The sequence below is a fragment of the Dendropsophus ebraccatus genome, chromosome 14, assembly GCF_027789765.1.
Source record: "Dendropsophus ebraccatus isolate aDenEbr1 chromosome 14, aDenEbr1.pat, whole genome shotgun sequence".
Lineage (NCBI taxonomy): Eukaryota > Metazoa > Chordata > Amphibia > Anura > Hylidae > Dendropsophus > Dendropsophus ebraccatus.
Window position 1 is genome coordinate 5,882,802 of NC_091467.1, and position 124,530 is coordinate 6,007,331.

The 124,530-nt window shown below is 48.2% G+C and overlaps 1 protein-coding gene across 1 annotated transcript; it reads right to left on the reverse strand.

Moving 5' to 3' along the window:
* Positions 1-9,594: 9,594 nt before the first annotated feature.
* On the reverse strand, positions 9,595-85,545 carry PREX1 (phosphatidylinositol-3,4,5-trisphosphate dependent Rac exchange factor 1). Its single transcript, XM_069952704.1, has 40 exons — positions 84,548-85,545; positions 49,997-50,068; positions 46,282-46,404; positions 41,797-41,901; positions 41,292-41,393; positions 39,646-39,807; positions 38,906-39,039; positions 38,207-38,322; positions 37,609-37,758; positions 36,265-36,409; positions 35,828-35,928; positions 34,953-35,056; positions 34,474-34,523; positions 34,187-34,262; positions 32,836-32,908; positions 30,905-31,041; positions 29,203-29,295; positions 28,930-29,078; positions 28,595-28,680; positions 27,951-28,087; positions 27,331-27,481; positions 20,732-20,904; positions 20,460-20,621; positions 18,560-18,773; positions 18,230-18,476; positions 17,736-17,936; positions 17,350-17,438; positions 17,035-17,117; positions 15,722-15,812; positions 14,783-14,911; positions 14,648-14,689; positions 14,350-14,567; positions 12,721-12,820; positions 12,201-12,344; positions 12,021-12,123; positions 11,113-11,170; positions 10,842-11,029; positions 10,546-10,648; positions 10,404-10,471; positions 9,595-10,089 (listed from the first exon to the last, which is right to left on the reverse strand). The coding sequence occupies exons 1-40, from the start codon at positions 84,692-84,694 to the stop codon at positions 10,047-10,049; spliced, it is 4,869 nt and encodes a 1,622-aa protein (XP_069808805.1). The 5' UTR covers positions 84,695-85,545; the 3' UTR covers positions 9,595-10,046.
* Between the last annotated feature and the right edge of the window lie 38,985 nt (positions 85,546-124,530).

The following is a 124,530-nucleotide window of genomic DNA, read 5'->3' on the forward strand; positions in this document are numbered from 1 at the left end:
GATGATCTTCACTCCTGGGGGTGGCCAATAAACAATCAGAGATCGGATCTCAACCCAGACACCCAAAATATATTTAGGAATCCTCCGGATTCCAAGGTAATAATGTCCTCTGTCCCCTCAGATTAAGTATCCCTGATGGAGAAGACCAGACTCTTCCCAATGTAGGAGGCCTGGTTACACTTGAGGACCATGTCCATTTGGAATCCATGACCACTTATTACCAGTAACACCTTAGAATCAGTCTCATTCTAGATTCTTACTGTAATAAACCAATAGACTTGTCATTCTGAATCAGGCTCAGGTATCCTTTTCTCCACAGGTCTGGTGGTCTCTATATGCTGGCCTACATGGCTTACTTGAAGATGGAGGTTTCTCTTAGTCTCTCTTCCTAAGATACGGTTAGTCACAGACGTTGGCCAGTTGCTGCTGTCTTCAAGGACAGCAGCAAGGTTCTCAGGCCTTAAAGAACTGCAGGCAGTCAGGGTGCCTTACAGCAGGCGAATAATATCTGGAATCTAATGATTCACATCCTATTGGACAACAGAACCACTGTGGCACATCTGAGACACCAGGATAGTGCAGAGCAGAATCCACTTCAATTCATTCAGACTGGATCTTTATCTAGGGGAGCGACATATTTATCCCTAACAGCCACATATCTTAGGGCCCTATTCCACTGGACGATTATCGTTCAGATTATCGTTAAATCGTTCGAATCTAAACGATAATCGTTCGGTTGAAATGCAGTTAACGATTAACGACCGAACGAGAAATCGTTGATCGCTTTATAAGACCTGGACCTATTTTTATCGTTGCTCGTTCGCAAATCGTTCGCGTTGAATAAGACATCGTTCGGTCGTTCGCAATAGATACGAATGCAATAGCGAATAAATAGCGAAGAAAAAACGATCGCAATTACGATCATAAGTAACGATTATCGTTCAATGGAAATGAGTGAACGTTTTCAGGTCTTTCGCAATAGTGGTCGTTTGCGATCGTTAATCGTTAATGATATGCAAACGATAATCGTCCAGTGGAATAGGGCCCTTACAATTCACATGGTTTATCTTAGCGGTCAATCCATTCTCACAAGTGAAGGGTGTCTCAAGGAGGAAGGTCCAGACTTTTTCCTTAATTGGGTCTGCCTCTGATTTGTTCACAGATTGTCAGAACAAGGAGGTATAGAAGTTCTTTCCAAGAGACGATCCAGTGGCAGTGGATGTACTTGAACAGCCTTGATTTTCAGTCTTAGGGCCCTATTCCACCGGACGATTATCGTTCAGATTATCGTTAAATCGTTCGAATCTAAACGATAATCGTTCGGTTGAAATGCAGTAACGATTAACGACCGAACGAGAAATCGTTGATCGCTTTATAAGACCTGGACCTATTTTTATCGTTGCTCGTTCGCAAAACGTTCGCAAATCGTTCGCATTGAATAAGACATCGTTCGGTCGTTCGCAATAGATACGAACGCAATAGCGAATAAATACGGAAGAAGAAACGATCGCAATTACGATCATAAGTAACGATTATCGTTCCATGGAAATGAGTGAACGTTTTCAGGTCTTTCGCAATAGCGGTCGTTTGAGATCGTTAATCGTTAACGATTATGCTAACGATAATCGTCCGGTGGAATAGGGCCCTTATACACATGTCTTTATCTTTGGCTCATTCCTGGGACACTACAGAAAATTCTGACAGTGGAAATGGCTGTCATTATCTGGTGCCATTTCGGCCAGAAGGTGTAGTCAGGTTTTGTACGGAGACGGGTCCTGGAGCCCTTTGGGTTCTTCCACTTTTGGATTTGAGCCTTCGCCTTCTACTTCTTCAGGGACCAGTTCTGTCCGGATCTGTCAAGACTTAAGATGTCAACCTGAATCCTTAAGGAGCTATTCCACCAACAGATCTGACGACAGATTATCTGCCAAAGATTTGAAGCCAAACCCAGGAGTGGATTTGAAAAGAGGAGAAATCCAGTCTTTCCTTTATGACATGTTCTCTGTTTATAGTCTGTTCCTGGGTTTGGCTTCAAATCTTTGGCAGATAATCTGTCGTCAGATCTGTTGGCGGAATAGGGCCTTTAGTCTATGTGAAGGAGCAGAGGCCTCTCTGAGGCTGTGATTCCTACAGTCTAGAAGAATAAGAAGCCGTTCTCTTCTAGGATATATCTGAAGGTCTCAAGTCGGCCACTCTTAGGCTGGGTTCACACTATGTATATTTGAGGCTGTATTTGGTCCTCATGTCAGGTCCTCATAGCAACCAAAACAGGAGTGGATTGAAAACACAGAAAGGCTCTGTCCACACAATGTTGAAATTGAGTGGATGGCCGCCATATAACAGTAAATAACGGCCATTATTTCAATATAACAGCCGTTTTAAAATAACAGCAAATATTTGCCATCAAATGACGGCCATCCACTCAATTACAACAATATGTGAACAGATCCTTTCTGTGTTTTCAATCCACTCCTTGTTTTGGTTGCTATACAGCCTCAAATATACATAGGGCCACATGTATCATCCGGCGGACGGATGATTTTTGGCGGAAAGTGCCGATTTGCGTATTATTTTATACGCAAATGGCCGATTTGCGAATAAAATAATCGCAAATCGGCACTTTCCGCCGAGTACGCCAGGGGGCGGAAAGGGGGCAGGAAGTAGGCGGGAAGTGGGCGGAACGGAGGGCGCGGACTCAGAGTCCGCGCGATTTATCATCCGTTCCGCCCAAATGTACGCCGAAAACCTACTCCAGTCCTCAGCTGGCGTAGGTTTTCGGCGGTGCGCACCGGCGCGCACAGGCAGTCCGCCTCTACATAAATCCCCGTACCGCCGGAGCTGCGGGGGCATTTTTAAGTCCGGCGTAAAAAACGCCGGACTTAATAAATGCCTCCCATAGTGTGAACATAGCCCTAAGGCGCATGTTGCAACCTTATCTGCTATTTATCATTATAAATCAAAACAAAGATCCACAGGGATCGTAGAAAGTGCAGGACAATCATAGGAAAATATAATTAAATTCTTTATTCAAATGATTACATTTAAAATACACAACAATAGATAATGAATGAGAAAATGAAAATAAAAGACAGGGAAAATGAAACTGAACCAAATACATAGATTAGTGAGGGGACATAAAAGTATATTTTATGGAATCCTATATTGCACATGCATGACAATTGATGAAGATTATAATAACCGGCAATGCAGGCAACCTCCACTGAAAAATACATATTGTACATATGGGGGTAGATAGCAACAAAAATGGGTTTGTAAACGGACAAAGTCCTATTTAAAACTACAGTTGCTCAATAAGGAAAATACACTGGTGAAGTCACCAAAGAATAAAGTAGTGTAAAATCTAGGAGGAAGCATGCATTGCAACAGGTCCCACTCACCCACTCACCCTACGCACGTTTCGCGTGGCTCGCTTTGTCAAGGAATATCCCTTGACAAAGCGAGCCACGTGAAACGTGCGTAGGGTGAGTGGGTGAGTGGGTGAGTGGGACCTGTTGCAATGCATGCTTCCTCCTAGATTTTACACTACTTTATTCTTTGGTGACTTCACCAGTGTATTTTCCTTATTGAGCAACTGTAGTTTTAAATAGGACTTTGTCCGTTTACAAACCCATTTTTGTTGCTATCTACCCCCATATGTACAATATGTATTTTTCAGTGGAGGTTGCCTGCATTGCCGGTTATTATAATCTTCATCAATTGTCATGCATGTGCAATATAGGATTCCATAAAATATACTTTTATGTCCCCTCACTAATCTATGTATTTGGTTCAGTTTCATTTTCCCTGTCTTTTATTTTCATTTTCTCATTCATTATCTATTGTTGTGTATTTTAAATGTAATCATTTGAATAAAGAATTTAATTATATTTTCCTATGATTGTCCTGCACTTTCTATGATCCCTGTGGATCTTTGTTTTGATTTATATTCTTTTGTGTGTTCTGGACTATACTATTTGGGCATTTATGTTTAGGTGCTATTTATCATTATATCATATAATCTGCTATTTATCATTATATCATCTGCTATTTGTCATTATATTTATCATGAATCATAGATGTGTTTAGAACACATGAGGAACACTTTTAAACAGGAATCCTCCTTTAAATCGACATTCCCTTTGGGATTTTAACATTGAACTTGAAGACCTTCTTTCCAAACCTATTTGGAGTACAGTCTCAAGTTCCTGTTCTACAAGACAGCTTTCCTGTGCCCATAATCTTAGATAAGATGAATCAGAGACCTGCACACTGACTATCCGTGACTCTTACTGTCTTTTCCAGAGGGACAGAATAGTGTCATACCGATCCGGTTTTGTTTCCACTGTGGTATCATCTTTCGTTGTCTTATGACCATTCTGTAGCAACTCCAGAGTAGTGATGCACGATGCACCGAAATATCGATACTACTATCGATATTTCGGGCAGAAAAACAGTTCGGTACCAGGATTTTCTGGTATCGATACTTTATGTTAAACTGCCTAATAACGCAGCTTAACATAAGGTATAGCGCAGAGAACACGGCTGGCGGCTATCTGAGCGCCGGCCATGTTCTCCGTGTGCCGTCCCCTGCCCCCACCTGTCACTTCCTCGGCCCGCTCGTACTCCGCTCCCGGTGGCGCCAAATTTAAATAGCCGGCACATAGCGATCGCTTGTTTCGGCTATTTTACAGGGTAGATGCCGCCGTCACACCTGACGGCGGCATTTAACCCCTCCTGAGCCGCTCCATATGCAGCAGGAGTCTTCTGCATATGGAGCGGCCGCCACTGCTAATGACTGCTGGCCGCGACCTCGCGGGCGGCAGTCATTTAACTATTCCCCCCCCCACACTCAGGACCCGCTGCTGCAGCCGGGTCCCCCGTACACGCCAGTTCCCGCTGTTGCGGTCCCTCACAGTGTCACACCCTCCAGTGTCCACAATACTGCGCCCCCCCCCCTTTCCTTTGGGCCGTCCGGTACAGTGGCTAGGCAACTCCCAGCATACCTTCTTGTGGGGAGTTGTTTAACACAAGGAGGTATGCTGGGAGTTGTTGTGTCAGGAGGCTGCTAATGCACTACAACTTCCAGAAACACACCTTCTTGTGCACTACAACTCCCAGCATACCTCCTTGGGCACAAAGAGGTATGCTGGGGGTTGTAGTGCACAAGGAGGTATGCTTCTGGGAGTTGTAGTGCATTAGCAGCCTCCTGACACAACAACTCCCAGCATACCTTCTTGTGGGGAGTTGCAGTGCACAAGCAGGTATGCTGGGAGTTGTTGTGCACAAGGAGGTATGCTGCTGGGAGTTGTTGTGTCAGGAGGCTGCTAATGCACTACAACTCCCAGAAGCATACCTCCTTGTGCACTACAACCCCCAGCATATCTTTGTGCACAATGAGGTATGCTGGGGGTTGTAGTGCACAAGAAGTTGTGTTGCTGGAAGTTGTGTCAGGAGGTTGCTGCTGTACAACTGCCACTCCCAGCATACCTCCTTGTGCATTACAACCCTCAACATACCTCCTTATGCACTACAACTCCCAGCATACCTTCTTGTGCACTACAACTCCCAGCACACCTTCTTGTGCACTACAACTCCCAGCATACCTTCTTGTGCACTACAACTCCCAGCACACCTTCTTGTGGGGAGTTGTACACAAGGAGGTATGCTGGAGATTTGTAGTGCACAAGGAGGTATGCTGAGGGTTGTAGTGCACAAGGAGGTATGCTGAGATTTGTAGTGCACAAGGAGGTATGCTGAAAGTTGCAGTTGTGCAGCAGCAGCCTCCCGACACAACATCCCAGCATACCTCTTTGTGTACTACAACTCCCAGCATACCTCCTTGTGTACTACAACTCCCAGCATACCTTCTTATGCACCACAACTCCCAGCATACCCGCTTGTGCACTACAAATCGCCACAAGAAGGTATGCTGGGAGTTGTAGTGCACAGAAAGGTATGCGGCGTGGTAGAGGGGAATTAAAAAGTGTTAAAAAAAAGTTTAAATTTAAAAAAAAAAATCATTATAAAGGTTCTAATAATCCCTGTTCCCTTTTTTCAAAAAAAATATTATATTTGTATTTTTACATATTTTTTCAAACTTTATTTAGTATTGAATATCGAAATAAGAAAGCTGGTATTGGTATTGAACTCAAAATTCTGGTATTGTGACATCCCTACTCCAAAGATGATTAAAGAGTCACTGTCATATTTTATTTTATTTTTATTTTTTTTTTGCAAAAATCAATAGTCTAGGCGATCTTACAAACCTTTTTAATTGGATTTATTAGGCAAATCTGCCATTATCTGCATTCAAAAAGCCTTTCCCCAGCCCCCCCCCCCCCTCCTCTTTTCCATTCACTGCTAAATATTAGGAAATTATGGAAGGGAGTTAGTCGGCAGCAGAGAGCAGAGAACAAAGGATTACACAACACGGAGGTGGGTGACAGGGTATTCAGAGGTCAGTGCTGACTGTCAGAGGAGATAGCCGGGTGATTAACTGTAGATTAACTCTTTATTGTCCTGTTTTGGTGCCTCATCTCTCTCCACCCCTCCTCTCTCCATAAGCAAGCCATGAAGACAGGGGGGAGAGCTTTAAACAGTATTTTTTTATGATAAAAATGCATTTTTCGGCTAATAAACCCCAATTACAAAGTTTCTTAAAATCGCCTGTACTATTGATTTCTGGGGGAAAAAAAGAATTAAACGACAGTGACACTTTAAGGATGAAAATTAAATTCCTGGACCGTAGGGAACCGGTAACATAGTTCTTGAAATCCTGTAACACCTGGCGGAAAAGATCAGGTTGATCAATTCCAGAGGAAGAATATATTGAAGAGGTTTCCAGCAGTTTCTAGCTTGTGGAATCAGGAATGCTGTATGGAAGCATAGGTATAGGAATTACCTTTACCTTTATTGATCAAGGCCCATTCATTCAGGGCTGTATTCAAGGCTTGCACATCTTTAGATCAGATTGCAGAACTATCACCTGATCTACTACTATTGCCATGCATCACAGTTGGCAGTTTCAGCCCAGTGAAGACCTGGTTTGGAAAGGTCTTCATGCTGTGGCCCCACCCTAAGGGAAATTGTTGGTATTTCTCCTGTGCTGCCGTCGTGAAGGTGAGGGGAGAAAATAGTATTAGTCTTACCGGTAAGACTTTTTCTCCAAAACCTTCACGGCGGCACCACCACCCCTCCCTATATTGTACTGCTGAATATAATACTCACATGGTGCTCAGAAATCGTTATAATGCACTGGTGCTAGTAGGAAGGGAACCTCTTGTGTTTGTGCTTTTCCTGTCCACTCCTGTGGTGCCGTCGTGAAGGTTTCGGAGAAAATGTCTTACTGGTAAGACTAATGCTATTTTCCTTAATACAAATAAGAAATCATCATTGTGGTACAGCGTCACGGTCTCTATCAACAGTATATTATCTGTCTCTGGTTGCTCTATTGGTGTTTTGTAGAGCGGAGGCGCCTCCTACTGAACAATGTAGGAAGTGCTGGATGCCATGAACATGACATACAGTAAGGACTACTCCAACTCTGCTCAGTTCAGTTATGGGTTTCCTTACTGGTGGGGATGATAATGATAGGAGGAGGAGGATTAAGAGGGAAGGGGGATGGTGAAGATGATAATGAAGAGGGTGATATGATGGAAGATAATAACAATGGTTGTAGATAGTAGGGGATAATGGCAATAATTGGAGATAGCGGCAATAACTGGAGATAGTGGTAGGAGTTATAGATAGAGGGGGTGGTTAAGAGATAATGGCAATGGTTGGAGATAGTGGTGTTGGTTATAGTTAGTGCGAGTGTTTGGGAGAGAGTGGCAGTGGTTATAATGGCGGTGGTTGGGAGATAATGGCAATAGTTGGGAAAGTTCCTGCGACATATCACCATGGACCGGTAAGTTTGGATGTTTGCCCTTTTTGGCGTGTTTGTGTTGGTTTTTTGTTTGGGCATTTTTACTTGTGATGATCTTCTGGCTTCTGCATTATTCGTGTCAGTAACTGAGCAGGTGACATCAGAATGACAGGCAACAATGGCCTGTTTCCCCTGTGTAGGGATGGCTGCTCTATGGTCCCTACGCTCTGGATTGGTTCTGCTATATATGTTGCAGTGAAATGATAGAATCAGGGATTTGATCAAATCCCGGGAAATTATGAAATGGCCGAGCCCTTCTATCATTTCCCTGAAGTCAGTGATTTGATCAAATCCCCGACCCCTTTCAGGAAAATGATGGAATGGAATTCTATCATTTCCCCTGCAACATACCTCCTGCTCCCCTGTCCACCTCATCACGTGTGCTGTGATGCTGCTGCTGGCTGGCTGGGGGGGAGCCTCCCCGGCACAGCCCAGCACTTCCCATCTGCCGCAGGTCCCCTGTGCTGTGTGCTGATGCCTCCTGCTACCCGCTCTACTCCCCTGTCCGCCTCCGGTCCCGTGTGGTGCTGCCTCCTGCTCCCCTGTCCGCCTCATCCAGTCTGGTTGTCGCGTTACTTAATACAGAGCCGGGCGACTCCTGACTTGTTCATTCCATCATTTCCCTGAGATTTCCCAGGGATTTGATCAAATCAGTGACTTTCTTCAGGGAAATGATGGAACATTTCATCATTTCCTGGGATTTGATCAAATCCCTGAATTCTATACTTTCGCTGCCACATATACACATGATGGGACTCCCTCAGTATCCCCTCTTGGACTCTCTTATATGTAAAGGTGCAGTGTATCACTTCCAGCTCACACTTGTAGAAGCCATCACTGAGGGGATTAGAACCTTGGTCATTGTGGGATGGACGGAGCAGACGGAGGAGTGTGGTTAATCTGGTGACCTGGCACTGTAGGCTGAGCTCCTGAGTGTGCGGTGCTGCCGCCCCCAGCAATCAGTGACCACAGACTCTTTATATGGAAATGGTTTATTCCAGATACAGTGAGAATGACAGGCGAGAGGCATCTGGTCACAGCGGTACGCTGACACAACAGATCCCACAACGTCCGAAAGTTATAGTGGATTCAAGTAGGAGGAATGTGTAATATGGATGGGGGAGGGGCACAGACATGAACCCCGCCAACACCGCGGCCCAGGAGATGGAAGAGTCCGGAGAGCGCCCCCCACTGGTCTCATAAGGTCACTTCTAAGGAAGTTATTGCTTCTTCCAGATGAAGGATGGATTGTGTTCTGCCGTAAGGGATGGAGGAGGCTCAGCTCACACTGTGTTCCCAGCGCAGGGGGCAGACTGTGTCACAAGCTTATCAAAGCACGTCATTACCTCTGTGTGAACACACACCAGACCACGGTGACAGGAATCCCCAGCCTCAGATGAGATGTGCTGCATCTTGTAGGACCAGTGTGTAAACAGCATCCACTATGGAATGCAGGAAGACCCCTGAAAGGGCCTGATATGTGTGGAGGTGGAGGACCCCCGAGAGTCTCAATGTACATAACATACCACTAATGTTACTGGAGCCGCCCTATTGATGAGACGCTGGAGGGACTGGAGGAGATCCGGCCCAAGTAATTACGGCCTTAGGGTGAAGGATTCTGGGTAAGGCTCCAGTTTGGCGGCAGGATCAGTCTCTCACTTTTCTTCCTTAGTTGGACGTTTCCTTTCGAAGCTTCTTTAATTATAAAAGTAAAAACTCCACATATAAAACATCGCAACATAAAAATCTGAAATAAAAGCTAAAAGATAAAACTGCTCCTGGGAAAAAAAGGGGGGGGGGGAAGTAGGGCAGGTTCCGGAACCGTCTACAAGTCATAATAAATAGTTTTGTGCCATCAATGGTCGGAAAGTGCAGTTTGGTTCCTAATACTGGCAGCTGTGGCGTCACCTGTAAGGCAGACAGAGGAGCCGCGCTTCAGGTGCTGGTAGTCCAGTGCCGCCACATGATAACACTGATATACCCCAGCACAAGGCCAGTGCGGAGAGCAGCCATTATGTGTCAGGAAGCCCTGTACCCTCCAGGGGAATCACAACTGGCACCAGGCCCTCTGTCCCTTCATGTCACCGATGCTGAGAGAAACACCTGGGCTCCAGGTAGAAAGTTACAAGTCTCCATCTAGTGGCGGAACACACAACCTGTAGATCCTGCAGGAGACAAGAAATAATCATGTGATCACAGGCAGGAAGGCCAAAGAGAAACAGAGGCAGCGTTTGGCAGGGGTGGTAGCTGGCAGTGAGGGGGTCACTCAGCAGGGGTGGCAGGGAAGGTGAACAGGTCTGGTACCTGGCAGGGTGGGGGAGGGGTCACTGAGCAAGGGTGGTGCCTAGCAGGGTGGGGGTCACTAAGCAGGGGTGTACCTAGCAGGGTGGGGGTCACTGAGCAGGGGTGGTACCTGGCAGAATAGGAAAGGGGGTCACTAAGCAGGGGTGGTTATCTGTCAGGATGGGGGCACACTCACCGGGGTGCAGTCTGCAGTGTTTGATCCCTGACTTTTAAGTTTTTTGCTGTGATTTCCACACGAGGACCCTGAAAGAAAACTAGATTGAAGGAAGGGCAGAGAGCGTGGCATCCGCCCATAAAACCTGGTGCCCGGGCCTCACCTGCTTCCTCATGATGTCCATAGCCTGCATGATGCACTTGGGGAGCAACCCGTGACTCCGGGCCAAGATGGCCGCCTGTTCTGAGGTCACACTCAGCGTACTCCTACACACAAGGGGGAGTACAGGTATGGAGGATAAGGCATATAACAGGTCTATACAGGTATGAAGGAAGTGTAAGTGTGTGTGTGATAGTACAGGTATGGAGGAAGTGTGTGTGTGTGTGTGTGTGTGTGTGTGTGTGTGTGTGTGTGGTAGTACAGGTAAGGAGGATGGGGGAGATTGTACACATTACTCACCTCTGCATCCCTGTGCCACACATGACGATCTGACAGGCCCCCAGGCGGTAGCAGAGCTCTGAGGAGATGGGGAGCAGCGCGGCCCCTGACAAGCTGTTCTTACACAATTCCAAAGGCGGTTGTTTTGGGGTGATAAAAGATTTCATGAGCCGACATAGCTCATCCAGAGCATTTATGGGGCGAATGAGCTGAGGACAAAACCAGCCAGACCTAAGTCAGTTATCAATGCCAGACAACTCCCCCCCCCCCTCACATGACCCACAGTACTTACCTGGTCAATCTTGATGGCCGTGGTGTTGGAGTCTGTCGACTTCTCTAAGTAAAACGCCCTGAAAGTAAGATACAGATGTGACATGGCGGTCCAAGAAGCAACGTAACAATACTGTGGAGACTGAGGGGTATTAGGAGAACACTGCACCGATATAGGGGAGGGGGATGACACGGCAGTGGTAATGAGGGGTATAATATGGCAGTAATATGGGGGAGGGGGGAAGATACTGCAGTGATATGGGAGAGGGTGGAAGATACTGCAGTGATATGGAGGAAGGGGGATGATACTGCAGTGATATGGGGGAGGGGCGAAGATACTGCAGTGATATGGGGGAGGGGCGAAGATACTGCAGTGATATGGGGGAGGGGCATGATACTGCAGTAATATGGGGGAGGGGGATGATACTGCAGTGATATGGGGGAGGGGGATGATACTGCAGTGATATGGGGGAGGGGGATGATACTGCAGTGATATGGGGGAGGGGGATGATACTGCAGTGATATAGGGGAGGGGATGATACTGCAGTGATATGGGGGAGGGGATGATACTGCAGTGATATGGTGGAGAGGGGAAGATACTGCAGTGATATGGTGGAGAGGGATGATACTGCAGTAATATGGAGGAAGGGGATGATACTGCAGTGATATGGGGGAGGGGGATGATACTGTACTGATATGGGGGAGGGGGATGATACTGGGGCTTTTATATTTAATTACTCATGGTATTATGGGGTGTACAAGATTAGGAAAACATGGCTGCCACCAGTAGCAATGCCTCCTCTTGTCCATTGGTCAGGGATGGTATCACAGCTTGGAGCCACGACAGGATGGGAATAGCTTCTGGTTGCAGCCATGTTTCTTGTGATTAAGATCAGAGTTCAGTGATTGGCCACCCTGCCCCTGCCCTACCTGATCTTCCGGTAGTAGTTCTGCACTGTCTCCAGGGAGTTCTGGTTAATATGCTGCTGAATCTCCTCTGGGGGGGCACTTCCACCCTCCGCACCGTCCAGAGCTGCAACCACAAAGCATGAGCGTATTAAGAGGGGCAGCATACCGGAACCCCACCCCCAACCTCACAGCGCTCCTCACCTTGTGTGAACAGGACCGACTGGAGCTTCAGGCAGCCACCGTGCTCAAACTTAGTTGGCAGTTTGGAGAAGTGGAAGCTGTCCAGGTAGAAGACCACCCTGAGGGCCTGGCGGGACCCTTCTATGTGGTGGAAGACTGCTGTGTCTGCGGGAGACATCAACACTGGGGTCAGAGGTCACTAACATATTCACACCAGTCCAAGGTCACATGATCTCTTCACATGTACAACATTTCTGATGTGGGGCATCCTGGGGGATGTCAGAGGTCAGTGGGATGCCAGCGAGGTGTCAGTGGGATGCCAGCGAGGTGTCAGTGGGATGCCAGCGATGTGTCAGTGGTCAGTGGGATGCCAGCGAGGCGTCATTGGGATGCCAGCGTGATGTCAGCTGTTAGTGCGATGTTGCAGGTCAGCGGGATGTCAGTGGTCAGTGGAATGCAAGTGGTCAGTCTGATGTCAGGTCAACGAGATGCCAGCGGTCAGTGTGATATAGGTGGAATGGCAGCAGTCAGTCTCTCTTACTGGCTACAAGCGTTTCATCCATCTGCTTGAAGTAAAACACCACTTTGTCCAGATCCTGCAGTGTGGCCTTGATGTCCTCCAGCATCACCCGCTCTTCCTTCTGTAACATGGAGACAGGGGGCAGTGATGGTCACATATATATCATTGTTGTCATTGAGTGTTAGATGTTCTACACGTGGCCACTGGAGGTCACTATAAGATCAAGAATACAGCAAAGAAAGAGAAGCAGGTGCGAACCTGGGGGAGGACCCCATCATCCCGGTGACCAGTATAATTGCGGAGGTCCAGTCTCCTAAGGGCCTTTTACATGAGCCAATTATGTGTAAAAAAAATTGTTAAATGACTCAAATTTTCAGTTTTTCCTCCTCGCGTTTAAAAACCCGTAGCACTTCCTTTTTTTTCACCTACAGACCCAACGAACCCCTATTTTTGCGCCACTAACTGTACTTTGCAATGACAGACTTACTTTTTCTATAAAATATGCTGTGAAACCAGAAAAAAAATATTTGTGCAGTGAAATTGAAAATAAAAGACAATTTTTTTGTGTTTACTCCATTTGTCCTATGGTAAAACTGACATGTTATCCATGTTCCTCAAGTCGGTACGATTACAACGATAACTTTTATTTTATTCGATGGCTTGTAAAAAATTAAACCTTTTTAAAAATCTAAATGCTCCTTAAAATGTCTCTATTCCCTGCTTATAACGCTTTTATCCTTGAGGTGTGAGGTGGCATTTTTTGCACCATGATCTGTTCTTTCTATCGTTACCTTAATTGCGCATATGTGACTTTTTAATCGCTTTTTATTCAAATTTTTCTGGATTTGATGTGACCAAAAAATAGCAATTTTGCAATTTGGTGGATTTTTGCGCTTACACCATTTACCGTGCGAGATCAGGAATGGGATCATTTAATAGTTCAGGCGATTACGCACGCGGCGATACCAAACATATTTATTTATTTTATATTTATAAATGGGGGTGATTTAAATTTTTATTAGGGGAGGGGATTCTTTATTAATCAAAAAAACTTTATTTTTTTACACAGTAATATAAAGCCCCCTGGGAGACGTCTATATAAACAGCATTGATCTCCCATTGAGATCATTACTGTGTATATAATAAAAAAAAAGATCCATTAGATCAGTGCTCTGTTGGTCTGGTCTGCTGCAGACCAGATCAATAGAATACCGAGCCGGGATCAACGTCTTTCCGATGCTGAGGCCCGGCTGGGTAAGTTAAACGGATCGCACCTCCGCAATACACGGAACGATTATCACTTAAATTTGAACGCTATAACGATTTTCTGCAAGTCCCGTGTAATAGGTCCGCCTACTCCAGACCCCCCAAGCTCAAATCATGGCAGCTGTATGCATTGTGGTGTGAGATGAGCGAGGGGCCTGGGGTAAGAGACTGTGTGCAGCCGCCATATCGTGCAGGTTGTTATGGGACATGTATGTGGTAGGTATTTGGAATTCCATCATATTACACAAGTGTTCCTGGATTACAGTATGCGGTCATGTGCAGCACTGAGAGGGTGGAGCTTAACCTCATCTCCAAGGCTTAGTCGGTGTACCGACTGCCCTCTATGTCCACTACGTACAGCGGTAGGTGGATGGCGATATTTACCACGCTGGGTGACAGCAGAGACTGGTAGCTGAGGAGGACACCGGTCACAGCGATTTGCTCCAGCCACTTCCTGCTGGCGTCCCGGCTGCTCTCCTCGTATTCACCATTGTTGTTGTATCGGTAGTTGAGGGCCGCCATGAGCTGCTCTGTGAACGTACAGATGGCGGCAACCAGGGTCTGACAGAAGATGACATCCCTCCTGACCTGCAGCGCCGTATCTAACAGGAGAGAGGACGGTTAGAGCTGGCGACATGGCATCCTTTGCCCGTCTTACTCCCCCTCCCAGGACGGCTCTTACCTGTGCACTTCAGCAGAGCCAATAGCAGCTGGTTCTTCCCATCTGAAGAGAGAGGGGTAAAAAGTAAGTGCCCCCTGCAGTGTCGCGTCTACGGCGGCCATCGCTCCCACCACCCAGTCTCCAGGATTCACCAACCTTCCACGTATTTCTGGATGCTCTCTACCAGAATTTTGATGGAGTTGGGCAGATTCCATGGATCTTCACGGACACTGATCTGGATCATGCTGCGGCACCTGATGCTCCACTCCTCCTTCTTTTGGAACTCTGATGGAAAAAGAGCATTTACATGGGGGCAAAGAGATCTGGAACATCTCCACATGACGAGAGAACACAGCAAGAGAGCAGGCCCCACGCAGAGAGGCCGCCGGAAGAGCAGGCCCCACGCAGGGAGGCCGCCGGAAGAGCAGGCCCCACGCAGGGAGGCCGCCGGAAGAGCAGGCCCCACGCAGGGAGGCCGCCGGAAGAGCAGGCCCCACGCAGGGAGGCCGCCGGAAGAGCAGGCCCCACGCAGGGAGGCCGCCGGAAGAGCAGGCCCCACGCAGGGAGGCCGCCGGAAAGAGCAGGCCCCACGCAGGGAGGCCGCCGGAAGAGCAGGCCCCACGCAGGGAGGCCGCCGGAAGAGCAGGCCCCACGCAGGGAGGCCGCCGGAAGAGCAGGCCCCACGCAGGGAGGCCGCCGGAAGAGCAGGCCCCACGCAGGGAGGCCGCCGGAAGAGCAGGCCCCACGCAGGGAGGCCGCCGGAAGAGCAGGCCCCACGCAGGGAGGCCGCCGGAAGAGCAGGCCCCACGCAGGGAGGCCAGGGAGAGAGTATGCCCTGCACCAGTAAGAGAGCATGCCCTGTAAGGTGACAGCACTGCGCGGAGAGAACAGAGTCCACTCAGTACAGCAACCACACAGAGAGAGCCTTCAGCACAGCAACCATCCTGACAACCCACCAAGCTTCCATTTCACTCAGCAAACATGCAGAGAGCCGCCCCATTAAGCCACTAGGCCAATATAGCCCAACCAACGCAGGATGAATGGTCGCTGTCCACCAGGGGACAGACTTCATGTGACGCCGCTGCTGTCACTCACCTTGTAAGCTGTGCTCCATAGGAAAGTGCTTGGTCTCCTCAAAGGCCTTAGACATGATTTTTCCTTTCAGAAGAGTTATGATGGAGTCTACCTGCAAAAAAGAAAAACATAAGGAAAGAGGTGAGAACATATGTGACTTGTGCCATTCATGTGATCAATGTTACTTCAGACTGTGACAACAGGGGGCACTCCAGGGGAGAAAAAAACAATGGGAGCAAAAGTGAGTGGAGGGAAATCAGTCAGTGCTGGGATCGAGTCTCAGAGTTCAGGAGAAGTAGGGATTAGTCCGCTATAGCGTTATTAGCCAGGTGTAGCAGTATGATGCAGGTGTAGAGAAAATAGGTGTGGCGGTATTATTTAGGTGTAGAGGTAATAGGTGTAGCGGTATTAAGTGTAGCAGTGTTAGCCTGTAAATACTAAGAGAATGCGACACATGGCTTCTCTTCCAATACAGAGACCCAAAGGAAGTCAACGTTTTGGGTAGGCGTCGGTAGAGGGGCCAGGCAATGGTGCATAGGCTCTACTCTCCACGGGCAAAAAAAAATCATTAGAAAGTTAAGAATTCTGAAGATTCCAGCTTGACTTGACAAAGTTAGGATATCTGAGGACAGGGATAAGAGAGGAGGATCACCTTCTCCGAGCGCAGCCCTTGTGTAGGCCCAATGGTGGAAGTGACCCCAGGCTCGCTCCCTGCTTGTGTCTTTGTAGGATTGTTCCACACAATCCATATATATTTTTTTTAAATACTTAGTTTTTTTCGGTATAACATCCGGCAACAAAGAAGACAGTATATGCCACAGTATCCAAAAAAATATAGAAAATATTGACAAGGTTGATTTACGCAGTCAACGAAGAGACATGATTGTAGAGAAAATTGCAAAAATAATCTTGGCAAATTCTAGTTTAAATGAATAAAGTTAATCCCGGGACTGAGACTTCAATCTAAAAAGACGGTCATAAGAGAATGGTATTAAAAAGTGCTAAATCAGCGAGACAAATAATGTGATCCAAGCAGGATCCTGTACAAAAAGTCATATAACAGATAAAGAATATGGGTATGTGAGTAAGGGTGTAACAATCCTTTTCCATTCTCAAAAATACAGAAGACTATGCTAAACAATTCTTCAGGAACTGAAAATCTTGTATCTCTTTCATTTCTGAGAGGCATTCATTAAAAGGGAACTATCAGCAGGTTAGATTTGTCTGCCCCTATAGCGCCCGGGACACTGTGGGGGCCGGGCAGCGCTGATAACAGTTCTGTGGGTTTCCCACTTAGTTGTGCCGGCTGTGGGTTTCCTCCCCCCCTCACTCACCTGGTTGAACAGATGTTCTAGGCAGCCGTGCAGCTTGTCCTGTTTATCGGACGGGATCCGCATATCACATGGCAGCTCGTCCCCTGTGAACACAAAAAAATGACATAAATGACATATAGGAGGTGATACGGGGGGTAAGAGAGGGATAGAGTGTGTATATAGGGAAGGAGAGCCAGGATGTATATAGAGGAGCAGGATACAGGGTGTATATACAGGAGGCAATACAGGGTGTATATAGGGGAGGGCATACATGGTGTATATACAGAAGGGGATACAGGGGTAGAGAGGTAGAGAAGAAAGACTTTTTTCTGTCACCTGATCCCATCTCGTCGCTGCCCAGGTAGGAGCTGTTGCTGCGGACGCTGGTGTAGGACAGGACGGAATCCCGGTTGCTATTACATTCGCTGTCGGGACAGGAGTAAAGAAATTTACCTACAGATGACATGGACGCCCCCCCACCAGGAAAGAACATGACCACTAAACCACACAAACAGACAGGCTGTGATCCCCTGTATACATGGCCTTGGGGTGGAGGGCCCACTCAGACATCTAATAGGGACCCCACCCAGCACAAGCCAATGGGGTCCACATTCCGCCTCCAGGGCCCGCACACCACACAGCCGAGGGAGCCTGCACCCCGCCTTGAAGGCCCGCTCAGACATCCCACAGGGCTTGCACATGAAAACGGGGCCCACACTGACCTGTAGGAGTCCCTGTAGCTGACCGTGTCGTGCCCAGAGTCCTCCTGATCCTCCTCAGACACCTTGAAGCAAACCTTCTTGCTGCCCCCGGGTTCCCCTCTGTCGCCATCTCCGTCGTCTGTCACCATGGAGGAGGGAGGGGTGCTGCCGGCCTCACAGGTGGGCTCCAGCTCCAGGGGCTCAGTGATTGTGGACAGCAGCCTGAAAAGGAGAGAAGCGGGGGCATCACATAAGCCTATTTTACTACCAGCAGATAGCACTGCAAATACTCACTACTGCAGTCCTATGCAAGTCATAATTATAGACTGGTGCAGTCCTATGTAAGAAAATATGGGGGCTGTGGGAGCCCTGCATGTGAGTAGTGGAGGGGTTGTGTGTGAGTGTGTGATCCTGTGGGGTCCCCTGCATGTGAGTAGTGGGGAAGGGGGCTGTGGGGGCCCTGTATTTGTGTAGTGTGGGGGGCGGTCAGACACATGACTCCTGCGGAGCCTCACTTGTTAATCTGGGTGACATATTGTTTCATCTCTTTCACGGCCACGTCCAGCTTGTTGAAGAGCTGTAGGTATCCGTCCTGAATCTCCATGTCCTCCTGCTTAAGAAGATGGCTGAGCCCCCGCTCCTCAGGCAGCCCCCCGCCATTCATCCCCTCGTCCTCCAGCTCCCCAGCAGGGCACCGACAGGCCGGGGCGGCCATACTTGACATACAGTGCTGCGAGTACACCATAGGGTTCAGACTGCCAACTGCAGAGACAACACAGGGGAGATCTGACAACTGTTCTCTGTTATTAGCCTCCCCATCCAATGGGATCACATGACAGTCTCACCTTGATCTGGATCCAGACCAAAGAAAGAATTTTTCCGACCAAACCGGATGCTGAAGGAGCGCCCCACGGAGGTGGTGGTCTTGGGGTAGGACACATCCATGATGTTGATGTGACAGTTGGTCGGGCAGAAGTCCATGCTCTGCAGCTGCTGCAGACCATCACTTGTTGCTTGTTTAAAGGACGGACTCACCTTCATCCTGAGCTCATCCGCAAACTTGGAGAGAAAGAAAGAGGACAGAAATGGAAGCTGCAGGGCAGGGAAAGGAGTGGGAGGCTGAAGGGCGGTGGAAGCTGCAGGGCAGAGGAAGGAGAGGGAGGCTGAAGGGCGGTGGAAGCTGCAGGGCAGAGGAAGGAGAGGGAGGCTTAAGGGCGGGGGAAGCTGCAGGGCAGGGGAAGGAGAGGGAGGCTGAAGGGCGGGGGAAGCTGCAGGGCAGGGGAAGGAGAGGGAGGCTGAAGGGCGGGGGAAGCTGCAAGGCAGGGGAAGGAGAGGGAGGCTGAAGGACGGGGGAAGCTGCAGGGCAGGGGAAGGAGAGGGAGGCTGAAGGGCGGGGGAAGCTGCAGGGCAGGGGAAGGAGAGGGAGGCTGAAGGGCGGGGGAAGCTGCAGGGCAGGGGAAGGAGAGGGAAGCTGAAGGGCGGGGGAAGCTGCAAGGGAGTGGAAGTGGAGGGGGAAGCTGCAGGGCAGGGGAAGGAGAGGGAGGCTTAAGGGCGGGGGAAGCTGCAGGGCAGGGGAAGGAGAGGGAGGCTGAAGGGCGGGGGAAGCTGCAAGGCAGGGGAAGGAGAGGGAGGCTGAAGGGCGGGGGAAGCTGCAGGGGAGTGGAGGGGAAGGGGAGGGGGAAGCTGCAGGGCAGGGGAAGGAGAGGGAGGCTGAAGGGCGGGGGAAGCTGCAGGGCAGGGGAAGGAGAGGGAGGCTGAAGGGCGGGGGAAGCTGCAGGGCAGGGGAAGGAGAGGGAGGCTGAAGGGCGGGGGAAGCTGCAGGGCAGGGGAAGGAGAGGGAGGCTGAAGGGCGGGGGAAGCTGCAGGGCAGGGGAAGGAGAGGGAGGCTGAAGGGCGGGGGAAGCTGCAGGGGAAGGAGAGGGAGGCTGAAGGGCGGGGGAAGGCGAGGGAGGCTGCAGGGCAGGGGAAGGAGAGGGAGGCTTTAGGGTGGGGGAAGCTGCAGGGGAGTGGAGAGGAAGGGGAAGCTGCAGGGGAGTGGAGGGGAAGGGGAGGGGGAAGCTGCAGGGCAGGGGAAGGAGAGGGAGGCTGCAGGGCAGGGCAGGGGAAGGAGAGGGAGGCTTTAGGGCGGGGGAAGCTGCAGGGGAGTGGAGAGGAAGGGGAGGGGGAAGCTGCAGGGGAGTGGAGGGGAAGGGGAGGGGGAAGCTGCAGGGCAGGGGAAGGAGAGGGAGGCTGAAGGACGGGGGAAGCTGCAAGGGAGTGGAGGGGGAAGCAGCAGGGCAGTGAGGGAGAGGGAAGGTGCAGGGCAGTGAGGGAGAGGGAAGGTGCAGGGCAGAGGAAGGAAAGGGAGGCTGAAGGGCGGGGGGAGCGGCATGGAAGGGAGGGCAGTGGGGGGAAGGGAGGGCAGTGGGGGGAAGGGAGGGCAGTGGGGGGGAGGGAGGGCAGTGGGGGGGAGGGAGGGAAAGCTGCAGGGCACAGAGCAGGAAAGGGAGGGGAAGGCTGTAGGGGAGGGGAAAGAGAGGGAGGCTGAAGGGCAGAGGGGGCTGTAGGGGTGGAGAGCTGCATTGCAGGGCAGGGAAGGGGGGTAAGCTGCATGGAAGAGAGGGATGTGCAGGGTAGTGTGTGTGTGGGGGGGGGAACTGCAGGGCACAGAGCAGGGGAGGGAGGGGAAGGCTGTAGGGGAGGCAGCAGAGTACAGGGTGGGGAAGGGAGGAGAGGAAGCTGCTGAGCTGTGGGACGCCCCATTACCTCCTGGTAGTTGTGAATCCTGCGGTTGATGTTCTCCAGTTTGGTGTCACAGATTTGTCGGAATTCGTACTGCGGCATGGTCATCACCGATCTGCTCATGGCGATGAGTCTTGTACAATTCTTAACTAACTCAACATCATCTGCGACAAACGCCTGCAGGATCTGAAGGGGAGACAAGAGACACAGACAGTAATGTGACAACACCCCCCACCCAGTCATGTGACCATCCCCCTCATCTAGCAGCAGTCTCCTCTACAGGATCCACCCCTCACCTTAGCGGTGATCCCAAAGCAGCCACGCGGCTCCACCATCTTCTCCAGGACGTAGCACTTGATGCCGGCGGTGCTGACATACTCGTACATCACGCCATGCTCCAGATGGACGTTTTCCACTGTCAAGCTGATGAGCGGCGCCTCCTCCATGGCAGGAGAGGGGGGGGCTACATCTGCAGACAGACAAGACCCCACAAAGATTAGGGCAACTCGTGCACTCACTTGACCACCTGGCATCTTGGATGTCACCTTCACGTGCCACGCTGCACCCCCAAACTACGACAGCAGTGGGGAGACGCTCCATTGAATGTTGTCCTTACTACACTCACCAGGGTGAACATGAAACACATGAGGCCCCCATGGACGGCGAGCTACGTCACCCTATACCCCTGACACAAGTAAAGCGAAGGTTCAAGGGCGTTAATAATAAATGAGCGGCTGCGGTAACCCCTTAACTGCCAGATTCAGCCGCCCTGGTGATGACAAGAGGTCATGAGAATGAAAAGATTACTGGTGCTGCCTGCTCCCCACCCCCATCCTAGCTGATATAAGGGGCTTATAAGGGACTATATCCAGGGATATATAGGGAGTAATAGTATTATAAGTGATAACCAGCATGGTTTTACTAAGGATAGAAGTTGTTGAACAAACCTAATATGTTTTTATGAAGAGGTGTGTAGAAGCCTGGATAGTGGGGAGGTTGTGGATATAGTGTACCTGGATAGTGGGGAGGCTGTGGATATAGTGTACCTGGATAGTGGGGAGGCTGTGGATATATTGTATCTGGATAGGGGGAGGCTGTGGATATAGTGTACCTGGATAGTGGGGAGGCTGTGGATATAGTGTACCTGGATAGTGGAGAGGCTGTGGATATAGTGTACCTGGATAGTGGGGAGGCTGTGGATATAGTGTACCTGGATAGTGGGGAGGCTGTGGATATAGTGTACCTGGATAGGGGAGGCTGTGGATATAGTGTACCTGGATAGGGGAGGCTGTGGATATAGTATATCTGGATAGTGGAGAGGCTGTGGATATAGTGTACCTGGATAGTGGGGAGGCTGTGGATATAGTGTACCTGGATAGTGGGGAGGCTGTGGATATAGTGTACCTGGATAGGGGAGGCTGTGGATATAGTGTACCTGGATAGGGGAGGCTGTGGATATAGTATATCTGGATAGTGGAGAGGCTGTGGATATAGTGTACCTGGATAGTGGGGAGGCTGTGGATATAGTGTACCTGGATAGTGGAGAGGCTGTGGATATAGTGTACCTGGATAGTGGGGAGGCTGTGGATATAGTGTACCTGGATAGTGGAGAGGCTGTGGATATAGTGTACCTGGATAGTGGGGAGGCTGTGGATATAGTGTACCTGGATAGGGGGCGGCTGTGGATATAGTGTACCTGGATAGTGGGGAGGCTGTGGATATAGTGTACCTGGATAGGGGGCGGCTGTGGATATAGTGTACCTGGATAGGGGGCGGCTGTGGATATAGTGTACCTGGATAGTGGGGAGGCTGTGGATATAGTGTACCTGGATAGGAGTAGGCTGTGGATATAGTGTACCTGGGTTTTGCAACAGTGTTTGACACAGTCCCTAATGGGTGTCTGATGGGTAAAATAAGTTTAGTCTGTAACTGGATTGAAAACTGGCTTAAAGGGGTATTCCAGGAAAAATCAATAAATTAGCTATGAAAAGGGTTAACCAAGGTTAACCCTTTCCTAATATACTTACCAGTCCTTTATTGGCCCCCCAAGGAGATCTCCGGTCTGGTCACGTGAGCTGCGACTCGCGGATCCTCTTCTTCCGGTTCGGTGACGTCACCATACCCGCCCGGCGTCTGGCTTTTCTTCTTTTTAGCAGCAGAGCACTGAACCCTGACTGGCTGGCTAGCGTGTAGCCAATCAGGGTTTAGTGCTCTGCATCCCACCACGCTCCAGGTCCCCTGAGCCTGCTGTACCAGGGGTTGTGGGGGCTCAGTGCCGGTCACCAGTGACATGGGCTGGGCCGGCGGCAGCACTGTGTGAGGGGCGGCAGCACTATGTGAGGGGTCCCTGCATCAAACATCAACCCCCCCCCCCCCCCCGTATGTCAGCGATGCCGACCATGTCCCGGGAGGGGATGCAGCGGGCGGCATTACTTCATTCATAGCTCCGCTCCGCTCTGGGTGTCTGGTAGTTATGAATGAAGTAATGCCGCCCGCCGCATCCCTTCCCCTCCCGGGACTCAGGGTCAGTATCGCTGACACCCGGGAGGGAAGTCCTGCAGAGTGGTGCTGATCCCTCCCCCGGCCCCCCCTCCTCCCTGCCTGTCTGATCTCAAAGATGGCACCCTCACCCCCACCCCCCGGAGTGTGCTGCCGCGCTGCCCTGGTCTCAGCACCTTTTTCAAGCAGTCGGCCGTACTTAGCTGACAGGCGCTGTGTGTGCAGGAGAGATGTGCTCCGTACACAGCGCCTGTCAATCACCCTGATAAAACTCAGCTGACAGGCGCTGTGTACGGAGCAAATCTCTCCTGCACACACAGCGCCTGTCAGAGGAGTACGGCCGGCTGCTTGAAAAAGGTGCTGAGACCGGAGCAGCGCGGCAGCACACTCCGGGGGGTGGGGGTGAGATCTTTGAGATCAGACAGGCAGGGAGGAGGGGGGGCCGGGGGAGGGATCAGCACCACTCTGCAGGACTTCCATCCCGGGTGTCAGCGATGCTGACCCTGAGTCCCGGGAGGGGAAGGGATGCGGCGGGCGGCATTACTTCATTTATAGCTCCGCTCCGGGTGTCTGGTAGTTATGAATGGAGTAATGCCGCCCGCTGCTTCCCCTCCCGGGACACGGTCGACATCGCTGACATACGGGGGGGGGGGGTGATGTTGGATGCAGGGACCCCCTCAAATAGTGCTGCCGCCCCCTCACACAGTGCTGCCGCCGGCCCAGCCCATGTCACTGGTGACCGGCACTGAGCCCCTACATCCCCTGGTACAGCAGGCTCAGGGGACCTGGAGCGTGGTGGGATGCAGAGCACTAAACCCTGATTGGCTACACGCTAGCCAGCCAGTCAGGGTTCAGTGCTCTGCTGCTAAGAAGGAGGAAAGCCAGACGCCGGGCGGGTATGGTGACGTCACCGAACCGGAAGAAGAGGATCCGCGAGTCGCAGCTCACGTGACCAGACCGGAGATCTCCTTGGGGGGCCAATAAAGGACTGGTAAGTATATTAGGAAAGGGTTAACCTTGGTTAACCCTTTCCATAGCTAATTTATTGATTTTTCCCGGAATACCCCTTTAATAATAGTACCCAGAGAGTGGTGGTGAATGATTTCTGCTCCGATTGGTCCCCGGTAATAAGTGGTGTACCCCAAGGGTCAGTACTGGGCCCCCTTCTGTGTAACTTGTTTAATAAGGATATTAAGGATGGAATTAACAGCAATGTTTCTATCATTGCAGATGACACCAAGCTTTGTAGTACAGTACAGTCTATGGAAGATGTGCAGAGGTTACAGGCTTTGTAGTACAGTACAGTCTATGGAAGATGTGCAGAAGTTACAGGCTTTGTAGTACAGTACAGTCTATGGAAGATGTGCAGATGTTACAGGCTTTGTAGTACAGTACAGTCTATGGAAGATGTGCAGAGGTTACAGGCTTTGTAGTACAGTACAGTCTATGGAAGATGTGCAGAGGTTACAGGCTTTGTAGTACAGTACAGTCTATGGAAGATGTGCAGATGTTACAGGCTTTGTAGTACAGTACAGTCTATGGAAGATGTGCAGAGGTTACAGGCTTTGTAGTACAGTACAGTCTACGGAAGATGTGCAGATGACATCAAGCTTTGTAGCACAGTACAGTCAATGGAAGATGTGCAGAGGTTACAGGCTTTGTAGTATACAGTACAGTCTATGGAAGATGTGCAGAGGTTACAGGCTTTGTAGTACAGTACAGTCTATGGAAGATGTGCAGAGGTTACAGGCTTTGTAGTACAGTACAGTCTATGGAAGATGTGCAGAGGTTACAGGCTTTGTAGTACAGTACAGTCTACGGAAGATGTGCAGATGACATCAAGCTTTGTAGCACAGTACAGTCAATGGAAGATGTGCAGAGGTTACAGGCTTTGTAGTATACAGTACAGTCTATGGAAGATGTGCAGAGGTTACAGGCTTTGTAGTACAGTACAGTCTATGGAAGATGTGCAGAGGTTACAGGCTTTGTAGTACAGTACAATCTATGGAAGATGTGCAGAGGTTACACGATGACTTAGACATATTGAGCTTTTGGGTGGCCACTTGGCAAATGAGGTTCAATGAGGATAAACATGGTCCTTCTTCTTGCTATGATAAGTTATCTAACATTTATGCCTCTCTAAAAGAAGTAGTGCTATTTAATGTCTCTCATGACCTGTTTACCACTGGAATACCCAGATACCCTCACATTCTCTACGCTTACAGCTCCTAATGGGTCTGAAGATCATATGTGCTGTCATACCTAGTGAGGACTGGACATCTACATCATGCCCAAAGTGTGGTTTACATGATGCTGATTTGTATCATTGCATGTGGTCATGTTCATACATTCAGACAATTTGGGCCGAGCTCCTTTCGTGGATCAAGACCATTTGAGAACATAAAATATCATTAGAACCTTTGCAATGTTTGTTCCATTATATTCCTCTTTTCTCTGAAGATCCTTCTAAAGGGGTCTTGACTGTACCCGGCCCTCACTTTTCTATACTTTCTCTGAAAAAATGTATTCTGAGACAGTGGCTTGAGAAGGACCCACCAACACTATCCAAGTTATAGAACAGATTAAACTTCTTATGATGTATGATATTCCCTGTGCATTATCAGGCTCGGAAGATGCAGTAACTACATTTTTCTCAAGATGGAGACCTTTTCTTTCTTCTACTTTGTCTACTAATGAACGGCATTCGTTGATGCTAAAATTTCGACATACACGCTGGTATTACACTCAGGAACCGGCAGGTTCTCTCGAAAACCTGATATTACCACAGATTAAATGCTTACGGCCTGGCTGGCAGACCCCCTTCCAAACTGGCCAAACTGTTTATGAGAGGATCCACTTTATTTATTCCTTCCTTTCATTTTATTCTTGAAATGTTGAATATTTTACGTGTTTTACTATTGTAATACTCCTTTACAAATGTAAAGTTTTGTCACCATTTTATTCAATATCATTAATGTCTTCATCAATCCTTCTGGATGCTCTGCATTGTAACTGCACTTTTTGTTCACACTTTATTGTATATTATTCTGAAAAAGTACAATAAAATATTGTGGGAAAAAAAAATAGATAAACGTAAAGTTATGCATCTAGGTACTAATAACCCGCAGCATGCTATGTCCTAGGAGGATATCCAAGAAGATGAAGGAGACCGCACTTCCAAAAGGAATATCCACTTTATTTACACCAATGCAACGTTTCGGCTCTATGTGTGTAGCCTTTCTCAGGCAGTGATCACTACTTGAGAAAGGCTACACACAGAGCCAAAACGTTGCATTGGTGTGAAGAAAGTGGATATACCTTTTGGAAGTGCGGTCTCCATCTTCTTGGATATGTCATACGAACCCGGGTCCGGTTTGGTGAGACTTGCACCCACAAACTTTTTTTCTTGTGCTGCTGAAAACTTGTTTTTTTGCAATGTCCTAGGGGGAGTAATAACCTGCAGCATGATATGTCCTAGGGGGAGTAATAACCTGCAGCATGATATGTCTTAGGGGGAGTAATAACCTGCAGCATCATATGTCCTAGGGGGAGTAATAACCTGCAGCATCATACGTTCTAGGGGGAGTAATAACCTGCAGCATCATATGTCCTAGGGGGAGTAATAACCTGCAGCATCATATGTCCTAGGGGGAGTAATAACCTGCAGCATCATATGTCCTAGGGGGAGTAATAACCTGCAGCATCATATGTCCTAGTGGGAGTAATAACCTGCAGCAGCATATGTCCTAGGGGGAGTAATAACCTGCAGGATCATATGTCCTAGGGGGGAGTAATAACCTGCAGGATCATATGTCCTAGGGGGAGTAATAACCTGCAGCATCATATGTCCTAGGGGGAGTAATAACCTGCAGCATCATATGTCCTAGGGGGAGTAATAACCTGCAGCATCATATGTCCTAGGGGGAGTAATAACCTGCAGCATCATATGTCCTAGGGGGAGTAATAACCTGCAGCATCATATGTCCTAGGGGGAGTAATAACCTGCAGCATCATATGTCCTAGGGGGAGTAATAACCTGCAGCATCATATGTCCTAGGGGGAGTAATAACCTGCAGCATCATATGTCCTAGGGGGAGTAATAACCTGCAGCATCATATATCAATCTCAAATATTCAATCTCCGGAGGAGACAAGCCTTCTCTACCATGAGAACAGTGATCTATGGGATAGTCACCCCAGGATTTGGTCACAGCAGAAACAGTGGGGGCTTCAAAACAGGAGACACAAGTTCTTAGACCAAAATACCATTTATGCACATGTATAGAATCTATCATCACCCATCCCCTCCATCCATCCCCCTCCTTGGTTGAACTTAATGAATATGTGTCTTTTTCATTCGTACTAACTATGTAGCTATGTAATATTTTGGCTGTTACCTGCTTGTCTGCTGGGGAGACTCGTGTCCAGCAGAGGGGCAGAGCGGAGATCATCACATGGGCCGCCGTTCAGATACTCCTCAGATTTACACCGCTGCGCTCTGTCATCCTCCGCATCCTCATGGGTTCTGTAGATCCACTGGAACAGTCCCTGAAAACATATGACTTGTATATAAGAGAGGTGGTCCACTACTTGTGTATACCACACTTGTATACATCTGTCCTCTGACCTGCTACCTCTCCTGTCCGAGCCCAGCCCTATTTGCCGCCTCCCCCGACTGAGCACGTCCCGCCACTGCCTCCTCCAGCCGAGCCAAACGCAGAGCCTCCCCTGTACGAGCCCAGCCCTACCTGCCACCTCTTCCCCCACCGAGTCCGAATGGTCGCCTCCCCACCTTCCCCATCTAAGCCACCTCCTCCCCCGGGCAAGCTTGATTCTCCAACCTCCACACCCCCTGTCACCGCCACCGTCTGAGCCCAATCTGTGACCTTCCCCCTCCGAGCCACGCCTGTTCACCCCTCCGCTGCTGTCCCACAGTCTCCCTCCTTTCCAGTACATAATACATTTGTAAATTTTTATAACTGAGGGTGCTGAGAGTTGTCTGCTGCTTCCACCTCACCAAGGGGTTTCGTGGGTTCATCCGGTATGAAGTGAAATGCTCCAGGACCTCCATGTGACTGTCACGTGTGACGCTTGTTCCATTTACTTTAAGGATACACTGTCCTGGATGGAGACCAACAGCAGCCGCCGGCGACCCTAGAAATAGGACATGAGGTGTGGTACGTAAGAGAGCAATCACCAAACCCCACCCCCCTGATGGGCCGATCATTGAACCCCACTAACCATTAATCAGCTGATCATTGTACCCCACTGACCTCAAACAGGCATATCCATATCATCAACAGCACCAATCCCCTAATGGGCCAATCACCGAGCGCCATCGATCCCCTAATGGGCCAATCATCAAACACCACGCAGCACACACATGTATAGTATACACAGGCAGCTCACACAAACATAACATAACACATATATACATGCGCACACACACATTATATACGTATATATATGCACACAGTAAACACATATATACTATACATACACATATAAAACTATACATACGCAGTACACACATATTTAGTAGACACACGCAGCACACTCAATACACATATATACTATACACAGATGGATGGGAGGGTGTACGGTGGGATCAGATGTTATATATACATACATACAGCCCCCATCATCGTCCGCAGGTCTCACCTCTCCCCACTGCATGGACGTAAGGCGGTGCTGAACCTCTGATCTGAAAGCACAGGGACTGAGGAGAGTCCGGGATCTTCACAATCCTACAGGACAAGTACCAAGATAATTACACGTGTACAGAGGGTCCCCCACCCACGCCCCCAGACATAACACAAAGGTCATCCCACTACCAGCCCCATCATAGACCACAGCATCTAGCACAGTCCTCCTCTATTGCCCTGTGCAGACCTTCACAGACAGGTGGTGGACACATTGCTGCGGTCTATGATCGGTGGTAAGCGGACCACCACTGCGGACCTCATCCACCACCCTGGATATAATAAGAGTCTTACTCCTTGGATTTGGTGGCCACGAGGATACGGATAGGCCTGCGAGCACAGAACGACTGGTTCAGAAGAATCTCCACCTCAGAGAAAGGTCTTAGGAACACCTGGTCCTCATTGATGGTGTAGATCTTTCGGCCCACCTGCAGACCGGCCATCTAGAAGGGACAAGAGAGAATCCTCCAGGTTACTGAACAATAACAAGCCACCAGCATCCAGGGACCAAGAACTGACCAACATTATCCAGGTTACTGTGTAACAAACTCAAGGGATCCCCCTCACCTCGGCGTGCGACCCCTTCCGGACAGACTTGACCACAATCATTTTATTCCTCTCTTCAAGGTCAAAGCCGTAATCTTCTTCCTGAGGTAAAATCTACAAAAGAAAAGAAAGTCTCACATCACTTTCCCGGACACAGCCACACGACAGCCCACAACTACAACTCCCAGCAGTAATCACCTCCCCGGACACAGCCACATGACAGCCCACAACTACAACTCCCAGCAGTAATCACCTCCCTGGACACAGCCACACGACAGCCCACAACTACAACTCCCAGCAGTAATCACCTCCCCGGACACAGCCACATGACAGCCCACAACTACAACTCCCAGCAGTAATCACCTCCCTGGACACAGCCACACGACAGCCCACAACTACAACTCCCAGCAGTAATCACCTCCCCGGACACAGCCACATGACAGCCCACAACTACAACTCGCGGCAGTAATCACCTCCCTGGACACAGCCACACGACAACCCACAACTACAACTCCCAGCAGTCGCTGGACACAGCCACACGACAGCCCACAACTACAACTCCCAGCAGTAATCACCTTCCCGGACACAGCCACATGACAGCCCACAACTACAACTCCCAGCAGTCGCTGGACACAGCCACACGACAGCCCACAACTACAACTCCCAACAGTAATCACTTTCCCGGACACAGCCACACGACAGCCCACAACTACAACTCCCAGCAGTAATCACCTTCCCGGACACAGCCACATGACAGCCCACAACTACAACTCCCAGCAGTCGCTGGACACAGCCACACGACAGCCCACAACTACAACTCCCAACAGTAATCACTTTCCCGGACACAGCCACACGACAGCCAACAACTACAGCTCCCAGCAGTGATCACCTCCCCGGACACAGCCACATGACAGCCCACAACTACAACTCCCGGCAGTTATCACCTTCCCGGACACTGCCACACGACAGCCCACAACTACAACTCCCAGCAGTCACAGGACATAGCCACATGACAGCCCAAAACTACAACTCCCAGCAGTGATCACCTCCCCGGACACTGCCACATGACAGCCCACAACTACAACTTCCAGCAGTGATCACCTCCCCGGACACTGCCACATGACAGCCCACAACTACAACTCCCAGCAGTGATCACCTCCCCGGACACTGCCACATGACAGCCCACAACTATAACTCCCAGCAGTCACTGGACACAGCCACATGACAGCCCACAACTACAACTCCCAGCAGTGATCACCTCCCCAGACACAGCCACACGACAGCCCACAACTATAAAGGGCCAGTTCACACTGAGTAAACACGGCGCAATTACGTGGCGAAGCTCTCTGCCGCAGAATCCCGCCGCATTCAATGCCCTGCTTTGAGTGAATGGGAGAGCGCTCGCTTGTCCGCTTCCTCTCCTCTCAAAGAATGAACATGTTAGTTCTTTGAACGGAGATGAGAGGGAGCGGACGAGTGCGCCCTCCCATTCACTTACAGCAGCACACTGAGCACGGCGGGATTCCGCGGCGGAAATCTCCGCCGCAGAATTCCGACGATCTTGCTCAGTGTGAACTGGCCCTTAACTCCTAGAATTAATCACCTCCCCGGACACAGCCACATCCCTGACCCCAGGAGGCGACTCTCCCCTTCATACTGTAGTGCCTGCCCCCTCAATGTGTAGTGCCCAGTCTCCTCAATGTGTAGTACCCAGTCTCCTCACCAGCAGAGTCTTGGCCACAATGTTCTCCATCAGTTTGAAGTCGTTCTTCTTGTTCTTGGAGTTGGTCCCTTCAATCTCCTCATCAGCATGGAAGCGGAAGAACTGAGACTCGTCCTTGAACTCGCTCTTTTCCAACACTTAATACAGAGATGGAAGAGAGGAGGGGCATGAATAGTGAGGAGAGGAAGGAGGATGAATAGTGAGGAGAGGAGGGGCATGAATAGCGAGGAGAGGAGGGGCATGAATAGCGAGGAGAGGAGGGGCATGAATAGTGAGGAGAAGGAGCATGAATAGTGAGGAGAGGAGGGGCATGAATAGCGAGGAGAGGAGGGGCATGAATAGTGAGGAGAGGAGGGGCATGAATAGTGAGGAGAGGAGGGGCATGAATAGTGAGGCGAGGAGGGGGATGAATAGTGAGGAGAGGAGGGGCATGAATAGTGAGGAGAGGAGGGGCATGAATAGTGAGGAGAGAAGGGGCATGAATAGTGAGGAGACAAGGGGGATGAAAAGTGAGGAGACAAGGGGGATGAAAAGTGAGGAGAGAAGGGGATGAATAGTGAGGAGAGGAGGGGCATGAATAGTGAGGGGAGGAGGGGCATGAATAGTGAGGAGAGAAGGGGCATGAATAGTGAGGCGAGGAGGGGGATGAATAGTGAGGAGAGAAGGGGGATGAAAAGTGAGGAGACAAGGGGGATGAAAAGTGAGGAGAGAAGGGGATGAATAGTGAGTTGAGGAGGGGCGTGAATAGTGAGGGGAGGAGGGGCATGAATAGAGAGGAGAGAAGGGGCATGAATAGTGAGGAGAGGAGGGGCATGAGTAGTGAGGAGAGGAGGGGCATGAGTAGTGAGGAGGGGCATGAGTAGTGAGGAGAGCAGGGGCATGAATAGTGAGGAGAGGAGGGGCATGAATAGTGAGGAGAGGAGGGGGGATGAATAGTGAGGAGAGGAGGGGCATAAATACTAAGGAGAGGAGGGGCATAAATACTAAGGAGAGGAGGGGGATAAATAGTGAGGAGAGGAGGGGGATGAATAGTGAGGAGAGAAGGGGCATGAATAGTGAGGAGAGTAAGGGGGGATGAATAGTGTAATAAGGGTAGCCCTGGGGGCAAGAACCAGCACAATGTGGAAGGAGGTCCTGGGGTATGGAGTGAAGAGGTGGTGCACCACTTCAATACTGCTAAGTATATAGAATTTGTGCACAGGGAACTAAGCTGCTTGGGGGCAGGGCTAGCTTCTGTGCAGGATATACAGCCTATGCTCAGGAGGCCAAGCTGCTAGGGGGTGAGGATGGCTCTTGTGCAGGATATACACCTATGCTCAGTAGGCCAAGCTGCTCGGGGGCAGGGCTGGCTTCTGTGCAGGATATACAGCCTATGCTCAGGAGGCCAAGCTGCTAGGGGGTGAGGATGGCTCTTGTGCAGGATATACACCTATGTTCAGTAGGCCAAGCTGCTCGGGGGCAGGGCTAGCTTGTGTGCAGGATACACAGCCTATGCTCAGGAGGCCAAGCTGCTAGGGGGTGAGGATGGTTCTTTTGTGCAGGATATACAGACTATGCACAGGAGGCCAAGCTGGTCGGGGTGAGGATGGCTCTTGTGCAGGATATACACCTATGCTCAGTAGGCCAAGCTGGTCAGGGTGAGGATGGCTCTTGTGCAGGATATACACCTATGCTCAGGAGGCCAAGCTGCTAGGGGGTGAGGATGGTTCTTTTGTGCAGGATATACAGACTATGCACAGGAGGCCAAGCTGGTCGGGGTGAGGATGGCTCATGTGCAGGATATACAGCCTATGCTTAGGAGGCAGAGCTCCGCTGGGCTCTGTGTGAGAACATATCCTGTCAATACAGATCAGACACGACCACTCAATCCTGATCCACATCACCCTCGGCAGTGGCAACACATTTTATCAGTCCGCCTAAGCAGTTCTTACCGTGATGCATAAATCCATTGTTGCAGAGTCCAACGCCTAGAGCGACAGCTTCTTCTCTTGTCTGACAATCTCCCTGGAATCACAGATAGTCGGATGTTACAGAGGATTCCGGGATACAGAGGAGAAATGTCACCTGCATCTGCCAACGCCATGCCTCACGGGCACAGCCCTCAATCTACACCCACAAAGACTCAGGAGAAGCATCAAAGACATAGAAGATACACATCTATATACCAGCTCACATCTCTCCCCACCCCACCGGTAGGAAACATGGCAACCGCTAGACACGATTATTCATACACAATCACGACCATTGTGCCGAGCACCTCGAATGCTACAGCCAAACGCAAAAAATATCGGCACGGACGTCAACGCTTTCCTATCTAGGAGCCCAATATAGGCCCAGAGATGATTCCTGTCAGGCCTGCTGATGAGATAGGGTCGCCGAGGAGTCAACCATCCGCTCCTATGTCTCTCATTATGTAACATCAGGAGAACTGGCAAAAGCTGACAATCCAAATCAGGTTCATTGTTTATAAAATGTCAGAAAAAAGCTGAAATAAGATCCAGCGCCAAAAAAGATGCAGCAAAGAGCAACCAAAGGGGCAACATGACCAACGAAGAAGGGGAAGAGCCGATGAGGGATATGACCAACGGAGATGAGAAAGAGCTGATGGGAGAAACGATTGACAGAGAAAAGGAAAAGCAGACAGGGGACAAGACCAACTGAGAAGATGAAGAGCTAATGGGTCCACACGGCCTAAGAGCCGACTGAGCAAACGATCAACAGAGAGGATGAAGAGCAGACTGGAGACATGATCAACGGAAAGAAGGAAGGGCTGGCGGAAGAGGCATGATCAAGGGGGAGGAGAGGAAGAGCTGAAGAGGTGGACATAGCCAACAGAGAAAAATCGACAGGTCCCTACATGACCAACATAGAAGAGGAAGAGCAGAACGGGCCATACGACCAACAGAGAAGAGGAACAGACCAAGGCAACGCGACCAATGGAGAAGAGGAAGAGAAAATGGGGCCACATGACCAACGGAGAAGAGGAAGAGCCGACAAAGGGACACAACTATAAGAGGATAGGAAGAACCGACAGGTCCACGCAACCAACGGAGAAGAGGAAGAGCTGACAAGGACACAATCAACGGAAAAGAGTCGATGGGTCTACATGAGCAAAAAAGAAGAGGAAGAGCCAACGGTGGACACGAGCAATGGAGAAGAGCCAATAGGTCTACAACCCACAGATCAGTCACCAAGACCTGTCTACAAAACACAGATAAGTCTCCTGGGTCTACAATATCCAACTTCCCACAGTCTTGGCTCTACTATGTTGGTGGGAGTCACCTGTGCTATCAGCCAATCCACCAGCTTGCTGGCTGGGATGACAGACTTGTAGGTCTTCAGGTGATGATCGCGGTCCCTGAAGGACAGAGCAGAAAAGTATTATCTGTGAACACAGTACAGACAGAAGCAAACAGCAGTGACACCATCCCATACTCAGCATTTTTTGTGGGTAGTAAATATATATACCCCTTAACGTCACATACATCCCCCACCACCACTACAGACAAGCCCAATACAAGCACCATGACGAGATGACAACAACAAACCAGCGGAGATGTCACACTTACTTTATTACTGGAATAATGAGGCTGTGAAGACGGCAGTAAAGTCTGACACCCTGCAAAAAAGACCAGAGAGTGACCATCACCCAGTACTTAAATATACAGGTCACATATAGCTCCAATCTTTATTCACAGGACAGACATTGTATATATACATTCATCACTCCAGAGCTGCACTCACTATTCTGCTGGTGGGGTCACTGTGTACATACATTACTGATCCTGAGTTACATCCTGTATTGTACTTCAGAGCTGCACTCACTATTCTGCTGGTGAGGTCATTGTGTTCATTACATTACTGATCCTGTACTGATCCTGAGTTACATCCTGTATTATACTCCAGAGCTGCACTCACTATTCTGCAAGTTGATGTGCAAGACATATGATGTCATCAACATGACATCCCTGGGGATCTGTTTTCAGATCACCTGACTTGCAGTGACCTATGACATAAATCCCTACATAAAAGGAAAGGTGGATGGTACCTTGGACATGATGTCCTCCAGTTCACTCCTAGCCTTGTAGGTGCCGTCATCATAGCGGAAGCGATAGAGAACCTGCTCGTTCTTGAACTGGTGCTTGTCTGACACTGAGAGCAGGAGGGAGAGAAACCGTCAGAATCCTTAGTGTGTGCGGGGCACACATCTCAGGGTTATGGGGTCTGGGGGGACACATCACAGGGCTATGGGGTGTAAGGGATATACCATGGGGCTAAGGGGTCCTGAGGGGACACATGACAGGGCTAAGGGGTCCTGAGGGGGACACATGACAGGGCTAAGGGGTCCTGAGGGGGACACATGACAGGGCTAAGGGGTCCTGAGGGGGACACATGACAGGGCTATGCATAATTGGTTTCACGGTTGGGGGGTGGTCATCACAGGTCGCCATCGGTCACAGTCGCCCCTCTGCTGTATTATCCCTCCTCGATCACTATACACAGCACCCAGCAGATCTGACTCACATACAGTTAATTATAGTCACAAGGAGCAGCACAAATTCTAAAAATGGAGCACGAGGGTAGAGGCGGAGGTCACATGGAGATAACCCCCATGATGCGCACAGGGCAGGAGTGGTCAACATCCCCCAGAAAGCACTCTGTGGATCAGGGTAGGGGCCACAGCTGAAGTCTATCACAGTCAGCGACTAATCAGCAGGGAATAGGTGTACACTACGGTTCTTGTGGGAGCGTCTATTAGATCCAGCTATGTGACCCGCACACTGATTGGTTAGCGCTATTAGTGCTGCGTTGCTGTGTTGTCTGCTCAGGAAAAAGTGTCTGTGGCCTTACAACTCATGGTACGAGTCACAAGTGATGTGCCCCCCCCCCCATACCACCCCTCCCCTCAGATGGCCATCTTACCATGGTGGATGATACCATTCTCTAGTAAGGCCTGGCCCAGGTTGACACCTTCTTCAGGTTTACTGATCTCTCCATTCTCCATCAGCCAAGAGACAAACTCACTGCAAGAGAGAGAGAGATGGGAGTGAGGGCGGGAGACACCATCACAGGACTGGGCCCCTGCTCCGAGATAGACAGACACAAGAGTGAGAGCCGGGGCCACAATCACAGAATAGGGACCCTACTGCAAGAGAGAGAGAGATAGGAGTGAGGGTCGGAGACACCATCACAGGACTGGGCTCCTGCTCCGAGAGAGATAGACAGACAGACACAAGAGTGAGAGCCGGGGCCACAATCACAGAATAGGGACCCTACTGCAAGAGAGAGAGAGGGCCAGAGACACCATTACAAAACAGTCCATCTTGGCACCACCCTGCAGCAGCTGTGGTGGCACTCACTTTCCATGGAAGCACTTGGGGATTGTGCTGAACTTCCTGCGGCGGTCTCGGATAAGATTCGACCTCTTGCTGACCATGTGGTAGAGCTTCTCCCCCTTCTCAGCAATCATCACGTACGCGTCTCTTTCCATCCCGAGCTTTAGACCTGCAGAAAGGACAACAACATTACTGCGACATCCAAAGTGCAGGTCCCTGGGCCACGCATGGTGCTTTACAGGCACTGATAATCCTAGGACACCTTTATATGACCAGCTCCCTCCTCTCCCCACGCCCTGCATCCATTCCCTGCCTGCACTCCATTGGCTCCCCATGCACCCTCCAAGCACTCCGCCCTCTCCCCACACACCCTCAACCCATTCTGTGCATGCACGCTATCCTTTCCCCGTGCACCCTCCAAGCTCTCCACTCTTCCCGCACACTCAATCCTCTCTCCATCCACCCTCTAAGTGCTTCCTCTTCTTCCTATGCACCCTCTAGACGCTTCATCCTCTCCCCATCCACCCTCTAGGCGCTTCATCCTCTCCCCATCCACCCTCTAGGCGCTTCATCCTCTTCCCATCCACCCTCTAGGCACTTCATCCTCTCCCCATCCACCCTCTTAGTGCTTCCTCTTCTTCCCATCCACCCTCTAGGCGCTTCTTCCTCCCTCATCCACCCTCTAGGCGCTTCATCCTCTCCTCATCCACCTTCTAAGAGCTCCACCCTATCCTCCATGCGCTCCATCCTCTCCTTGTCCATTCCCTAAGCACTCCACAAGCTTCATCCTCTCCCCGCACACAGACAGTCCCTATGCACACTTACGTATAATAAGAACTTCTGCAGCTTATTACACAGAACTTGGGCTAACAACCTGCAGAGCAGAGTTGGGAGAGTTGTTCTCTGCCCGTTTGTGTCGATTTGTATCATATTAATTATGTATCTACTATAATCAATAAACATTAGGGGGGATATGGTTAATGCAATGGACCTGGAGTGTCTGCACAGAATGCTGACTCTGCAGGAACATCTTATCCGGAACTTTCCACCAGGAGAGACTGTAGGACGGCGCTGCCAGTAACACCAAACTGCAGCCTACAGTAACTATGAGTAACGCCACCATCGCTTCATCCAATCCAAGCATGAGCAGGTCCGGGAAAAGGAGGGGGTGCCTGGACCATAAAGCCAGACTGAGCTCTGAGTGTGATCCAATCTGACACGAACTGCTACGGCGCTCCCGCCGCCTCCCCGCTTCCCCCTGCTCTGCCCCTGAATTTGCCCCCCTCCCACACCTTCATGTCTGTGTCTTTAGGTCACATAGTATAAGACGCTCGGCCAATTATCTACTAGTATTGAGGATGCACTCACTCTCCCGCTGCTCTCGCTCTCTCAGCACAGCGTCCATCCACTTCTGCTTGTCCTCGGGGGTCTTTGCCATACAGACGAACCACTTGTTCTTGGCGGTGTTATGGATCTTCCAGCCGTTGGTGACAGTATAACCGTTACTGTGATAGTCAGCTGCCCAGAGGACAAGACCATCAGGAACAGAGCAAAACACCCCAAATGACCAACCCCCCCTCTTATCCATCAACCAACCCCCTCTGCCCCCCATTCACCAACCAACCCCCATACCCCCACAGCCCTCTACCCCAACAGTCATACACCCTTCCCTCCAACCTGGGGGATACAGATCATCAGGTCCCGGACCTGGCAGGATAATGACCCTGATCTTTGAGAGCATCAAGAGATGGCACCAGCCTACCACAACCTACAGTCAGGGAGACTAAACCTCATCAGAACCACTACTACCCCCATCATCCCCCACATCCTCATACCACTGTTACGACAGCATAACAGGCTGTACATCAACCCTCTAAAAACTATCATTCATGGGTCTTAATAATCTGGCAGAAACTAGAAGACCCCCACCCGCCCATCTTAGGGGTGGAGCTTCTAATGCCCCCACCTGTCCCGTCCTCCACGTTTTCAACCTCCATGACCTCGGTGTTGATTCTTCCCCGGAAAATGTACAAGGAGCCGTTGATGGATTTTGTTCTCTTGGTGGATTTCTTCCCGACCACCCTGAAAGGAGAAGATGACGTCAGAGGGAAAGTACCACAAACCACAGGGTCAGAGGTCAGCATCATACACTGAGCGGAGGGACTGCAGACCAGAACCATATACACTGAGGTCACACATGCCTCACTGTATACAGGGGTGGTGGCAGTCCTGTGTAATGACATAGCTGCCTCATCCTTCACACAGCTAAGGCTCCATCACAATGGCATCTGCAATGCATTAAAGGGGTACTCTGGAGAAAAACTTCAAACCAACTGTTGTAGGAAGTAGTGTATTCTCTCTAGTCTGACACAGTGCTCTCTGCTGCCACCTCTGTCCATGTCAGGAACTGTCCAGAGCAGGAGAGGTTTTCTATGGGGATTTGCTACTGCTCTGGACACTTCCTGACATGGACAGAGGTGGCAGCAGAGAGCACTGTGTCAGACTGGAAAGAATACACCACTTCCTGCAGGACATACAGCAGATGATAAGTACTGGAAGACTGGAGTTTTGTTTTTTTTTATATAGAGAAGTAAATCGAAAATCTATATAAAACTTTCTGGCAATGGTTGTTTTGATATTTTTCCTCCCATTAACCCTTCCTCACCTGGACTTTCTCTTACAATACACCAGCAGGTTGTCAAACAGGAAGAAGACGCGCTCCTGGATGTTACCAGCCGAGATCTTCAGCAGCGCCCCCTGCAGGAGAAGCTGAGTACAGATGTCCGTCAGATTGGAGCCCTGCACCAGGAGAGAACAGCACACCCATTAGTATGGAGACACCGCGCAGCACAACCTCTCTTATCCAGTAAGTATGACCTCTGCACAGTACCACTTCTCCTCTCTGCACACTGTATGCAAAGATGCTACACAGTACAACCTTTCTTATCCTGTATGTAAAGAGACCCTGCACAGTACCACTTCTCTAAACCTGTATGTATAGAGCCAGCACAGTACCACTTCTCTAAACCTGTATGTATGACCTCTTCACAGTACCACTTCTCTCTGCACACTGTATGCAAAGATGCTACACAGTACAACCTTTCTTATCCTGTATGTAAAGAGACCCTGCACAGTACCACTTCTCTTACCCTGCACAGTACCACTTCTCTTATCCAGTATGTATGACATCTGCACAGTACCACTTCTCTTACCCTGCACAGTACCACTTCTCTTATCTAGTATGTATGACATCTGCACAGTACCACTTCTCTTACCCTGTATGTATACAGAACCTGCACAGTACCCCTTCTCTCTGCACACTAAATGTAAAGATGCTCCATAGTATGACTTCTGCTCTGTAGACTATAGGCAGTGCACAGTACCCCCTCCCCACGGTGTACAGACCTCCCAGCCCTCTATGTGGGACTGTAACTGCTCCAGGGCCTCCAGTTTCTCCATCTGTCTCTTGGTCTCATTGATGTTGGTGCACACAGCCTTCATGGCCTGCAGAGCGCAGTGCACCCCCTGGTGGTCGGGGTGTTTACTGGGCGTCCTCTTCAACAGTTCCTGTAAAAACACATTATAAGTGACAGGGGGCGCTGCAGAGCTCTTGTAATAACATAATCTAAATGACAGGGGGCGCTGCAGAGCTCCTGTAATAACATAATCAAAGTGACGGGGCGCTGCAGAGCTCCTGTAATAATATTATAAGTGATATGGGATATGGGAAACAGATCACTGATCTAACGGAGACCAGCCAGAGAGAAGACTGTCGGCTACCGGCTAAGGCTGGGTTCACACTGCGTTTTTGTAATCCGTTTTTTTCAAAAAACCGGATGAAAAAAATGGATGCATTTGTGTGTATCCGTTTTGATCCGTTTTTCCATTGACTTCCATTGTAAAAAAAACGGTTTTTTTTGACGGACACAAAAACGTAGCTGACACTACTTTTGCGTCCGTTAAAAAAAACGGATCCTTTTTTTACAATGGAAGTCATTGGGAAAACGGATCAAAACGGATGCACACAATTGCATCCGTTTTTTCATCCGATTTTCATCCTTTTTTTCAAAAAACGGATGAAAAAAAACGGATTGCAAAAACGCAGTGTGAACGCAGCCTAAAGTGCTCAATACAGTGAAATTCTAGGTGCATTGCTTCCTGAATATATGAATATGAAAAAAATCCTGTGGAGCCTCATTTAAGAGTCTTGAAACACAGGACTAGCCAGATATCCCTCCTGGAAGGACCCAGCTTAGGGGCGACTCCTGTAGGGAAACCACCATATTAAGTGGCCCTATAAGTCAATGTAATGACAAGGGACAAACCAAGGCTAGGTATCCATCCACAGACAGCTGTTTCGGGGTGGAGCAGGATTTTGTCACTTTATAAGTGTCAGGGGGCGCCAAAGTTCTCCTGTAATAACACATTATAAGTGACAGCGGGCACCGCAGAGCTCGTGCTGTGAAGACTCCTTCCCCTGGAGGCCCCATGTGACACGGCGGATTAGAGATGCACTATGAATGCAACTCTGGGTGTGATTGGAGACTTCCTGGATTTCCGGCTCCTCCGGACACCTGTAACACCTAGCGTGGCCGGCCAGCTTCCTGCGTGTCACACACTGAGTATACTACAGCGAGGATAAACACAGCTGGGCCGCACCAAAAACAGGAATCAGCAACAACGCAGCAGAATTTCTTCATAATGGAATCCTGAGCTGACCTAATTTCCTGTGGTTTATTTACAGGGTTACACAATGCTACAGGGGCCACACTCCTCTGGGGGAGGGGCAACACCTGACTGATGGGAGCTCTAGGGAGTACACCGAAAGGGCCCCGAGGGCAGGGGCCACAGCATGGCTCTCGCTGCCTGTCTGCTACCTGAAGGGATCCTCAGGGGCGGGCACATCAGTGTGAGCACCACAACCATGTCCAACAACTGAGGGGCTTCAGTAATGGAAGTGGGGGTCCACTATGGACTAAAAGGGAATGCATCATGTGACCCCTCCCTCTATACTGCTACCATGCCAGCTCACAGGGGACTCGGGGTCTTACCTTGAGGAGCAGCGGGTACTTGCAAATCCTCTGGATGGGGGTCAGCAGGTAGCCCTCAAGGGGGATGTCTGTTGTCTTGCGGCCACCCAGCAACATGCAGCTCTGAGGGAGAAATAATCAGATGTAATGACTGTATGGACACCTCCAGACCCTCAACCCAGAGAAGAGAGAAGCCCCCTGCCAGGAGGAGAGAAGAGGCCCAGATCCTCAACCCAAACAAGACAGACACCCCCCACTCCCTAGTCCAAAAAAGAGAAAAAAAAAAGCTCAGAGGAGAGAAGCCCCCTGGCCTTCAACCTAGAGGAACCCCCAGCCCAGAGGAGAGAAGCCCCCTGGCCTCCAACCTAGAGGAACCCCCAGCCCAGAGGGGAGAAGTCCCCAGCCATAGAGATTCCAGAGATGAGAAGCCCCCAGAATCTAAAGAACAGGAGCTCCCACGTGGCCCTCAGCTGGGGGGAAATGGTGCGGGGGCTGCAAGAGTCCTGGACAGACCCCGGAAACTCACCAGCAGGAAGGCTCGCACAGTCGGGACTTTGTTTAGCTCCATCAGAAGCCTCAGGGCTTTCTCGTGGTTGCTGCAGTATTCCTCATATACACAGAAACGATCCTTCTGCAAGGACAAAAAAAAAAACATATCAGCAACAAGACAAATACACAATTTCCAGGAGAAGAGATGAGGAAGCGGCCCCCCACCACACCCAACTCTACTACAGTCCACAACCAACCCCCTTCCCAACAGGCACTATCCTCTGGAGGAGTCAAAGAAAGATGGGTGAACATAGGAGACCAGGGGGACAACCATAGGAAAGACCAAAGGGGGGGGGGGGACGACACCAGGTGGATAACCATAGGAAAGACCAGAGGGAGTGAACAGGGGGGTTACCATAGGAAAGACCGGAGGGATGACCAGGTGGATGACCATAGGAGAGATCGAAGGGGCGAAGACCATAGGAGAGACCAGAGCAGTGACAGGGGGGATAGCCAAAGGGGTTGACCAGAGGGGCGACCACAGGAGAGACCAAATGGGGTGACTATAGAGGAAACCAAAGGAGTGACCAGGGGATTACCATAGGAGAGACCAAAGGGGTGCCCAGGGGATCGCCATAGGAAAGACCAAAGGGGTGCCCAGGGGATCGCCATAGGAAAGACCAAAGGGGTGCCCAGGGGATGACCATAGGAGAAACCAAAGGGGTTACCAGGGGGATGACCAAAGGTGAGACTGTTGGGGGGGCAACAATAGGAGAGACCGAAGGGGTGACCAGGGGATGACCATAGGAAAGACCAAAGGGGGATGACTATAGGGAAGTAAAGAAAAGACCAAAGGGGGGAAACCAAGGGGTTGACCATAGGAGAGACAGAAAGGGTGACAAGGGGGACGACCATAGAAAAGACCAAAGGGGGGTGACCAGGGGGCATGACCATAGGAGAGACCAGAGGGGGGGGGGCGGAGGAGATCAGGTGGGTGACCCTAAGAAAGGCCAAAATGGTGATCAGGGGGACGACCACAGGAGAGAACTGAGGGAGCAACCAGGGGGGTGACCATAAGAGAGGCCGTAAGGGGAGACTAGGGGGATAACCATAAGACATTTGATGGTGTACCGGGGGGGGGGGGGGAGATTGTGACCAAAGGAGAGACCGGAGGGGGGACCAGGGGGGATGACCAGAGGAGAGTAAGGAGAGGTAGCCAAAGGGGTGCTTGAGGGGCAACCATAGGAGAGAGTAAAGCGCAGAGTGGACGGACAACCAGAGGAGAGAGTTGGAGGGGTGACCAGGGGGGTAATAGAGGGATAACCAGAGATGTGACAGCTCAGAATGATTGACTTAGGTGGCTGCTTGCTATATCTGGGGTGCTTTGCTTGGGGGAAGGGGGGGGCATGCCACCTTCTCCACTATAAACACAACAACAGGATGTGAGTAGAATCTGAGTCATCAGATGGGGGAGGGAACAATGACTGTGAGATCGATGAGGACATGGGATCCAGTAACCTCAGCCAATCAATAATCCAAAGTTAGATTCCAGTGAGACGGCAGCAACATGGCGTGATCCGATGGCGAAGGGGACAGAGTGCGTCACACTGCAGGTATTACAAGCCCCCATCTTGGTGTCGGTTCTTCACTACACTCTGGTGGGATGGTGCTCTGTGTATACGGTACAATCACTGCACTGTATGGCCGTCAGCTCTGTTGGTGGGATGGTGCTCTGTGTATATGGTACAGTCACTGCAGATGGAGCTCTGTGTACACGGTACAATCACTACACTGTATGGCCGTTGGCCCTGTTGGTGGGATGGTGCTCTGTGTATACAATACAGTCACTACACTGTATGGCCGTCAGCCCTGTTGGTGGGATGGTGCTCTGTGTATACGGTACAATCACTGCACTGGATGGCCGTCAGCCCCGTTGGTGGGATGGTGCTCTGTGTATATGGTACAGTCACTGCGGATGGTGCTCTGTGTACACGGTACAATCACTACACTGTATGGCCGTTGGCCCTGTTGGTCGGATGGTGCTCTGTGTATACGGTACAATCACTGCACTGTATGGCCATCAGCCCTGTTGGTGGGATGGTGCTCTGTGTATATGGTACAGTCACTGCAGATGGAGCTCTGTGTACACGGTACAATCACTACACTGTATGGCCGTTGGCCCTGTTGGTGGGATGGTGCTCTGTGTATACGGTACAGTCACTGCACTGTATGGACGTTGGCCCTTTTGATGGGATGGTGCTCTGTGTATACGGTACAATCACTGCACTGTATGGCCGTCAGCCCTGTTGGTGGGATGGTGCTCTGTGTATACGGTACAATCACTGCACTGTATGGCCGTCAGCCCTGTTGGTGGGATGGTACTCTGTGTATACGGTACAATCACTACACTGTATGGCCGTTGGCCCTGTTGGTGGGATGGTGCTCTGTGTACACGGTACAATCACTACACTGTATGGCCGTTGGCCCTGTTGGTGGGATGGTACTCTGTGTATACGGTACAATCACTACACTGTATGGCCGTCAGCCCTGTTGGTGGGATGGTACTCTGTGTATACGGTACAATCACTACACTGTATGGCTGTCAGCCCTGTTGGTGGGATGGTGCTCTGTGTACACGGTACAATCACTACACTGTATGGCCGTTGGCCCTGTTGGTGGGATGGTGCTCTGTGTATACGGTACAATCACTACACTGTATGGCCGTCAGCCCTGTTGGTGGGATGGTGCTTTGTGTATACCGTACAGTCACTGCACCGTACGGCTGTCAGTCCGGCTGGTTGGATGGTGCTGTATATACACTGCACTGTATCACTGTCAGACCCTCAGACATTGCATTTCGCTTGCTGCTTCTTCATCCTCACTTTATGTGTTTGCTGTCACTGAATGACAACACTTCAACTTCTCACCACTGAATGTTTGCAGCCAGTCAGTGAGCAGCAGTCCTGAGGGTTTGTTACAGTGTACCAGTGCAGGTATATGGATGAGTCTGTAGTCCTGTGCTAGGATGTGGAAAGATGATGACGGACACACTCTGCACCACTACAACTCCTATCATCCAGTGGTGATGAGTGACAACGTGTGGACAGACACATCCTCCTCCTCACTCTCAGGCTTCCTCTCCGTGTCCGGGGTCAGGGGCCCCCATGTATCAGCGCTGCCGTCATTGTTTCCACAGGAAAGAGTTGAGAGAAGGAAAATGGGCAGGAAAGAGATGGGAGCGTGCTACAGGCAACACACGTATATCTGTTGTGTGTGACATACATGTATCTATATACTGTGTATATAGTATATACTGTAAGGTCATCAGGCACTTCTTCATTATACTTCAGTCTATAAACAGGAATGTGCAGAAACAGCCGCACAGTCGTGTGTGAACAGAGATGAAATGCCCAAAACAAGATGGCCCCACAACCGAACATAGAAGCCTGACCACCACACAATAGCCTCACCATCTCTAAAGAAGATGTCTCCACCACCGAACATAGAAGCCTGACCACCACACAATAGCCTCACCATCTCTAAAGAAGATGTCTCCACCACCGCACATAGAAGCCTGACCACCACACAATAGCCTCACCATCTCTAAAGAAGATGTCTCCACCACCGCACATGGAAGCCTGACCACCACACAATAGCCTCACCATCTCTAAACAAGATTACTCCACCACCGCACATAGAAGCCTGACCACCACACAATAGCCTCACCATCTCTAAACAAGATTACTCCACCACCGCACATGGAAGCCTGACCACCACACAATAGCCTCACCATCTCTAAAGAAGATTACTCCACCACCGCACATGGAAGCCTGACCACCACACAATAGCCTCACCATCTCTAAACAAGATTACTCCACCACCGAACATAGAAGCCTGACCACCACACAATAGCCTCACCATCTCTAAAGAAGATGTCTCCACCACCGCACATAGAAGCCTGACCACCACACAATAGCCTCACCAACACTAAACAAAATGGCCCCACAACTAAACATAGAAGCAACACCACCACCACACACACACACACACACACACACGTTCACAACCAAAGAAAGAAGCCTCACCGGTATGGTGGCAGTGAGGGCAGGCCTAGTGGTACGCCAGCAGTGACGTTGGAGGCCCAGCGGTATGGTGGCAGTGAAGGTAGGCCTAGTGGTATGGCAGTAGTGTCGTCGGGGGCCCAGCGGTAGGGCGGCAGTGAGGGCAGGCCTAGTGGTACGGCAGCAGTGACGTCGGAGGCCCAGCGGTATGGTGGCAGTGAGGGTAGGGCTAGTAGTATGGCGGTAGTGTTGTTGGGGGCCAGCGGTAGGGCGGCAGTGAGGGCAGGCTTAGTGGTATGGAAGCAGTGAGGGCAGGCCTAGTGGTATGGAAGCAGTGAGGGCAGGCCTAGCGGTATGGTGGCAGTGAGGGCAGGGACATTGTAAGTCATGGTTGTCAGTGCTGGGTTGATAAGTCATGGACCACAGTCACATGACAATGGCAGTAGACACCAGATACTCACAAAGTGCAGGAAGATGTTTCCCAGCTCGTGCTGCGGCTGAGGCTCCGGCTGAAGGCGATTCTCCAGCGCTGCCAGGAAGTCACGGTGAACCAGCAGGACATCCTCCAAATTGGAGAATAAAATCTGAAGGCGAAAGAAAAAAAACATCAGGAGGAGTGTAGGAGCCTCTATTTACATATTATATAAGGGACAGCAGCCATCTATACCAATCATATAGGGGGCAGTCTATAGTGGCCACCACATACATATCATATAGGGGGCAGTCTATAGCAGCCACCATATACATGTCATATAGGAGACAGTCTACAGCAGCTGCTATATATGTCATATAAAGGGACAGCAGTCGCCATATACATATGACATGGGGGGCAGTCTATAGAAGCCACCATATACATATCATTATAGTCACATCCATCTATTGTAATCAAAGCATGAACTTCTAATACTAAACATCATCTTGTTATCGGATGCCGCAGAGTGGCCGCAAGAACTTGCACTCTACAACTACAGGTGTGGACCATCGCTCACAGGTACTGTATACAACCCGTCTACATGCCCTCTGGCAGGGTCACATGGGGACGGATCACGCTGCAGACTCCTGACACTACCGCCTCTCATGTGGCTCCAGCTGCAGATCCCATAAAGGCTTCAGGAAGATGGAGACGGCCGAGAGGACACAAAGCTCCCCCCATTCACAGCGCAGCACACAGGCTCCTCTGTTCCTGCAGAGCAAATGAAATGTGCTGCAGAGAGGAGACAAGGAGACTTGTCCCAGCCAGAGATAGCGAGCATGGTGCAGCGTGTCTGTACACATCACATCACAAAACAGTCGTGTAAGATCACTAGTTGTGATCGGACATCATTACTACAGCCGTCACCATAACAGAGCAGCTGTCCCCATGTACTGTCACAACAGTGGAGAAGCCATCACTATAGCGGAGAGCAGCTGTAAGTATATACTGTCACTACAGTGGAGCAGCCGTCACTATATACTGTCACCACAGCGGAGCAGCCGTCCCCATATACTGTCACTACAGCGGAGCAGCCGTCACTATAGCGGAGAGCAGCTGTAAGTATATACTGTCACTACAGTGGAGCAGCCGTCCCCATATACTGTCACTACAGCGGAGCAGCCGTCACTATAGCGGAGCAGCCGTCACTGTGTTCTGTCACTATAGCGCTACAGCCGTCACTATATACTGTCACCACAGCGGAGCAGCCGTCCCCATATACTGTCACTACAGCGGAGCAGCCGTCACTGTGTTCTGTCACTATAGCGCTACAGCCGTCACTATATACTGTCACTACAGTGGAGCAGCAGTCACTATATACTGTCACCACAACGGAACAGCAGTCACTATGTACTGTCACTATAGCGGAGCAGCCGTCACTATATACTGTCACTATAGCGGAGCAGCCGTCACTATATACTGTCACCACAGCGGAGCAGCAGTCACTATATACGGTCACTATAGTGCTACAGGCGTCACTATATACTGTCACCACAGCGGAGCAGCAGTCACTATGTACTGTCACTATAGCGGAGCAGCTGTCACTATATACTGTCACTATAGCGGAGCAGCCGTCACTATATACTGTCACTATAGTGGAGCAGCAGTCACTATATACTGTCACCACAGCGGAGCAGCAGTCACTATATACGGTCACTATATACTGTCACCACAGCGGAGCAGCAGTCACTATGTACTGTCACTATAGCAGAGCAGCCGTCACTATATACTGTCACTATAGCGGAGCAGCAGTCACTATATACTGTCACTACAGTGGAGCAGCCGTCACTATATACTGTCACCACAGCGGAGCAGCAGTCACTATGTACTGTCACTATAGCGGAGCAGCCGTCACTATAGCGGAGCAGCAGTCACTATATACTGTCACCACAGCGGAGCAGCAGTCACTATGTACTGTCACCACAGCGGAGCAGCAGTCACTATAGCGGAGCAGCAGTCACTATATACGGTCACTATAGCGGAGCAGCAGTCACTATATACTGTCACCACAGCGGAGCAGCAGTCACTATGTACGGTCACCACAGCGGAGCAGCAGTCACTATGTACGGTCACCACAGCGGAGCAGCAGTCACTATGTACTGTCACCACAGCGGAGCAGCAGTCACTATAGCGGAGCAGCCGTCACTATATACGGTCACTATAGCGGAGCAGCCGTCACTATATAGTGTCACCACAGCGGAGCAGCAGTCACTATGTACGGTCACTATAGCGGAGCAGCAGTCACTATATACTGTCACTATAGCGGAGCAGCAGTCACTATGTACGGTCACCACAGTGGAGCAGCAGGCACTATGTACGGTCACTATAGCCGAGCAGCAGTCACTATGTACGGTCACCACAGCGGAGCAGCAGGCACTATGTTCGGTCACTATAGCGGAGCAGCAGTCACTATATACTGTCACTATAGCGGAGCAGCAGTCACTATATACTGTCACTATAGCGGAGCAGCAGTCACTATGTACGGTCACCACAGCGGAGCAGCAGGCACTATGTACGGTCACTATAGCGGAGCAGCAGTCACTATGTACGGTCACCACAGCGGAGCAGCAGGCACTATGTACGGTCACTATAGCGGAGCAGCAGTCACTATGTACTATCACCACAGCGGAGCAGCAGTAACTATATATGTCTGCATATTCTGTAACCCAAGGTACAACTTGAACGAGTCCATTGTGTAAGTATATGAGCTGCCTCCACAGACACGTTTGCTCTTTATCTTCGATTGTTTTCTGTGTATATACAATGCTCCGGGAAATGGCACAAAAATTCACACATATTCACAATGAAAGGTATACCATGAATGGAAGGCTTTCTCCACCGGTCTGTAAGGATGACATTTCTTAACCTGTATGTACCAGTGGACGGTAGAAGTTAAGAATCGCCGCCATGGATGTTAGGGGATAGATTGTGGCTGGATCAGCCGTCACTATAGCGTTAGCGCCCCCTCTGGTATACAGGGTCACACAACCAGCAACACGGTGGGGACGCTGCCCTCAACCATACTAGGACCATCCAGTAGTATGGAGGATAACAGAGGATAACCAAGAACAGCGCTGTCCCCCTGATGCCAGGCCGCCTTTCCACCGGCCATGCAGTTCTCATATACAGGTCGCCTGGCTGGAGTACCCCCGTCCCTCCTTCTCACACACAGCAGAGAATTCCATCTACTCTGCAGCTGGTGGTTTCCTTCCTCAGACATTTCCCGGGCGGTGGGGGGGCACTGGCTCTGTGCGGCTCCTCGGGGATTTCCTGCGTCTGTGCGGCCACTCTGCATTCCTAGAGGTGGCTCCTGGGTCCCCACACCCTCCTCAGGTTCCTGAGATGCCTCCACCTTAAAGAGTGATGTACAGACATCCAGCCCCCACTGGACTATACATGCATATCACAGCATCACACGATTGTCAATGTAAGTGCAACGCAATATGCAGAAAGATTCGACTGCAACCTGACAGTAGCAGAAAACTCAACTTTGATGAATTTTTGATCCCTGCTCGCTGCCCTGGGCCCCCACTATAACCATCTTGTGGTCACTTCCGCCCTGACACAGTCATCTTATGGGGATTCCTGTGATCGCGTCTCCTCATTGGCCTATGGCAGATTTTGTCCCTCCCCCGAGCGATCACATGCTCTAACCTGAGCTGATAAAAGGCCCACACGTAAATGGTGCTACCTCAGTATCTCACCTTGACATTTTCCTCAGAGATACAGCTCTCGGTCTTCTCAATGATGTTCTGTCGGATACGCTGCAGAAATGCCTGAAAAGATGAACAAATATTATTAAATGCAAACACATCAATGATCAATGAGCCCCCAGACCATACAGCAGATCAGGAGAGACCCTGCAGATGTGCTGAGCCCCCCAGACCATACAGCAGATCAGGAGAGACCCTGCAGATGTGCTGAGCCCCCCAGACCATACAGCAGATCCATCGGGAGAGACCCTGCAGATGTGCTGAGCCCCCCAGACCATACAGCAGATCCATCAGGAGAGACCCTGCAGATGTGCTGAGCTCCCCAGACCATACAGCAGATCAGGAGAGACCCTGCAGATGTGCTGAGCCCCCCAGACCATACAGCAGATCAGGAGAGACCCTGCAGATGTGCTGAGCCCCCCAGACCATACAGCAGATCCATCGGGAGAGACCCTGCAGATGTGCTGAGCCCCCAGACCATACAGCAGATCCATCGGGAGAGACCCTGCAGATGTGCTGAGCCCCCAGACCATACAGCAGATCAGGAGAGACCCTGCAGATGTGCTGAGCCCCCCAGACCATACAGCAGCTCCATCAGGAGAGACCCTGCAGATGTGCTGAGCCCCCCAGACCATACAGCAGATCAGGAGAGACTCTGCAGATGTGCTGAGCCCCCAGACCATACAGCAGATCCATCAGGAGAGACCCTGCAGATGTGCTGAGCCCCCCAGACCATACAGCTGCTCCATCAGGAGAGACCCTGCAGATGTGCTGAGCCCCCCAGACCATACAGCAGATCAGGAGAGACCCTGCAGATGTGCTGAGCCCCCCAGACCATACAGCAGATCAGGAGAGACCCTGCAGATGTGCTGAGCCCCCCAGACCATACAGCAGATCAGGAGAGACTCTGCAGATGTGCTGAGCCCCCAGACCATACAGCAGATCCATCAGGAGAGACCCTGCAGATGTGCTGAGCCCCCCAGACCATACAGCAGCTCCATCGGGAGAGACCCTGCAGATGTGCTGAGCCCCCCAGACCATACAGCAGATCCATCAGGAGAGACCCTGCAGATGTGGTGAGCCCCCAGACCATACAGCAGATCCATCAGGAGAGACCCTGCAGATGTGCTGAGCCCCCAGACCATACAGCAGATCAGGAGAGACCCTGCAGATGTGCTGCAGACGACCATACAGCAGATCCATCAGGAGAGACCCTGCAGATGTGCTGAGCTCCCCAGACCATACAGCAGATCAGGAGAGACTCTGCAGATGTGCTGAGCCCCCAGACCATACAGCAGATCCATCAGGAGAGACCCTGCAGATGTGCTGAGCCCCAGTGTTGTGAATACTGTGCAGTGTTGTCCTGACAGATATATCTTGTGCGCCATCCTGACGATGTGGCACCATCTATACTGAGCGTACCCCTGGCAGATATATACTGGACTGACCGCCAGTCTCTACATCTGAGGCTCGGCCACTACTCTAACATTAGACATAGAGATCTGGGAACATTGGCTGTGTGAGACATTTAGTCGTTGCAGCAACAAAGCCGATAACAAGAGGCAAGCGCATTTCATGAAATAACCAGCGTCCTGTACCACGAGGCCCAGCACGCCAGCCGCCACTCATACAGATATGACGCACACATAACAATTACATCTCCCACCTGAGGAGGAAATCTCTGAACATTTCTATGTCTGTTCCTACAATCCCCCACACATCTCGCCCACTACACCGTGCCGGCATTAATCACCGCACAATACGCGACGTTCACACATATCCCTCTCTACCTGCATTGTTACATGGAGAAACGGCCTTTCCTCAACACACCCCGCAAGCTGCCCCCCGTGAATGAGAAAAGCCACAGACATCTGTGAGGCATGGGATCGATAGGACCCCTCTGTTATCGGGTGTAGAAAGTCTCTGCGCCCAGTCCCTGTGATGTAGATCCATGGAGGATCTGATCAGGCAGTTCTAATGTCCTTTTCTCCGTTCACTTATGAACAAAAAGATCTATCAGCAGCAGCAGCTTGTTGATGGTTTCCACATAAAGAAGTTACAGAGGTGCCAAATTGCTTCTGGTTTGTAAACTGCCATAGACATTTGTAAGAAGAGCAGATCCATCAACAAAGACTGTATATGCCTGCAGACAACGTGCAGCGTGTCACATGACTGTGCGACAGTCTAATCCCCACGTTCTACAGACACCACACGGACACAGCTAGGGCCATGTATGACCCGGGAGGAAGGGGAATAAGTTTTTACTGCTAGTACAGCAAGAAGCAAACCAGCATGGGCCGCCATGAATGAGCGCAGGACACAGCAGATGTGCAGCCCTACAGCTGCGGGAAGATTTATGTGGGGAACAGCTGCTCTGATTCTGACAATGGCCGCATTAACAACTGGGCCACAGAAGACACTGGACAAGACATGAAGAACACTGGACTGATCAGGTAATGTCATCCATACACTTAGATATAAAGCAGGATTCTGCTGACAGGATGGAAACGAGAAGGAAGATTCCTGCACTTTAGTATCTGCGAGAGTCCTGTACAGTGTGAAGGAAATCCCCTCATATACTGTTAGATACAACAAATTGGGGGGGGGGGGGGGGGGGGGTGACCAGCGCAGGCTGGTACAAGTATAGAGAGGAGAGCAGATACAAGACAGCCTGCATAAGAGAACTATATAGGCTGCGTGCAAGTAGAGGGAGAAGATACAAGGCAGTCTAAAGGGGAGAATAATATAGACTCTGTAAAAGTATATATAGAGAGGAGAGCAGATACAAGTCTGCAGGGGAGAACCCTATAGGCTGTGTACAAGTATATAGAGAGAGGAGAGCAGATACAAGTCTGCAGGGGAGAACCCTATAGGCTGTGTACAAGTATATAGAGAGAGGAGAGCAGATACAAGTCTGCAGGGGAGAACCCTATAGGCTGTGGTGTACAAGTAGAGACAGAGGAGAGCAGATACAAGGCAGTCTGCAGGAGAGTGTCATATAGGCTGCGCACAAGCATAGAGACGAGACCAGATACAAGGCAGTCTGCAGGGGAGAACAATAAAGGCTGTGTACAAGTATAGAGAGAGGAGAGGAGATGCAAGGCAGTCTGCAGGAGAGAGTGATATACGCTGTGCACAAGTAGAAGGAGAGGAGATCAGATACAAGGCAGTCTGCAGGAGAGAGTGATATACGCTGTGCACAAGTAGAGGGAGAGGAGATCAGATACAAGGCAGTCTGCAGGATAGAGTCATACGCTGTGCACAAGTAGAGGGAGAGGAGAGCAGATATAAGGCAGTCTACAGGAGAGAAAAATATATGCTGTGTACAAGTATAGAGAGGAGAGCAGATACAAGGCAGTCTGCAGGAGAGAGTCATATAGGCTGTGCACAAGTAGAGGGAGAGGAGAGCAGATATAAGGCAGTCTACAGGAGAGAGTCATATACGCTGTGCACAAGTAGAAGGAGAGGAGATCAGATACAAGGCAGTCTGCAGGATAGAGTCATATACGCTGTGCACAAGTAGAGGGAGAGGAGAGCAGATATAAGGCAGTCTACAGGAGAGAGTCATATACGCTGTGCACAAGTATAGAGAGAAGAGAGCAAATACAAGGCAGTCTGCAGGAGAGAGTCATATAGGCTGTGTACAAGTAGAGAGATAGGAGAGCAGATGCAAGGCAGTCAGCAGGGAAGAGTCATATAGGCTGTGCATAAGTATAAAGAGAAAGGGAGAGAGAGGCATTTCCAGTCTACAGGGTAGCACTGGGGTGAATGCCATCTGGATCTGGTGATTTGTCTATTGTAATATTTTTATGATGGCGCTGAACCTCTCCCTGGGTTACACACTTGACATTTATTGCACAATTTACTTTGTCCCTCTGCACTATACCTTGCACTTCATTTTCTTTACCATTACTAATATGTAGAAGGTGAGACAGGCCAGAATGACTACGGGAAAGTAGGGAAATGGGCCGGAGATTGGGAGGAGAAAGCAGGGGTGTGGGGCCCAGGCTTACCAGAATGGAGGGGAGATGTATTAGCATATAAACTACAGATCTTATAGAGGAAAAGTGGGGTACACTGCACGTCAGATCACCTGCGCGAGCAGGACTATGTCAGAATGGATTTACTTGGTTCCATTCACTGACTGTTGCCGAAGCAATGGAACCTCCAGGCTTGCCTTCAGAGAAGAGATGATCGAACAGAGCCGAAGTTCAGGTTCGTACGAATCCGAACCATCAGCATTTGACTCCCGCTGCCTTCCCGTTCTGTGGGGGAAGGTGGAGACAGCCCGAGTATCCTGCAGGCAGCTAATGCCGGATGCAATGACCAGGAGTGCGCTCTGGATCTGTCACACTTCTGTGTCCTAGAGAATTTCTCTGTAGATGGCGCCTTCTGAAGGAAATAGGTGGATCAACAAAGGTGGCGCCTGATCTGAAGTAGAGATGATCGAACAGGGACGAAGTTTAGGTTCGTACGAACCCGAACCATCGGCATTTGACTCCCGCTGCCTTCCCGTTCCGTGGGGAAGGTGGAGACAGCCAGACACCGCCTGGAGAACAGGGCTACAGCCTATTACCTAGGCTGTACTCGGGCTGTCTCCACCTTCCCCACGGAACGGGAAGGCAGCGGGAGTCAAATGCCGATGGTTCGGGTTCGTACGAACCTAAACTTCGTCCCTGTTCGATCATCTCTACTTCAGATCAGGCGCCACCTTTGTTGATCCACCTATTTCCTTCAGAAGGCGCCATCTACAGAGAAATTCTCTAGGACACAGAAGTGTGACAGATCCAGAGCGCACTCCTGGTCATTGCATCCGGCATTAGCTGCCTGCAGGATTTCGCTCAGTAACCCGAGCGGCGTGTCTATTTTTACCGTGACATCATCTGAGCCAGAGCCTGGATGTCAATGATCACATTACCCCCAGAAAGTCCTAGCGTGACACGACGGATCTGCTGCAAGGGACACTGTGGTCAGTAGCCACAACACAGATTCATCCGGGCCTCTCCAGTCATGAGATAAGTCACCACCCGGAGGATCGTCTCTCATACAATCAGATGGAACCATCATGAAGCGTCCCCATAAATGTACACAGTGCAGCGATCACCCCTTATACAACTTTCCCAGTGTCCTCCATATCTCTCCAGCTGCAGGGAAAGGTGGGTGACCACATGGCGGTCAATGAAATTTCTGCAGGGGTTGTCACAATGCAGAACACAGTGATATACCCCTGAACAGTGATATATTGCACACAGTGTTATATCTTCCCCCACAGTAATATATACCCCCCCCCCCCCCGCCCGACAGTACAGTTATATCCCTGTGCACACAGTGATATATACCCCCCCTGCACACAGTGATATATAATTCCCCACTACACAATGATATATACTCCCCACTACAGTGATATATAACCCCTACAGTTCAGATACATACCCCTACTACACAGTGATATACAGTATACCCCCACTACACAGTGATATATATCCCTTCCCCCCAGACATGGCCCTGTGTCAGTGATGCCACAGTGGGGGCTTTGCAGGCAGCTTTACCCCTGTGATGTTTGGGAGCTGATAATTATTCATTCATTTACAACTCATGAGGTGTGAATTCCTGGAGATGACTGATGACACGTGACTGGCAGATGCCGCTGTACGACTGCACCATAATTAACAGCTGCTGAGTCCCCATCATGCAGCACTCCACGCACAAGCAGGCCAACACATATAAACAAATCCAAACCTCAGCCCCCCCCTTCGGTGACTCTCCCCCCCAGTCACAGCGGCCACAAGAGGTAAGAAGGAAGGGCCACAGTCCATCCCCTACACAGAACAAGACGGACACTCACGTCAGGACAACCATGATGCACGAGGGATGGTACTGATGATATACAGAACAGTAAGAATATTGCAAGCGGCGACTAGCAGGGGTGGCGAGCACCGGAAAATTGTCATTTAGTGCAATTACAGCAAACGCTCATCACCATCAGCAGAAATCATGAAGAGGCACCTAAACTTTATATATAAATTCTTTATTCCTGCAACTCAGACACCTTCAGCGCTGCCCTTAGGGCCGTACTACATGGCCCAATAATCTATGTAAACGAGAACTGATCTGCTAGATCGGTGCTCGCGTGCCAAGCCTATTACCTAGATGAACCATTGTGCAGCAAGGGCTGTGTGTGTGTGTGCGCGTGTGTGTATGTGTATATATATATATATATATATATATATATATATATATATATATATATATATATATATATATATACACAGTGGTACCTTGGTTTAAGAGTAACTTGGTTTAAGAGCGTTTTGGTTTAAGAGCTCACAGTTTTTCAAAATTGTGACTTGGTTTAAGAGCGTTGCTTTGGTTTAAGAGCTCACTGTGCTGGGTGGGAGGGCGAGTGGAGGAGGGGCATGGTCTGCATAGCGGGGTCTACAGCCCTGTACTCTGACCCAGGACGTCTCCCTCCTCTTCCAAATCATAGCAAACCCACTTCAGGCTGGGGCTTACATCAGGGGACAGGACTGTGGAGGTAATCTCTCCATAGCTGTAACCCCTCTCTCCCCGGACAGAGAGTGCTGCATGTATGTGCCCACATCTGTCCTGCTCATTCCTTCCTGCTCCCTGCAGTCTCTGTCCGCCCTTGTGTTTCCCATCCTCTCCATTACTGTACAGTAACTTATAATATCACAGATTCTGCTGTTTCTGAATGTTTGTTTCATCTGTTTTACATGTTATTCAGAATAATAAATCATTATTTTTGGGGTGTGGAACCAATTGTCTGCATTTCTATGATTTCTTATGGGAAAATTTGCTTTGGTTTAAGAGTGGATTTGGATTACAAGCACGGTCCCGGAACGAATTATGCTCGTAATCCTAGGCATCACTGTGTGTATATATATATATATATATATATATATATATATATATATATATATATATATTTACTTAATTTCTAATCAGCCAATCACATGGCGGCAACTCAGTGCATTTAGGCATGTAGACATGGTCAAGACAATCTCCTGCAGTTCAAACCGAGCATCAGTATGGGGAAGAAAGGTGATTTGAGGCCTTTGAACGTGGCATGGTTGTTGGTGCCAGAAGGGCTGGTCTGAGTATTTCAGAAACTGCTCATCTACTGGGATTTTCACGCACAACCATCTCTAGGGTTTACAGAGAATGGTCCGAAAAAGAAAAAACATCCAGTGAGCGGCAGTTCTGTGGGCGGAAATGCCTTGTTGATGCCAGAGGTCAGAGGAGAATGGGCAGACTGGTTCCAGCTGATAGAAAGGCAACAGTGACTCAAATAGCCAACCGTTACACCCAAGGTAGGCAGAAGAGCATCTCTGAACGCACAGTACGGCCAACTTTGAGGCAGATGGGCTACAGCAGCAGAAGACCACCCGTTACTAGCATGGTGGACCAGTGGCCGGTGAGTGTGTATATATATATATATATATATATATATATATATATATATATATATATATATATATATATATATATACACACACACATATATATATATATATATATATATATATATATATAGTTATCGATGTCCATGCAACCCTTGCCGTATACATACCCAGGTAAAAGCTACCCCACCTTCGGGCTTAGCACTGCAAAATTCTCTTTGTCTCTGGAAAATCTGTGTTCTTAAGACCCTCCCACCGGGAACTAACCTATATAGAGGTGACCGGGTCTAACCTCCTATTGGTGGGGAACATACAGAAGGAATAAGTGTAATTCCAGTGTGTGACACCTGAGTTACCTTTAGACAACACGTAGTGGCACACCTGTACTGGGAAACTACACAGACGTCTCTAAAGCGACAAGCTGCTCAGCCAATCACTGGGACAGAGCCGCAGCCGGTGTCTGGCCGAGCAGCCTGTCACTGCAGAGACTGCTTCTTAAGCTTCAGCAGTGGTAGGAGTGAGCCTGGAGAAGCTGGAAGGACACCGAGGTAAAGTATAGGATGGTCGGCAGCCATTACAAGGGGCAATATCTACATGAATCAGCCTGATTGGATAGGTATTGCCCCGTGTAATAGCGTCCTTACTGTTCTGTTGTTACATCAGGTCTTATCCTCCAGAGCTGCACTCACAATCTTGCCCATTTCTTATTGTTGTTGCATTTAACAGTAAAGTGATGGAAGTGTCCTGGGTCTGCATTGCTAGGTGGTGCGAGTTCCCTGTAAGTGGAGGTAGATAAGGTCCTCCACCCTCATGCATAGTCTTCCCTGCACAATTTTTTCAGCTCTTCTTAGAACTTGAGCCGAGGAATCAGATAACCAGGGAGAGTATTCCAGTCTAGGGATTTGCCACTGAAACAAACAAACAATCTCACCTCAGCCAATTGTTATCTATAGTCCTCGGCTTGGCCAGAACACTTCTTCAGTCCTAAGCACTTGGCGGCTGTGACATGATGGGGCCCCACATAGAAGGACACAGCAGCTTACTGTCTTCCCATATGGTGACAGTGCTAAGTGGAGATGTAAATGATTGTTGCCACGCAGGAACAGCAATAATGGGTGCCAGGGGAAGTGGAACATACTTGGGGCATCTTCTAACACCAACAGAGTAGCCTCCAAGTGACCTGAACCCATAAATGGAGAATACAGCATCCAGTGAGGATAGAGTGCATCCAGCTTCTCAGAGGGCAGTGCTCTTCTATTGTTTCAGGGTGCAACAGATCTGTGCGCTCCTAAGGTTGGTTCCTGGGACATGCCGGGTCAGGGAGTGTGGCAGAAGCGAGAATTTGTGTGACATGTCCTGACAGGTTCCAACGCTGCTCACATAACAAGGATGCAGAACAAGGTTTATAGGAAGGGCTCCCCAACTTCTGCCAGAACGCCTTCATCAGATACATTGAACCCTAAAGGAAGGAAGGGCACCCCAGCTTCTGCCAGAACGCCTCCTTCACATACTCTGCACCCCAAGGAAGAAAGCACACCCCTACATCAGCCAGAACATTAGTTATCATCTGGGTGCTCTGAGATTGCAGAGGACCACATATTTCATTCAATGCTCCGCATCCACAGTCACTCATCATAGTCTGTGGGACCTAGCAGAGGAACGTGCTCACTGCCTCCTTCTCTATATTGGAGGAAACAATGTAATGGGAGAACAATAGGAGATCATTAACCACATTAACATCCTATCCCTGATCTAAGGGTACTATTACACAGACCGATGGTGGCTCGATCAATACTATAACCGACCGCCGATCTGACAGGCCGTGGCCAGTGATTGGCTAAGCAGCCTGTCTACTGAGACAGACTGATCTGAAGCTGCAGCGCAGGGGACCGGGGAGGAAGCATGCAGAGCGCAGTGAGAGACCAGGAACGTGGATAGGTAATGTAAACGGTTTGTTGAATCATCAGCCGCTGGCTGCACATTGCTATTACACATAACGCCCAGTGATAGTTGTCTCTATTACACAGAGCGATAATTGGCCAAATTGGGCCGATTTGTCCGATTATTTTTTCGTGTAATAGGGCCCTAAGGAGTGAAGTTTGGAACTAGGCACATGATCAGTCACTGCGCACAATGAAATCCAGGGGAGCGTAGCCCCAACAATTACGGGGGTCCTGAAAAGATCAGGACCAAGCTTTTTTAGATGGGCTCTGTTCATCCAGAGCTACCTGGTTCCTGAAAACATCTGTAATTTTACATAAACGCGCAGGACAGAGATGGTGCGGCTGGTCGGCCTGGTATCAGATGATCTTACACAGACAATATCTTCAATACTCTAGAGACTATGGAAGGCAAACATCAACTGTTCACCTGCCAGTCGCAGGGGGTATGATACACATGTCCGGAAAGGCTATGGATCCCTCGTCTCTTTCCATCTCCACCGCGTTCTCTTTCGGGTTTCCTAGACGACTCCCGATGCTCATAAAGCAGCCAATGTTCACAGCACAAAACCAGCAGCAGTTCCCAGGGAAGACGAGACGTTTCCTGAACCCAGTCCAAAGGCTCATTGTGCTCAGCTCTGACCTACTTGAGACAAGAAAAGAAGGAACTTTCTGGAAGGCTTCAATTCTCTGCTCTTACATAAGACCTTATGTGGCCAGGGTACCAAGTCCGTCTGAGCGGCAAGTGATCAGCATCAACACTGGACACAAGAAAGCTGCAATGTCCACCAAAGAGTGCTGCACCAGGGATGACGGGATGTGTCCAGAGCTGCAGATTGTACATTTTAGCACCACACACACACAGGCCAAGACCTGTACTAGTGACAAAAGGAATCCCAAAGTATGGAGACATATAGAAGAAGTGGGACCCCCACAGCAGAAGGGCCACAGAGAGGCTTTCAGGTCTCAAAGTTCTGTTGCTTTAGGGAAAGCTAGACGACAAACAATATAGCCCTCACATATAGCCAATACTACAAGCCATTCCCAAGATAGAGTTTTCAGGATGTAGCGTCACCCCCATCATCATGGCTTGAGATGTCCACTCACATTTCCAATCTGGCCATGTAGTTGTAGGACTCGTGGGCTTCATGTCTATAAATAAAAAATGAATGGACTACCAACCACATATGAACCTTCCCCCTTCCCAGCCAGAAGATGAGAGGCCCATCAGAACAAACCCATCAGATTATTGCCCATGGAAATAGATACCTGTAGACTATCCACCTTTGTCACGCGATTTACCCAGCAGAAGGCTCAGAACAGCAGCAGAGAGTGTTTCAGGCCTTGCAACAATGAAAATGGAAATGCATATGGAAAAGGCATACTATTATTTAGCTCCTGACACTCTAGGTGACAGACATGATAATACACAGGATCTTCTTCATGTCAGCCGCATCCTTCTTACATAACGAAAAGCTGTGATATTCTGCAAAACAAACTCAAAGCGAAAGAAAAAAAAAAGCAGCAGGGTGGCCATGACCAGGGGCCACATCACATGGTATCAGTCAGAGAGACCACCCAGAGGTGAAAGCAGCGCCTCACACTCCCATTGTCCCCGTCATTCCCCATCATTGTCTAGAGGGAAGGGGGCATCCAGGGTGACATAGCCCTAAGCAGGAGGCCTGGAAATCCTCCCCTTGCATACACAGTACAGCCTGCAGAATCCCCTTACCTACCCCATGGCCTCAAACACTCAATAGAAAAAAATAAGTGCAAACATTGTGCTTTCCTAATATCTATGCTTGCCATCAGTGAATGGGAACATAGACTGATAACCCAGTAGAATAGAGCAAGGGCAGTACTGGGCAAATCTAATACCAAAGAGTGAACAGCAAAATAAGACCCCCTCCATACTGCGCACACACACTGCTCAAGCCTGAGGTCCCAAACACGTTAGGATCACGCAAAGCAAATATTAGGGTACGCTATTCGATATATAGATTCTTTACTGGCAGGGGCCACCCGTCCTCATCTCAGGACTAAGCCACCAATGGGTACACCCAGAGGAAGGAAACGGGCAGGTGAGAGGCGCCGAGCACCAACGTGTGGATTTCCTGCTTTACTAACCACGCTGACTGCATCTTATAAATATCAGGGGAGGAAACAAGGGTGAGGAGGAGGAAAGGAAGGTAAGAGGGAGAAAGTGAGGATGAGGGAGAAGAGGAGGAGGGGAATAAAGGGGAGAGAAAGTATTATGAAGATAATAAGGAGAGGAAGATGAGGGGGAGAGTAAGAAAGTGAGGATGAGGGAGGAGAGGAGGAGGGGAATAAAGGGGAGAGAAAGTGAGTATAATAGAGATAATAAGGAGAGGAAGATAAGAGGGAGAGGAAGAAAGTGAGGATGAGGAGATAAGGGAGAGAGGAAGAGGAGGGAGAGGAAGGAAGTGAAGATGAGGGAGAGGAATAGGGGAAGGGCAGAGAAAGTAAGGATGATGGAAATAATAAGAATATGAAGATAGGAGAGGAAGAACAGGTGGAAAAGAGGGAGAGGAAGATAGGGGAGGAGAAAGGTTGAGAGGAAGAAAGTGATGATAAGGGAGATAAGAGGGAGAGGAGGAAAAATGGGGAGAGGAAGATGAGGGGGATAAAGGAGAGAGGAAGAAAGTGAGAATGAGGGGGGGAAAAGAAAGTAAGGATGATGGACACAAGGGGAGCAACTCTAATTTCTTGCCCACAAATCCATTACTCTTATGTGGACAGACAAGGGCCCACCTAGAAGATCTATGTATATATCCTAAGTTAAGGCATGAGACCTGTGGTGCAATTTGTTAATAAAGGGGTATGCCACTCAAACATAACTTTTGACATGTTGCTGCCCATGGTGAGACTTACAATTCCTTCCATACTTGTTACAAAGCATTACAAAGGAGCTACAATGTTGCAGATACAGCCTGCCAGGGACTTGTTTACATCAGCGTCTCAGAAGGAAGAGGGGAAAACAGAGAGAAAAGCTGAACTCAGCTGAGAACTCGGGGAAGGAGACTAAATAGATAATAAGTATGGAATGAATTGTCAGTCTCACCATGGGCAGCAACATATCAAAAGTTATGTTTGAGTGGAATACCCCTTTAACTGCTATCTTGTATGTATCTTCTTGTAATTTGTTATACCTTTTAGTAAAACCAAGTTAAAAAAATACATTTATATAATTGGAAGTGAGGATGAGGAAAGTGAGGGTGATGAGTAGAAGAGAGGAGGGTGATGAGTACAGTAAAGATGATAAAGAGAGGAGGATAAAGGTGATGAGTAGGAGAAGAAAGGAGGAGGATAAGGAGGAGAAGAGTGATGTGGAGGGGAGTAAGGAAGAGGAGGACGATTCACAGGATAATGATGAAGAGGATGAAGAGGAGGATGAGAATTCTGTAAGGACTTTGGTGTCTGTGTTCCCAGGACGGGATGGGTTTTTCGGCACACTCCTGTCGCCGATCCTCTATGGATAGGAGGTTAGAACTCACTGCAGAGGAGACTTTACAGCTCTCGGAATTACTAATCCCATTACTCCATTAGGGGATGAATTTTCCTACAGTTCAATCAATAGAAACGTATCTGTGGGAAAGGGTTAGCCATTACTCAGCCCAAGTCCCCGCTACGTGCCTCACCCCATGCTCAGAAACAACTGGGTGATCCCTGGGGGCACCCGAATACTGAACATTAAATTGGGGGGGGTAGGGAATGGGCATCTGACACAAAACCATGACTGAACCACATAACCATAGCCTGGGCCCCACCACACACAGCTGACACAACCACAACAAAGGCTATACCAGTGCTTCTCAATTCCAGTTCTCAGGTCTCATCAACAGGTCATGGTTTGAGGATTTCCCATACAAGGGCAACTGTGATAATACCTGATGCACTGAGTATAATTATATCACCTGTGATAATACCTGATGCACTGAGTATAATTATATCACCTGTGAAATACTAAGGAAATCTTCAAAACATGACCTGTTAGTGAGGCCTGAGGACCAGAATTGAGAAGCACTGGCCTAAAAGATCACTTGATTGACAGCTGAAGCTCCTCCCACAACAGTGACACCATTAGTTTTAAGGCTCCCGAAGGACAGCCTCCATTAATGAAGTCAGCCAGCCGCAAACCTGTACAGAAATCTGCAGCAGCTACTCACAACATCCGACAAAATGGAGAAGTTCGTGATGAGTAAGCGGCGGCTGGTCTGTTCTGACAAATAGAGGAAACATAACTTCACATTTCAGCAAAACTTGACACAGCTACTGCCTAAAATTAACTTTTACCCATCCAGTCAATGAGCGTTACTGCCCATAAACCAGGCCGTCCGCCATGATTATGTTTTCAGGGACAGAGATGATGTATCTAATCCAACGATGTGTGATACATCCTGCTATTTCCTGTGTGATACCACCTAATCCTATCAGGAGTGACATCATGTCTGATACCACCTCATCCTATCATGTTTGATGCTGCTCTCTGAACCTAATGCGATTATGTGTGATACTGTATATAAGCCATTTATGCCACAGAGGAGGGATCTATAAGAGATCTTGTTAGTAATGTGTATCTACACATCTCCGGCTCATGTGCCGCACCCTTCTTGCACAGAAATCAGCTAACAGGAAGTGTGGAGGGAGCCGTGTACCTGTCCTGCCCTCACAGCACTAAAAGCTTAATCTGTCACTTTACAGAATGTTCCAGACGGTGGAGGATTGGTGGATCCTGGTGAACGAGCACAGGACTGATCCAGAGGGGACACAATAATTAAAAAAAAGTCCAGACTACTGAGAGGACAACAATGAAAGAGATGCTACCTATCCTGCCGCATCTGGGTCACCACCAATGTTTACAATATATAGCAGCTCCATGTGGGAAGGATTGGCGACTGTCCTGCCACCATCCCTTGCCGGGAAAGTCCACATCTATACACGGCCATCTGAATCCATACTCCTGTCAAGCTGTCTAAGTTACCGGACAACAACCTTTGTTTCCAGAGCGGAAAAGAGCCACAAATCTGTTCTAAAATTAAGAGTCCATGTGCAAGACAAGACTTCTCCAGCATTAGCCTGAGCCAACACCTACTGCACTGTTTGACCATGGGGTGTGAGCTCCAGACATGTAGCAACGGCAGTGGCCATCATGGTGACTAACACAATGGGGGTAGCAGTAAAGAACCTGAAATATAAGTGACTGGATTCAGTAGCGATCTATAATAATAGTGATCCCCACAGTATTATGTGTGCGAACTAGCTGTGAGGTCAGATGTGAACGTGACAGCAGGATCAACCTATCAATAACCATCCACACGGGCTGCTCAATGACGCCTTTCTTTCTTCTGGTCGGGTGACCGTAGCCCCCGCTGGCTAATAGCCCCCCGCTTTGTGCCGCTTTAGGATACTTCATCCATGTAAACACTGGAGTATTTATTTTCAGACATTCTGCTCTCAATTGACAGTTGATTCTTTGAAAAGCAGAAACAAAGGATCCAGTTTCATGACGGCAGAGAGGGAAGTCAGAGGGATGAATATGTCCATCCCTCCTCCAATACAATCAGCTCCACCATCCATGCTACACGACCAATCCCACCAGGCTAAAGCTGAACCAAGCAAGACATCACTGCTACACTAGTAACCTGCTGGCCTGCACCTATTTGGCCGGGGTCCCACCAGATTCAGCTCACTAGTCGATTTATCTGCTCTAAACACCCTCTAACAATTGTACTTCCTTCTCACAACACAGGAAAGACTTCTTGCCCAGAAATAACACTGCTTCTCCACAATTACTAATTTAGATGTAAAGGTTCACATGTAATAGAGGACATGGAGGAACCGAGAAAGGTGTGCGAAAGCATGGTGGAGGCTGAGGCGGCGGAAGGGTAGACATGTGGAGAGGCCTAGGCAGGGATGGGGGTAATGGGAAAGAGGTAGAGGAACGGGTAAGATGCCAGAGAAGCAAAAGGTAGGAAATAGGGTGGTGAGGGAGAGGCCTAGACAGGAAAGTGGGTGGTGTGGGAGAGGCAAGGGTAAGACCCCGTTCACACAGAGCAAGAGGGGCGGAATTCCGCTGCGGAATGCTGTAATGGTGCGTTTACAAAGAGAGATTTATCTGACAGAGTCATAAAGGAAAGATTGAGATTTCTCCTCTTTCCAAATCCATTCCTGGCTTTGGCATTTAAAATCTGTCAGATAAATCTTTCTGTGTAAATGCACCATTAGCCTCCGTGTCGTAATGACACTCTATGGGAGGCGCGTGCGCTCCCTGGGATGTCATTATGATACGGAGGCTAACGGCATTCCGCAGCAGGCAATTTCGCCCCTCTTGCTCTGTGTGAACGGGGCCTAACACACAGGATAGGTTGAGGCAGAAAATGGGGTTGTGTGGGAGAAGCAAGAGTAAGGTACGGGAGAGGATGAGGCAGAAAACAGGGTGGTGTGGGAGAAGCAAGAGTAAGGTACGGGAGAGGATGAGGCAGAAAACAGGGTGGTGTGGGAGAGGATGAGGCAGAAAACAGGGTGGTGTGGGAGAGGATGAGGCAGAAAACAGGGTGGTGTGGCAAAGGCTAGGGTAGGATTTGTGAGAAGCCAAAGCAGAAGGGAAGACAAGTGAGAGACTTAGGGCCCTACAGATATCTGGTAAATTTATGCAGATAAAGCCAGGAATGGACTATAACAAAGGCCATAAAGGAAAGACTGAGATTTCTCCTCTTTCAAATCCAGACCTGGGTTTGGCTGCACAAATCTGTCAGATATCTGGTGGTGTAACAGGGCCGAGGGCCGTATTACACAGCAGATATTCAAGATAACCGAGCGCTGATCTGCTAGATCGGCAGTAGCTTACAGTCCTATTACACAGCTTGAATATAGTGCGGCAATGACTGTATATATAATCTTGTTATCGATGTTAGTGCAGCCCTTGCCTTAAAGTGACATCTCTACACAGATGTAAAGGGTAAATTTAGCGTTTTTCATACCTTATTTCATAACAAACGTCATGGTGCTTGTTCAAGTAAAAAGTCATCTTTTATCAACTGCAGATGGTGTTAAGTGGGCAGGGCCTCACAGCATTAGCGCCGCTTAGCCCCTCCCACAACACCACAGTTGGCCCCGCCCCCTCGACGGCCATTGGAACAGGCTGGCCGAAAGGTCTAGACCCCACCCCCTTTACGGCGGGCAACCAATGGCTGTCAAGGGGTGGGGCCAACTGTGTCGTTGTGGGCGGGGCTAAGTGGCGCTAATGCCACGAGGCCACGACCACTTAACACAATCTGCAGTTGATAAAAGGACACTTTTTACTTAAACAAACACCATGACGTATGATATAAAATAAGGTATGAAAAACGCTAAATTTACCCTTTACACCTGTGTAGAGATGTCAGAATGCACAAAGGGGGTGACAGTGTCACTTTAAGTGTAAAATAATAAACTTTATACTAGGGCTGGGCTATATATCTCAAAAATACTGATACAGTCTCTGGCGTTTGTTAACCGACCTCAACTTTGCCAGGACGTTATCTGCAGTATTTCTCTATCTCCCTGCTGCACAGGATGGTGTGCTGTATGTGCAGCACAGCACACAGGGACTCCAGCATGTCAGAGAGTCTCCCCAGGTATGCCCTGAGTATGCCCTTCCCGTCTTGGGCCTGGGATAAGCTCCAACACTACAGTCCGAAGATCCAGATTATCGCCCTACCGGGCCCCAAGACACGGGCACTGAGCATGGGGAGCGCCACACCCTGATGCAGTGAGACCTGTCCCTCCAGTGTATGTATAGATAGACCTGTCCCCCCCTCCTCCTGTGTGTATATGTAGTAGAGGCCTGTCCCTCCTGTGTATATATAGATAGACCGATAGACCAGTCCCCCCTCCTACTGTGTGTATACGTAGTAGAGGCCTGCCCCTCCTGTGTATGTATAGATAGATAGATCTGTCCCCCCTCCTCCTGTGTGTGTGTATATATATATATATATATATATATATATATATATATATATATATATATATATATATATATATATATATATATATATATATATATATATATATATATGAGAGAGAGAGAGAGAGACCTGTCCCCCCCCCTCCTGTGTGTACATAGTAGGACTGGGCGATATACTGTGAAAATACTGATACCATCTCTGGCGTTAGTTAACCAGATATATGTAGTGTAACGATTATTTTGCGGTCGTTACATGGTGGTTTAAAACATTCACCGGGGTGATCATGACCATACAACACACCTACTTTTTTAAACCTTTTTACGAACGACTGAAAGATTTCTAATTTTACGAACCGATTAGCGAATTATCTTTCAAAGACCAACGATTTTTTTTCGACATGCTGAAAAACAATTTTGAATACAATATAACAATTTCGCCTTTGTCGTTCGCTCGTTTACACCAATTCCACTAAGCGATTATTGTAACGAGCAGTCGGAGCGAGTTTATGAACGATAATTGTTCCATGGAATAATGCCTTTAGATGGGAGAGGGCAACGAGGGATGGAAGACGCGGGAGAGGCAGAGGTAGGGGGATAAGATGCCGGAGAGGCCAAGGACATAAACAGGGTGGTGTGGGAGAGGCGAGCAAGGAAAAGATGCAGGAGAGGCCAAGGCAGGAGGGAAGATACGGGAGAGGGGGGCAGCAGGGCAGGGCATGGGTGAGAACCAGCAGGTGGAGAAGTGGCAGAGGATGGGAGGACATAGAAAGGTTTTAACACTTGTTTTGATGCAATCTAGAGGTTCTGGGGGTAATGTAATTGCATCACTATGTCTACTTTCTTCTTATGAGACTTAGTGAACATACACAGCTCAGATACCTCCCATCTACCCGCAATGTATATTACTGGGTATTATACCAAATGACTGCAGCAGTAAAGCAAGAAGCAGTGAAGCAAAGATGTAAACCTGCAGTCACACCCCAGGAGGCAGCCAGCCATACTGGAAACCACGTAATAACTGGCAGGAAGACCCTGTTAAGGATTCTGCATAGGGGCACAGAAGCTTCTTGTTCTGCTGCAGATAGTGGAATCATGATAAATCATTTACGATTACTAAGAAGATGCTGACCGCACAAGTCTCAGCAAACCTCAGATTAGACCTGGCCATTAACCTAGAGAGATCTTGAAGCGTCCTGAAGAGGTGAAGTACCTCCATGAGCTCTCAGATTAGTGAAGGTGTTATAGCTGTATGATGCCTGGGCTTATTATACCAAACACTGAAAGAAAACTGGCACAATGTGGAGATCACGCAGGTCTAGGCTACTGCCGGTGCCCCAGTTTCTGGGAGCATCAGACAGGATGGTTCTCCTCTATTCTCCATACTACACATCCAGCAATGTGCGGTGTTATGACTGGGAATTCTCTTGTGCAGAAGAGTTGGTGAGAGCCATATGTGCTCCCGATGCTTCAAGGGCTGGTGACTATAAACAGTGTCTCTGTACAGTACAAAGAGCCTCAAGATGAGGTGACGAGTATCTAGTAGCAACTTTGGAAGAGATACTGGTCCCCACTCTGAGGGAAGTGTAGGCATTGCATAGGGTATGCAACAATAACCCTGTCTCCAGATGACATCCCTGTAGGTCCTGGGTTAGATCCCACTGCCTTATAGCAGGTTAAATACAATGGAGAACAGAAGTTTTCTTTCTGTGGAGTCTGTAACCAGATCTGGTGCCCCTGCTGACCTACCTTTTATCTGGTTGTGGCACAGGTCCAGGTAGGGCACTCATGTATGGTAGAGATAGAGAGTGCTGCCCTCAGTACCTGCTTGTGTCATCCAGACCTGCCCCCCCCCCAGGGCACTTCCATACTTAGTGACATTTAATAGACATTTTATATTTTAGGCCTATACCTGAGGTTACAAGCGGTGGGCGCACATTATGGTAGGAGGCTACAGGCGGTGGGTGCACATTATAGAGTAGGCTACAGGCAGTGGGTGCACATTATATAGTAGGCTACAGGCAGTGGGCACACATTGTGTAGTAGGCTACAGGCAGTGGACGCACATTATATAGGAGGCTACAGGCGGTGGGCACACATTATACAGGAGGCTACAGGCGGTGGGCGCACATTATACAGGAGGCTACAGGCGGTGGGCGCACATTATACAGGAGGCTACAGGCGGTGGGCACACATTATACAGGAGGCTACAGGCGGTGGGCGCACATTATACAGGAGGCTACAGGCAGTGGGCGCACATTATACAGGAGGCTACAGGCGGTGGGTGCACATTATACAGGAGGCTACAGGCGGTGGGCGCACATTATATAGGAGGCTACAGGCGGTGGGCACACATTATATAGGAGGCTACAGGCGGTGGGCACACATTATATAGGAGGCTACAGGCGGTGGGCACACATTATATAGGAGGCTACAGGCGGTGGGCACACATTATATAGGAGGCTACAGGCGGTGGGCACACATTATACAGGAGGCTACAGGCGGTGGGCACACATTATACAGGAGGCTACAGGCGGTGGGCGCACATTATACAGGAGGCTACAGGCAGTGGGCGCACATTATACAGGAGGCTACAGGCGGTGGGCGCACATTATACAGGAGGCTACAGGCGGTGGGCGCACATTATACAGGAGGCTACAGGCGGTGGGTGCACATTATACAGGAGGCTATAGGCGGTGGGTGCACATTATATAGAAGGCTACAGGCGGTGGGCACACATTATACAGGAGGCTACAGGCGGTGGGCGCACATTATATAGGAGGCTACAGGCGGTGGGCACACATTATACAGGAGGCTACAGGCGGTGGGCGCACATTATATAGGAGGCTACAGGCAGTGGGCGCACATTATACAGGAGGCTATAGGCGGTGGGTGCACATTATATAGGAAGCTACAGGCAGTAGGCACACATTATGGCAGCAGGTAACAGGTGGTGGACACACACAGGTCACAGGTGGTAGGGCACACATTATATAGGAGGCTACAGGTGGTGGGCACACATTATATAGGAGGCGACAGGCAGTGGGCGCACATTATGGCAGCAGGTAACAGGTGGTGGACACACACAGGTCACAGGTGGTAGGGCACACATTATATAGGAGGCTACAGGTGGTGGGCACACATTATATAGGAGGCTACAGGCAGTGGGCACACATTATGGCAGCAGGTTACAGGCGGTGGGCGCACATTATATAGGAGGCTACAGGCGGTGGGCACACATTATATAGGAGGCTACAGGCAGTGGGCACACATTATGGCAGCAGGTTACAGGCGGTGGGCGCACATTATATAGGAGGCTACAGGCAGTGGGCACACATTATGGCAGCAGGTTACAGGCAGTGGGCGCATATTACGAAGAAAGCTACAGGCTAGACTGCACAAAGTTTGCTGTATTATTACCAAGAACACAACCTTCTGCAGACAGTAAGGGCTAACCTTAGATCGTGTGGCCTGGCACCTTTTGTCCAGGCTCAGTGCCCCCTGGGATTGGTCCAGCTCTGATCTCCAGACTCCAGTATATGATGCAATGGGATAAAGCAGAACCAGACACTAAAACCTGGAGGCAGAGCTGGAAAAACACAGAGAAGGGAGCTGTGCAGCATCTAGCATTACGCAGATTTTCTTATCTGTGAAAGTCATTAGAGAGCGTCAGACGCGTGACAGCGGAGGCCTCGCAGAGGGGACACTCCGGCCTTCATGACAGACCACCACTGAGGCCAGGAGAGACCCACAAAAAGCCAAGAGATATCTTCCAGCTCAACGGTTAGCACAGATACCCTCCTAGACTGTGGCACAGGAGGCTTGCGGGTGACCAAACTCCTGAAAATAGATAACTGGCTTCCTATAGAATAATATAGTACAGGCGATTTTAATAAACTTTGTAATTGGGTTTAATTTTTATCATGAAAAAGCAGTTTGAAGCCTCTCCCCCGTCTTGATGGTTGTCTATGGAGAGGGAAGGAGGGACACGAGGCACCAAAACAGGACAACAAAGAGTTAATTTACAGCTACATCACCAGGCTATCTCCTCTGAAGTCAGCACCGACCTCTTTAACCTCTGAATAGCGGCTTTCACACAGGTCCCACTGTGTAATCCTTTGTTCTCTGCTGGTGATTAATCTCCCTCCTGCCTTCTCCATAGATTAAACAGGGCACGTCTGATTTAACCCCTTAAAGACGGGGCCAATTAGAATTTTTGCACTTTCGTTTTTTTTTTCCTCCTTGTGCTTAAAAGGCCATAGCACTTTTTTTCACCTCGAAACCCACATGAGCCCTTATTTTTAGCACCACTAATTGTACTTTGCAATGACAGGCTGTATTTTTTCATAAAGTACACTGCAAAACCACAAAAAAATTCTAAGTGTGGTGAAATTGTAAAAAAATAAAAAACGCATTTCTTTTATTTGGAGGGTATTTGTTTTAACACCGTCCGCCCTGGGGTAAAACTGACTGGTTATATATGTTCCTCAAGTCGTTACAATTACAACGATATATAACATGTTTAACTTTAATTTTATCTGATGGCTTGTAAAAAATTCAATCCATTGTTAACAAATATATGTTCCTTCAAATCGCTCCATTCCCAGGCTTATAGCGCTTTTATCTTTTGGTCTATGGGGCTGTGTCAGGTGTCATTTTTTTGTGCCATGAAGTGTTCTTCCTATCGGTACCTTGATTGCGCATATACGACTTTTTTATCGCTTTTTATTATAATTTTTTTTCGGGATTTAATGCGACCAAAAATGCGCAACTTGGCACTTTGGGATTTTTGGGCGCTTACGCCGTTTACCGTGTGAGATCAGGAATGTGATAAATTAATAGTTCGGGCGATTACGCACACGGCGATACTAAATATATGTTTATTTATTTTTAGTTATAACATGGGAAAAGGGGGTGATTTTTAACATAAATACTAAAAGCTCCCCTGGGGAACTTCTAGTATAAGCACACTGATCTCTCATTGAGATCTATGCTGTATAGTTCTACAGCATAGATCAATGAGATGAGTCTCGGGCTACATGCCGCACCTCGCGGCCCCCCTCTGATATCCCTGAGGTGACCACAGGGCGTAAATATACGCCCGGTGTCGTTAAGGGGTTAAACAAGACGTGATTTCTTGATAATGGGCAGTGGATGACAGAGAGTGTGTGTGTGTGTGGGGGGGGGGACCTGGGGAAAGTCTTTTTAAATACAGATAATGGCATATTTGCCTAGTAAACCCAATTACAAAGTTTCTTAAAATCGCTTGGACTTTTGATTTCCGGAAAAAACAAGAACACGACAGTGACTCTTTAACGAGAAAACTATTCAGCACAAAGTCCATAAAAGGCTGATCTTTATTGTAGAATCCAGATAAAATAACATGGGTAATAAATAAATAGCTTCACACTAGACTTGTTTAGGCCGAAACGCATCTAGAGTGAGGGTTTTTTTTATCACCCATGTGATTTTATCTGGATTTAAAAATAAAAGATCAGCCTTTTATGGACTTTGTGCTGGAAAGTTTTCTTCTTGTTGCTGCCTGAAGGTCTCCAGGTTTATTCCTATGCACATCCAAGACAGGTATCGTATGGATTAGTGTTTGGCATCACCGTGGGTTTGCAGTGGAAAGCATTCCAAAGCTTTAACTCTGGTTGTACAGGCATGATGGGAATTGTAGTTTTGCAACAGCTGGAGGGCTGAAGGTTCCCCATCCCTGTCCTAGTGCTTGGCTATATGCACATTGCACACCACTCTTGCTCATTATGATAATATAATCCTAGAACAGCCGTTAGTGTAAATTTCACATTACACTTGATACTCGAACTAGTAAATTGTCCTGGTAATCTCTGTATCCCTTCATGACGGTGGTAATCTAACTAACATCGAGGAGGAGAGTCAATAATTTCCACAGAGCAGGTCCTCTGTGTCGTCATATTTAGACTATACGCATTCAGATTAGAGGGGGACAGAAGTGGCGCTGGGACCACTATTTCCTAATGGTAATTACTGAGGGTCCAAGGGATGACACATACCAAGACATCCCCTTCAGGAGGTGGCCCTCGAGCTCAGATATCTACAGCTCTGCAACATTAGACGTCATATATGTGTTTACAGGGTAAGGAGGAAAGCACACAGGGCAGGGGACACAACACAAAGGGTGAGAAGTAAGGATAGTCCATATCAGCTATGAAAGGGGAAAATCCTGTCACTAATAACCAGTGATGGAACTCAGCTACACGGCAGCTGGAGACTGAAGCACCCGGTGGCTATGGTTTCTCTGCTGAGGGTGGGTCTCTCTCTTGGGTCGCTGTGATTCAGAAACGTAACTTATTTTTGTCTGTTTTTAGATCTGGGAGTTTGGTGAAACAGAAACCGCAAGTGTGCTCCTTGCTTTAGTCTGCAGGGCCCTGTGCCACTTGGGCGAGGCAGCTTTAAATACGAGATAAACAGGCAGTGGGAGAAGAAGCCAAGCCAGGTTCAGGACCGTAAACACCATGCAGGGAACCATCTTAAGGCTGGGTTCACACTATGTATATTTGAGGCTGTATTTGTGAGGCTGTATAGCAACCAAAACCAGGAGTGGATTGAAAACACAGAAAGGCTATGTTCACATAATGTTGTAATTGAGTGGATGGCCATCATTTAATGGCAAATATTTGCTGTTATTTTAAAACAACGGCTGTGGTATTGAAATAATGGCCGTTATTTACTGTTATATGGCGGCCATCCACTCAGTTTCAACATTGTGTGAACAGATCCTTTCTGTGTTTTCAATCCACTCCTGGTTTTGGTTGCTATGAGGACCTGACATGAGGACCAAATACTGCCTGAAATATACATAGTGTGAACCCAGCCTAAAGGTGCAGACACCTCTTTACACATCACTCGTCTCTTGTACCAAGCACAGTGAACACCAAAAACCTTACCTCCCTCCCCCTTTATAACATGTCAGTGGCATCTCAAGAGGATAATCACACTGAATATTGCATCATTATATGGCCTGTAATATAATACTAATTTACAGAGATATCCATGGATTACATGCGGGCAGATGACAGAGGGGGACATAAAGAGAATTTACGAGATACAACTGGAACCCACATAGTCGGATAACAAGATGTCACATGAAACAAGACAGTCTATGACTAGCAGCGTCCATAGGTACCGTCCAGAAAGAGTACGGTCTGTGGAGACCAGGAGAAGAATGAAATAGGTCAGGGAGCACAGTCTAGAAGAAGAAGGAGGCTGAGGAGGATCTGCAGAGACAGTCCCGTAGAAGGAGGAGGAAGAGGAGGGTAGAAAGTCCAGAAGGAGAAGGAGGAAGAAGGTCCAGAGTGACAGTCCAGGAGAAGGAGGATAAATGTCTGCTGGGACAGACTAGGAGGAGGAGGGTCTGCAGGGACAGTCTAGGAGGAGGAGGGTTCATGGAGACAGTCAAAGAGGAGAAGAAGAGCCCACAGAGACAGTCTAGGAGGAGAAGGGTCTGCAGAGTCTGACTAAAATCTGCAGGGACAGAGGAGGAGGGGGCAGGGTCTTGCTAAGCTATAAAGCAGTCAGCAGCAGTTAGCCATTTGGACTCCCATGTAACCATTGTAATGGGATTTGTGGCTATACTATGGAACTCTTACCAAAAGTGGGGCATCTCAATAAACTACAATATCAAAAAGTTTTTTTTTTTTTTTCAGTAACTCAATTCAAAAAGTGAAACCCCTATATTATAGACTCATTACAAACAGAGCAAATTGGCCGAAGCGTTTCTTTAGGTCCAGATCTAAAATTATTGGGCATCAAGTTGACCCGATAGTCGGCCCGTGTAATTGCTTAGTAAACGAACACCGATCTAGCAGACTGGCACTTATTTACACTTTAAGTAATAGGTAAAAGTGTGGAAGAAAAAGGTGAACTAGACTGGTGCTCTGCAGTGTTTTCAGATGAAAGTAAACTTTGCATTTCATTTGGAAATCAAGGTCTCAAAGCCAGGAGGAAGAGTAGAGAGGCACAATCCAAGCTGCTTGAGATCTAGTCTGAAGTTTCCACAATTAATAATGGTTTGGGAAGCCATGTCCTCTGGTCCACTGTGTTTTATCAAGACCAAAGTCAGCACAGCCACTGACCAGGAAATATTGGATATGGAATTTTGATTTTCCAGCAGGGCTTGGCACCTGTCCACGCTGCCAAAAGTACCAATACCTTGTTCACTGACAACAGTATCACTGGGCTTGATAGGCCAGCAAACTCGCCTGACTTTAACACCATAAAGAATCTATAGAGGAAGAAGAGAGACACCCGAGCCAACAAAGCAGATAAACTGAAGGTGGCTAATAAACCAACCTGGGCTTCCATAACACCTTTGCAGTGCCACAGGCTGATCACCTCCATGCCACGCCGGTCTGATGCAGTCATTCATTGAAAAGGAGTCTTGAGTATTGAGTGCATTTCTGTACATATATATATATATATATATATATATTTTTTTTTTTTTACAGTTCTTGGGTTTTTCTTTGGCTGTAACCATAATCAACAACATTAACAAAAAGAAACACTAAAAAAAAAAAAAAGTTCCCTCTGTTTGTAATGACACTATATAATAAAGGTATTTCTTTATTTAATTGAATTAGGTAAAACAAATGACTTTTTGATTTATTGAGATGTACTTGAATCTTTCCACTCATCTGATACAAGGCCTAAGTAGAAGAAAGTCTACGCTTGCTGCCCTTAACTCACACAGGAAGTCCTGATCCGTCTTAGGCAAGAAAGGTTATTTCACCACAGTGCTGGCTGTTTCACTTGTGAAGACAATTCGAGTATGAAGGGGAGGACAATCTTAAATTAAAAAATGTGCAGATTCAACGTATATATTCACCAAGATGCCCCTTACCCCAGCCTGGACAGTAACAAGCAGTGGGATGACTGCAGGGCATATGGCTGAATGGTAAAACACTGGGCCCCTCTTACAGTCCAATTCTGTGTAGTCTTCGATTAACTTTCGCACATTGGGCTTTTGTGACTGACCTGAAATCATTCGCCATAATACACAGAAGGACAAAAATTTGTTGTAATCGTAATTACAACAGTTAGTATACTATAGATACGATTAACCACATTAATCTTTGCCTGCTTACACACAAAAATATTTTGCTTAAATTCAAAAGATATAACAATTTGTGCACGATTATCTTTCAGTGTAATGGGACCCTTAGTCACAATGAATATTTTCAATCTTAATCTTAAAGGGGTATTCCACTCATAACTTTTCATACGTTGCTGCCCATGGTGAGACAACAATTCATCCCATACTTCTATTCCATGAGCTGCTCTCTCTTCAACTGCAGCTATATAGCAGCCTTCAGGAGACTGGACCTGGATACAGTAAGTATAGCTGTTATATAGCAGCCTTCAGGAGACTGGACCTGGATACAGTAAGTACAGCTGTTATATAGCTGCCTTTCGGAGACTGGAACTGGATACAGTAAGTATAGCTGTTATATAGCTGCCTTCAGGAGACTGGACCTGGATACAGTTAGTACAGCTGTTATATAGCAGTTTTCAGGAGACTGGACCTGGATACAGTAAGTATAGCTGTTATATAGCTGCCTTCAGGAGACTGGACCTGGATACAGTAAGTATAGCTGTTATATAGCTGCCTTCAGGAGACTGGACCTGGATACAGTAAGTACAGCTGTTATATAGCTGCCTTCAGGAGACTGGAATTGGATACAGTAAGTAGAGCTGTTATATAGCTGCCTTCAGGAGACTGGACCTGGATACAGTAAGTATAGCTGTTATATAGCTGCCTTCAGGAGACTGGACCTGGATACAGTAAGTATAGCTGTTATATAGCAGCCTTCAGGAGACTGGACCTGGATACAGTAAGTACAGCTGTTATATAGCTGCCTTCAGGAGACTGGACTTGGATACAGTAAGTATAGCTGTTATATAGCTGCCTTTCGGAGACTGGAACTGGATACAGTAAGTATAGCTGTTATATAGCTGCCTTCAGGAGACTGGACCTGGATACAGTAAGTATAGCTGTTATATAGCTGCCTTCAGGAGACTGGACCTGGATACAGTAAGTATAGCTTTTATATAGCTGCCTTCAGGAAACTGGACCTGGATACAGTAAGTATAACTGTTATATAGCAGCCTTCAGGAGACTGGACCTGGATACAGTAAGTACAGCTGTTATATAGCTGCCTTCAGGAGACTGGACCTGGATACAGTAAGTATAGCTGTTATATAGCTGCCTTTCGGAGACTGGAACTGGATACAGTAAGTATAGCTGTTATATAGCAGCCTTCAGGAGACTGAACCTGGATACAGTAAGAATAGCTTTGTTTTATAGCATGAGAACTAAAAAATAATTAATGCAAATTGTAAACATGTGTAATATCACATTCTCTAATTTTGAAAGTTATAATGACCTACCCCAAGATGTTGTCTCTCATTGGAGTAATTGGACAAAGAAATAACTCCTTCATTACTAAGCATAGACCCTGACTATTTCAGCACTACTGGGGTTAATTAGACAGCACCCCAGCTGCGGCTGTATAAAGTGACAGATTACTTTGAATCTCTAGTGACCTCACAGTTCACAAACGGAGGAAAGATCGCACAATCCTGCAGACTTCACAAGAGCCCTTGTTCTGTCTCTTTAATTCAGTTACGGACCCCGAGCAAAGCTCTTTACACACAACCCATAAACAGCAAGACACAAGGGCAGCGGCACACACACCAACACTACAAGTTCAGGGACCAGTCGTGTTGTTAAGACAGGAGTTTAGGGCCATATTAACGAGGATGAATTTTAGTCTCAGCACCACTTAAATGGTGATGTCACAGAATTGCGACGCAATCAGAGTGTTTTGTGCAGTGCTAAGGTGGTGTCTGCAGAATTCAGAGGCCCGCATAGACTTCTTTCGGAGTATCCCTCTGCAATGGCGGAGGGCATTCAAACACTTTTTTTTTTTTTACGCCGTGGATTAAGGACCTGCAAAAATACAGGATGTGTGAATTGCACCAAAGGGGACAATGGATTACAAAGTACTCTATATCTGTGGATCTGCAAACACTGAGAACTTATGCAGATGTCTGAATAAGGCCTAAGCATACAGGAAGCAGCAAAGATACAAGCTGTGGGGTAGTGTACAGAATGCCAGACGGAGCGCATACACTGGGCTCAGGTGATACGATGGATTGTGGACACATTCAGGGGTCAGGATGTAAGGAGGAGTGCAGACACTGGGCTCAGGTCATAGAATGGACAGTGGACACACACAGTGATCAGGATGTGAGAAGCAGCACAAACTTTCCTCAGGTCATAGAATGGACGGTGGACACACACACACACACACACACACACACACGGTCCGGGATTTGAGCAAGAGCACACACACTGGGCTCAGGTCATAGAAAAAAAAAATTGGACACACACGGGTCAGGATGTGAGGAGAAGCGTACACACTGGGCTCAGGTTATAAAATGAGGAGTGGACATACATGGGTAAGGATGTGAGGAGGAGTGTACACACTGGGTTATCGTCACATCAGGGGGCACGAGGCCTGTCCCCAGTGCTCAAGCAGAAAACAGCACTGAGCGTGGGAAATAGAGCAGCATTTCGAAAAAAGGACCGTGCCACTGGGATCCTCATGTGAGCGACGAGCAGGTACTGCAAAAAAATATATAATTCAGTCCTGGTGATGGTACATTCATTTTAAAATTGTAAAGCTTAAATCTCAGCACTGGAGCGACAAACTAAAATAAGAGTTATATGTTCTGATTCATGGTAAGAAGCCTTGCTGTACACTGCCTTTACCTTAGCCAGAAGATAGCTGCTGACAAGTCCTGACAATGCAATTTATTGCATTATTTCTGTTCACTCTTCATTCAAAGAAAATGCAGACAGCCCCTATAAAAATCAGGGATGTGGAGTTGGTAAACCGCAGCTCCGACTCAAACGCAGACTCTTGATTTTATCAGGGACAGACTCAGCAGACTCAGCTCAGCAGCTTCTCCCTAATGTCCTACATGATCCTGGGGCGACTTCTGAGGGAATAAGGAAAGATATAAAGCAGCTTCTCCAGTGTGTGCAGTGGATGCAGCCAGTCTCCAGCCTCCATGTCCTGAACAACTCAGAGCTAGACTAGACGGAGCAGGTGGTCTTTTCCTGCTGACAAACCTCTGTTTCTAACTAACTATTAAACATACACAAAGAAACACTGCTAACAATGCCAGATCCCTGTGATATAGAAGGTCAACCATAGGCCTAAATTTAGCAGCTCTGTCCAAGTCTGCACTTTTGAATCATCATGGCCCCATAGACACTACCAGCCATTCAGTGACTACAACTGTGCCCCGCCTCACTCACTGATTGGCTGAGTAGGCATTTCTGAGTGGGGCAGTGACATCACAGGATTGGCAGCCCGGTGGGGGACCATGAGCCGTGACCCTGCACTGCGGGGGCATGGGAACAGGTAAAATGGACATCTTTATTACCCTACCACCCCTTGTTCCACCTGGATTTTCCACTATTGCCCAGAATACCGATAATGTCTGCCTTTCTCCCACTAACACACACATAGCCTGCTGCAGCCATAGCATACACACGCAGCCTACTGCAGCCATAGCACACACACACAGCCTACTGCAGCCATAGCACACACACATAGCCTACTGCAGCCATAGCACACACACACAGCCTGCTGCAGCCATAGCACACACACACACACAGCTTGCTGCAGCCATAGCACACACACACACAGCTTGCTGCAGCCATAGCACACACACAGCCTGCTGCAGCCATAGCACAAACACACACAGCCTGCTGCAGCCATAGCACACACACACACACACAGCTTGCTGCAGCCATAGCACACACACTCACAGCCTGCTGCAGCCATAACGCACACTCACAGCCTGCTGAAGCCATAACACGCACACACACACACAGCCTGCTGCAGCCATAACACACACACACAGCCTGCTGCAGCGATAGCGTGTACACACACACACACACACACACAGCCTGCTGCAGCCATAGCATACACACACACACACACACACACACACAGCCTGCTGCAGCCATAGCATACACACAAACACACAGTCTGGTGCAGCCATAGCACGCACACACACACACAGCCTGCTGCAGCCATAGCATACACACAAACACACAGCCTGCTGCAGCCATAGCACGCACACACAGCCTGCTGCAGCTATAGCACACACACACAGCCTGCTGCAGCTATAGCACACACAGCCTGCTGCAGCCATAACACACACAGCCTGCTGCAGCCATAGCGTACACAAACAGCCTGCTGCAACCATAACGTGGGCACACACAAACACACAGCCTGCTGCAGCCATAGTCTGCACACACAGCCTGATGCATCCATAGCACACACACACACAGCCTGATGCATCCATAGAGCGCGCGCGTGCACACACACACACAGCCTGCTGCAGCCATAGCACACGCACACACAACACACAATCTTCTCCCAGAGAGAAAACACTACATTGAAAACAAAGGTTACTGCTACACTGCTTATGGCTTTTCCCTCCTCCTTCTATATATTAGACAGGCTATCTTCATATTACATTGCTGCTCATATCATCCAGCACCCAGGAAGAGAACAGCACAGATCTCCCACACACACAATGGCCAAATAGCAATTGCCAACTTTTCCCCGACCACCCCTCTCTAATAGGGCCAGTGCTTTTTTACTGATATATGGAGGAAAGGTCCGAAGATTGATAGAACATAAAATATATTGATGAGTAACATTTACAAAATTCCTAAGATAACTTGATTAAAAATGGAGTTTGTACATTTTTTTTTCCAACTCCAGCCAAAACTAGCTTTGACCCTACAGCCCTGATAAAAACCAAATGGGCAAACTTTGTGAAAACCCAAATTTGTGTCAGTCCTAACACATTTGGCCACAACTGTAGACCAATTCTTTTTTTCTGGTTTACTTTAGGCCAAAACTGCATAGAAACCACATGACATCACAATTCAGTACACGCTCTTATCTGCCCATGTCACGTCCCTTTCCAGATAAGTTCCACCCCTCACTAGATGAAGAGCAGTTTCTGTTCTTTCTGTGCGCTTAGATTAGTAAATGTGTCTTACTTAATATGCACTAAAATGTTGCAGCAACCGCCTAATAAATCTGGGCCAGGTGTTCAAGTTGCAGGATGGAGCACACATACATTTTTAGTTGCACAACACAATGGAAAACACACATATAGAGAGTTTAGGTTACACAGCTATGCACTCAAGAGTCCAAGATGTAGGAGGGTGCACATGAACACAGGCCCAGATTTAACAGTCTGTTTGTGACAAAAACTGACCAGCCCATTGCAACCAATTACAGCTCAGACTTTGTTTCACCAGAACTATCTGACAAATGAAAGCCAGGTTGTCATTGGTTGCTCTAGAAAAAAAATCAGACAGTTCTTGCCAATTTGATATATCTAAGCCAAAGAGTTCAGATTGCTTCATAGAGCACAAATAGTTTCAGTTGCAGCACGGAGCACACTTAGGGCCAGTTCATATGGAGTAAAACTAGCAAAATTCCACGACGGAGAGGTGCCAGCCTCCATGTTATACAGGTAGTCTATGGGAAGGCTTGTGCGCCTCCTTTCTCTGTACGGAGGGAGGATGCGTGCGAGCCCTCCCATAGACGGCCCGTATGAGACAGAGGCTGGGGGGATTACGCACTCCGTATCAACTGGCCCTCAGAGAAGAATAATTTTTTGTGCAAAAGGATTTATTTCATGATAGACACCAGTGGCGCCTGACAGACCCCTTTGACTTTAATGATGTTTGTTGAGTTTTCACTATGGTATCGAGCATGGTGTAGCATACTGCACTATTTTGCCTCATATTGTTAAGGGAGCCTGCAACAGAGAGACCCAACATGTGAACCCAGCTACAAAGTTCAGGTTGTATACATAAAAAGGGGGACATTTATTAAAGGGGTATTCCAACTTAGGGTCCTTTTACACACACAGCTATCTGATGGTTATCTGCGGTTTGCGGAAATAAACACGTCTTTTTGAAGCTTATCTCTGGAGTGCTGCGGTATCTGTCTGCATTGGTGGTATTGGTAGTGGTGGTATTGGTAGTGGTATTTACCGCTTGGCACCACTACACCTGTTACACGAGTGCTGCATTTGCTTTGACTTTATTAATTTATCTGACAGATTTTTTAAGCCAAAGCCAGGCATGGACTTGAAAAGAGGATAGACACCAGTCTTTCCTTTATGACTTTTTTTCTATATATAATTCATTCCTGGCTTTGGTTTAAAAAAAATTGTCAGATATTTGTGTGTGTAAAAGGAACCTTAAGGAGGATCTTCCATCAGGTACATCCTCTTTAAGATCACCCACGGATAGAACAGCGCCGTCAGGGGGAAGTCCTGTTTCCGTGTACAACGCCGGTCTATCCACGGGTACCAGGCCGGGGCTTAAGCACTGGAGGCGAGCCGCCCAGCCCCCAGTGGGAGGGAATTCCCTCCCCTCTATGTCGTGGCTCCATTAGAATCAATGGAGCCGCGTCATAGAGGGGCGGGGTTTCCTCCCACTGGAGGCAGGCCGGCCCACCTCCAGTGCTTCAGCAGTGCACCCACCCCCAGTGGGAGGAAACCCCTGCCCCTCTATGAAACAGCTCCATTAGAATCAATCATAGAGGGGCGGTGGTTTCCTCCCACTGAGGGTGGGTCAGGCCGCCTCCAGTGCTTCAGCCCGGGCCTGATGGTACATTCCCTTTAAACTAACTTGTCCCATTCGGCTGTCTCCAGCAGCTCAATAGGGAATAAATGGAGCCACTTGAGAGAGCAGAGTAGAGCACACAGCTCTTCATGGCGGCTCCATAGAGAATGAATAGAGCCCGGCGATCAGCCCCCGCCCCCAATTACCCACCCAGATTAACTAAGAAGTACCTCTTAGTGAATCCAGCGGGACCTGCCTTAGGCGCATGAATTGCGGAAAAATGTAATCTGCTTTGGGGCAGGTGTAGATTTTTGGATGATTTACACCTGTTTCCAGATGAAAACCTTGATAAACAAGGTTTGGAAGGAGGCCACACTTCCTCCCCTTTTCTGTGGCGTGATAAATGTGTCCCAAAGAGCTCAGGCTGCAGGATGGCGCACGCATACAGGGAGCCCAGGCTGCAGGACGGCGCACGCATACAGGGAGCCCAGGCTGCAGGACGGCGCACGCATACAGGGAGCCCAGGCTGCAGGACGGCGCACGCATACAGGGAGCCCAGGCTGCAGGACGGCGCACGCATACAGGGAGCCCAGGCTGCAGGACAGAGCGCGCCCACACAGGGAGCCCAGGCTGCAGGACAGAGCGCGCCCACACAGGGAGCCCAGGCTGCAGGACAGAGCGTGCACACACAGGGAGCCCAGGCTGCAGGACAGAGCGCGCATACCGGGAGTTCAGGCTGCAGGACACTGCGTGCATACAGAGTTTCCAGGTTGCAGGAGGAAGCACGCATACAGAGCGTCCAGGCTGCAGGAGGTTGTGTTCATACAGTGTTCATGTTGCAGGAGGGACCGTGCATACATACAGAGTGTTCTGCTTGCTTAAGGGTGCATGCATTCAGAGCAATCGGCTTGCAGGAGGAAGCATGCATACAGAGGTCAGGTTGCAGGACGGTGCACACATACCCAGGGAGGTCAGGTTGCAGGACGGTGCACACATACCCAGGGAGGTCAGGTTGCAGGACGGTGCACACAAACCCAGGGAGGTCAGGTTGCAGGACGGTGCACACATACCCAGGGAGGTCAGGTTGCAGGACGGTGCACACATACCCAGGGAGGTCAGGTTGCAGGACGGTGCACACATACCCAGGGAGGTTAGGTTGCAGGACGGTGCACACATACCCAGGGAGGTCAGGTTGCAGGACGGTGCACACATACCCAGGGAGGTCAGGTTGCAGGACGGTGCACACATACCCAGGGAGGTCAGGTTGCAGGACGGTGCACACATACCCAGGGAGGTCAGGTTGCAGGACGGTGCACACATACCCAGGGAGGTCAGGTTGCAGGACGGTGCACACATACCCAGGGAGGTCAGGTTGCAGGACGGTGCACACATACCCAGGGAGGTCAGGTTGCAGGACGGTGCACACATACCCAGGGAGATCAGGTTGCAGGACGGTGCACACATATAGAGCAAACACAAAGGCCATGTGCCGCTACTTACCGACTGCAGAAAGCGGAGGGTCCCCACATAGTCCCGCTCCGTGCTCAGGATCTCATTGAGGACGCACACCCGGAGCCTGAGCTGCCGCTCCGAGTCCTTGCTGCTGCCGCTGTCCCCACCGCTGCTGACCGGCTCCTCGGCTTCCATGTCGGTTTGTGACCGGGCTCAGTATACGGCGCCGCTCAGTGCAGTCTCAGCTCTGCTGCACCGGGGAAAGCATCGTCCGTTGCTCGGGCTCTGTGCGGTCAGCCCCGGGGAAAGTTTACAGCGATGTCCGAGCCATGCGCCCTCGTGATGCCCGGTGCTCCTGCTGCTGCCAGGCTCTCCGCTCCCCGGTGCTGCTGCCAGGCTCTCCGTTGCTGGTGTTCCCAGGCTCTCGGTTCCCCGGTGCAGCTGCTGCCAGGCTCTCGGTTCCCCGGTGCAGCTGCTGTCAGGCTCTCGGTTCCCCGGTGCTGTCAGGCTCTCGGCTCCCCGGCTCTCGGTTCCCCGGTGCAGCTCCCAGGCTCTCGGTTCCCCGGTGCAGCTCCCAGGCTGTCGGTTCCCCGGTGCAGCTCCCAGGCTGTCGGTTCCCCGGTGCAGCTGCTGCCAGGCTCTCGGTTCCCCGGTGCAGCTGCTGTCAGGCTCTCGGTTCCCCGGTGCTGTCAGGCTCTCGGTTCCCCGGTGCAGCTCCCAGGCTCTCGGTTCCCCGGTGCAGCTCCCAGGCTCTCGGTTCCCCGGTGCTGCTGCTCCCAGGCTCACGGTTCCCCGGTGCTGCTGCTCCCAGGCTCACGGTTCCCCGGTGCTGCTGCTCCCAGGCTCACGGTTCCCCGGTGCTGCTGCTGGGAGCGCCTTGTGTTCAGGCAGAGCGCACAATACAGGATGGGGGAGGGTGGCGGGGCTCCTCAGCCTATTGTGGCTCTCAGCTCCGCTACATTGTATCTCTGCACTTCCTATCGCACGATGATGGGCAGGGTCGCCGTGCTGGGAGCGGAGGGTCCGGTACCGCACAGGACCCACAGTTTGTGGTCAGCGATCTCAGATGTGTGGTCGCCACCCCCAACCCCACCCAGGGGTCAGATCACGCCCCTTCACGTGCACCCCAATAATCCATCACTCATGCCCCCCATACTTTTCTCCGTGAAGTACGGTGTAAGGACCAAGCACCGGCAAACACACGAGCTTTACCACCGTATTAAACCATATTCTGTCAGGAGGCTCCTGCCCCCCTTTTTCTGTAGATGCACCCCCAGATCTGCCTTGTCCCCGTTACCCCTTGGGGTAGGTCCAGGATCAGGAGCCTGAAAGAGTGTAGTAATAGCATGGAGTCAAATCATAGCTACTATAGAATGCTGGAAACACTCTGCCCCCTGCTGCTGGGTCATGTGTACAGCAGCTATAGACCAGAACTGGTAGCACCTCCATGCCCAGTCTTGGATATCTTGGATAGTCTTGGATATCTTCTGATGTTCCTGCTGTCATCTCGGGTGATTTTAACATCCCTATTGACAACCCAATCTCCCACCAGCCTCCAGTTTATTTCTATAACCAGTTTATTTCTATAACCTCCTCTCTTGGCCTCTCTCTCAGCTTTCTGACTATCCAACCCACAAGAGAGGGAATACCCTGGACTTCTCCAGACTCAACCCAGTTTCTTACTAACTCCACCACTGAGCTTTAAGACCTCACTCATTTACCAAAACCTATTAGCCATCAACATCCAACAACTCTTACCAGGACAGACTCCGCCTCCTGCTCCTTCATAAGTGGCCGGTCAGACACCAGGGGAGTATTTATCACACTGGCTCAGCAGCTTCTCCCTAATGTCCTACATGATCCTGGATATCCAAAAGAAGAGCCCTTGGAGCCTGATAAGTCTAAATTTAGATGTTGACCCCTCTCTATGGAGAAAAGTCAAATACCCAGGATGGATGGTTTTTAAATATCTAGAGCTGTAACCTGCAGTATTACCAACTCGTCACTTATAAATCACGGACACAGATAAGACATTGTATCATGATTATAAGCCTTGATAAATGGCCCGGTACACAAAGGGGATACCATGACACAGTACAAGAGATGGTGGCATGGTACTTGTGATATATATTGGCATACTAGACAATACAGAAAACCCTTTTTTTTCCCCGATCAGACATTTTCTGAAGGCAAAAAATGATTACTGTAAGGAAATCCTGATACTTTCCTGGTGCCTTCCTGAATCCTTTTGAGGCTCCTAACCAGGCTAATTTTTCTAAATCTGACCTGTCTCACTTTATGCGCTTATAGCTCAGTCATGCTTTAACATATGCTAGTGATGCTGAGATTGTTTTTTCGTCACATATGGCACTTTATGTTAGTGGGAAAATTTGGTCACTACTTTGTGTTTTTTGTGAAAAACATTAAAATATCATGAAAAATTAAAAAAATTAGCATTTTATGAACTTTGAAATTCTCTGCTTCTAAAAAAAGAAAGTCATAAACATATTTTACTTTTTTAGGGTGTTACGGGGCTTAGACATTTATCAGCAAATTATCACATTTTCGTGAAAGTTTCCAAAACTGATTTTTTTTAGGGACCGGTTCTTTTTTTTTTAAATGGATTTAGAAGTCTGGTATCCTGAAAACCCCCATAAGTGACCTCATTTTGGAAACTAGACACCTTAAAGAATTAATATAGGGGTATAATGAGCATTTTGACCCTACAGGGGCTTGAGGAAAGTGTTCACAATTAGGCCGTAAAAAAATGGAAAACTTAAATTTTACAATAATATATACGTTTAGATTAAAGTTTCTCATTTTCAAAAGGAACACGAGAGAAAAAGCACCCCAAAATTTGTAACGCAGGTTCTCTTGAGTACAACAGTACCCCATGTGTGGGCGTAAACCACTGTATGGGCACACAGCCGGGCTCAGAAGGGAAGGAGCGCCAATTTTCCAAGCAGATTTTGCTTTTCCAATGCAGATTTTGCTGAAGAAGTTTCTGAGCGCCAGGTGCGTTTGCAGAGCCCCTGTAGTGTCAGCAGAGAGAAACCCCCCCCCATAAGTCACCCCATTTTGGAAAGTACACCCCTCAAAGAATTCATATTGGTGTAAGGTGACCATTTTGACTCCACAGCTATTACAGGAAAGTATTCAAAATTAGACAGTAAAAATGAAAAACTCAAATTTTTCCAATATTATGTTCTTTTAGTTTGAAATTTCTCAATTTACGAGGAACAAGAGAAAAAAAGTACCCTAAAATTTGTAACGCAGGTTCTCCTGAGTAAAAAGGTAGCTCATATGTCGGTATAAACCTCTGTATGGGCACACAGCGGGGCTCAGAAGGAAAGGAGCGCCAATTAGCTTTTTCAATGCAGATTTTGCTGAAGAAGTTTCCAAACGCCAGGTGTGTTTGCAGCGCCCCTGTAGTGCCAGCGGAGTAAAATTTCCCAATAAGTCACTCCATTTTGGAAAGTGCACCCCTCAGAGAATTCATTTTGGGGTGTGGTGAGCATTTTGACCCCACAGGTATTAGAGTAGACAAAAGTAGACAGTAAAAATGAAAAACTTGAATTTTTCCAATAATATGTTCCTTTAGTTTGAAATTTCTCAATTTCACGAGGAACAGGAGAGAAATGTCACCCCAATATATGTAACGCAGGTTCTCCTGAGTAAAACAGTAAACCATATGTGGGCATAAACCACTGTATGGGCACACAGCGGGGCTCAGAAGGAAGGGAGTGCCAATTTACTGGAGCAAAACCGCAGCTAGTAGTAGTTATTAGAATAGCGCAGTTACTAAAAATAAAAAAAAATAAAAAAAATGAGATTACAGGTAATGTGGGGTGGTTACGGGTAATCTGGGGTGGTTCCGGGCAACGTGGGGTGGTTACGGATAAACTGAAGTGCCTATAGGTAATCTGGGGTGGGTACCTGTAATCTGGCGTGGTTACCGCAATCTGGAGGGGGTCATTGACAATTTGGGGTGGTCAGAGGCAACGTGGCGTGGTTATGTGCACTCTGGGTGGTTACATGTTATCTGGCGTGATTATGGGCAACCTGAGGGAGTTATGTGCAACCTGGGGGGGTTACAGACAATCTGGGATTGTTACTGATAAACTGAAGTGCTTATAGGTAATCGGGGGTGGGTACATGTAATTTGGGGTGGTTAAGGGCAATCTGGGGTGATTACAGACAATCTGTAGGGGGTCACTGGCAATTTGGGGTGGTTACGTTCAACGTGCGGTGGTTACGGGCAATGTAAGGTGGTTACGGGCAACGTGCGGTTGTTATGGGCAACCTGGGGTGGTTACTGGTAATTTGGGAGTAAACTGCAATTATTACTATAATAAAAAGTGTGTTTTATTTTTTTGTATGTTTTTCACTTTTTGTACTTTTACACATTCATTTTCACTATATTACTATGATTACTGTGATATTTTCTATGACAGTAATCATAGTTCAGTGACAGAGACCAAATTGGTCTCTGTCACTTAAAATTTTCAGAGCTTGGCTGGTTCTGACGCGCATGCGCACTTCAGAACCAGCCTGGACGTCGAGGAGGAAGGACCTCCCTGGATCAGGTAAAGTATAAGGGGTAGGGGGGTGACTGAGGGAGTGGGGGCGACTTGGGGGGACGGACACATCACTTTTTATCCCGTCACCAATCATTTATAGTGACAGGGGATAAAAAGTGCCGGCAGCACATGGCACAAGCGATCAGCGGTATATTATATATATCGCTGATCGCTTGTACCGGGACCCCACAGGGGGGTTCCCGATCACTGCCCCATGCTCTACTACCTCCGGTGGCGGAGAGCATGGGGCTTTCATTCATTTTTACTTTTCTGACAGAAACATAGTCTGTTCACAGCGATGGCGGCGGCCATCTTATTATTGAATCCACAGCGGGGGGAGATGAAAGGCAGCGGCGGCAATGCCGTTACCGACGGCCACCGCTATAACGTTAATAGCGCCGATCGTCGGTATGGACCCCACACACTGGGCCGGGACGGACCCCACACACTGCCCCAACCCCTCAGCTACCTCCGGTAGCTGGGGGGATGGGGTGGGGGCCTTCCCGGCCCCGCTATCTTATTCTCTGCCATCGCCGTAAAAAGCTGATGGCAGCAGAATAAGGCCCCTTAGTGACCGCCGTAAAAAGCCGTATCGGCGGGGGGGGGGGGGGGGGGGATGGGGGGTTAAAATTGCTCTATTCTCATGCTTATAGAACTTTTATCCTTTGGTCTATGGGGCTTTGTGAGGTGTAATTTTTTGCGCCATGATGTGTACTTTCTATCGGTACCCTTGATTGCGCATATGCAAATTTTTGATCGCTTTTGATTTTTTTATTTTTTTTTTAAATTTTTCTGGATTTGATGCGACCAAAAATGCTCAATTTTGCACTTTCAGATTTTTTTGCGCTGATGCCGTTTACTGTGCGACATCAGGAATTAAATATTTTGGGTGATTACACATGCGGCAATACCAAACATGTTTGTTTGTTTATTTATTTTTATTTATTACATGGGAAAAGGGGGGTGTTTCAAACTTTTATTAGGGGAGGGGGCTTTTTACTAATAACACTTTTTTTTACACTTATACTAGAAGTCCCCCAGGGGAGGCTTCTAGTATAAGTTCACGGATCTCTCATTGAGATCTATGCAGTATAGTTATACTGCATAGATCAATGAGATCGCATTTGATTGCTTTTGGCTGCTGCAGACGAAAACAATAGAGTGCCGAGCCGGGATCAGCGCCATTATGGCGCAGACCCCGGCCGGGTAAGGACACGGGGATTGCTCCTTCTCGACAACGTCGCGTGGGGGCGAACCCCCCACTAGACACCAGGAATGAGGCTGCAAGAAGGATTCAGATGCATCTGTCAACTTTGACAGCTGCATCTGAAAACTTAATTAGCGGGCACGGTGATCGGACAGTGCCTGCTAATAGCCGCGGTTCCGGGCTACAAGCGGCACTCAGGACCGCAGCAGTTCAGAGCGGGGCCGCTGCGCGGCACTGCTCTGAAGTCCCCTAGGTGGCCCATAACGTACGGGTACACCCAGGGTCGTCTAGGGTTTAGAGACTGTTTACTAGAGATGAGCGAGAAGTGAAATATTCTAATTTACGAATATAGAGTTGAGTAGACCCAGATACTCGACTATTCGATCAAATATCGAATCCCATTAAAGTCTATGGGAGAAAAATACTAGACACTTGAAAATCAAAATTCGACCACTTGGAGGTCAGAGAGTCCACAATGACACCTGTGGAAATGATGGCAACACCTCTGTAATGCAACTTGGACAGCAGGGGAAGCATGCCTGGATGCATCTAACACACCAAAGTCGCATTATTATGCCACTATTACATTCTCTCAACAATAAACTACAAAAACTAACTGTCATTGTGTGTTTGTGTGATAAGGTAAGACACGTTCTACACAAAGGGGTGTTGTTTCTTATGGAAACCATGTAATAAATGAAAATTGAGGCCCTTCGGTGAGGCAAGCCCTCCAAAAATCCTGGGAGTTACAGGAGAACTGATAATACTGATATAATATTGTCTTTTTAAGAGACCCTGGCATTTCAATGTTCACACTTTAAATCCTTTAAAGAGTATTTAAGAGAAGGCAAATTTAAACTGAATTTGATGGAAAAATAACCCACTACTACCGCCTCCACCAACCTGATTAATCTTGCCTGCCTTTCATCTAAAAACATATAGAAAGAAAATTACCAGGCCCTTGAAATGAGTCCTCCAAAAATTGATTTGATTTAATAAAAAAAAAAGTTAAATGAAAGATTGAATTGAATTTGAGTTAATTTGAAATCGAAGATTAAAAAAAAACAGCCCCTAAAGTGGCCTTTACCGGCTTCTGCCTTTGAAACAGCTACAAAATTAAAGGACTTGGTAGATGATTGGGTGCTAGACAAGGGAGTAGAAGCATTATCGGCTATCCACTTTACCACCTGTTCCCACAGCTCGGGCCTCAGCACTGGTGTACCCTGGTCCCTGCCTAATTGTTCAATCAACCCAGGGATGCTGGATGAGCGTAATGCTGGCTGCCCCTCACCAGAACACATTGCATCTCTACTCTCTTGACCTCGGCTTGTGCCCCCACTGGCATTTCCGCACCCCCGTCCCTTTGCGCTACGCATTATATACGTACAACGGTTTTCAATTGTGCACAGCACTCAAAAGAGTAGAACCACGCTTATATTTTTGCCTTGGCACACAAGGAGTATACAGCTGTGTATTTTTTGCCTTGGCACACAAGGAGTATACAGCCATATACCCTCTCTGACGTATTAGAAGAATGCCCTACAGCAGACGACAGGCGTTTGACTTTATTATGTGGCGCACAGCACGCAGAACAGTAGCACCACACTTATATTTTTTGCCTTGGCACCCAAGTAGTATACAGCCGTATACCCTATATAGACAGATACACTGCAGCCTATTCCTCACAGAGTACTCCAGCTGCCTGCCTCTCTGAACACACTGATGTGCGGCTAGCCAGTTTAATATCAGTATATCTTTAGAAAAAATTTATTCTTTCTATAATTTTTGCCCTAACAAGGGCTCTTGGGGGTCTCTCCTGCCTAAAATCACCTAACACCTGACTGTCCCTGCTACACACTGTCTCCCTCTCTAGCTCCAAGTCTCATCTAAAATACAATCTCAAATCCACTATTCTATTACTGTGAAGATCTCATGGTTTAGCCAGCCAATGAATGCAGATGCTTTTTTTTCACTTACTGTGTGCTTCTAGTGCCTGTCCCCCCCCCCCCCCCTGCATAGTTATTGGTAAAAAAAAAAAAAATATACCAGGGAAGATGGGAGGGGAATTGAATTTTTATTCGAAAACGAGTATCTCAAATAGTGTACCACTTGATCAAATACCTACTCGATCAAGTAGCACTAGCTCATCTCTACTCTTTACATACAGAAATTTGTAACAGGAATTTGACAATTCTCTAACAGGTTAGAAGCCACAGATCCCGGCAGATAGATGATATGGGACTAAAATGAACCATACTTTTAGCCAGTTGTAAAAAGTGCCTTTTCTGTTATCAGCTTAAAGGGGTGCTCCAGCGTGGGCACTTTTTTGGGGGGACCGGGGAGGAGGTGGCTGAAATAAAAGACGTCCACTTACCTCCCCGGTTCCAGCGGCGGGTCACTCATCGCGGCGCTCCTGTCCTCGGCCGCTTCCGGGTGTCTGACGCCGCCCAAGACGCTACGTCTCAGGGCCGCTCAGCCACTCAGTGAAGGAGGCGGGATCCGAGCGGACTTCAAACGGATCCCGCCTCTTTCACTGAGTGGCTGAGCGGACCTGAGACGTCACGTCTCGGGCCCGCGTCAGACACCCAGAAGCGGCCGGGGACAGGAGCGCCGTGATGCGGGACCCGCCGCTGGAACCGGGGAGGTAAGTGGACGTCTTTTATTTCAGCCACCTCCTCCACGGTCCCCCCAAAAAAGTGCCCCCCCCCCGCCGGAGCACCCCTTTAAGTAACATAAAGGCAGTAGTGAGCCGCAGCTTTCTCCAGTCTGGCCTTGCATGATTGAAATACAGGGCTCAGCTTTTAGCATAGAGCCGTATATGTGAAGCAGTGAACACAGGCTGGGTGGGAGAGGAAGGAGGCATGCTTCTGCAGCGGCTTAGCGCTGCCTGTATTGCACTTAAAGTGACTCTATACCCACAATCTGTCCCCCCCCCCCCCCCAAACCGCTTGAACTGATAGCTGCTTTTAAACCAAGATCTGTCCTGGGGCCCGTTCAGCAGGTGATGCAGTTATTGTCCTAAAAAAGAAACTTTTAAACTTGCAGCCCTGTGTCAAACTGGCGTGGCCTAGAGTGTCTGTTCCCTTACCTTGCACCACCTCCTCCCCACCCTCTTCATCATTAGGAATGCCACAGGCAGGATTTTTCCTATTCCTCTGCAGTGAACACTGCACAGGTGCCTTAACGATCCAGCCCATGTGCCGTGCTCACACAGCTGATGAATAGGAGAATACCTGCCTGGGGCATTCCTAATGATGAAGAGGGCAGGGAGGAGGGACAGAGAGGTTGTGCCAGCCTAATGCAAAGACACTCTAGGCCAGTGCTCCTCAAACTTTTTCTACTGGAGCCTCACCCAACAGACCAAGGCAATGCCTGGGCCTCCCCAGACTAACCAAGAGGGTTCCTAGGCCTGTCCATCTATGGTTAAAGTCCATTTATAAGCTAAAAATAATGCTAGGGCTGCCTTTCACCCGTCTCCCAAGCTCTATATACTAATAAAGTAAGTACAAAATAAATTAATAATTTTGCTAAAATGAAGATTTTTGCAAACATCAAAAGAACTGTGCAGAACGTAGTTACTTTTGTGAAAACTGGCTTCTCAGCTGGGCCTCACCAACAACTAGGGGGCGCCTCACTGGTGAGGCCCACCTCACAGTTTGAGAAGCACTGCTCTAGACCATGCCAGTTTGAGACAGGGCTGCAAGTTTAAAAGTTATTTTTCAGGACAATAACTGCATCCCCTGCCGAACGGACCTCAGAACAGAACAGAGTTCCTCTAATTTTATTCTATTTAACGTGCTATAAATAAAGATGTCAGAACCCAAAGGTGCAGCACTTGATTACCAGTGGCTGAAGAAGTTGGATGCAGCCCAAAGGCAGCACTCACACTTTTGTGTTCCGCACGAAACACGGACATGGAAGGCCTGTACCAGAGTGTGTCCCCCACTGTATGCATATGTGCCACGCTGTGCGGCTCTGTAATTACAGCGCAGCGCATATCTGTACAGGTTCCCTGCTTCGGGGGGACACGCTCCCGTACAGGTCTTCCACATCAGTGTGCCATGCGGAACGTGGAACGTGTGAATGCGGCCTAAGGCTGCCAGGACTTTTCGCATTTACTGCTTCAGCTACTGGTAATTAAATGAGGCAAGCTTGGGTTCAGACATTCCCCATCTTTCTCAAGGTTCACTCATTTCCAACTATAAAGCAATATTACAGACCTGCTGTCCCATCCAATGGTGGCCATAAAAATTACAAAGAAATAGGCTGATGGTTAAAGCAGCTCTAAGCAAATCATCTCTTTATAAAGGTTTAGTGAATAGTACTTCTATGTTGCTAAGCGGGTTTATTCATAGTGGGCCGTAAATAATCGATAGCACCTGGCATTCTGGGAATGCTCTGGAGACATCCTGAGAACATTGTTTCTTCAAACATTGTTCATGGACAAAACAATTTCTTGAACATAAAATCTTTTATCTACCAGCCAAAATTCTTATAACCAGCCAACTTCTTTGGAGATAATAATAGTCTGCCATCATCTGGATAAACTTTTACCAACAAATGATTTCATATCCATTCATTTAATATGTATGGATATGGTAACAAGCTAAAGGCCCTATTACAAACAATTATCGGTTGTACTTTAGTGATTACCAGTCGTTCCAGACGATAATCATTTGGTGTGTGTGTTAAAAGACCACGATCAGCCGACATGCACATTTCAGTATGTTAAAAAATTACGATCATAACAGAGAAGGTCTTCTGTGCATCACTCCGTGTAACAGGAGCGCCGGCAGCAGACTGACGCAGACTACAATGGTCAGCCCGGATGATCTAAGGATTGTTCTAACAGCCTGTCCCGCAGTTTCTCGCGCCCCCTCCTGCACACTGTCTGTGAGTGTAACAGCACAGGTAGCGAGCAGGGAATCAGGAGGAAGTGAGCGCTGATCTCCTCTACTCTCACTTTCTCCTCAATATCATGCCGTGTAATGCGGCCTTTACTGTCCATATAATCACACTAAAAATTAAGCCCAGCAGGTGCTTCGCTGATGAAATTGTCAGATTCCATTAAACTGTATGAAAAGGAGGTACACAAAGAAGAGTAGGACAAATCCAACCAGTGGCGGACATATCACTTGTGCAGCCTGTTCAGCTGCACAGGGGCCCAGGCAGACAGAGGGGCCCTCCAGGTTCGGACTCTGATCCTCAGCCTAGTGGGCCCCTCAACTGCCAGGGCCCTGCCGCATAGGTGATACGTATAGTCCATCCACCCATGTACCAGACGCCGCATTAGATTCCCTGCCACCCGTGGCCTGCCCTACATAGCACACTCGTCTATTGGATATGTGAGTCACGGCCAACCGTGATACATGTCCTGGACTTAAAGGCGTATAAAGGCGCAGGTCCCAGATATGTCACCCCTATCTATCAGGCATTTATGATGTATCCTGTTCTATAAATATGCCCAGATCGGAATGTCCCTTTATATTGGATGTCTCACAACGACAGCCCCTTTCCATTGGCCTTATTAGGTCATAAAAGCAACGCAATTGTCCTGCCTTGCCTTGGGCGCGCTCAACAGTGACGTCACCTGGTGGTCGTACATTGACAATTGCTGCATTGGGCATTCTGATGACCTGGAGGACCACTGGGGGGTCAGGTGGGGTATTGTGTGTAGGGATGGGGGGGGGGTCAGCAAGGATGGTTAGTGTGTGGGGATGGGGGTCAACCAGGATGGGTAGTGTGTAGGGATGGGGGTCAGCCAGGATGGGTAGTGTGTGGGGACAGGGGTCAACAGGTATGAGAAAAGTGTGGGGACGGGGGTCAACAGGGATGGGAAGTGTGTGGGGATGGGGGTCAACCAGAATTGGTAGTGTGTGGGGATGGGGGTGAGCCAGGATGGTTGGTGTGTGGGGATGGGGGTCAACCAAGATGGGTAGAGTGTAGGCATGGGGGTCAGCCAGAATGGGTTGTGTTTGGGTAAGGGGAGCATTCAGGAATGTGGTGGCACAGTTTGCTCATGGGGGGGGGGGGGACCAGGCAAATTTTCTGCACAGGGCCGTATGCAGTCTGTGTCCGCCCCTGAATCCAACTACATTGATGGATTTGAACACCCCATATCTTTCTGTCTGGAAGAGATACTGCCAAAGGAGTATGAGCATTGATGTGTATGTGTGTAATGAAAGAAAGAGCTGTCAGCCCTGGCTACCTACCTTAAAAACTGTTGGCCAAACAATTGTTCAGCCGAAAGTTAGCTCTCCCATCCTCTCAATACACAGCAATATTCAGTACAGCTGAGCATTTGCATTCTCTATTGGGAGTCGGGCAGCGGTTTTTCAGCAATCCTCACTACTATATCCACTGACATCATCTGCTGGTGGAGAATTGGGAGAGCCCCATACTCCTTATACTGACAGCACCGACACGAGCGGGCAGTATGGGTGACAAAAGTGTAAGGTATATGGGGAACTTTAGAAAGAAAAACGTCTGATTGTCTTTTGGTTCAGAATTTGACCTGAATAAATGTTAATATCTGCTGATAGGGTTGCTGATGTTTGATATTTTCTGCATGATGGTTGCTACATAAGAGGTGCACTATCCAGGAAAGATGAGGAGTCTATATGAGTTGGTCCCGGCACAAGAGTGCTAGGACTGCACTCAAATTAAGTAACTGGAATAAACAGAAAAAAAATTACTTGTCCCTGTCCTTCTTAAACCTAAATGTTGCTGTCACAAATGCGCAGTAGCCTGGCGTGAACTGGGCCTTTTTCTCAGCTTCCAGCAATACAGGAGTTACACTGAGCTCTGGTAGACTTGATTGCTGCAGCTGAGCAAGTCTTTTGATTGACGTTTCCTCTGCCTGTCTGGAACCTTGAGGATCAGAGCGCCGGTCCAATGGGGATCCGGACCGGGCTCTTGATCCTCATAAAAGAAAGCTGACCCAGTCCTTCTCTGCTGGCTATTAAGGTTCATACCCTGATCCCAGATCCCCCTGTCTATTCCTGCGATACCGTTCCTAATTCCTCTGCTTGCTCGACTTGTTACCTGACCTCCCGCCTGACCTTTGACTATCCAATTGTTTACTGATTTTGTACTGTATTGCCCGTTTGGTTCTGACTTGGCTTGTTGACTTCCCTTTATTGTGTTTGTTTGTCTGTCTGTCTTGTTCTGTGTTGCACTTATTTAGTATTGGGAACGTCTTCGTGGTTGTCCACGGCTACCTAGGGCCGATTGAGGCAAGTAGGTAGGGACAGTGGGTGGGTTCAGACTCAGGCAATGTCCGCGGAACTCCGTCAGCTGTCCGCCCGCACGGGCACGCGCTTTTTCCGCCGGCTCCATAGACACCATTCTATGGGCCGGCGTATTCCGCAATCCGCTGAAAGAAGTGACATGACACTTCTTTCAGTGTATAGCGGAATACGCCGGCCCATAGAATGGTGTCTATGGGGCTGGCGGAAAGGCGCCCAGATGTGCGGGCGGACAGCTGACGGAATTCCGCGGACATTGTCCGTGCGAATTCCGTAGTGTGAACCCGCCCTTAAGAGTGTAATAAAAGAGGATCAACAGATACTTCATGCAATTTCTAAAGGAGCAACTTTAGAAGGATGCTGAACACATTGATCTGCCATCCACTTGAGAGAATTTCTACATTTTCTACAAATCATCATCTGACTCAAAACAAATTTCCCTAACATGCTGACATGGGGGATGACAGGTTGGTCCTCATATTAAGTTTTTAGACAGGGTACAGGCAACATCCGCTGCATGAAAATAACAGTTTAGTTATGGACATAGATGACCGGAAAAAAAACCAAGAAATGGTTGCTGCTCGGGGATGTCACTCAACATGTGTCTTCATATATGTAGGGGCAAAAATCACATAGATCTTAAAAGTCCATTCTAAAGACATTGTGCATTGCAAGCTTCACTTACCTGTACAGATAAGGGATTTCTGACAGCCAAAGGCTGGGTTCACACACTGTATACTTCAGGCAGTATTTGGTCCTCAAGTCAGGTCCTCATAGCAACCAAAACCAGGAGTGGATTGAAAACACAGAAAGGCTCTGTTCACACAATGTTGAAATTGAGTGGATGGCCGTCATATAACAGTAAATAACTGCCATTATTTCAATATAACAGCCGTTGTTTTAAAATAACAGCAAAAATTTGCCATTAAATGACGGCCATCCACTCAATTACAACATTATGTGAACATAGCCTTTCTGTGTTTTCAATCCACTCCTGGTTTTGGTTGCTATACAGCCTCACAAATACAGCCTCAAATATACATAGTGTGAACCCAGCCTTAAAATGAGTCACCAGTGCAGTCAGGCAGTAGAAAAATCCTATGCTGGGCTGTATAACCAGTAGGAAGAGGGAGATTGTGGTCCCGCTGTATAGTGCTCTAGCAAGACCACATCAAAAAAATATTTTACAAATGGTATATTGTTGCATGATGTCTTAAAACAGAGTCAGCACAATTCGCAACGGATTACAAGAATGATGTAGTACCACAAGCGTCCACCAGACATCCACTTGCGCACTAGACCTCCTGGACCTTTGCGATATTACCATCAACCAATCCACCTTCCCACCGCCCTCCCCCACTCGCGGATAGAAACACCCCACCCCACCCCACCCAACTCTAAAAGCCCACTAAAAATTCATGGGCATCAGCGTCTTCCATTTACCAACTAAGGGCTTAACCCATTTGTTCTTTTGTTGATCAGAATCTAATTGGTCTATTTTTAGATAATACTTTATGGCCTTTCCTGGCCTATTACCTTAGGGAAGGGAAGACTGCAGCCATTTGGCCAATACACATCTTTTGGCTACTAGTATAAATATATTTATGAGGTAAGTCATTGGCTTATCATCTGGAGATATATGAAAGAACAGACGCAGGTTCTATTATCAAACGTTAGTGTAGCTTGCATTCCATTGTAGCCGCCAGAGATCTCCAATATGGAACTACTTTGAAGCATGTCTGTACCCATGCTTAAGATCAGTAGGCATGAGGCACTTGGGGCAAGCTGTTAACTGATATGGACTAGGAGGAGACCAGGGGAAAGAGAAACCATACAGGGCATCGTGCATGATCTTAAACTGCGTTTCCCGACACCTTTTATTAATTACAAACGAACTACAGTCTTAGGAGGCGGCGTCCTCTCCAGCTGACCATCTACCATGTGGATTCCCTTGCAGGACGTTATGTATGTATATCCATCTAGGTTCCATTTATTATTTATTTATCTACACCTGTGTGCTCATTATCACATTATCACATATGCGATATTTGCCCTATGGTTTATTTATACTGACATCTGCTGTTTGCAGTTTGTCCATTGCACTGTACTGTTAAATCCACTTATTTGATTTTGAGTTTTGCATATGGTTTTTCAAATTTTTTTGCCCTAATTTGTTTATTGAAAGAATTATTATGTAATGACCTGTATATTGAACACTTGCACATATATACTGAGACTTGGAAGTGTATTGTATCACTGCTTGAGAAAGGCTACAATAAGAGCCGAAACGTTGCACTGGTGTGAATAAAAGCGAAGTTATTCTGGACGTGCTGTCTCCACATTGCTTCTTTTTTATTAATTACAGCTTTACGTACTGCACCCCATCCCTTAACCGCATTCTGAATCGCCGCGGTCCTGGGTGCCGCTCGTAGCCCGGGGGCCGCGGCTACCTCGCCCCACTAGACACCAGGGAACGGCTGCATCAAGTAATCGGATGCAGCTGTCAACTTTGACAACTGCATCCGATTACTTTATTAGCGGGCACGGCGATCGGACCATGTCCGCTAATAAAGTAATCGGATGCAGCTGTCAAAGTTGACAGCTGCATCCGATTACTTGATGCAGCCGTTCCCTGGTGTCTAGTGGGGTGGATCGCTCCTCCGGCCGGGCTCAGCGCCGTAATGGAGCTGATCCCGGCTTGGCACTCGATTGCTTCCGGCTGCAGCAGCCGGAAGCAATCAAAGTGCCTATCTCATCGATCTAGTTCTCAATGAGAGATCAGAGTGCTTATACTAGAAGTCCCCCAGGGGGGCTTCTAGTATAAGTGTAAATGTAAAAAATAAAGTGTTATTATTAGTAAAAAGCCCCCTCCCCTAATAAAAGTCTGAATCACCCCCCTTCTCCCATGTTATAAATAAAAATAAATAAATAAAACAACAAACAAACATGTTTGGTATCGCCGCGTGCGTAATCGCCCAAACTATTAATTAATCACATTTCTGATCTCGCACGGTAAACGGCGTAAGAGCAAAAAAATCCCAAAGTGCAAAATTGTGCATTTTTGGTTGCATGAAATGCAGGAAAATTGTAATAAAAAGCGATCAAAAAGTCGTATATGTGCAATCAAGATACGATAGAAAGAACACATTATGGCGCAAAAAATGACACCTAACAGAGCCCCATAGATCAAAGGATAAAAGCGCTATAAGCCTGGGAATGGGGGGTTTAAGGAACGTATATGTTAACAATGGTTTGAATTTTTTACAGGCCATCAGATACAATAAAAGTTATACATGTTACATATCGATGTAATCGTAACAACTTGAGGAACATATATAACAAGTCAGTTTTACCCCAGAGCGAACGCGTAAAAACGAAAACCCCCAAATAAAAGAAATACGGGGTTTTTTTGTCAATTTCACCACACATTAATTTTTTTTCTGGTTTATTAGTGTACTTTATGAAAAAATTCAGCCTGTCATTGCAAAGTACAAGTTAGTGGCGCAAAACATAAGGGCTCATGTGCGTTTCTAGGTGAAAAAAAATGCAAGTGCTATGGCCTTTTAAGCACAAGGAGGGAAAAACAAAAACGAAAAAATTTAAATTGGCCCGGTCCTCTAAGAGTTAATGATACCCTCAGATAAGTTGGCCAGTTAGCCAGCTTCTGATATGCTGTGCACAGTCGTTTATCTGCCCATATAATCCTCATAGACGCCTTTTGGAGCTTTATCACATCCTGATGCCAGAGGAGTAGGGAGATAGTCTGAAGTGGATACAATAATTTGCCAAAAGACCTTATAGCCTGAATGTTGGCCAAAGAACTGAAGTGTCTGGAATACTACAGGTAAGACTTGTTTAGGGTATTCCATAAATAGGAGAAGATCAGCAGCGAAGAGGGCTACCTTTCCTTCCTGGCATTCAACCCCAACACCATTGGGGTAGAAGACAGAAATCGGGACAGGGGCTGAATCACTAAATTAAAAAGTGATAAGCTTAGGCTTAGGCTAATAATCACATGATTATGGGCAAATAGAAGTGATTATACATCATTTACAATGAATGTATACCTGAGGAAGTCTCTAAGGTAATGTGGAGCTGAAAAGCTTTGTAGGTACAATAAAGTTTATTACTCACTTTGGCGTATGGTCGCATCTGTGGAGGCCTGTTTCCACTACACAGAGGTCACCAAAGTGACAGGATCCACACCGAGACACCTGCACTCAGCTCAAAACAAGGGTACTTGTCCCAGGTGGTAGCAGCTGAGGAATTCTCTATATGTCCTGAACTTTGGTTATTACCAAGTTAGTGACCCGGAGCAAGCAGCAGTGGAGAAGTGGATTGTAGAAGTGCTCAATAAATTGTGCCTATCCTGCAGCACAACTCTTATAGGAGAGTGATTTCACTTTATTTTACTCCTTTCTGACCTTTTGTTTAGAAGGTACTGCGTCAGAAGGCGCCCAGTCTTTTTTTTTTCTAATACATAATTGGACTAACTGGGACTCCTGGTTGGACTAAGGGCCCTATTCCACCGGACGATTATCGTTCAGATAATCGTTAAATCGTTCGAATCTAAACGATGATCGTTCGTTTGAAATGCAGTTAACGATTAACGACCGAACGAGAAATCGTTGATCGCTTTATAAGACCTGGACCTATTTTTAGCGTTGCTCGTTCGCAAAACGTTTGCAAATCCTTCGCATTGAATAAGACATAGTTCGGTCGTTTGCAATAGATACGAACGCAATAGCGAAGAAATAGCGAAGAAAAATGATCGCAATTACGATCATAAGTAACGATTATCGTTCCATGGAAATGAGTGAACGTTTTCAGGTCTTTCGCAATAGCGGCCGTTTGAGATCGTTAATCGTTAATGATTATGCAAACGATAATCGTCCGGTGGAATAGGGCCCTAACCAGTGATCCTGCTTTTGGCACGAGAGCACCTAGTGTACATTGTCTGTATATGAACTGTTGAAGGTTCTTAGCTGCCAGTCACCCAGGACTATAGACAGTGGGGAGTTCCCAGCAGACATTAGGATTATGCACAGAGGAGGGTTCTGAGCAGTTCAGGTCTCATGACAATTAATTGTGTGGGGTTTCAAGCTTTTCAGCAATTAGGAATACAAACAGTGTAGGCTATGCACATTGTAGCATTTTAAGCTGTTCAGGCCTTGCCGTCCGCTTTTTACATATGTAAGTGTTATTAACTCTTGGTTTATTTGTTCAGAAATAATTGAGTGTTTGTAGAGCTGGTAGAATGTCATTGCATTCCAAATAGATGAGAACTGCCAATAGCAATGTGCCATCCACACTGGAGTCACTCTGAATTCATGAGGGCTCTTAAATACCTACACCTCAGTGGTAATGGTAGATCATTAGCTTATCACTAGCCCCATGGGCCGACTATGGGTAACAAGCATTCCTAGGAAAGGGACTTTAGTGGTAAAAATCAAAGCAGCAAGATTTCAGGATTTAAAAAAAGCACTGTAAAATTGAAAATTTTATAAAAATGTTAAAAAAATTTTTTAAAAATGTATTTAACAGAAACCTGATTTAACCCCTTGCCTCTAAAGCCTGTTTTGGCCTTAATGACCAGGCTCATTTTTCAAAATCTGACCTGTCTCACTTTATGCGCTTATAGCTCAGTGATGCTTTAACGTATGCTAGCGATTCTGAGATTGTTTTTTCGTCACATATGGCACTTTATATTAGTAGCAAAATTTGGTCACTACTTTGTGTATTTTTTGTGAAAAACATCAAAATATCAAGAAAAATTTGAAAATTTAGCATTTTATGAACTTCTGAAATTCTCTGCTTCTAAAAAAGGAAGTCATAGCACATAAATTAGTTACTAAATCACATTACCAATATGTCCTCTTTATTCTGGCATAATTTGGGAAACATATTTTACTTTTTTAGGGTGTTACGGGGCTTAGAAATTTATGAGCAAATTATCACATTTTGTGAAAATTTCCAAAACTGATTTTTTTTTAGGGACCAGTTCTTTTTTTAAATGGATTTAGAAGGCTTGTATACTGAAAACCCCCATAAGTGACCCCATTTTGGAAACTAGACACCTTAAAGAATTAATCTAGGGGTATAATGAGCATTTTAACCCTACAGGGGCTGGAGGAAAGTATTTACAATTAGGCCGTAAAAAAAATCGAAAATTTTAATTTTCAAATAATATATACGTTTAGATTAAAGTTTCTCATTTTCAAAAGGAACATGAGAAAAAAAGCATGCCAAAATTTGTAACGCAGGTTCTCCTGAATACAACGGTACCCCAGATGTGGGCGTAAACCACTGTATGGGCACACAGCCGGGCTCAGAAGTAAAGGAGCGCCAATTAGCTTTTTTAATGCAGATTTTGCTAAAGAAGTTTCTGAGCGCCAGGTGCATTTGCAGAGCCCCTGTAGTGTCCGCAGAATAGAATCCCCCCAAAAGTCACCCCATTTTCGAAAGTACACCCCTCAAAGAAATCATCTTGGGGTAGGATGAGCATTTTGACCCCACAGGTATTAGAGGAAAGTATTCAAAATTAGACAGTAAAAATGAAAAACACGAATTTTTCCAATAATATGTTTGTTTAGTTTGAAATTTCTCAATTTCACGAGGAACAAGAGAAAAAAAGTACCCCAAAATTTGTAAAGAAGGTTCTCCTGAATACAACGGTACCCCATATTTGGGCATAAACCACTGCATGGCCACACAGGAGGGCTCAGAAAGAAGGGAGCGCCAATTAGCATTTTCAGTTCAGATTTTGCTGAAGAAATTTCTGAGCGCCAGGTGCGTTTGCAGCGCCCCTGTAGTGTCCGCAGAAGAGAACCCCCCCAAAAGTCCCCCCATTTTGGAAAGTACACCCCTCAAAGAATTCATCTTGGGGTGTGGTGACCATTTTGACCCCAAAGGTATTAGAGGAAAGTATTCAAAATAAGACAGTAAAATAGAAAAACTTGAATTTTTCCAATAATATGTTCGTTTAGTTTGAAATTTCTCAATTTCACTAGGAACAGGGGAGAGGCTGCATGCCCAAATCTGTAACGCAGGTTCCCCTGAGTAGAACGGTACCCCATATGTGGGCATAAACCACTGTATGGGCACACAGCCGGGCTCAGAAGGGAAGGAGCGCCAATTAGCATTTTCAGTGCAGATTTTTCCGAAGAAGTTTCTGAGCGCCAGGTGCGTTTGCAGAGCCCCTGTAGTGTCAGAAGAATAGAACCCCAGCAAAAGTCACCCCATTTAGGAAAGTGCACCCCTGAAAGAATTCATCTTGGGGTGCAGTGAGCGGTTTGACCCCACAGGTATTAGCGGAAAGTATTCAAAATAAGACAGTAAAAATGAAAAACTCGAATTTTTCCAATAATATGTTCGTTTAGTTTAAAATTTCTTAATTTCACGAGGAACAGGAGAGAAAACGTACCCCAAAATCTGTAACGCAGCTTCTTCTGAGTAAAACGGTACCCCATATGTGGGCATAAACCACAGTATGGGCACACAGCCGGGCTCAGAAGGAAGGGAGCGCCAATTTGCTGGAGCAAAACCGCAGCTAGTAATAGTTATTAGAATAGCGCAGTTACTAAAATACAATAAAAAATTAGATTACAGGTAATGTGGGGTGGTCACGGGCAACCTGGGGTGGTCACGGGCAACCTGGGGTGGTCACGGGCAACCTGGGGTGGTCACGGGCAACCTGGGGTGGTTATGGGCAACCTGGGGTGGTTACAGAGAATCTGGGGTGGTTACAGGCAACATGGGGTGGTTACGGGCAACGTGGGGTGGTTACGGATAAACTGAAGTGCTTATAGGTAATCTGGGATGGATACCTGTAATCTGGCGTGGTTACGGGCAATCTGGAGAGGGTCACTGGCAATTTGGGGTGGTTAGGGGCAACGTGCGGTGGTCAGGGGCAACGTGCGGTGGTCAGGGGCAACCTGCGGTGGTCAGGGGCAACCTGCGGTGGTCAGGGGCAACCTGCGGTGGTCAGGGGCAACCTGCGGTGGTCAGGGGCAACCTGCGGTGGTTAGAGGCAACCTGCGGTGGTTAGAGGCAACCTGCGGTGGTCAGGGGCAACGTGCGGTGGTCAGGGGCAACGTGCGGTGGTCAGGGGCAACGTGCGGTGGTCAGAGGCAACGTGCGGTGGTCAGAGGCAACGTGCGGTGGTTAGAGGCAACGTGCGGTGGTTAGAGGCAACGTGCGGTGGTTAGAGGCAACGTGCGGTGGTTAGAGGCAACGTGCGGTGGTCAGAGGCAGCGTGCGGTGGTTAGAGGCAACGTGCGGTGGTCAGAGGCAACGTGCGGTGGTCAGAGGCAGCGTGCGGTGGTCAGAGGCAGCGTGCGGTGGTCAATGGCAACGTGCGGTGGTCAGAGGCAGCGTGCGGTGGTCAGGGGCAACGTGCCGTGGTCAGAGGCAATGTGCGGTGGTCAGCGGCAGCGTGCGGTAGTTACGGGCAATCTGGAGGGGGTCACTGGCAATTTGGGGTGGTTACGGTCAAGATGTGGTGGTTATGGGCAACGTGCGGTGGTTACATGTAATCTGGCGTGTTTACGGGCAACCTGCGGCGGTTACGGGCAACCTGCGGTGGTTACGGGCAAACTGGGGCGGATATGGGCAACCTGCGGTGGTTACGGGTAATCTGGGAGTAAAACGCAATTATTACTATAATAAAAAGTGTGTTTTATTTTGTTTGTATGTTTTTCACTTTTTCACATTTACACTTTTTCACTTGTACTTTTTTCACTTTCATTTTAACTGTATTACTATGATTACTGTGATATTTTCTATCACAGTAATCATAGTTTAGTGACAGAGACCAAATTGGTCTCTGTCACTTTAAATTTTCAGAGCTAACTGCTTCTGACGCGCATGCGCACATCAGAAGCAGTCAGGACGTCGAGGAGGACGGAGCTCCAGGATCAGGTAACGTATGTGGGGAAGGGGGGGACTGGGGGGGGTGGGGGGGCGACACTTTTTATCCCCTGTCACCAATGATTTATGGTGACAGGGGATAAAAAGTGCCGGGCAGCACTGGGAACAGGCGATCGGCGGTATATAGTATATACCGCCGATCGCCTGTTCCGGGACCCCACAGGGGGGGTCCCCGATCACTGCCCCATGCTCTCCGCTACCTCCGGTGGCGGAGAGCATGGGGTTTTCATTCATTTTTTATTTCCATCGCTGCGAACAAACATCGTTTATTCGCAGCGATGGGGGCGGCCATCTTGGATTTGATGGCCGCCCGGGGAGGGGGGGGGGGTAGAGATCGGCCACAAGGGGGCTGATCTGAGGTCTGATTAATACTTATTTCATCTCCCCCCACCGTGGATTCACGGTGGGGGAGATGAAATGCAGCGGCGGCGCCGGTACTGGCGGATCGCCGCTATAACGGTAATAGCGGCGATCCGCCAGTACCGGGGGGGGAAAGGGAACTGCCGGGGGAGGATCTGTAGTGGCGGCGGGAGGAGGCAACATACAACAGCCCCCTCCCGCCGCCCGATCGCCTCCCAATGCAAACATATCCCCATAGACGCTGCGGTCGCATTGACCGCGGCGTCTATGGGGTTAACTGCCCGGGGGGAGCGCGGCTCCCCTCTGAGCAGAGGCAGCGGGAGGAGGCTATGTGACATAGCCTCCTCCCGCTGCCCGATCTCACCTCGGGACAGCGGGGGGAGGCAGGGAAGACATGACGTTTGGGAAACGTCATGTTGCGGGAACTACCTGCTTTACATGACGTTTCCCAAACGTCATTTTGCGGCAAGGGGTTAAAAGGTAAGTAATTTTCTGATGACATATTTACTTTAAAGATGCAACTCTACAAATTCCCCATGTGACTGAACAATCATTTATACTGGTATACTGGCTATTAATACTGACAGATGTATCAAAGAGAAGAGTCAAAGGGGAGGGGCTACTTAGAAACATATAAGGTTGTTGGCAGCTGTTTATGACTTTTCCCCCAACTAACCTTAGATTGTGTTAATGTCATTAGGGGAAATTTTTGACTTGTCATATAGATATGTCAAAAGTTTTGATCGGTCCAGGTCTAATCAGTAGATCTAAACACTCAGACCTGGACCAATCAAATCTTTTGACATGTCTCCAGGGCCGTTTCTAGAGGCGGGCTGGGCGACCACACGGGGCGCCGACAGCTAGGAGGCGCTGGTGGCACCCCCCGGACTCCACTAAGTTGCGCGAACCCCCGACTGCCCGGCCACCCCATTACCTGCCCCCTTGGAGACCGCACCGACCCTGCCGAGCACTCTGCACCCGGCAGGCCACCGCAGACATCTTCTCCCTGAGCAGGCGCAATGACATCCTATCACTGCGCCTGCTGAAGAGAGATGTGTGCGGGGGTGGCGGTGGCCTCCTCGCAGGCTGAAGAGGAGAGAGGGACCCGCCGTATTCCAGAATAAGGCTAGTATAGCAGAGCACGGGGGGTGCATAGGCGAAGCATGGGGGGAATTTTACTATGGGAGGAGCAGAACGCAGGGGGGAATATTACTATGGGAGGAGCAGAGCACGGGGGGGGGGAATATTACTATGGGGGAGCAAAACACAGGGGGGAGTATTACTATGGGGGGAGCAAAGCACAAGGGGGAATATTACTATGGGGGAGCAGAGGGGGGAATATTACTATGGGGGGAGCAGAGGGGGAAATATTACTATGGGGGGAGCAAAGCTCAAGAGGGAATATTACTATGGGGGAGCAGAGCACAGGGGGGATATTACTATGGGGAAGAGCACAGGGGGGGTTATTACTATGGGCCAGATCACAGGGTGATTATTACCATTGGGGCACTGCACAGGGAGCATTATTATATAGAGGCAATTATATCATATGGAGGCAAAGCAGGTTGCATAATTACTATATTAGGGTACAGCAGGGGGCATTATTATTATATTAGGGTACAACAGGAGGCAGTATTACTATATGGGATACAGCAGGAGACATTATTACTATATGGGGGCACAGCAGGGGATCTTACATACAGGGGGAAACCCACATACCTATTAACTTTACTGCACATGACACAAAAAAGTGCGGAGCCTGAGATGTTTGTCTGGCAGGTTCAAAAGAGATGAATTGTGGCTGCAAGAAATCATCATGGTGGTCTGGGCCAGATGGAGAGGAAAAGGAAAGTGACGCCTCGGAACAAAGAAGACGTCACCTGTGAGTCACTGAATTACTTTTTTTTTAAAGGGTTGAATGACTGTGCTCTATGCCATGATATGCAAAACAAGAGTCCGTGGAGCCTCAGTTGCGAGTCTCAAAACACGAAATAGCCAGATATCTCTAGCCTGTTGCCACGGAGTGCCTCCATGATGGAGAGCACCACACCACCCTGATAGCCCCTTAAAGGGGTAGTGCGGCGGTAAAGAATTATTCACAGAATAACACACATTACAAAGTTATACAACTTTGTAATGTATGTTATGTCTGTGAATGGCCGCCTTCCCCGCGAGCACTGCGATCACGACAAGGGCCCGCCAAGGCAGGCATCCATCCACAGACAGCCATTTCGGGGTATTTGCCCCTTGTCAGTGTGCAGCAGGATTCTGGCTGGTTGGGGCAATGACAAATCAACCAATAAAACACAGTAATCACTGAACTCAAGGAGATCAGTGAAAAAATTCCAATGAAGTACTCAAGAGTCTCCACCAATGTCCCCAAAAATTTAAATACGCAAAACAAGAGTCTGTGGAGCCTCAGTTGAGAGTCTCAAAAGATGGGATAGCCAGATATCTCTAGCCTGTTGCCTTTTTCTTTTTGTAGGTTAGGTCTTCAGAACTGGACACAGTATTATTTTTTTTTTTTTTTTTGTAATTCAAGATTTTATTTTCAGTAGTTAAGCAAAACAAAAAAGTAGAAAACAATAAAGTTTCAACAGAGTAAAGCATCAGCAAATGTATATAACAAAGGTAGCAGAGAGGAGTTGAATGTGTCGCCATCAGAAAAGAAACTGGTTGCTAGGGTCCTCCGCAGGGGATATACGGAGTGTGAAAGACATCAAGTAGGCATACCACCGAGACATAGCCACTCCAAATGTAGCGATTCACGAGGACACCGAACAACCCCAGGAAGACATAAGCCCTACAGGATCACCAAATAGGTGAGCTGAGCTAAAAGAGAGAGAGGAAGAACGCCAAAAGAAGGCTAAGGAAAGAATAAGAAAAGTGTGGTGGGGGAGGAAAAGGGGGGAGACGGAGACAGCAAGTGGGGACCTAGGAGGGGGGGGGACCCTAACTGCCAAGCCCATTCAGAGACTGACTGCGTCAACCAGGTGTTGGGAAAGGGCCGCTAGTCTAGCCATCTCGCTAGGGAAGGGCTCTCTTTGAAAGTGAGCCATGGTAACCAGGTATGCTCTACCTTTTTACTCCGGCCCTGTTCCTCTGCCGTCAAGGATTCCATCCTGTATATGTGATCCATATCGGCGGCCCATTCGGCAATGGATGGCATCAACGTGGATTTCCAATGCCTGGGGATAACCGTCCTGGCCGCTGTGAGGAAGTGGTGCAGCAGCCCCTTCTTGGCAGCAGAGGGAGAACCGGGAACCAAGGAGAGCAGGGCCAGGCCGGGGGAGGGAGCCACGTCTCTGCCTGTGACCGCTGTATAAATTTCAAACACTGCTTCCCAAAAAGGTCGCAGGACTAGACAGTTCCACCAGATATGTATCATTGAACCCACCTCAGTCATGCAGCGCCAGCAGGTGTCCGGAACAACAGGGTAGATCTGGTGGAGTAAAGAGGGGCACCGGTACCAGCGTGTTAAGATTTTAACATTTTTCTCCTGCACATGACACGCCAGGGGCCATTTATGTGTAAGGGTGAATATTTTCAATAGATCTGAGTCAGAGAGTGTTACACCTAGGTCTTTTTCCCAAGCTGAGACGTACGACAAGGTTTGATCAGCATCTTTAGCCAGCAAGAGGCGATATAATTGGGAAATAGTTTTCTCCGGAGGGGAGGGTTGCAAAAGTAAGGATTCCAGGTCCGTCAGCTCAGGTACACGGATGCCTCCAGGGAAGTGTTGGGATAGGTATGTTTTCAGCTGCATGTACTCTAACCACACCAACCCTCTCCCCGGGCAGAGCTCCTGTAGCGCCTGTATTGTCGGGATGGTGGCGCTGGACCCTAGGATCTGGCCTATCCTGGCACCCTCTGAGGCCGACCAAATGAGAAAAGTGGTCTTAGTACAAGCTGGCGGAAAGGCTGGGTCACCAAATAGGGGGCTCATGTGGCCAGGGCGGTGCGACAGACTATAGAGGGGAAGGAGCCTATCCCAGGTCTGTAGGAAATGTCTGGTTAGGAGAGTGAAAGAGGAAGCTGGCGGGCGGTTAACCGGAAGTACCCATGGTAAAGACCTGAGAGGGAGTGGGGATAACGCCTCCTCAATTCTAACCCACTGTTTGTCTGAGGCTCTGTGGAACCAGTCAACGAGGTGTAGCAGTATACAATCCTTGCTATACAAAGAGAAATCGGGAAGGCCAGTGCCTCCAGATTGTTTCAAGCGTGTGAGCGTTTTGAGCTTTATGCGTGGACGCACCGAGCCCCAGACAAACTTACGAAGGAGGGTCTGTAATTGTTTAAGGAACGGGACCGGAATATGAACCGGGAGGGCCTGGAAAAAATATAAAAACCTTGGAAGGATATCCATTTTAATAACGTTTATCCTGCCAAACCAGGAGAGGCAGGAGCGATTATAGTTAGAAAGGTCAGTTTTCGTGCGGTTCAGCAAGGGGGGAAGGTTCATCGAGAATAGGGAGGTCAGGTTAGAAGGAACCCATACCCCCAAGTACTTAAGTGCCTGGGGCTGCCACTTAAAGGTAAATGAGTCGCGAAGCTGTCACACCAGAGCGCCCGGGAGGGAGACGTTTAAGGCTTCTGTTTTAGAGTAGTTAACTTTAAAGTTGCTAACCTGGCCATAGAGATCGAATTCCCGGAGGATCGCAGGGATGGAAACAGGGTTGGAAACATAGAGCAACAGGTCATCCGCATAGAGTGCGGGTTTAAAGTGAGAGCCGCGCAAGTGGATGCCCGTTATGTCAGGGGATGCCCTCAGAGCCACCGCTAAGTGTTCCATTGCCAATACATAAAGTAATGGGGAGAGAGGGCACCCCTGACGTGTGCCATTTGAGATCATCAGGGGAGTCGAAAGAAGGCCATTAACTTTTACTCTGACTGTCGGGCCTGTATACAAGGCGGCGATTTTTCCCAACATCTCCTCCCCCATGCCAACCTGCCGCAGGGCAGCCCGCAGGAAGGCCCAGTGGACGCGGTCAAGTGCCTTTTCTGCGTCAACCGAGATCAAGCAAGCTGGCGACTGTGTCTCCTGGGCGTGTGACATTAGTAGTAGGGTCTTTTTGAGGTTGTCCCTCGGCTCTGGACAAATCCCACCGGGTCTGTATGGATTATGGCAGGAAGTGATGGGGCCAGCCTATTTGCAATCAATTTAGAAAAGAATTTTATATCAGTGTTGATCAGTGATCTTTGCCGGGCTTTGGGATAACTACAATCGTAGCCATCAATAACTGTGGAGGGAAGGGGCAGGCTGGGGAAATGGAGTTGAAGCCCCGGGCCAGGAAGGGCGTAAGCTGGGGGGAGAACAGTTTGTAAAACTGGGAGGTAAACCCATCCGGACCTGGGCTCTTGCCATTAGGCGTATCCTTAATGACAGACGTCAATTCCACCTCCGAGAAAGGGGAGTCGATGGCAGCTGCCTCATCTCCGGAGAGAGTCGGCAGTGCTGTGGAATTAACGTATGAGTCCACCTGTTCCTGAAAGGCGGAAGGGTCCATGTCATGCAGCGGCCCTCTAAGATTATACAGGTTCTGATAATATTCCCGGAAGGACGCAACGATGTCAGACGGGGTATGCGCTGTCCCTTGTTGTGTGGCTATGGAAGGCACAAATGTACTACCCGTTTTAGGATGCAGAAATCTGGCTAGGGGTGCGCCGCACTTATTAGAGTGTTCGTGATAAAAACGACATAAACGCTCCCGAAAACGAGAGTATTTTTGATCTATCAGGGCTTTCAGTTGAGACCTAGCTTCCAGTAAAGTAGCTTCCCGCGATTGTTTATGTGCCAATTCCCCGGCCTGAATTTTGTAGAGGAGTTGTTGAATTTTAAGGCCGTTCGCTCGCTTGAGTCTGGTTCCGCTCTGGATAAGAACCCCCCTGACCACGCACTTGAGGGCTTCCCATTGTAGCGGCAGAGGGAAAAATAAATATTGGCCATTACTGACTTTTGATGAGAAATATGGTAGACTTTTTAAGCAAATTCCACACTTTGTCTATAAAAAGGGACAGTCTATTGCTAATAGTGTCATCAAATCCGATATTGGAAAAACAATAAGAACAAGACAAATGAAGATGAGGTCCTGTAAAACCGGTACTTTCCCCTGCCTATCCTGCCAGAATTGTAACAGCATTATTAAAGGTGGCTCTATATGCCATCCACAGAATGGTAACTTAATTACGCTTAAGGGAATGTTCACATGTAAGACCAGTAATGCGATTTATATGTTGAAATGCCCGTGCGGGCTTGTATATGTGGGCCAGACCTCACGAGAAGTACGCATTAGAATTAATGAACATAGGTCTGCGATTCGCACCTATACACAGAAGTTGAAACAGACCGTAGAAAGTGACATAAAAGAGAGAAAAAACTATGGAGAAACAACAGTGGCGAGACATTTCCACGAACACAGACATAAGGTATTTGATCTTAAATGGGTTATCTTGGAGGAAATTGCAATGGGGAGTAAGGCAGATATGAGAAAAAGATTACTCCAAAAAGAAACGTATTGGATATATACACTGGATTGCGTAGCCCCCAAAGGACTTAATGAAATATGTAACTTTTCCGTATTCCTGTAGAAATAGGTAACTGAGGCTAGCTGAGTGCTTTATATGTATACTAGAACGTTGAGACTATATTACATCTATTTAGATGACGTTAGAATTAGGTTATACCAGTGCATCTAGTTAGAAAATTATGAGAATTAAGAGATAAATAGAATTAAGCACATAAGTTTAACCTTGTTTTTAGTAAGTGTAATGAATTGTTATTTTGTTTTCTAAATATTTGCTATTTCTATTTTTATAGTGACATGTAAACCATTATGTGTTTAGTATAAATATGGTGGCGGGTTCACTTACTGACAGTGCTTGAGAAAGAGGGCTCCTCCCTCGAAACGTAGCGTACGAGTCTACGTCATCATTCCCCAGAGGGTGAGAGCCTCGAAAGGACTGAGACTTGCCGAGCACCGGAGCGTGGTGCGAAGATCATCTGGCGTCCGTCCTATACACTGTGGTGACTTTTTTGTATTCTATTTATGTGAAAGACTTTATTTGTATCATTTCAAGTACAAGATAAATCATTATTTTTGCAACTTCAAGTCGAGTAAAAGTTCCATTGCTTTATTTTTTATTGAGAAGGGAAAGGGAGCAGGACAACCAGGTTGGTATGGAGGGAAGGGGGAGAGGGGGGTGGGGTGGGAGAGAAGGGTAGAGGGAGGGGTTGATCCAGGGGGGAGCAGGGAGAGGTATCAAGCGGCCTGTGCTGTGGGATGTATTCCCCGGGGCCAGGTCCAATTGAGTCTTGCTATCCCGCAGTAGAACAGTCTGCGGCTAGTTGGAGAGATTGCCGGCAAGTCCCATTACATCTCAGCAGGGGGCAAATCTGGAGACCGGCGTCGACGCCTTCGTTCCTGGGGAGGCCGTTGAGGGCCAGGGTGATCCGGAAGAGCTGCGCCCAGAGGGAGCGGCAGCTGGAATGGCCATTCCGGGATGCTGATTCGGGGCAGGTCCAGTGCTTCTAGTACCTCCGGTAGATCAGCTGGCGTGCGGAGGTGTAAGTTGCCTGCTCGGTGCCTGATCTGCAGCTGGAAAGGATAGCCCCAGGAGTAGAGTATGTTCCTTTCCCAGAGGGCTGCCAAGCGTTCTCCGCTTGGCCATTGTGGTGCGGGAGAGGTCTGTGAGGAGTTGGACGGCCGCGCCGTTGAAATCCACCGGCCCATGGTCCCTGGCCTTGCGCATGATGGCCTCCTTAGCTTGGAAGTAATGCACTCTGCACACCACGTCTCTGGGCCTAGCCGGGTCATTACTGGGGGGGCCCAGGGTTCTATTGGCATGGTCCATTTCCAGAAGCGTAGTCGGTGGCTTACCCAGCAGCTGGTTAAAGATCCCCGGAAGCGTAGCCATAAGATCAGGGGGCTTAACAGATTCAGGGATCCCCCGCACCCGGATATTATTGTGGCGGTTGCGGTTCTCGGCGTCATACGCCATATCAAACAGCATTTGTATTTGTTGTGTATGGAGATCCAGCTGTGACTTCTGCGTCTGTAGTTCATCCTGCAAGTCCCCTGTAGCATGTTCAAGGGTCTGTACTGTAGTGGACAAGGAGATCAAATCATCTCTGAGGGATCTTATCTCTGCCTTGCAGACCGCTTCCATGTGCGCCATATACCCCTCCATGTCTGCCTTAGTTGGCATGGCAGCCATACGTGATTGTAGGGCAAGAAGCTCTGTACCTGCAGCCCCCGACAGGCTAGAAGAGGCAAGGGGAGACGTATCGGGTGTCGGCGGGTCTCGTAGGAGAGGCGGGTAGTCCTGGGACAATGCTGGAGCTGTGGCTGGTGCAGTCTCTGCACGTGCGGCAGTGCCATTGCAGGCGGGCCATCTTGGAAGGTCCTGTACGGGGGCCGGGTGCCGCCGGGTCCGAAAAGGACCTCCGAATTCCGCTCCTTGTGCGTCCCTGAGCGGCTGCAGAAAGCGGGACTGGCTTCTTTCTGGGTTTCCCGGCATATAGGCTCCGGTTTGTGGCGGTGAGACGCTCTTAATATGCGGCTAGGGCTGCCGGCGGGACGGAGCACTCACACCACACGTCTGCTCATCGCCGTGTCCAGGCCACGCCCCCCTGGACACAGTATTTAAGCTGTGACCTCACTAGAGCTCTATAGGAGGATCACAATCTCCCTATTCCTACTGGTCATACCTAGAGTTGTGTGAATTGAACTTTCCAATCGAGATTTATTATGAAAAGTTTTGCTCACATTTTACAAAAAGTTACATACAAACCCGGTCTACACAAATGGCAACCACACATTGTACATTATCAAAATGCCATGTGCAAGAGGTTATTCATAACCCCTTTAAGCCGGGCTATGGACTGCAATGCAACCGCCCTGCGACTTCACACTTTTTCCTTTGCTATATATATTGGAGCAAGTCAGCTACTGTACAGTGAACATATTTACACTAGCTAGAGACAGACAGGTAGAGGCAGGTTTAGAGAGGGTTATAGAAGGTTAATTAAGTATCAGGAAGAGATAGAGGACAGTGTAGCTGTAATATGGCTCCTGTGCTATCACTTTGTGTGTCAGCACACTCTGTACCCAGTTCTCCTGGGTGAAGTTATAGGGGTTATCCACCTAAAAGCTAAAAAATGAAAATGACAGCTTGTTTTACTTACTGGGTATTTTGAGCCATCTGTCTTTCTAGCTGCTTACAAGTTTTTCTAAAAGCCGATTTATATCCAAGATGGTGCCGGCCAGGAAACTATATGTCCCATAATGCTCCTGATTGGTCTGTTTGTGTACTCTCCTCCTTAGATTTCTTTCCTGCTCACTGCTGTCATTACTATTGCACAATAAACACAGGACTGTTTTTGCATCACATTACCCCAGTATGTATTCCATACTAGCTGATGATGTAGCAGAGCTGACGCACGCATGGTGTAGTTATGTGCTACATAACAGGCATCTGTTTGCTAGGGGGGTATAGTGTAGGTTTAGATCTCTGTTTGCTGACTCTGTATGAAAACATTCTAGTTCTATCCAGACACTTACTGTGGATAAAAACATTCAAGAACATCCATAACACTTACAATATACAGAGCTATGACACAAAGACAGGTACATATGCCTGCAATCACTGACAGCAAGCAGAGATAGAACTATAACATTTTTTTATATTACAGGGACACATGTAAATATGTGGAAGCTGCACTTTCACTACTGAACAGGTGCATGGAGATGATGCAGATAAAGTCTCCTGGGGGTTGGGTTATCAAGTCAATAGACAGCTAACCCGGCCCCCAGGCAGGCAGGAGATCACATGTCCTGTGTCTACAAAGGGAGGGGGAATAGAGAGCAGTGTGTTATCAGAGTGGACACAGAGGAGAAGAATTTAGACCTCCAAAGCAGATACATAGGAGGGGAAAAAAAAAATCAGGGAAAGAGTGCAAGATGGGTTATACATGTACATAAGACATAGGGTGGTATTGGGAAGGGGGATCATTTAGAATGTTGTTTATGTTACCCGGATAACCCCTTTAATTCTTTGAGTCATCTGTCCAGTTACGTCAGGTGGCCTGTTGAACAAACGTGTTTGGCGGCAGAATATGTGTAAGAGTCAATATGTGTCAATGTCACTTAATGTAACCTGGCAGGTGACTGAATGAGTTAACTTCACACAAGAGAGCTGTGTATGATGTTGGATCCTACAACGTCAACAGCTCTCCTGGGTGAAGTTACACCTATTAAGAGGGATAGAGTATTTTGAATTAATAAAGTGTTGTCACAGGCTGGTTCCTATAACTCTCTCCTGAGAAGATCAGCCACAGAATTTGAAGGGGGGCAACACCTAGGCGTTGGTGATATTGATGGTAGTTTCCCTGGGGCTAACTGCCTAATGCTGTTGTATGAGGTGATCATGGGGTCGCCCATCCTAGCGATATGTTTTTAGGTAACATATTTAGGATAGTGGTAAATTTTTGCCAACATCTAAAATTTGCTTGTGAAAAACGCTCACATTTCATGAGAAAAAAGTAAAATCAAAAAATTTGTATTTTTCTAACTTGGAATTTTCTGAGGTCACTGTGCGTGTTTAATCATATGATAATTTTATTGTCAACGTTGCTAGGCATGCAGTGATACTTAATATGTGTAATTCTTTTTCATATACACTATATGGGGGGACACTTTAGGGCCGGGAGATGAAAACCGTAGTTACTCACCGGTAATGTAGTTTCCCCAAGTACATGACAGCACCACTGCCCCCAAGGGACAGGAAAACTGGAGAGATAAATGCAAATGCCCTCCTCTTCTCCCTCAGTGATTTTCCGAGACTGAAGAGAGCCTTATTAGTTTACACATGCGTATGTACATATTTACAATGATAAGATAAATTTGAAGAAACCAACTTCTATACTAACTTTTTTTTATATGCACCCCTAAGTGCTCACCCAGTGAGAAGCAGAAATAGAAGGGTGGTAATGTAATTGTGCTGTCATGTACTCGGAGAAACTACATTACCGGTGAGTAACTACGGTTATCTCCATCGACATGACAGCACAACCGGAGAGAATACCAGAGAGGAATTCAGGGTGGGACTATAGCTTGCAACACCTTCCTACCAAAAGAAATGTCAGAGGAATAGGAAAGGTCCAAATGATAGTGCCGAGAGAAAGTGTGAAGAGAAGATCAGATAGCAGCCTTCCAATCGGCTCTATCAAGGCATCCCTTTTTTCCGCCCAAGAGGCTGATACCGCTCGTGTAGAATAAGCTTTAAAGGACAACTCCCACAAAAATTTTTTTTTGCTCATTTAACACACATTACAAAGTTATATAACTTTGTAATGTGGTTAAATACCCGGCCTGGCCCCCTTCCCCCACTTTCGGACCCCCGACCCCCCACCCCGGAAGTTAAGGAATGTATACATTACCTATTACGATCGTCACGGTCCTCTTCTCCGGGGCGGCATCTGGTGACGACGACGTCAGAGCCGAGGGGCGGTCCGGGTCTTCTTCCTCCTCGGCGTCTTCATGCAAAGTGAATGGGGATGAAAAGGCTGCTGGTGCACATGCGCACCAGCAGCCTTTTCATTGGCTGGAGCGCATCACATGGCTTCCAGCTTGCTCAGCCCTGATTGGCTGAGCTTGCTGGAAGCCATGTGATGCGCTCCAGCCAATGAAAAGGCTGCCGGTGCGCAAGCGCACTGGCAGCCTTTTCCATCCCCTGGACCCGGAAGTTGGAGACATCGCTGGATGGCGGAAGGCGGCGACGGAGAGGCGGACGGCGGGCGAATCGAGTGGCGATCGTCACCGGAGAGATGGTGAGTATGGTGTCTGTGTGTGTCTGTGTTTTGTTTTTTTTTGGGGTCCCGCGGGAGTTGTCCTTTAAGAGAGAGAGGAGGAGAGAGACCTGCAGAAGGATAACAGAGAATAATGGCTTGCCAAATCCATCTGGCCAAAGTACCTCTGGAAATCTTATTGCCTTTGTTAGGCCTAGCAAACTGTACAAAAAGGCTATTAGATTTCAGGGCTGTGGAGTCCGAGTCATGGAGTCGGAGTTGGAGCTAGTTTTGGCTGGAGTCGGCGTCGGAGTTGGAGTCGGAGCTAGCTTTGGCTGGAGTCGGAAAAAAATGTACCGACTCAGACTCCAGCTTTAAAAAAATCTTTAAAAAATGTAGAATTGAATTTTGATATGAATTTTACAAGTTTTGCTCATGAATATATATTATGAGTAACATTCTGATAGGACACTGGCCCTATTACATAAGGGTGGTCATGGAAAAGTTGTCGGTCACTATTTGGCAGTTTGTTTCTGAGCTGGAAGAGTCCATTGTGTGAGGGGAGATCTGTGCTGTTCTCTTCCTGAATGCTGGAAGACTGTATATGAGCAGCAGTGTAATATGAAGATATCCTGTGTAATATAGAGGAGGAGGAGAACACATAAGTAGTGTAGGTGTAACTTCTGTCCTCAGTGTGGTGTTATCTCTCTGGGAGAAGATTGTGTGTTTTTCTTGAGTGTTCTATGGCTGCAGAAGGCTGTGTGTGTACTATGGCTGCAGTAGGCTGTGTGTATGTGTAGAAAAAATGGAAATGGATCCCACAGCTCCGATAAAATGTAGTAAATTTATTGGAACATAAATAAAAAATAACAACGTGATAAAAATCACGCCGACACGTTTCAGGTATAACCCTTAATCATGGCAAGTTACAAATGATAAAGTCAACATTTATATATGGTACATGGTAATTGGCACTGAACAAAGAACATCCCACACAGTGGGAGGAGAGAAGCAATGTCAGGTGTGTTCACTATATCATAGAGACCCTGGGCTGAATTCACACACACTGGGGAATGAGAAACAGTAACAGGTGTAATCACTACATCATTGAACAGAGAAACCCTGGGCTGAATTCACACACACTGGGTGATGAGAAACAATAGCAGGTGTAGTCACTACATCATAGGACAGAGAAACCTTGGGCTGAATTCACACGCACCTAGGGATGAGAAACAGTAACAGGTATAATCACTACATCATAGGACAGAGAAACCTTGGGCTGAATTCACACACACTTAATGGTGCGTTTACACAGACAGATTTATCTGATAGATCCTTGAAGCCAAAACCAGGAACAGACTATAAACAGGGATCAGGTCATAAAGGAAAGCCTGGGATCTATCCTCTTTTCAAATCCATTCCTGGCTTTGGCTTCCAAAATCTGTCAGATAAATCTTTCTGTGTAAACGCACCCTAATGCTACGTTTACACAAAACGATAATCGGGCGAATTTTCGCGATAACGATCCAATTCGAACGATAATTGTACGTGTAAACGCGGCAAACGATCGAAAAATCGTTCATTTTGATCTTTTAACATGTTCATAAATCGTCGTTCGCCGATCACAAAAAATTTGCTGATCGTTCCGTGTAAACAGTCGTCGCGCAATAGTCCGGCCGCCCGGCCCCTACTCATCCGCAGCCCCCTGCGCCGGCTCGATCGCCACCCCCGCCGCCGCTCCGATCGCCACCCCCGCGCCGCCACTCCGATCACCCCCACCGCCGCGGCCAAGAGCATACGTTACCTGCTCCGCGCAGCAGGTCTTCGAGATCCCCGGCTCCCCTCTTAAGCGCACTGATTGGCTGAAGAGATGAGCCGGGAATTTCAAACGGCTCCTCTTCAGCACTGATTGGCTGAAAGGGAGCAGTTTGAAATTCCCAGCTCCCCTCTTCAGACAATCAATGCACAGCAGCACTGATTGGCTGAAGAGGGTAGCCGGGAATTTCAAACGGCTCCCCTTCAGCCAGTCAGTGCTGAAGAGGAGCACCGATTGGCTGAAGAGGAGCCGTTTGAAATTCCCGGCTCATCTCTTCAGCCAATCAATGCGCTGAAGAGGGGAGCCGGGGATCTCGAAGACCTGCTGCGCAGAGCAGGTAACGTATGCTCTTGGCCGCGGCGGTGGGGGCGATCGTAGCGGCGGAGGTGGCGATCGTAGCGGCGGGGATGTCGATCGTGGCTGCGGTTGAGCTTTGGGGGGGTGGGCGGGGAACGGTCTGCGGCCGGGCCGGGCTGCGGGCGCACGATCGCAAAACGATTTTTCCGTACGATATATCGTACCGTCTAAACGCTGATAGTTATAAAAAAAAATTGTTACTTCGAAATCGTTAATCGTACGATCGGGCCAATAATCGCCTCGTGTAAACTTAGCATAAGGGATGAGAAACAGTGACAGGTGTAATCACTACATCATAGGGCAGAGAAATCTTAGGCTGAATTCACACACGCTAAGGGATGAGAAACAGTAACAGGTGTAATCACTACATCATTAAACAAAGAGAAGCTAGGTTGAATTCACACATGTAAGTTAACAAGTTTAACAGATGGATACATAATTACAAAAACAATAATAAAAATATGCATAATGACAAGCATGCTACACAAAAAAAAAAAAAAAAATTGTGTTAAGATCTATCAATAAAAATAGTTTAAATCAGACCTATAATTCATTCCCCTCGTATATCGTGTATCTAGGGTGAGTATCCAATAGTGTTCTCTGCTGCGTAACAGCTTAACTCTATCACCCCCTCTTCGTGGAGAATGTACCTTCTCAATGAACATGACCTGCAAAGTACTAATATCACCAGAATGACATTCCTTAAAATGTTTAGAAAACCCTGAGGCAGATTTACTGAATGATAGCTGTGATATGGAAGTGGCATTCCTTATATGCTCTTGTATACGTGTTTGACTTTCCGCTTTGTACTGCCAATATATTGTAAATGGCACATGGTGCAGGTAGCAAAATATATAAGTGCTGTTGCAGTTCATAAAACTTTTAATGCTATAGGTACGATTATTGCTAGCGGAGGAAAAAAGTGTAGTTTTAGAAACATGTGTGCAGATTTGAAGGATCCATGTGTGGTTAGCCACGAGGAAGGAGGTGTCAGACTGGGAATAATAGTGGGAGACAGTATGTTACCTAAATTACAGCCACGGCGAGCCACTACTCTGACACCTTGCTTAAGCACCTGTTCACACGCTGCATCCTGATACAAAATGGGAACTTACTTATTAATGATATTAGTAATGTGGCGAAACTGTGAACTGTACTGAGTGGAGAGTGTGAGAGGTGATAATGTAGTTTGTTCCCGGTTATGTTCCGTGATGCTACGTGTACGTCTGTTCTGTAAATGATAATGTCTGGTGTGGCTATCAGCAATATGTTTGGCCCGTCTAATTGTGTGCTTACGATATCCCCTGTCCATCAGTCTAAGTTCAAGATTATGGCAGGCAATCTGATAAGATGCAGCGTCTGAACAGGCCCTACCGAGCACGGATAAATTCACCCACTGGTAAATTCCTGATGACATGGGCTGGGTGACTACTGGTAGCATGTAATATCCTGTTGCCCGAGGTGGGCTTTCGTTACAAGTCTGTTTTAATGCTGCCTTGGTGTAAAGTTAACAAAACATCTAAAAAAGAAATCCTGTGTGTTTCAAACTGAAAAGTAAAACGCAAATTAAGAGAATTAATGTTAATGAAATCAACAAAGGATTTGCCCCCCCCCCCCCGTTGCTGCCTTGCCATACCAGGAGGAGGTCATCAATGTACCTGCCGTACCAAAGAATGTTGTGTTTGTACGGATTGTGAGCAGAGTACATGACGGCCTCCTCCCAGTATGACATGTACAGATTGGCAAGAGAGGGGGAGAAGTGAGCCCCCATCGGGCAACCAACCAACTGAAGATAAAACGTGCCCTCAAACTGAAAAAAATTATGAGATAACAAAAATTGTGTAGTCAACAAAATAAATTCGATCAAGTGGTCCCCATAATTACTGTACTTCCTAAAATGGTATGTTAGGGCCGTTATGGCTTTCTCATGAGGTATACAAGTATATTACGCTGCAACGTCACACCAGAGCCATGAGCTAGTGGGTGTGACAGGTATAGAATCTATATGTGATAATAAGCTTTTGCTGTCATGTATATAGCCAGCAGCTCTAGTGTGTATGTGTGCTATGACTACAGCAGGCTGTGTATGTGTGCTATGGCCGCAGCAAGCTGTGTGTATGTGTGCTATGGCCGCAGCAAGCTGTGTGTATGTGTGCTATGGCCGCAGCAGGCTGTGTGTATGCGTGTGTGTGCTATGGCTGCAGCAGGCTGTGTGTATGTGTGTGTGTGCTATGGCTGCAGTAGGCTGTGTGTGTGTGCTATGGCTGCAGCAGGCTGTGTGTGTGTGTGCTATGGCTGCAGCAGGCTGTGTGTGTGTGTGTGTGCTATGGCTGCAGCAGGCTGTGTGTGTGTGTGCTATGGCTGCAGCAGGCTGTGTGTGTGTGTGTGTGTGCTATGGCTGCAGCAGGCTGTGTGGGTTTGTGCTATGGCTGCAGCAGGCTGTGTGGGGGTGTGTGTGTGTGTATGCTATGGCTGCAGCAGGCTGTGTGTGTGTGCGTGCTATTGCGTGCCCCCACAGTGACCTTCTATATCACTATGTGTGACCCCTCTATATCACTATGTGTGACCCCTCTCTATATCACTATGGCTGACCTCTATTTCACAGGGATCTGGCATTGTTAGCAGTGTTTTTTTAAGTATAGTGAATATTTAGTTAGAAACATAGAAGACTGTCAGCAGGAAAAGATCACCTTCTCCATCTAGTCTAGTTCTGAGTTGTTCAGGATATGGAGGCTGGAGACTGCTTCCTTTGTATGTTTCAGAAGTCACCCCAGGATCATGTAATACATTAGGGAGAAGCTGCTGAGCCAGTGTGATAAATAACTCCCCTGGTATATGACCGGCCATTTATGAAGGAGCAGGAGTCGGAGTCGGTCCTGCTCCACAGCCCATTAGCAATGTATAGACTGTATTTGTTTAAATTTAGGACTAGTTTAAAGTTATCTTCATTGAAAAGTACAGTGCTTTTCCTTCAAAAATAAGGACATTTCAATGTGACCCCAAACTTTTGAACGGTAGTGTACATCCCTATCCCTATGTGCTCCCCTGTGTGTACAAAACTATAAGCCTGTGTATACACGTCCTGTAGTGCCTGTATACCCACGTCCAGGTCTCTGCTAAGACCCTCTAATAATGACAAATAATAATAATAATAACAACAAAAGACTAAACAGTAAAGCCTTGGTTTGTAGCTCTGCGAGTTCCTTTTTATTTTATTATTTTACTCTATTGAAACAAAGTATCCTCAGTTTGGCACCGTCAAGTGGGTGTGGCTTGCAAAAGGGATGTGTCATAATTATCATCCAATTATTATTACCGCTACACGTACAATTAATCGTGATATTGATTTAGGCCAATATTACCCACCCCTAAGTAAAGCTGTGTTGCAACTGTTGATGAAAAACTGATGAAAAAAAGGATGCAATTGTGTGCATTCGTTTTGATCCGTTTTTCCATTGTAAAAAAAAAAAAGGATCAAAACGGATCCGTTTTTTTAATGTTCACAAAAAAGTAGTCAACCTCATTTTTGTGAGCTCAAAGACAACTACCTCATAGCTGATAGCTCCTCACATATAATATACAGTACAGAATAGTTACCTCAAACCTGATAACCCCTCACATATAATATAGTAATATAATATAGTAATATAGATAACCCCATACCTGATAGCTCCTCACATATAATATAAAGTACAGAATAGTTACCTCATACCTGATAGTTCCTCACATATAATATACAGTAATAGGGCGG

What these genes read in the sequence shown, in the direction of transcription:
- PREX1 (XM_069952704.1), bottom strand. Translation starts at nt 84,694, where the DNA reads ATGGAAGCCGAGGAGCCGGTCAGCAGCGGTGGGGACAGCGGCAGCAGC. An exon ending in TGGATTGGCTGATAGCACAG is followed by an intron (nt 32,909 to 34,186) that starts GTGACTCCCACC and finishes CTGTGATTCCAG; the next exon opens with GGAGATTGTCAGACAAGAGA. An exon ending in TATGTCACCCAGATTAACAA is followed by an intron (nt 17,937 to 18,229) that starts GTGAGGCTCCGC and finishes TCTCCTTTTCAG; the next exon opens with GCTGCTGTCCACAATCACTG.